Raw genomic sequence first — 144,179 nt, 5'->3', positions numbered from 1 at the left:
TATGCACCACCCCGTTAACGTGGGGGTCACGGCAGTGAAGTAGCAGCCGTACATGGGATCGAGGACGGGCCCACTCGTGGAGTCCATACAGGACTTGATTGTGTGCTTTCCGCACTACACTTCCCAGAAGTCTCATTGGAGCCTCCCATTGGCGGGTGAGTTATATGAAATTGGAGAAGTGTAACGGGTGCGCACACCGCTTCCGTTAAAGCCCCTGAAGAGAAGCAGATGGAGCTTCGAAACGCGTCGGGCAGATCCATTACGGAGCGGCGTCTACGAGCGGATCCCCGTCCTCACCAACACATAAATAAAGCTGCTGCTCGCGTGCTACTCATAAGGTGGACAACCTTGGAGCGTGAATCTATATGCGGCAGTCCAGCCGCAGAGTATGCACCACCCCGTTAACGTGGGGGTCACGGCAGTGAAGTAGCAGCCGTACATGGGATCGAGGACGGGCCCACTCGTGGAGTCCATACAGGACTTGATTGTGTGCTTTCCGCACTACACTTCCCAAAAGTCTCATTGGAGCCTCCCATTGGCGGGTGAGTTATATGAAATTGGAGAAGTGTAACGGGTGCGCACACCGCTTCCGTTAAAGCCCCTGAAGAGAAGCAGATGGAGCTTCGAAACGCGTCGGGCAGATCCATTACGGAGCGGCGTCTACGAGCGGATCCCCGTCCTCACCAACACATAAATAAAGCTGCTGCTCGCGTGCTACTCATAAGGTGGACAACCTTGGAGCGTGAATCTATATGCGGCAGTCCAGCCGCAGAGTATGCACCACCCCGTTAACGTGGGGGTCACGGCAGTGAAGTAGCAGCCGTACATGGGATCGAGGACGGGCCCACTCGTGGAGTCCATACAGGACTTGATTGTGTGCTTTCCGCACTACACTTCCCAGAAGTCTCATTGGAGCCTCCCATTGGCGGGTGAGTTATATGAAATTGGAGAAGTGTAACGGGTGCGCACACCGCTTCCGTTAAAGCCCCTGAAGAGAAGCAGATGGAGCTTCGAAACGCGTCGGGCAGATCCATTACGGAGCGGCGTCTACGAGCGGATCCCCGTCCTCACCAACACATAAATAAAGCTGCTGCTCGCGTGCTACTCATAAGGTGGACAACCTTGGAGCGTGAATCTATATGCGGCAGTCCAGCCGCAGAGTATGCACCACCCCGTTAACGTGGGGGTCACGGCAGTGAAGTAGCAGCCGTACATGGGATCGAGGACGGGCCCACTCGTGGAGTCCATACAGGACTTGATTGTGTGCTTTCCGCACTACACTTCCCAGAAGTCTCATTGGAGCCTCCCATTGGCGGGTGAGTTATATGAAATTGGAGAAGTGTAACGGGTGCGCACACCGCTTCCGTTAAAGCCCCTGAAGAGAAGCAGATGGAGCTTCGAAACGCGTCGGGCAGATCCATTACGGAGCGGCGTCTACGAGCGGATCCCCGTCCTCACCAACACATAAATAAAGCTGCTGCTCGCGTGCTACTCATAAGGTGGACAACCTTGGAGCGTGAATCTATATGCGGCAGTCCAGCCGCAGAGTATGCACCACCCCGTTAACGTGGGGGTCACGGCAGTGAAGTAGCAGCCGTACATGGGATCGAGGACGGGCCCACTCGTGGAGTCCATACAGGACTTGATTGTGTGCTTTCTGCACTACACTTCCCAGAAGTCTCATTGGAGCCTCCCATTGGCGGGTGAGTTATATGAAATTGGAGAAGTGTAACGGGTGCGCACACCGCTTCCGTTAAAGCCCCTGAAGAGAAGCAGATGGAGCTTCGAAACGCGTCGGGCAGATCCATTACGGAGCGGCGTCTACGAGCGGATCCCCGTCCTCACCAACACATAAATAAAGCTGCTGCTCGCGTGCTACTCATAAGGTGGACAACCTTGGAGCGTGAATCTATATGCGGCAGTCCAGCCGCAGAGTATGCACCACCCCGTTAACGTGGGGGTCACGGCAGTGAAGTAGCAGCCGTACATGGGATCGAGGACGGGCCCACTCGTGGAGTCCATACAGGACTTGATTGTGTGCTTTCCGCACTACACTTCCCAGAAGTCTCATTGGAGCCTCCCATTGGCGGGTGAGTTATATGAAATTGGAGAAGTGTAACGGGTGCGCACACCGCTTCCGTTAAAGCCCCTGAAGAGAAGCAGATGGAGCTTCGAAACGCGTCGGGCAGATCCATTACGGAGCGGCGTCTACGAGCGGATCCCCGTCCTCACCAACACATAAATAAAGCTGCTGCTCGCGTGCTACTCATAAGGTGGACAACCTTGGAGCGTGAATCTATATGCGGCAGTCCAGCCGCAGAGTATGCACCACCCCGTTAACGTGGGGGTCACGGCAGTGAAGTAGCAGCCGTACATGGGATCGAGGACGGGCCCACTCGTGGAGTCCATACAGGACTTGATTGTGTGCTTTCCGCACTACACTTCCCAGAAGTCTCATTGGAGCCTCCCATTGGCGGGTGAGTTATATGAAATTGGAGAAGTGTAACGGGTGCGCACACCGCTTCTGTTAAAGCCCCTGAAGAGAAGCAGATGGAGCTTCGAGACGCGTCGGGCAGATCCATTACGGAGCGGCGTCTACGAGCGGATCCCCGTCCTCACCAACACATAAATAAAGCTGCTGCTCGCGTGCTACTCATAAGGTGGACAACCTTGGAGCGTGAATCTATATGCGGCAGTCCAGCCGCAGAGTATGCACCACCCCGTTAACGTGGGGGTCACGGCAGTGAAGTAGCAGCCGTACATGGGATCGAGGACGGGCCCACTCGTGGAGTCCATACAGGACTTGATTGTGTGCTTTCCGCACTACACTTCCCAGAAGTCTCTTTGGAGCCTCCCATTGGCGGGTGAGTTATATGAAATTGGAGAAGTGTAACGGGTGCGCACACCGCTTCCGTTAAAGCCCCTGAAGAGAAGCAGATGGAGCTTCGAAACGCGTCGGGCAGATCCATTACGGAGCGGCGTCTACGAGCGGATCCCCGTCCTCACCAACACATAAATAAAGCTGCTGCTCGCGTGCTACTCATAAGGTGGACAACCTTGGAGCGTGAATCTATATGCGGCAGTCCAGCCGCAGAGTATGCACCACCCCGTTAACGTGGGGGTCACGGCAGTGAAGTAGCAGCCGTACATGGGATCGAGGACGGGCCCACTCGTGGAGTCCATACAGGACTTGATTGTGTGCTTTCCGCACTACACTTCCCAGAAGTCTCATTGGAGCTTCCCATTGGCGGGTGAGTTATATGAAATTGGAGAAGTGTAACGGGTGCGCACACCGCTTCCGTTAAAGCCCCTGAAGAGAAGCAGATGGAGCTTCGAAACGCGTCGGGCAGATCCATTACGGAGCGGCGTCTACGAGCGGATCCCCGTCCTCACCAACACATAAATAAAGCTGCTGCTCGCGTGCTACTCATAAGGTGGACAACCTTGGAGCGTGAATCTATATGCGGCAGTCCAGCCGCAGAGTATGCACCACCCCGTTAACGTGGGGGTCACGGCAGTGAAGTAGCAGCCGTACATGGGATCGAGGACGGGCCCACTCGTGGAGTCCATACAGGACTTGATTGTGTGCTTTCCGCACTACACTTCCCAGAAGTCTCATTGGAGCCTCCCATTGGCGGGTGAGTTATATGAAATTGGAGAAGTGTAACGGGTGCGCACACCGCTTCCGTTAAAGCCCCTGAAGAGAAGCAGATGGAGCTTCGAAACGCGTCGGGCAGATCCATTATGGAGCGGCGTCTACGAGCGGATCCCCGTCCTCACCAACACATAAATAAAGCTGCTGCTCGCGTGCTACTCATAAGGTGGACAACCTTGGAGCGTGAATCTATATGCGGCAGTCCAGCCGCAGAGTATGCACCACCCCGTTAACGTGGGGGTCACGGCAGTGAAGTAGCAGCCGTACATGGGATCGAGGACGGGCCCACTCGTGGAGTCCATACAGGACTTGATTGTGTGCTTTCCGCACTACACTTCCCAGAAGTCTCATTGGAGCCTCCCATTGGCGGGTGAGTTATATGAAATTGGAGAAGTGTAACGGGTGCGCACACCGCTTCCGTTAAAGCCCCTGAAGAGAAGCAGATGGAGCTTCGAAACGCGTCGGGCAGATCCATTACGGAGCGGCATCTACGAGCGGATCCCCGTCCTCACCAACACATAAATAAAGCTGCTGCTCGCGTGCTACTCATAAGGTGGACAACCTTGGAGCTTGAATCTATATGCGGCAGTCCAGCCGCGGAGTATGCACCACCCCGTTAACGTGGGGGTCACGGCAGTGAAGTAGCAGCCGTACATGGGATCGAGGACGGGCCCACTCGTGGAGTCCATACAGGATTTGATTGTGTGCTTTCCGCACTACACTTCCCAGAAGTCTCATTGGAGCCTCCCATTGGCGGGTGAGTTATATGAAATTGGAGAAGTGTAACGGGTGCGCACACCGCTTCCGTTAAAGCCCCTGAAGAGAAGCAGATGGAGCTTCGAAACGCGTCGGGCAGATCCATTACGGAGCCGCGTCTACGAGCGGATCCCCGTCCTCACCAACACATAAATAAAGCTGCTGCTCGCGTGCTACTCATAAGGTGGACAACCTTGGAGCGTGAATCTATATGCGGCAGTCCAGCCGCAGAGTATGCACCACCCCGTTAACGTGGGGGTCACGGCAGTGAAGTAGCAGCCGTACATGGGATCGAGGACGGGCCCACTCGTGGAGTCCATACAGGACTTGATTGTGTGCTTTCCGCACTACACTTCCCAGAAGTCTCATTGGAGCCTCCCATTGGCGGGTGAGTTATATGAAATTGGAGAAGTGTAACGGGTGCGCACACCGCTTCCGTTAAAGCCCCTGAAGAGAAGCAGATGGAGCTTCGAAACGCGTCGGGCAGATCCATTACGGAGCGGCGTCTACGAGCGGATCCCCGTCCTCACCAACACATAAATAAAGCTGCTGCTCGCGTGCTACTCATAAGGTGGACAACCTTGGAGCGTGAATCTATATGCGGCAGTCCAGCCGCAGAGTATGCACCACCCCGTTAACGTGGGGGTCACGGCAGTGAAGTAGCAGCCGTACATGGGATCGAGGACGGGCCCACTCGTGGAGTACATACAGGACTTGATTGTGTGCTTTCCGCACTACACTTCCCAGAAGTCTCATTGGAGCCTCCCATTGGCGGGTGAGTTATATGAAATTGGAGAAGTGTAACGGGTGCGCACACCGCTTCCGTTAAAGCCCCTGAAGAGAAGCAGATGGAGCTTCGAAACGCGTCGGGCAGATCCATTACGGAGCGGCGTCTACGAGCGGATCCCCGTCCTCACCAACACATAAATAAAGCTGCTGCTCGCGTGCTACTCATAAGGTGGACAACCTTGGAGCGTGAATCTATATGCGGCAGTCCAGCCGCAGAGTATGCACCACCCCGTTAACGTGGGGGTCACGGCAGTGAAGTAGCAGCCGTACATGGGATCGAGGACGGGCCCACTCGTGGAGTCCATACAGGACTTGATTGTGTGCTTTCCGCACTACACTTCCCAGAAGTCTCATTGGAGCCTCCCATTGGCGGGTGAGTTATATGAAATTGGAGAAGTGTAACGGGTGCGCACACCGCTTCCGTTAAAGCCCCTGAAGAGAGGCAGATGGAGCTTCGAAACGCGTCGGGCAGATCCATTACGGAGCGGCGTCTACGAGCGGATCCCCGTCCTCACCAACACATAAATAAAGCTGCTGCTCGCGTGCTACTCATAAGGTGGACAACCTTGGAGCGTGAATCTATATGCGGCAGTCCAGCCGCAGTGTATGCACCACCCCGTTAACGTGGGGGTCACGGCAGTGAAGTAGCAGCCGTACATGGGATCGAGGACGGGCCCACTCGTGGAGTCCATACAGGATTTGATTGTGTGCTTTCCGCACTACACTTCCCAGAAGTCTCATTGGAGCCTCCCATTGGCGGGTGAGTTATATGAAATTGGAGAAGTGTAACGGGTGCGCACACCGCTTCCGTTAAAGCCCCTGAAGAGAAGCAGATGGAGCTTCGAAACGCGTCGGGCAGATCCATTACGGAGCGGCGTCTACGAGCGGATCCCCGTCCTCACCAACACATAAATAAAGCTGCTGCTCGCGTGCTACTCATAAGGTGGACAACCTTGGAGCGTGAATCTATATGCGGCAGTCCAGCCGCAGAGTATGCACCACCCCGTTAACGTGGGGGTCACGGCAGTGAAGTAGCAGCCGTACATGGGATCGAGGACGGGCCCACTCGTGGAGTCCATACAGGACTTGATTGTGTGCTTTCCGCACTACACTTCCCAGAAGTCTCATTGGAGCCTCCCATTGGCGGGTGAGTTATATGAAATTGGAGAAGTGTAACGGGTGCGCACACCGCTTCCGTTAAAGCCCCTGAAGAGAAGCAGATGGAGCTTCGAAACGCGTCGGGCAGATCCATTACGGAGCGGCGTCTACGAGCGGATCCCCGTCCTCACCAACACATAAATAAAGCTGCTGCTCGCGTGCTACTCATAAGGTGGACAACCTTGGAGCGTGAATATATATATATATATATATATATATATATATATATATATATATATATATATATATATATATATATATATATATATATATATATGTATATATATATATATGTATATATCATATATGTATATATATGTATATATATATGTAGATATAGATATATATGCATATTTATCTGTCTATAAATATATATTTAAATATAGCTTTAAAGCAATTAAATTACAAAATATTAAATAATTTCCAAATAAATAAAAAAATTAAATATAAAAACTAAAAAGAAACACAATTACAAAAAGTATTATACAAATAAAAAAAGTCAAAAACATATAAAATTGAATTTAACATCAAATACAAATAAAACAATATATGGAACCAATAATACAAAAAGTATTGGAATCTGAGAATATTAGATATACGATTCCCACTCCAGTTAATGCAACAGGAAGGAAACTGTTGGACTTTGGAGGGGTTACATTTATTATTCCCACTGCAAATAGCGCAACAGTATGGAAAGATTTACTATTTGTACCCTGGTCCAAGCAACAATAGGAAAAGTCTTAGACATTGGAGGGGTTATATCTACTATTCCTACTCCAGTCAATGTAACAGTAGTGAAAGTGTTGGACTTCAGAGGGGTTACATTTACTATTCACACTCCAAACAACACAACAGTAGGGAAAGTGTTGGTGTTTAGAGGGATAACATTCACTATTCTCACTCCAGTCTGTGCAACAGCAGGGAAAATGTTGGACTTCGGAGGGGTAAGAGTTACTATTACCATTGTAGTCTGTGCAATAGTAGGGAAAGCGTTCGTCTTTGGAGGGGTTAAATTGACTATTGCCACTCCAGTCTAAGCAACAGTCGGGAAAGAACTTAACTTCAAACACATTACATATTTGAAAAACCCTATAAATTTAGGAAAAAATTAAAACACTTAGGGCCCGATTCCTATCTCGCTCGGAAGGGCACCGAATGCGATCCAGCTGGAAAAGTACGAGCCGTACAAGTGTTTTCTGCCCGACTCGTACAGCTGTACGAGCGAGCAAGTACGATGCGAGCAGCGTAAAATTCACCGACCATATCGTTTTCGGGTCCGAACCGCTCCGTAAGTCTCGTCCGTAAGCAAACCGTGCCGTGCAATGGATGCGATTAATGACCAAGCCACGCATCGGACAGCCGGTTCAAGGCGAGGTTTCCGGCTCCCAAAACGTCCAGAACGTTGCCTTTGGGGGTCAGCGTCGGACCCCCTGTCATGCGCAGCCTTACAACTCGGACACAGGGGGAGACCCAAGGGTCTCCCCAGCACAGGCATGTATGGTGCAGATGGCACCGACGCATACCCATTGTAGGGGGCGCCTTTTTGAGAGACATGCCCATTCAGTCAATTGGAGCCCATGTATGCGCCGTACGACTGGCTCCCATTGACTTCTATGGGAGTCTGACCGAACCGAGTCCGGCAGCATGCGGCCGCATCGTACTCGCTCGGTCGGACTGCAGGAGTCCGGCTCAGTCAGAAAACACTCCGGTTCCGGCTCGGTCGGAGAGCTTTCCGACCCAGATCGTAATCGGGCCCTAAATATACACATTATTAATTAACATTAAAAAAGTAAATATATTTATTAAAAACTAATTTAAAAAAATGTAAAATGTCCATAATTAACAATCAATTAAATATTTAATAATCAATTAAAAATAATTATTTACTATTTTAATAATTATTGACAACTTGAAAATTAATTGAAATTATGATTTACTATTTTTTTAATTATTACAATATTTATTTAAGATTTACTTAATTACCTTCCCACACTAAAACTCTCACAAGCCTAGCAGGGGTGGCTCCTCCATTAGGGCGGAGGAGCTTCACCCCACTGCTTTCTCACAGTGCAAAAAGCAGAAAATAAAATGATATTTTAAATACCATTTTATTTTCTGCTTCTCGCGCTGCGAGAAAGCAGAAGGCAGGGGTATGCCTGTCATGTCGACTTGGCAAGTGCACCCCCTTGCCAGTCCCTAAACCTTCACTTTTCTACATGGTAGTCACCCCTAAGGTAGTCCCAAGGGACACCTGTGGGCAGGGTCCATTGTATGTGAAAGGTAGGACAATGCTTGGTGTGCTTGGCATGTCCTGATAGTGAATTACAGCCAATTTAGTTATTCACTTTTACAAGGCTACCTGTTCCCTTTCACCAGAATGGGCAGTTTGATTATAACACCTTATAATCCTAACTGACCTACGGAACAAGATAGAAAAACGAGTTTAGTATGCCTGAACTCAGAATGTTAAAATACATCTTTTAGTGTGGGTGATTTTTACATTCTGTGTTTGAAAATACCACTTTTAGAAAGTAGTCTTGCCTAACCATCCAGTATGCCTCTGCTAGGTTTGTGTATTACATGTCTGGTTTGTGAGTGACAGGGGGTGGAGAGGGCTTTGGCTCCAGTAGTCTGATGAGTCTGGGCTGGGCTGAATAGGACCTGGGTTGAATAGAGAGTAGAGGTGGGGGAGATTTCCTTTCACTTGCCTGAGCCTACATTGAATAGAGAGTAGGGGGATGAGATTTATTTTCATCTACCTGGCCCAGGTCTGCTTTCAACAATGCTGTCTCCACCTCCTGCCAGGAAGCTGCACCAGGGAGGACAGAGCTGTTTTTTTTGCTAGGTACGGACACTCTCTGCCTTCAGAAAACAAAACATTTAGTAGTATGAATATTGGGGCCCAGAACATTGGATCACTTCTGGGAATCTCGACAAACCTCTGCCAAGGAGAGAAACCAAGGAAGCTGAAGGAGGAGACTGCCCCTGCACTGGTTACTGTTTGGGGTTGGCCTGCAGTGGTTACTTATTGCGAAGGAAAGGAGAAAAGGTACTTTGTGTGTACTTTATCATCTTGAGGAAGATCCCCAAGGGCTTGAAGCTGAGCTTGCCTCCTGTTCTGAAGTCTCAGGGACACAAAGACTTCACCCCAAAGCAAGGGAGAGATACCTGCCCGTTAGGTTCCAAACGGCCTAAAATAAGGTCCAGTTATATTTATGTTAGCCTTAAACCACAAAAAGAAATCCTTGAACTTCCAAAGTAGAAATATAAAAAAGTTTTATTTTTTATTTTTTTATAGGGCAATATATTTCCAAGTCATAAACATGATTCATTACAAATAGTTCATAGCACTTCAATACAGGCGATTAAATCAAATATAGATAAAAAGAAGAGAACATATCCTCTCTATCGCCCACACACACAACCACACTTTCAAATCAGCAGACATACACATGCATACTTATCACATGCGAACTAGTGCAACATATACATCCATATATCACTCCGCAGAGAGTTTTAGATACGCGATCAGTAAGGAACAGTTGGAATATTATCCAAATCTTTCGCTTGATCCTCAGATGGTACAGACGCCCACAAAGACTTCACCACCAGCTCCCCTGAATTACCTTGCTGGTAATCTTCCTGCAGAGAGGTGCCTCTCTAGAGACTGCGTGTCGCTGGCAGCTGAAAGCGCGATGCAACAAGGAAGAAGCGTGCCGCCGCCGGAGCTGTTTGCCGTCGCTTCGCCAAGGAAGCGCGTCGCATCGCCAGAGAAGCGTCCCGCCGCCGCAGAGGTTGCCGTCACATCACCGGAAAAGCACGTTGCAGGGCCTGTCGCGGCTCAAGAAAGCACCAATTTCGCCGCATGGCCGTTGGGCGTGCATGTATTGTATCCAAGTTGTCGCATCGCATCGAGGCGCCATCTTGTCGCATCGTAACCGGGACACAGTAAGAAACAGACTCATCCCCTCCTCTCCGGTAAGGAACAGATGCATTGCCTCTCCCGGAGCAAGGAACTGACGCATCGCCTTCCCTGCAGCCCTTTTTATTTATATTGCATTACGCATCCAAGGTACTTTGAGAGTAAAATGTCGCATTTACCATCTACATTGAACTAAGCTATTTCTACCATTTGAAAGTCATATTTTTAAATACTGTATTGTGGGTTTTTGTCATTTGGTCTTGTGTTAAATCTAGATAAAGATTACTTATTTTTCTAAACTGGCGTGGTGTCCATTTGTAGTGTTTTCACTGTATTACTGTATGTGTTCACAAATGCTTTACACACTGCCTCTGAGACAAGTCTGTCTGCTCATGCCAATCTACCAGGGGGTGAGCAGGGGTTATTTTAGGAGTGTAGCCCCCTTACCCAGACTAGAGGCAAGGGCCCCAAGTTGGTCAAAGGTACCTACCTGTGCCAACTAGTTTCTCACGCCCCTCCTGGACAGAAGGGGATCACCCTGAGCCCCCTAAACATCGGAAATTATCTAGTACCCTCATAGTACATTGAATACTTTTTGGAGTGCAGCGGACCTCACTTTCCACCAACTAGAGACCCCCATTTCTAACAGGGGGAAAACTTTGTAATCCTATTTTAGCTCGCATAGAAAATTTGGATCCTAACTACAGCAAACACCCCTAAACAGATTTATGCCATACTTGACACTAAAATAGAACTTTGCTCAGAAAGTATGCTTTCATTGGTTTGATATATTTATTTATTTATTTATTTTATTTGTGCAATTTGTATAGCGCGTAAATACCCTGGAGTGTCTCGGCGCTGTAGGTAGAGGAAGAGTCAAGTTTTAAAAGAAGTTGCCAGTGGGCTTCAAAGGGTTATCACTTTTGAATATCTCTGCTGTTTAAAATCCAGAAAACGTTGAATCCTGTGTCTCACATTTGACTTTTTACTAAATTATGATTGCAGATGAAGGGGATTTATTGTTTTCGGTATCTTGCAAATCACCACTATTAAGAATATATTGTGATTTTCACACCGTGGAATACATTTTCCACAGCATTGGGGGAGGGAGGGGCATCCGAGAGATAAAAAAATAATGGATTAGCTGCAATAAAATCACAATTTTAATGAAAATGTCAATCTTGTGGCTTCCATTTTGTGAACAGCAAAAAGGGCCCCACTTTGTTCTGAAAATCATGATTTTCATTAAAATCCCACATTTTCACAAAAAATAATAAAATTTGGAAATATGCATAAAAAATTCCCATTTAAAATATTACGGAAAGTACATATGTTTCCAACCAGCGATAAGTTGGCACAGTGCGGTGGAGTGGATGTGGGGCTCTGGGGCTGGAGGCCAACACCCACTGTGCATAGCCAGAGGTTGTGTGGTGGACCTTCTGCTGCCTTCCGCTGTGCATGGACAATAGCCCTGGCTATAGACCAACATATGTGGCCAATACCAGCCCCAGTGTGCACAGCCAAAGGCTGTATTCAGCTATACTGGCCACTCACAGCATGTTGGGCCCTGAGCTTGGCCTTCTGCCGGGCTAAAAGCCAACTAGTGCTGTGTATGGCCTCCAGCTATGCACAGTCATGCTCAGCAGGTGTTGGCAGACTGTGGCACTTTGATTTTTTGGCTTGGTTGCAGTGGAAGGCCAAAGGTGGAGGTTGGCTGCTTGCGATGAGATGGGCATTGGACCTGGCTGAAGGACAGGCTCTGTAGCCAAACCTGAGATATGGTCTGGCTCAAACTAGCAAAACCACTGAAATGTGTTTGTTATGGTTAGCAACACACACAACGCACACCAGAACTTATGCCACATGCCATGCTGAATATACTACTTTGCCAACTTCACAGGAACAAAAGGACAGACAATCTAGAGGAAAATATGATGGGTGGTTTAATTATGTTGTGCACTGTGTGCTTTGCTAATCAAATATTAGAGAAAGGCTGTGGTTTGGCGCGTTTGTTTCAAAACCAGAATTCAGTATTATATCGTTTTGTATTCAGACAACGTATATGTGTGCAGGTAGTTATTTCAATAGTGATAACGTGATGCACGGAATATGAGGCCAATTAAAGACTAATGTGAATGAATGGTTCATGTTCATTTATAGAACCGCTTGCTTACTTGACATCATGAAAGTGTGTTTTCTTTCTGATATTTGTGGTGATATTCACAGGAGCCCGAGTCAATGCCCGCTTCTAAATAACTAGGCAGGTATTGAACTGTTCTTAAATTGCTGGCAGATTGCTCCCCTATCATATTATTGCTTTCATGAGGTCTGTGGCCTATCTCCATGGACACTAGCTGTGGCTTGATGGAAAGTCATTAACATTGATTTTTCTCAAGGATGTCTGAACTGCACTGTCAATGTGCGGAAAACATCACATATTCTTTTATTTGAGAATTCTTCTGAAAAGTCATGACTATTGATGCCTCCCAGAAGTCAGTAATTAAGGTATAGAGAAAAAACAAAAGTATGCAGCCAGTGTTTTATTACCAGATACATTTAAGATTCATTAATTTAACCACATCTGTCTGGAAATCCAGTGCCTTGTCCAATATTATTATTATTATTATTATTAACGAGTTTTAATATAGCGCCTGGTTACCATTAGGCATCCCCGCGCTCTTCCAGAGAAAGCCACTACCGTACAAAGCACCAGGATTAGGCAGGGAACAGGAAGGTTTTTAAAAGTTTACGAAACCGTAAAAAGCTCGCTTCCGAGCGCAGGTACAGGGGGAGAGAGTTCCACAGGGTGGCCACATTTATAGAGAATCTTCTACCACCTGTTCTTGCCTTCCTCGCCCTCATAACCTGCAGCAAATGTTGATGGTCAGAGCGGAGAGAGCGGGAGGCCTTGTAAGACTGGACCATATCCCCAAGAATGGGTGGGCCTTTCCCCTGTAGTATCTTATGGGCTACACAGAGTGCCTTAAATTTCACCCTCTCTCTGACGGGAAGCCAATGAAGCGCCTTCAGTGCAGGGCGAGCCGACTGGCGCCTAGGAATGTCCGTCAGGAGCCTGGCGGCCGCATTCTGCACTTGCTGCAGTTTGTTTAGGGTGGACTCTGGGGCGCCCAGAAACAGTACATTACTGAAGTCCAGCCGTGAGATGATGAGCCCCTGAATAAGTAACCTCCTAGAGGCCGCTGGGAGAAGAGGTAAGATCTTCCGGGCTGAACGGAGCAGGCCGAAACACACGCCTGAGATCTTTTTTGCGTGAGTTTTAAAAGAAAGGTCCTGCTCAAGCCACACCCCCAAGCTCTTGATCTCCTGCTTGGGGGTGGGTACGGGTCCCAGGCAGCTGGGCCAACTGCTTGGTGGTAAAGAGGGAGGGGAGTTCCCAAGCAACATCAGTTCCGTTTTGGAGCCGTTGAGCTTAAGAGCTGAGCTACACATCCACGTAAAGATCTTATCCAGGCATGTGTGCAGCCGGTCAGGATGGTGAGTTACCTGGGGAAGACCTACCACTAGCTGGTTATCATCAGCATAGCTGATGATCTTGATACCCAGAGGCAGTACCACACTCTCCAGGGGGGCCATATAAATGTTAAATAAGGTAGGGCTCAATGATGAGCCCTGTGGCACACCACACTGGAGAGGTACTGAGGGTGATTTCTCATGGCCTTCCCACACCTCGAATGTCCGACCTTCCAAAAAGGAAGCGAACCACTTGAGGGCCATCCCGGAGACCCCCACCCCCGACAGCCGACGGAGAAGCACCTGATGGTCTACGGTGTCAAAGGCGGCACTAAGGTCCAGGAGGATCACTGCCACCGATCCCCCTGAATCCAAAATGCTCCTTGCACTCTCCACGACTGCCAGCAGGGCAGTATCGGTCCCCTGACCGGGGCGAAAGCCCGTTTGGGATTTGGCCAGAAGGGAATTGGACTCCAGGAAGCCCGAAAGGCGACTATTCACCAGCTTCTCCCCCACCTTACTAAGGCCGGGGAGCAGGGAGATAGGCCTAAAGTTGGCGAGGTCGGCTGGGTCCAGGTTAGGCTTCTTCAAAAGAGCCTTCACAACCGCTCCCTTCCAGCTAGGGGGTACCACTCCTTGGGCGAGAGACAGATTTATGAGGTCCGTCACTGGCCGACCGATGGTAGGGGCTACCTGCTTCAAGTACTTCATGGGTGCAGGGTCTTTCGGAGAACCGCTTTTCATGGTTATCAAAGCTGTGAGGACTTCTTCCACGGTGACAGGGACGAGGGAGACCAGCTCTACCGATCGCACCCTGGGCTGAAGCCCTGGGCTACCATCCGAGGCAACATCATCGGTAAGCCGGGGGAGAGAAGCAAGAATGTTATCAATTTTTGTCTTGAAAAAGGAGGCCAGTTCGGAGCATTTCTCACGTGGGTCCTCGTGAATGACCTGAGGTTCGGGGCTTTCAAAAGTTCTTTAATGACCCGAAATGATTCCTTCGAGGAGTTGGCCGCAGAGCCAATTCTCTCCGCAAAGAATCCAGATTTAGCTACCCGAATAGCAGATTTGTAGGTACTAAGAGCCGACCGATATTCTCTCCGGCTCGTTTCGCTCCAATCTTTCCTCCATGTCCGCTCCAGCCTCTTGCAGCCCTTCCTATATAACTGTTTCATATTTTTTAGCAGTGCTCTGATTTTTTGGGATTTTCACATAAGAAAAAAAGTACATGAAATGGATGTACATAAAATTAATTTACATATGCATTGCTTATTCTCAAAACTTCCCTACTCATACATTAACCACAATAAAAATCCTGGGTCTACAGGGGAGAGAAAGAGAAACAAAAACAAGAGAAATTATCTAGTAGCGTTGGAATACTTCTTCTAAAAGGTGGTTTCCCTCAGCCTCCGAAGGTGGCCAGCTTCTTCATTGGGTAACATCCTCGCACCATGAAAGCTAATCACGGTGAGAGCTACAACCCCCTCTCTGAGAGGGAGGAGCTCAGGGATGTTTTTTGAGGAAGAAGTTTACTAATTAACTGTCAGGTGAGCTAAGTGTGATGAGTAGTCAGAACAAAAATATATGAAAACTGAAGATTGAAACTAGCTACAGTGTACGCAAAGCTTTTTATTGGTGCATCCCTGGGCAAGAATTCTTTTTTAAAAACGTATGCAGGGGATCAATATATAGCCTGTTTCTATGTCAAGCAAACTGTTAGGTTAACATGTTTCAGTCTAATACCCTCAGAAAGAGCAGTTGCGGCCTTCCTTAGGACCTATAATATTTGCTTTTGCTTGATAAAGTGCTAAAAAACAACAGCAAACCAAGGAGAAGATAAAGTACAATCCACATAATGTAGGATCCCTTGGCGGTCACCTGTAAATAAAACATGTGCAATTTGATTATTACAACCACCACCATATGAAAGCAAACAGAACTATTTCAGAATGAACACCTGTCCATTTGGGTCAACCTATTGTGCAGAAGATTTGATTAAGTCCCATATCCCTGCCAGAATCCGCCCATGGGCAGGTTAAATACTCATCTAGTATTTATATGGACATTTTACATAGGATCATAAAGCATAATATCAATATAATATGTAACAAAGGAGATTGGGCTTATACACTCATGTTGGGTATCATGCTTGGTGTGGTGCTCAGGGTACTCTCTACTCTCCATTCTACATAATTAAAGTAGGATAGAGAAAATCAAAGAAACCAACAGGAAAAAAAGAAAACAGACTCACGGTATTTCAGAAAGCATTTTTAAACAAATGCAATTCTTTAAAAAAAATCTACACCCCTATTATGTACATGTGCAATTATGTGAAATGGAATGAGGGGCATGTACATTCTAAGAATCAGCAAACTCAACCACACATCGATAAACCCTGACCATGCATGCCAAACGTAGGTCAGTGTCTATAACCAATCGGTGAACCGGAGGCATGAGACATGCGTTTTCAAATTAACACAGGCTGTCACTAATGAAAAAGTTTTTTATCAAGATCAAAATACCGTTGTCTGCAATGAGGCTCGCGTTCCTGACCATGTAATCTAACGTCTCTTGGTCAATGTACGAACCCAAAGGTTAGCGAGCACAATGAGGACACGAGAACCACCCATTTTACCAAAATTATCAAAGAGTGAGCACTAATTCAGGAAACTTAATAAATATGTTGCTGTCTACATGAGTGCACTTAAATGTTTCAAAGTCCGGGGCCCCCAATTTGCAATGAAAGTAAAACTGTTACTCAGGTACACCAATATAATTAAAAGCTAGCGCACCGATACAATTGAAAACTGGTGCTTGTAATAATCAAGTTACACATGTTTATTTACAGATGACCGCTAGAGGATCCTACATTAAGTGGATTACAACAAGATCACTGGTTTTGCATGCACCTTATCTTCTCCTTTGTTAGTTTTTTGAGCACTTCATCAAGCAGAAGCAAATATCATAGGTCCTGAGGAAGGTCACTACACATCTTTCTGAGGGTATTAGGCTGAAACATAGTTTCATGATGAAAACCTTGACATGAAAGATCATATTAATTCAATGGCCAAGAGCGCCCGCTTCCACTTAAATTACTTAAGAAAACTGAAACCCTTTATCTCAGAGTCAGATCTAAAACTGGCTACCCAATCACTAGTTATCTCGAGGATCGAATACGGCTGCACCACACTAGCTGGCCTACCGAAAACATCCACTGCACCACTAAAAGCCTGCCTCAACGCAGCGGCTAGACTCATCACGGGAACGAAGAAATTCGATCATATATCTCCGCACCTGAAAGCACTAAACTGGCTTCCCTACGAAGCCAGAATCCAAATGAAGATGGCCTGTATTACACATAAAGCGGTTCACTACAACACGCCTATATACCTAGCCAAAAAACTCAAGCTATCAGGAGGTAACAGAACAACTAGAAGCGCAAAAGAGTTGCTATTGCGACCAGCCTTTTTCCACAAGAAAAAGACTTACAACAGAGCATTCTCTGGAGCTGCCCCCAGAATCTGGAACTCTATCCCCCCAAGCATCAGGAAGATTCAAAATACAGTAGCATTCAAAAGAGAACTTAAGAGCCACTTGATGAGTAAATACCCTACATAGTGATACCTACGGATTACTGAGACGAGCATTCACGCTACCAGAGGATTGTCCGCTTCATGAATGTTAGAAGAGCAACTCCTGACATCTGATTGTGTCCAGGTTCAAGCCGAGGCTAGACACATACTGCTACCTCATAGACTTGTGAACTGATAACTTTATCTCACTGAAAAAAAAAATAAAAAAAAATAAAAAAAAACTATAAAACCTCTACCTCACTTGATTAATCTATCTATACTAACATATTATGCACTGGAATACCTTATAACTCTACCTCACCGAACTTGGTTCGAGACCAATGCTAATTGCACAAACATTAAGAACTTATATATCTAATCACGTCCATTCATTATATTGCCTTCTACCTCATATATATGTTGTTGTTATTATTGCTACTATAATGTCTATTTGCTATTCTTTCCTTGTTAAGCGCTCTGATACCCACGGGTCTTGTACGCGCTATATAAAACTCTATAAATAAAATAAATAAAATAAATAAATAAACATTGTGACCTAACGTTTGCTTAACATAGAAGCAGGCTATATATTGATGCCCAGTGTAAATCTTGTTTTTTAATCCTGTCCCAGGAACCCACCAATATAACCTTGTTTGTGTACCCTGTAGCTAGTTTAAATCTTAACAGTTTTCATTTATTTTTGTTCTGCACTCCTCATCACACTTAGCCCATCTGAAAGGTAATTAGTACACCTCTTCTTCAAAAAACATCCCTGAGCTCCTCGTTCTCAGAGAGGGGGTCGTATCCTGCACTGTGACTGGGTTTCACAGTGCAAGGCGGTTACCCAATGATGAAGCATGCCACCTTTGGTGGGTGATGGAAAGCGTCCTTAAAAAGAAATACTCTACCACTAGTAGGTCATTTTTCTTGTTTTTCTTTTGCTTTCTCTCCTCTGTTGACCTAGGAGTTTTGTTGTGATTAAATTTATATCCTCAAAACTTGGCATGGATCTGGATGTCTTGGGCATATATTGGACACGCCAGCCCAGAGATAACCAGAGGCAGCTAAATTGGTACCTTCCATCTGAAAGCTTGAAAACATATTTAAACACCTGTCTGTGCCAAATATTCCCCCAACATGGATGCCACAGTCCCACAGAGTGCTCTTTAATGCTATTCACTGGATTTTACTACTTCCTTACTCTGCCTTATTCAGCTCCATATGCTACAACACTTATTAATACTCCTTTGAGTAGGGGGCACATTATCTTCTATATTATATTATGTTATTTTGCGTCCTGTTATGTCTGGTCATGTTGTTTTATTTTATGTTATTTTATGTTTTGTTATAACCTTGAATACATGATATTGCCATTGAAATGGCCTCTTAAAGCAAGAATCTGTGGGCGAATTTATCAAAACTTTACACCGAAGTAAAAGAAAGTGAAGCAAAGCATTGCAAAGTCTTGAAATGGTATTTACCTTTCAGCACAAATCTTATTTGCACTGGAAAAAAGCCATTTTCTCTGTGTTAATAGTGCTTTTTGCTGCTTTGCATAACTCTTTTGCATCAAGAAGACCTCACGTGGCTGGTACTTGGACGTTTAAGTGCAAGCATACATGCATTTTGACGTGAAGCCCTATCCACAAAAATTGCCAGACCAGGCTTTACCTCAAAAAAGTGTTACTATTTGAGGCAGGTGCAAAGTAGGAGAAATATATTTATTTCTCAAAATGTTAACACATTGCATGCAAGCTGCATTGTACAGAAGACATACAATGTGTAAAATGTTTTAAAAGTTGTTTTAGGCTTAGCATTTTGTACTGGAAGGGTAAACTACAAGTAGAACTCAGACTATAGAAAACACACTCACACCTTTGTACCTTTGATGCTAAAGTGTATCTGTGTGTGTGGGCATGTGTGTATCTGGAACGATAAGCAGCAGATATGTGGCCGACACAGGAGAAGAGAGCAGTAGCACGGCATATTTAATAAATATGGCTCTGTGCTGCTTTTCCCCCCTTGCACAATGCAGCACAGTACATTAATTTAGGGTTCTGCGCTGCGTTGCACTTTATTTTAGTAAACCTGTCCCTAAAACTTTACATCTCATGTTGGTATGATTGAAGGGCATCGTAACCTCATAAGCAATCAGGATTTTCCTGCTCAGCGGAATTGATGCTGTTATGTTATGTTAAATATATTTCTATAGCGCACGACTCACCCGGGGGCATCTCGGCGCTTACCTAGTGAAAAAGAGGGGGGACCAAAATCAGTTGATGTATAGATTCAAAACAAAAAGGCTTTTAGTTGTTTCCTGAAAACGGTATATGAGTTACATTCATGCTGTGCAATAGGCAGTTGGTTCCAGTACCATGGGGTAAGGTACGAGAAGGCTCTGCCCCCCGTGCGACTAAGACCTATTCGGGGGACTTTTAGAAGGGCTAAAGAATTACATCTAAGGTTGTGATCAGAAGCCTGTTTGGTGAATTTCTTTTGCAGATAATAGGGGCCTTTGGCGTTTAAGGCATTGTATGTGAGGCAGCAAATCTTAAAATTGGATCATTTCCTCACTGGTAACCAGTGGAGCTCTCTCAGCAAGGGGCCTGAGGGAGAACCTGGAGGGCGATTCAAAATCATTCTTGCTGCGGTGTTTTGATTTACCTGCACTTTGGCAAGCAACGTCTCGCCTACTTTAGCTAATAGTGCATTTCCATAGTCCAGGTGGCTGATCATCATAGCCTGGACCAGGGTTCTACGGTGTTTGGTGGGCAGATAGGGCAAAATCTTGTGTAGGAGACGTAAGCTGTAATAACAGGAGCTGGTAATAGCCACAATGTGATCTTTCATAGATAGTGTCTGATCCAATTTTAATCCAAGATTTTTCATTGATTGTGTAGGGATGGGGGCAACTCCCAGCTGACACGGCCACCAATCATCCATCCAAATGGTTCTTAATGTCCAATAGAGATTGAGCATAGGTGAGTTGTAAAAGACTTGCATTACTACAGTCTGAGCCCAGCATGCCTGCCATGTAGGGTCGGACTGGAATAGAAAATATGCCTGGACACCAAAATAAAAGTAACTCCAAGTAGTGAATTAAATAGCTAAAGAAGTGGCCAGAGTTTGCAAATCGGTGCTGTTTTGAACCTGTAAAGGCATGTTGTACAATGTAGGATTGGGACAAAAAATAGGCCCCTTGGACAAAAAAGAAGTGGCCCCCATTAACGAAGCATATAGCTAAAATGTGGTAATATCAGGCAATCAGCTCATCTGTTACGCAAAAGAATACAAAGTTCCCCAGGGATGGTTAAGGAAGTATGTGTGAAGATATGGAGGTAGAACGAAAGGCAGGGAACAAGGTGTTCCCTTGTTGGAACTAGAAGACCTCACACACCCAGAAGCCTAGGTGTCATGCTTCATCATTGGTCTCCTGCTCCTCGTCAGACTGGCGCTGCAATGTCTGACGGGCGCCGTAGGCGCTCTTTGTTGGAGATCTTTTGTTCCAGCCAATGGTTTGAGTGCGTGTAAGGGGTCTGGTGAAGGTGTAGTCGTGAGGGAATAGTGAGATTAAAAGAAGGTGAGTCAGTCCACAAGGGACTTTATTAACGTGGCTGACTCCCTTGGTTAAAAGGGTGGGAGGGGAAAAAGGAACTGCTTAGTCTACAGTGGGCTAACTCAACCCTCTAAAAAGGTCGACATGTTTCTTGCCTGTCTGGCAATTCTTCAGGACCTCGGGTGTAAGGTAATACACAGTGAGAATTAGGTAGACAAAAAATGAAGAAGAAAGATACAACCTCACTGGGTCAATCAAGGAGCAGGCCAATTGGTCCTGCTCTAGAGGGGAGACCTAGAAAAAATGTATAGAAGTACGCCAGTTAGCATTGATAGTGGCATTATTTCACAATACTAAGTTTCCTCAGCGCTCCATAAAACACACATACATGAAACGTTATGAAAGGGATATTCCAGAATTACACACTAGTGGGTGTATTAAAAATAGTACGTCCATTCCTGAAAGTTGGGCAGTGTAATCTTGGATCAAAAACATATTGAACAATTCAATTGATTGGACGAAGAGATTATCACAAAGCAGTAGATGACTGGATTCGTGCTTACCCTAAGAGTAACACGACAGGGCCCCGCAGTCTGTTCCCGTGGGGCTGTTTGAAAAGGTAAGGTACCTGCAAGAGAGGAACAGATACAGGCACCCGGATGGTGTGTTGAATATAAAACATGCCAGGGAAGCGAGGCCATGGTTGAATGAAGACACATGGCGGGACTAAGAGGAACAGAATCTATGAATGGTAGGACCAATGCGGCTCATCATAGTTCCCTCCTCTGCCTTGTGGGTCGGCCCAGCTATTGATTAGCCCTGCAAGGTGTATAATTGTCCACAACAAGACTGCGTCCAAACAGTACCACACCACTGGACCAGAGGTCGAGCGGGTCGGCGGGGACAGCGCGCACCATACTCCCCCAAGGGGAGAACGTATCATCACTGTCCCAGGGAGGGCAGCCAGACCAAAACAACCCGGAATCGAGGCTCTCGGTCAAACCAGCCCGATCACCGGTATCAGGGCGTGGCCTGTTGACACAACTCAAGCCAAGGCGCCGATAACTCAGCCGGGCATCCCATGACTATAGCCGTGCCCTCAAGGCCAGAGTAGAGGGTTTCAATGAAATGCTTGCCGTGGTAGAACCAATCACGCTAATGCAGTCACAACTGCAAAAAAGACGAATACACTGCAACGCCGCTTACCTTATACACGAGCAGCCAGGGTGTATAACCTACCCCCAACGCGAGGCGCCCCAGTCGGTGGCGCGGAACAGCTGGTACCGAGTCGGTGTGTCCATCGGGGTTATATGCTGTTTAGCCGCGTTTCCGTGTAGTGACGCCCCGTCAATGGGCGTGGTCAATGTAACCCCGTCTGCGCATGTGCAGGGGTGCGGACGCGTGTGATGCACCCGTGCTGTTAGTACAAACCCCGAGTGTGGCGGCCATCTTAACATGGGGTGAAAAAGGTATGGGAACGGAACTCCACCCACTGTACCGATAGACTTTACAACAATAATCGAGTCGGTATAGTTGTGTTAATTGTTTGTTGAGGTGGCCCCTGTAATAATAACGAAAGAAACATGAGAAGGGTGTTCCCTAGATACCATGAGAACAAATTTCTGTTTTCACTTTTAACTTGCCCACATAATCACAACAGGAACAAAATTATTCAAAAAAAGTTTTTTTAGGTTTATTTTTTATATATGTATATAAATCATTTTCATAGAAAAATAATTCCATTTAAACAATGTAATAGCATCTGAAAGACATTTCTCAATCATATACAAAAATGGCAAGATAAAAAACTAGGACACACAATCATATTTAAAGGAGGCACACAGTACATTCACTCGTCTATTCAAACATACCTATTATACCATCAGATACATGCACAAACATTCCCCTACATATCACAACACACAAGAAAGCGCTGACGCGCGTTTCGGACAACTGCCAATACAGGCTTCCTTCATCAGGGCGCACTTGAAATAGAGAATTCAGACACAGTGAATGTCGTCTGACAAGGGGTCCTGGGAAGCGGTCCTAGCAGCAGCAAAAGTAGATATTCTGTGGGCAAAAAGGACAAGTATAAAAAACTATAATATGGACTTCAATAAAGACAAAACAAAAAGGCATTGAACGTCAGCAAGAACAAAAATTCAAAAAACATCATCCACACATGCCAGTCAGAAAAAAAGGTCCTTATAACCCAGGATTTATAACACATAACTAGCCAACAAAATTAGACATATAATATATCGAGGACTGAGGACACAGTGAATCAAAAAAAATTCAGAGTATTTTTTTGTATATAATAGAAAGAAAAAAACCACAGAGTGCAAAGAATTGCCACCACATAACAAGGACAAAGTTATTAGAAAAAGTGTTCAAAACAAAAAGGAGCAACCCAGCCTACCAAAATAGCCCTCAACAACGGGACCAGTTATTGGAAATCCGATACTTAAATGAACTTGAAAGGCAACCAGTGTCCTGGTCATCAGAGTTTGCAGGGTTGATTGACCATCCGGAAAAGACTCAGAGAGGGAACTGAAGTGCCCAATGCAGGTCAAGTACTTGAATGGAGCAAAGCCTAAAGGATGGACTAGAAACAAAAAAATACAAAAATAACTAGAATAAATTAAAACGGAAGAACTACTATGCCAGAATATCAGGGTCTTCAATACTTAAGAATATGCGAACAAGATGGACATAGCCTGCACGACACATAAGACACAAGATGCAGGCGAAAACACTATGCATAGTATGTAGAAAAGAAGAACAAAAAATTATAAATACAATTCAAAACTATGAACAAGGTGCTCATAAAGTGGTATATACAAGGAGCTAAACGGATTTGCAAAAGTCAGAATATCTGCATAAAACATAAAGGGAGACAATGGAAAAGGAGGGCAGGGGGACCGGATATAAAAAGAAAGGAAGTGAATGATCGGGATAAAAAAGGAAAAAGCGGGGGGGGGGAAAGTGCAATACACGCAACAATATGAGGGGCGGAAGCAAACAGCCAAAAAATTAAGGCGGGATCTACCTCTCAGCTGTTCCGATGAAGCCTGAAGACCAGGCTTTAAGGATGCCAAATTAACACATGGATAATCAGGAAACAGTTTTAGGTAACCTAAAATAATAATGACCGTAACGTTACTGGTTAAAAAGGGAATAGTGTACAATAATGATAAGGAATACAAATCAGCAGAACCCAGAAGTACCTTGTGATAAAATTCCGAGTAATCCCTCTGAGTGCGGGGAAAAATAAATTATACCGGTGTGAACGAACTCTGGAAGGCAGCTCCAGCCAGAAGGGGCGGCAAAATGCCTGAAACGAAATAGACTAGGCTCAGAATACGACAGAGTGGGGATGTCAAGATTTTTAGTCAAGCGGTCGAGAGCCCAACATACCTTAAGAAACAAAACAATTTGTCTGGTCTGGACTCGATCAAAACGTCGACGTTACCCCCTCTCTCTGCAGCGGCGGAATACGCCGATGAAGACCGTAAGAAAGATGAGGAATATATATAGAGCGGGTCGATGTCAAAATTGACAGCACCTGCACGCACAGGGTAATAGAAGACGGACTAAATCTAGCGACGGGAAAACAGTTCCAAAAATAAACGTAGGACTAGCGAGACTTGAACCGCAAACAAGGTTACACGGTAAAGAAAACTGGAACAAATGCTATTTCTAAAAATAACAAAAAACACGAGGGGCAATTAAGCTTAAAAACCTAAAAATTAATAAAGAAATAAAATAATCAGAAAAATGAAAAAGCAAAAATACAGCAAAAGAACACAATAAAGGGCCATAGCGAGAATAAAAGGGTACTGAGACGACAAACGAGAAAATGTCAGCAAGACAGGTGACCTAAAGCCAAAATTAAATCGCCAGGATAGCTCAATGAATGGCGTTTTCCAACGGAATAGAATCATTCAAACCTGAGACAGCCGTCTCAAGATAAAACATCCAAAAGACTTCTCTTTTGGCTCTTATGGCATCAGTATTACCATCCCTAGGATGGTGTATTTTTTCAAGAATAAGCCATTTCAGGTCATCCAATGTGTGGTTCAGGGCTTTCCAATGGGCAACTAAGGGGGCTCCTGGGCGTAGGTTTCTGATGCATGATTTGTGTTCTGACAGCCTAGTTCTAAATTCCCTTCCAGTTTCTCCTACGTATCCTCTGGAACAGGGACAAATAATAAGGTAAATGACATTGCTTGTCCGGCAATTTGTCATTTCTTTCAAAATGATTTTTTTCTTGCCCCAGTTGAATTCCGGTACAGTCATAACATTGTCACATCTGTGGCTCCCCGTAATGGGATTGGTTCCTTTGATACTTCGTTGGTTGGCCACGGGCATGTCAGGAAGGGAGGCCCTCACGAGGACGTTTCTGAGGTTCCTGTTACGACAGAAGGCAAAGATAGGCTTCTCAAATTTACCCATAGTTTTGTCCATATTGAGGAGGTGCCACTGTGAATTGATGATATATCGCAGTTTGTCATTAAAGTTAGAATGAGTCGTGACAAGTACTAACCTATCATCTTCTTTCTTAGTCTTTGATTTCAAGAGAGCTTCACGATCAAAATATTTGGCTCTTTTATAGGAGTCCCTAATGAGTCTGTTGGGGTATCCCCTATCAAGAAATTTTTTTCTCATGACACTTGCATGGGCTTCAAAATCTCTAATGTCCGTACAGTTCCGGCGAAGCCGTAAGAACTGACTGAAAGGAATGCTGTTCCTTTGTGTACGAGGATGGAAACTGTCGTACAACAAAAGAGTATTCCGGGCTGTAGGCTTGGTATAGAGGGAGACCTCTATATGGCCATTGATAGCCTGGATCCAAACATCTAAAAATTCGATTTTAGAGGAACTGATATTGGCACTGAATTTGAGATAGGGATCGCAGAGATTTATCCAAAGGATAAATTCATCTAGTTGTTCTCGAGGACCCCGCCAAATGAAAAAAATATTGTCTATAAAACGATTATAGTTAGTAACATTCTCAAAGAACGGGGCCACTTCGTTATGGACAAATTTCTCTACAAACACTCCCATGTAAGAGTTCGCCACATTCGGTGCACATGCCGCCCCCATGCTAATTCCAAGCACTTGTTTATAGATGGTTTTGTCGAACTCAAAGTAGTTTTCTTTCAATACAATTGCAAGGCATTCAAGAATAAAGAGTTTCTCCATAGGACATTCAGATTCTTGTAGTATTTTCTTAACAGCCTGGGCCTTAACGACTCTGTGCCTTGGACACTATTAGCGAGATAAACCACCTTGCTTGGCTTATAGTTACCTTCCATTGGCTGATATGTCCTTTTCCAGTACTGGGACCTCCTTCTAGGTAATTAAGTATGGCTTACAGACACTGGCTACCATCTTATACTGCTACCACAGTATAAAGGCATACCATTTTACCTGTGGGGTATCTCTTACATGGGTAATTTTACCTCCCTTCCCCCCATCCCCATACCTTTTCTCTTGTCCCACCACGCCTGACCATAGTTCCTTATGGTGACACCAACACGCCCCTGTCATTACAGATTGGCCTTTGCTAAGACACACTGGTCTGTATACTGGAACTTCCGCTTTTTCCTACTAAGCTGCCATCTCAGCAACCAGACTACACCATCATACATCAATGTTGGGTCTCGACGGCCCGGGTTTGCTATTAAGATCTTCCGGACCGTTCCTTGAGTGTCCCCCCCTACATTGGTTCACTACCCCCTGTTCACCACACTCTCTAAATTACTTATTGAGGGTATTATTACAGGGGCCACCTCAACAAACAATTAACACAACTATACCGACTTGATTATTGTTGTAAAGGCTATCGGTACAGTGGGTGGAGTTCCGTTCCCATACCTTTTTCACCCCATGTTAAGATGGCCGCCACACTCGGGGTTTGTACTAACAGCATGGGCGCATCACACGCGTCCGCACCCCTGCACATGCGCAGACGGGGTTACATTGACCACGCCCATTGACGGGGTGTCACTACACGGAAACGCGGCTAAACAGCATATAACCCCGATGGACACACCGACTCAGTACCAGCTGTTCCGCGCCACCGACTGGGGCGCCTCGCGTTGGGGGTAGGTTATACACCCTGGCTGCTCGTGTATAAGGTAAGCGGCGTTGCAGTGTATTCGTCTTTTTTGCAGTTGTGACTGCATTAGCGTGATTGTTTCTACCACGCCAAGCATTTCATTGAAACCCTCTACTCTGGCCTTGAGGGCACGCCTATAGTCATGGGATGCCCGGCTGAGTTATCGGCGCCTTGGCTTGAGTTGTGTCAACAGGCCACGCCCTGATACCGGTGATCGGGCTGGTTTGACCGAGAGCCCCGATTCCGGGTTGTTTTGGTCTGGCTGCCCTCCCTGGGACAGTGATGATACGTTCTCCCCTTGGGGGAGTATGGTGCGCGCTGTCCCCGCCGACCCGCTCGACCTCTGGTCCAGTGGTGTGGTACTGTTTGCACGCAGTCTTGTTGTGGACAATTATACACCTTGCAGGGCTAATCAATGGCTGGGCCGACCCACAAGGCAGAGGAGGGAACTATGATGTTCTTTTATATATATATAAAATAAGATCTTCCGGTGGATCCCCACCGAGACCAGGAAGACGGTCACCCAGGCCCTCGTCACCAGCCGCCTGGACTACGGCAACTCCCTCTACGCCGGAACCACCGCCAAACTCCAGAAGAGACTCCAGCGGATCCAGAACGCCTCAGCACGACTCATCCTGGACATCCCCCGTCGCAGCCACATCTCCGGACACCTGAGAGACCTGCACTGGCTCCCGGTCAACAAGAGAATCACCTTCCGTCTCCTCACCCACGCACACAAAGCCCTACACAACCAAGGCCCAGGGTACCTCAACAGTCGCCTCAACTTCTACGCTCCCAAACGCCAGCTCCGATCTACCGGCCTCGCCGCCGTCCCCCGCATCCGAAGAACCACCACAGGGGGACGGTCCTTCTCCTACCTCGCCGCCAAGACATGGAACTCCCTCCCGACCCACCTCCGCCTGACCCAGGACCACCTCGCCTTCAGGAAACAACTCAAGAACTGGCTGTTTGAGCAGTAGCGGACCCCCCTCCCCTAGCGCCTTGAGACCCTCTGGGTGAGTAGTGCGCTATATAAATGCTTTGATTGATTGATTGATTGATTGATGAGCCGCATTGGTCCTACCATTCATAGATTCTGTTCCTCTTAGTCCCGCTATGTGTCTTCATTCAACCATGGCCTCGCTTCCCTGGCATGTTTTATATTCAACACACCATCCGGGTGCCTGGATCTGTTCCTCTCTTGCAGGTACCTTACCTTTTCGAACAGCCCCACGGGAACAGACTGTGGGGCCCTGTCGTGTTACTCTTAGGGTAAGCACGAATCCAGTCATCTACTGCTTTGTGATAATCTCTTCGTCCAATCAATTGAATTGTTCAATATGTTTTTGATCCACGATTACACTGCCCAACTGTCAGGAATGGACGTACTATTTTTAATACGCCCACTAGTGTGTAATTCTGGAATATCCCTTTCATAACGTTTCATGTATGTGTGTTTTATGGAGCGCTGAGGAAACTTAGTATTGTGAAATAATGTCACTATCAATGCTAACTGGCGTACTTCTATACATTTTTTCTAGGTCTCCCCTCTAGAGCAGGACCAATTGGCCTGCTCCTTGATTGACCCAGTGAGGTTGTATCTTTCTTCTTCATTTTTTGTCTACCTAATTCTCACTGTGTAGTACCTTACACCCGAGGTCCTGAAGAATTGCCAGACAGGCAAGAAACATGCCGACCTTTTTAGAGGGTTGAGTTAGCCCACTGTAGACTAAGCAGTTCCTTTCTCCCCTCCCACCCTTTTAACCAAGGGAGTCAGCCACGTTAATAAAGTCCCTTGTGGACTGACTCACCTTCTTTTAATCTCACTATTCCCTCACGACTACACCTTCACCAGACCCCTTACACGCACTCAAACCATTGGCTGGAACAAAAGATCTCCAACAAAGAGCGCCTACGGCGCCCGTCAGACATTGCAGCGCCAGTCTGACGAGGAGCAGGAGACCAATGATGAAGCATGACACCTAGGCTTCTGGGTGTGTTCCCTGCCTTTCGTTCTACCTCCATATCTTCACACATACTTCCTTAACCATCCCTGGGGAACTTTGTATTCGTTTGTGTAATAGTTGACTGGACACATACTCTGGACCCCGTTAAATATTGTCCACCATTGGTTCCCAATTTTGTATCGAGAATCAGCTCATCTGGTCATAAATCCAGCCCACAACTAATAAAAACCGGCCCAACTATCAGACCAGTCCAGCTGGCACTGCTGTTTGCCTGCTAGGCCAGACTGACCCTGATATTGTAAAAGGTTTCTGCCGGAGGCAATGTGCTTGTTAATATCAGGGAAATTAACAATGCAAATCAGTACAGCAGTCCATAAAACGGCCCACAAAGCATTAAAAAAGGGTCCTCAAACAGAGCTGTCAAAGCACCCCTTCAAGCACAGCCTGATTACCCTATAAACCAGTCCGACCCCGCCTCCATGGGACTCCTGAACTGGACACTGCACAGTTCCTGCAGTGATCCTGAAAGAGCTGATTCGATTTGCTCTGGAACTTTTCTAGAAACATACTCTGATGGGTCTTTTAAGCAGCAAGACAGTGTGAAGGGGAGAAAATCATTAATGCACAATCAGGTTAGAAATACCACTGCCTGATACATTGTAAATGTAAATGTACATGTACAGGAATTTATATAGCGCAAATCACCGAGTGGTTTCTAAGCGCTTGCTTAGGGAACCCGTCCTGGTATTCCCCTGTGAGATAACCCCGGCAGGGTATCCGCAAGGTGAAAGCCAGGCATCCCGCCGCGAGGGGTCGTTGTGGAGATTAAGCAAGCTATTGCCCAGAGTCGCAGAGTGTGAACCCGTAAATCGAGTAGGCACCGGAGCGAGAATTGTCGAGTCCATGGACATTTTAGGACTCAAGACTCGCCGAGCCGGGAATTGAACCCTGGTCCCGGGCTGACCTCTGCTTCCAGGTCTGCCTCCTCTAACAAGTGAGCCACACTTCTCCAACCAAAGGATAATTAAGGAAGGTTAGTTAGATTTATTATAAAGCCAAAAATAACTGAACATAGACACACCTCAACGCGAAACAGCATAAAGGCAAACCTAAGCACCAAATTCAGATAGTGCAACATCAACAGGACTATTAGTTTGAGAAGGAGGATACAGACAATCAAGAAGCAAGAGTCCAAATTTCCCTGCCTCAAGTGTTGGTGAATGAAGAGCATTTCAAATTATCCCTACTCTATCGCTAAGGGGACGTCCCAACATTAATGAGTAATCATTGTGAATCAGGAGAAAAGGTGTCAGTCATGGAGGCTTCATAAGAAGTCTCTCCACCATTGAGATGGATCAAGCAGCATAAAGCCACCATCACAACAGTAAGAGCTCATTTTGAGATGCTCCTTCTCCAAAGACACAAAGATGTGGGCTCTATCCCTAATTCCATTCGCCCGTACTTCTCAATTGGTACAGTCATGAGCATACTTTTTCACAATGTTCTCCACGTACATCATTTGCAACAATTCGCCCATGGTTTCTGTGCCTTCTCCCATATGAAACTGACGTTTTGCCTCATCGTCTTCAAGCCATGTAATTGTAACTTCTTTCCTTGCCTAGCTGCAAAAACAAAGAGATTAATTTGCCTGAGAGAATGCCTCAAGACCTGCAATGCCAAACGTGAGAAAGAACAGCTTCTACAGTGCACATGAAATTCAGAGCATTCATCCTGAAGCGAGAGTGTGTCGGGGTTTGTATTTCAGGCCTACAGCTTTGGCTAACATAAGAAAATATCATTTAAGCATTACGAGTTTGCATAACTATTTTACATTTCGACTAACAACTTTACCTAATTATGGAAAGTATCATTATTAAACACATTTAGTACACGAGGAGTGACAAACTTCACAACATGGTTTCTTCATGTTAACGCTTTCTGCTAGTTACATTTATTTCCTATGTTAACTCCGCATACTACTTGTCAGTAAAATAAAATATGTATATGTAGATACATTAAAGCTGTTCACAATTTTAACACTCACATTTACACAGACCAGGATTCCATGCGGGTGCTCTCTACACGTGATTATGATACACCCATACAGATGAGTGAAATGCAATACAAAACTTCCACTCCATCAATTCCTACGTTAATATGTGCTCACAAGGCCCAGCACACAGGCAGACAAGGAACACAAGGGAAAAATTGCATCTTCTCCGTGCTTTCAATAGTACCTTAAAGGTGGAGGATGCTGTGTGCTCACATATCAGTAACACAATAAAAGCGGCCCAACTACAAACCATTACACATGAGTCCAGTCACAATCATTTTACCAGTCTCTATATGCAGGAGCATGTGATGGCTGAGGTAGATGTAGAGGGTTCACTCCTCAGTGAAAGATTGAAACAGAGTGCAGAAAAAGTAAATATATTTAGGGATTGTACAATAAGCAGATGGGATCCTCAGCATCATGTTTCTATGTCCCTCATTGCCAGTGGCCTAGTAAATGGTGTGAATTTGAGTGCACCTGATAAAATCTCCCTCCGCTGAGTCAGAAATTATTGGGTGATATAACTAAAACCTAATTACGAGATTTTGGCGAATAACACACAGGCTACCGCAGGGGCATATTTATAAGGGCTTATTGCCACAGGAACGTCACTTTTTGTGCCGTTCATGTGGCGATAATCCATTTGCCCTAGTTACAAGGTGGTGTTAAGTCACTTAACATCACTCAACGCCGCCTTGTAAATAAGGCGCCCTTTCACGCTACACTTAGTGTGAAAGGGGCAGGCAATGGGTGTTGCAGGAACACCCTTTGAATTTGACGCTGCCCCCTATTTACATGGGTGGCATACATATCATGGTTCCTTGGAGATTGCGTCACATATTAGGTATGTATATGTAATTCAATACTCTTTATGTTTAACATTAGGGTTTCTCTGTCAGCTTCAAACAAATTGTCCTTAAGATGGTCTGAAAGATGAAAACAGAACAGACCGAAACGTCGACCACTGCATCTATTTCCAATCAGAAATTCTTTTTCCCCAAGTTGCACATTTTCATTCTTGATATTTGTGACTTGTGATAGACTTGGAATAGTTTTTTCAGTAATGCACTGTTAGCACAATTTGATTTTGGCTTCTCTACATACTGTTGTTGCTGTAAAAAGTTTTTATTCATTTATTATTGTGTACCCTACTTTTGTACTTTAAATGCCAAAATAAGATTGACATTCCTTTTTCCAAATACCAAAGTTCTCCTGTGTTTCTTTTTCTTCTGCATTCATTGTTGTTTTGTTGTCTGATGACACTTAGATGTTATATCCATTAGGAGTGACATTCCTGACTAAGTTCTAATTTAGTTTAATCGTTGTCTAAATAAAATCCCTTGCAGGTGCTTTTACTTTCTCATAGATATGGAGCAGCGCCAAAATTAAGACCAGGGAAAACCTGGTCTTAACATGGCAAAACTAAGAGAAATGTTTAATTTCTCATCATTTGTGCTGTTTCTATGTGTGCTGCATAGTGCAACACACATAGAAACAGCAAATCACCATAAATGATTATTTATGTGCAGGAAGCTGTCCCTTTCCGCATATAAACAATCATTAAAAAAAATATGGTTCTTAACTTCTATCTGTGCTGCGTAATGAAGCACAGATAGGAATTATAAATCACCATTAGTGATTGTTTATGTGCATGAAGGGACACCTTCCTGCACATAAACAATCATTCCACCAACGCAGGAACCCCTGCACTATGGCCAGCGGTAGGGAAAACGCAGGGATGTGCCATACCATGTAAAGACAACGCATCCTTGTGTTTTCAGAATGGCGGAGCGTGACATTCGAATTTTTTGCTTAACACTACGCTTTGCCATTCACTTGTAAACAAGTCCATCAGAATCGCAATATATGCGGTACCAGTAGTAACCCACCCATAGTTTGGTACATATGCTGCAATTTATTCTTATTGTTATTTGAGGTTTTGGATGGCAATGATGCTACACCTCAAGTTAAGTTAAATTTACTCAAACACAGTTTGTGGGGTTTTAGTTGTTAATAATTTTGACTAACTCTACAAAATATTAATGTGTTTTAGGTAGATGAAGCTACATTATCGCTAAAAAGTGAATAGCTTGATGGAGAGGTATACATTTTATTGTAAAGAGCAGGGGTGAATCTATCGACATCACATGAAGACATTGAAATGTTCAGCGACTATGTGAGACTTCAAAATGACAAATTATGAGTCAGTATTACGGGATCACATCCTTATGCAAACTAATTCTAAAAAAGCCCAAGAACATCTACGGATGGGTACATATGTGTCACTTAATGACACCTTTAACATTGCCAAAGGGGTGGAACAATCAGGTCATTCGGACACGAGATTAGAGTAGATTTCATTTCCATCATACATTTAGTAAATAAAAAACATGAACATGAAAGAAACAAAAAAGTATCAAAAATATATAGAGAGCAAAGATTCAAATCAAAGGGAATCCATGATCCAGTGCTAGTGATGTGATAATCTAACAAATGAAGGAAAGAAGAATGCACATGTTGGAACTTAGTGTACCTGGATCCCAATGATGTTAACTGTGACTAAAATCATGCATGATAGGAGTCTCCTTATGGGCATAGTTAACAATGATAGAAAGAACATTACTCTTATGAGTCATGCATAAGGCATGCATGTTGGAAAGCTTTTGGATGAAGTATGGAAGGAGAGGAAATTCTGTAACATTGATGCACCACCTTGAGGTTACACAGTGCACGAAGTTAATCTTTAACAGTATTTTTTGACAGATAAGATTTTTCGGGGCAGTCGCTCAAGGATTAGATATATGTTGCAGACAAAGAGGATGCAATCGTGGGATGCCTCTACAAGAAGAGATGGGATGCAATTGAAACAAGGGCTAACATCCCAGTTTACTTTGTTATTTTCACACAAACTCCAGACACAGATGGGTGTGAATACGGAAATGTGGAATATGTGGTTGATAGACCAATGCTGCACTAGCAACATTTGTTTGCAGGAGTCTGCTTTACATTGGCCACACAGGGCAGCGTATTTAACAAGTGGTGCGTGTAATACAATGTGGTTCATATTGTTACCAGTTTGGGCTTCCAGAGCTGGACAAATTAACTTCTGATTTACCTCTGTGAGGCCAGCAGGGTAGGGCAAGATTTAGGTACATTGCTTAGTGCAGTTTAAGAACTTTCGGTTGTTATTGAATCAGCAAGATAACGCGTTCAAAGGCAGAATATATGTAGCTGTTTTAGAGGATGTAGGATGCCAGAATTTTCTCTACAAATTTGGAGACCCCAAGTACTTCAAGAAAGTTAGACTGAAAGTTCTTACTGCTGCATTAAAGAATTGGATGAGTTTCAGGAGAATCCTTAATATCCCATACTATGTTGCATTCGCCCCAATTTGGGATTTGCCTGGGATCCCTAAATGTCTGAAGGATGCCCTTAGCCAGTCCCTGAAACAAGTAGGTGTGAGCTGCTGGAGAAATCTGAGTATTGGGGCAGGGCTAATTGGCTGCGAGGAGCTGGCAGCACTTATTGGGGGGTATGATCTTGAGATTTTTAAAAAATATATGTTTATTAGGTTTTATACAAAACAAAACATGAGTCTCCATACTGCAACAGTACCTTCTCAGTAACACGCGTATACAAAGATTATTATAACCATATGATCACCGGTCAGTGAACAGACATAACCTATGAGATCTTATTTGCGTACCTTGTTCCTCCTCCCGCGAAACCATGGTTTAATCCAGTCCCATCATGACAATGCGCAATAATGTGGTATGCTACCGGTGAAGTCCCCTATCCACTCGTCGACCTGAGGTATGTGTTGGTCAGTCGCTTGTACCTCTCCCCCAGGAACAATCGTGCCCTCCCCTTTGGTTGTCAAATAAATATTGAACAGTTCCCAAAAGTTTTTCGGTCTATTCCGTGGTAGCAGCAGGTTGCTATAATTTTCCGTTTGAGTGCTACAAAATAACATGTCCCATGACCACTGAGCCAATATGGGAGGTGGACCTAGTAACCAGCAGATCACTACACATCTCTTGGCCAATAGCAATCCCAATCAATCGTCTTACCCCCCTATATACTTGCTTAGAGTAGCCAAGTAATGCAAGAGCAGGTTCTGAGGCCAGCGGCAGCTCAGCCACACGGCTCAGTTCTCCAAAAACAAATTCCCAAAAGTGAGAGATCCCCGGGCAAGTCCGGGCTAAGTGAAAGAAATCTGCTGTCTGTGAATTACACCTGTCACAAGCTGGTTCGTCCCTCAAACCACACCTTTGTAGGCGCTCCGGGGTATAGTAAACCCTGCTAGGAAAATAAAGTGTATCAATCTATATCTCCCATTCGGAGATAAGCATTTTGTGCTAGTGCAGCAATAAGACCACATATCATCCTCTATGTCTCGTTGCAGGTCTCGTTGCCAGGCCAATCATGCCTTAGTGTAATGATGAGCTCTATCTGACATTGAGAGTTGGTAGATTTCAGATACTATTCCGAGGGGTGAGTGCGCCTTTATAACGTAGGACAATGCAGGAAGTACCAGGGGCTCTAGCATGTCCTCTCCCAGGACGTTCAGTAGTGCGTGGCCTGTTCTATGAAACTGGAATTGCATACGTGGATTAGGTGTCTTGCCTTCGGTCCCCATGGCGTTCCAGTTCCCAGCCCCACCACCCGTAAAGAGATCCCCTACTGTCTGTGCCCCAAGTGCGTTTAGTGCCGTCGTCACCCCTTTATCCTTACACAGTGGCAGCCAGCGGCACCAGTCTAGTAGAGCAAAGGGAGAGTACAGGATAGCGTTGACTTGCAAATGCAGCAAGTAGTGCCAAGCGTGTGTGGTCGAGTTGGTTGAGTCAAGTATCCCCGTTCGCCTATCAGGGGGTGTGAACAACAGGGCCAGGGGGCGGCAGAGGGGCCGCAACCACCGATTCTATGCAAAGGTGTGGAATGTGAAAGGGACCATGGATCCAGTAGTATGCATGCGCTTCCTGCTCAGCTCTATAATATAAATCAAAGTCTGGGGCACCCAGTCCTCCCTTAGAATACTAGTGTGTGAGGACCTGCCACCTGACACGCGCCTGTTTTGCCAGCCTATGCTAATTTGACCAGAAGGGACGTAAGGCATCGGAAGAACACCCGGGGCAGAACCATGGAAATATTCATGAAAAGGAATGGAAAACAAGGCAGTATAACCATTTTCTTAACGGAAACCCTGCCCAGCAAAGATAACGGCAGTTGAGTCCATTTGGAGACATCATCTAATTTGTTAATTGCGACCCCATAATTTTCCCTGAACAAAACTTCTGAATCAGTGTGCACCCTAATGCCTAAATATCTCACCGCCTCAGTGGACCACTGGAGCGGACAATCAGGCTCAAAAGCTACAGTGGCTGGTGTTTAGGGGGAAAATAATAGATTTTGTCGAGTTAACTCTCAGACTAGACACAGTACCGAAAAGCACCACTTCTCAAAGTACCTGGGAAAGGTTTCTTTCCGGATTCCGAACATATAGTAACGTATCGTCAGCGTAGGTAGAAACGATTAACTCATAGCCCGGGAACCGAATGCCTTTGTGTTTATGATGTTCTCTAAGCACACAGGCCAGAGGTTCAGCCATGAGTGCATATAAAATGGGGGACAAGGGGCAGCCCTGTCTAGTACCCCTGGAGGTATGAATTGGGTCCGTTACCAAGTTACCTATTTTGACTCTGGCCGTGGGAGCGTTATACAGAACACTTATTAACTGCAGAAAGACTGGCCCTATGCCCTTCCTAGTGAGTGCATGTCTCGAAAAGGGCTTTTTGACCGAGTCGAACGCCTTTTCCGTGTGCAAAAAGACAGCAACAGCTGGAATTTCCATTCTGGTATGCTGTAGAGCGGCAAACACTGTGTACAAATTATTAGTTAGGTTTCTGCCCGGTACAAACCCCGCCTGCTCCAGTGCCAGCACTGTTGGCACCACTGGATCAATTGATTCACCAGTATTTTTGCAAATATTTTTGTGTCAACATTCAGCAGGGAGAGTGGGCGGTATGATGCACATTTTTCCGGTGGTTTACCAGGTTTAAGAATCGCAACTATAATTGCATCTCTCATAGAGGGCGGCATTGTGCCCGAAATGCACATATTTTCAAAAAGCGCTGCGAGCTGCTGTACTAATAACTCGAGAAACGCCTTACAGAAGGTCACTGTCAGTCCGTACCCTCCTGGCACACTTCCAGCTTTCATTTTTGAGAGAGCTAGAAGTATTATCTCCCTCTCAATGGGTTGCATGAGGAACTCCCAATAGGTGTTTGTTAGCCATGGAAGTTTTATGTGCCAAGAGGTTTGATCTCTGTATCACCCACCTCATGGTACTCTTCTAGCACCACTTTGTTCTCCTGTGCGACTATCTTATCTGGTCTGGTCTGTTGTGTCTTTTCTAGGAACATGAGCTTCTGTTCTAGAACAGCAAGGAGCTTGCGGATCGATCAAAGAACACCTGCATTCTTGGAGATAGCAACCCCTCTTATATATACCTTGAACGCTTCCCACACACTCTGAAAACTGTCCACCGAACCCACATTAGCTTAAAAATATATTTGAATCGCTTCGGCCATTTCTGCCTTAAAGACTGCAACAAGCAATGAATAAAGTGGAAATCTCCAGGTGAAAAGCGGGATACGTTTTCTAGGGGAGTCCATCACCAACAGCAGTGGGGAGTGACCGGAATATGTGCGAGGGAGAACCTTACAGATTCGAGTACTGCCTGGCAGCAAACCAGTAGTCAATTCTAGTGTGTATATCGTGATATGCGGAGTAATGCATAAACCCCCCCTCTAGTTGAATACCGTTGGCGCCATACATCACTTAGGTCAAATCTCGCCAGAGCCCCTTCCATTGTTCTAGCTGCCACCGTAATGCACCTTTCCGAGCCCCTGATCTATCTAATGTCGGGTCTCTGACTAAGTTGAAATCCCCATCCCAGAGGTGCTGACAACCTGCGTACAAGCTTACTGTGTCGGTCAGCTTACTGTAAAAGGCCGGGTTATCGTAATTCGTGCCATATACATTGACCAGAATTAGGTCCAGACCTTTCCCTTTACACAGAGTAATAACAAACCTATCCTCTTTATCCGTGTATAAAGGCTCTAATGTTATTGCAGCGATAGGTTTCACCCACGTTAAAACTCACCGTGCATGTGTGGTAAACCCTGCCGCATGAATATTGTCATGTAGTCCTCTGCAATGTAACATAGGGCTGTTAGGGCTGTCCAGTGGAAGGTGAGTTTCCTGCAACAGTGCAATGTCAATGTCATGTCTTGACATGTAGTTCAGGTCCTTACAGATTTTCCTGTGGTCGTTAAGACCTCATACGTTCCAGGTGAGCGCGCTCAGTGTGTCTAAGCCTGCGTCCCTGCGGGACCTACCAGCATCAATCATGGAATATATCTTGCCTGATTCGTCCGACCGTATGGTACTACATATGTTATGTGTGAGTTCTGTGTGTCATCACAAAGTGAAAACAAAGCTGAAAAAAACATTGTGAGTCTCTTTACCCCCTCTTTACCCCCAACCCCCTTCCACGCCAGGATATACCCAGCTGTGCCTGGACGACAATCACCCACAGACCAGTCCCAACAATTGACATTTTCGTGAATGCAGAATTGAGAATCCTGAAATCAGGATCCCAACCCACCCCCCCAAACAAAACTCAAACAGTGTGATTCACTTGTGGGTAGATGATGCACGCCGAGCATGTGTATGTGCAGTAGTTAATCCCTGTACAAACTCCGCTCCACCGTCCATGTCAAACGTGCCTCAGCAACTAAACCAAACCCTGCATTAGCTTCCCATAACTCAATTCAGCTGCAAAACTGTGTCCCCCACCCCCTCCACTGAGTTTCAGTAGCAACATGCTGGCTGTAACAAGACTCCAACACCCAATGTAAAACTTTCCTACAATAGAGTGACCTCCTGAGCCTAGGCCACCGCGGCCCTACCATGACTAATCTCGGCTGCCATAACCATGGGATTTGAAAAATGAAAACCTAGCAAGGTCTGGGTCAGTCTTGTTTGTCTAGGGAGCCTCCAACTACCCCCTCCAAGGCGTCCCGCTCCGGACTAGCTCGCTGCTCCCTGGCCCACTCCTTCAAGGCTTTTTGCAGAGTCTTAGGACCAACAAAGATCCGCGAATGACCGTTCCTGTTAAGTTGAAGACTGGCCAGGAAGAGCATGGCATAGTCTATGTGCTAGTCCATCATCTGGCGTTTTAACAGAGCAAACTCTCTGCGTGCCTCCTGGACACAAGCTGTGAAGTCCGGAAACAATGAGACATTGGACCCCTCGTACTGCAAGGTCTGCCTGGCTCTAGCAGCTGCCAGCGCCAAGTCCCTGTCCCGATAGTTCAGCAGTCTTGCGATAATGGGTCTTGGAGTGGTGTCAGGGGCGGGACGAGGACCCAAAGAACGGTGTGCTGTTTCCATCACAAACATAGTGGAAAACTTGTCACTGGCAAGGAGTGTAACCAAAAGTTTCTCAACAAACTTTTCCATGTTGCCTGTTGCTGTCGATTCTGGAATACCTGTGATTCTCAAGTCTTCAGCTTTGTCCTGCAACACTTGGAGGACCCTACCCATTTGTTTGTGGTCGAAGTCCATCAATTTCTGTACCTCCTCTACCTCCGTAACTCTGCATTCCGCCATTTCTAGGCGCTCAGTATGCTCACCCAGTCTCTCTGACATTCTGTCCATGCAGAACGAGAGCGAATCAATTTTAGTGCCCAAACCTGCAAGGCTTCCTTGTAAGCTTTTTTCCATAGCTACCAACATAGAGCGGATGTCACCATCCAGCTCCTCCGACGGCAGGTCTGGCGTGGGTTCACCTTCTTCAGTAGCATTGTCCCGCCCGTTTGGCTTCCTTTGGTCGAACGTAATCTTGGGTTGGTTTTTATCCACTCTGCCCATCTTGCGCCGTACACTATTTCACGCTGCATGCGCAAACGCCAAGCCACAGAGTTGTTAGATTCAGCAAGGTGTCCTTCAGGTGACAGGTTCTTCTACTCAACACCCCCACATGTAGATATATGGGACATTCAGCACCACCCCAGCACATACACATCTCTCCACCAGTAGATGAGATCCCGCATTCAGACTTCCAGCACCGCTCGTTGCTATACCATAACCAAGCCTCTATAGCGCCAACAGGGCAGACAGCACCCAGTGGTTCTTGTATATCGGACATCTCACTTGTAACAGTACTTTGCCAGGCTACTTGTAATCATCACAGCGCTATCCCTCACTTCACAGCAGATGCAATCTTAATCAAGCAGCTGGAACACTCTGGGGCAAACAGTGCACGGCAGAATAGTAATATCTAGCTGGTCGCCAGGCGCTCCAGATCAGTCTCTGTCCACCACAAATGTCAAACACAAAATGGACAATTCTCAGTCACAAGCAGATCATGGCCTTTCAGTGTGGCCGTACTCACTTCTAGACTGGAAGCAGTGTGGGTCCGTCGCAGCAGCAGGGCGCTGCTGTGTAGTAGTTATCAACTTGTGGCTCACCGATCTGCAGGTGATCGGCAAACGGCAGCGCCTCAGCTCCGCAGCTCCGCCCAGCACTGCAGCAAAATGGCAGAAACTTCTACTCTTACCGTGCACTTATAGAAATGTGGGTAGTCGATGCACTCATGACCGCTCACAGCAGGGTGGATGCTGTCCGGAGCCCACCTGTCCCCGGTCGTCAGCAACTCCTCGCCCAGCAGGGTGACACAGCAGTTGCAGCGCGGGTGCGTCGGCACCGCTCGCTCACTCCATCTCACTGCAGGCCGGGGCTCTGCGCTCGGTAATCGGCCGCAGTGAATCGTGGCCGCCCTACAAGCGCAGCAGGGGGTGTGAAGCCCAGAACTGGCTCAACCTGTTCCGGGGCCTCACCTGACCTGGTCAGCAGAGAAGCAGGCCTGTTGATCGTTGCTGAAGCAGGATAATAGTCGGATAGTGCGGCGGTTTCACGGAGCAAAGAGCTCAAGCGGCCATCTTTGTGACTCGCAAGCTCCGCCCCCCATGATCTTGAGATTTAATTACTATCAGTTATATTCATGGTGGACATCGCAGGCCTGGGGAAAGGCAGCGGAATACAAGTGGGAGAATCGGTTAGAGACAATAAGACCCTAAAAAAGGAAATTGCAACATGGTATTGGGACCTCCTTGAATCCAAAGATAAACATTGTCCTGAGCCTTTTTGATCTGTAAGGAGGATTTAGTTGAGGCTGACATCAACCGGCTCTGACAAGTATCACTAAAAACCCTATATTGAGTAGTAAAATCTGCACCAATTGAAATAAATCACTTCTTTACTATTCAGAGGGCCTACTGGACTCCAGGTAAGCTGGCAAAGGTGACAGGCAAAATTTCCTTCTGCCCGAATTATGGAGCAAAGCAAGTGGGTGATAAGCATACGTTCTTGCCCAGTCCTACATTGTCAGCATACGGGGAAGATCTTGAGAGGCATATCTGGTTGCCAGATTGAGATAAGCCCCCAGCTGGTCTTCTTTAGCAGTGACCCTACCATAAGAACTGAGCTTGAGGATAATAAGCTGAGATTTATTTTCTATAAAGTACTACTTGCAAGGCGAGAAATATGCAGGAAATGAAAATCGGTGGATCTCCCTATCATCAGGGACTTACTGAAGAATGCTATGTTTCCCAAGTCGACATGTCATGTGATGCCAGCAGTTACGAAAGGGTATGAAAGAACACTCTCGAAAGGCAATAACATCTGTCTAGTCCAATGATTACCCTGGAAAAAGCTGTGTGGAAGCTGGCCTGGTGGTGCCAGTAAGCTCGAGGCAGCTGTCTCAGTGAGTCAGTTTCCTTCTGTGGAGGGAATAGCACTTTAAGAGACATAGGGTGCGATGAGGACAAATATATATATATATATATATATATATATATATATATATATATATATATATATTACATCAGCAAAGTTCGCCAGTCCCCCAGCCTGCTTGCGGCGGCGAGCTCGAGCGGGGAGGCGACCCCCTATTAATTTCAACACTGCAACTTTATCGGTTAGAAAAGAAGTCCGCTCGAGCCCAAATCCATTAAGCGTGAAGTTTATTAACCACACAGAATGCCAAAAACACCCGACGCGTTTCGGTGCAGCCGCACCTTGGTCACGGGTAACAGTGTTTTTTTCTTTCACGCGTTTTAAAGTAAACAACAAAATAACATAAAGGTAGGACTACTTGTCCTCACAAAAGTTTGTTTACCCACATTATGGCGGCCATATTTGAATATGTTTGTTTAAACAGACAAGTATGTAACCCAGTTACCACAGTGATTTAAGAGCAACTCATATGTCGAAAGTGTAAACTCAAAATCAAAGCGACATAACATTTCATATAACAATGTTAATGAGCTGAGTGTAAAACATGATAATTCATTCTAGATGACAGTGCATCAGAATATTGTTAATACATATCGCCCCAGTGGGCTTTCACACTCTGAATGTGATTTGTGTCTCACATTTCAATCAAGCCCCTGTGGGCTGTTTAAATCAACTTAAAATGAATAGCCACTGTAAATTAGTTCGCACATAGTCCCGCCCAAGTGGGCAATCAAATAATTTTAAGCTCCAAATAATATGAGGTTAAATTGGGTACATTCTCTTGAATCAGTCCAATTAATTCAGCAGCCAGTGGTTTCCCATCCTTATAGCGTGGCGACATGTGAGTCTCCTACAAACATAAAATATGTAATCACTTTAAAATACACACAATTTGTTTTAAACAAACAAGTACATAGACAGCTTCAAAACATCTCTACATGATTCAGTTACTAAGTTTAGAGTTTTATATAATTGTTCAAGCTAAATGGACCGATAACTCCTCATCCTTATTCAACCCCAAAGGATGTACAGTGTCATATTTAATTATGAACTTTGACTCAAGTCGTCTCAATTGTCTCAGTCTATCACCACCACGTTCTGATGGCGGAATCCTATCTAAGGCACAGAATTTCAGTAGACTTAGTTTTTTCTCATGAACATCCTTAAAGTGTTTTGCAATGGGGTAGTTCTTGTCCTCATGTGTAATAGCCCTCATATGTTCTAGTACCCGTTTTTTTACTGGATGTTTTGTACTACAAATATATGTCAATGGGGCATGGGCATTGCAATGCATAAACACAGAAGTCGGACTTGCATGTGAGGTGTTTTTCAATGCTGAAAGTTTTCTATTGCTAGATAGTTTGATTTCCTTCATGTTAACACTGTTCTTGCAGGCTTTACACGATTGACAAGTAAAGAAACCTTTGATTGCTTTATTGTCCTTATTGTCAATTATCATGTTACTGCAAAGCATATCTTTCAGAGCTGGACACTTTCTAAAAGTGATCATGGGTTGTTTCCCTACAATCTTCTTTAGTGTGTCGTCTAGCTGAAGTACATGCCAGTATTTATTGAGACTCTTCCTGACCTGCCATGTCTGGTCAGAGTATGTAGTAATGAATCTGATCAGTTCTTCTTCACTGTCACCTATTGGTTTCGGGGTGAGAAGTTCTTTCCTCCCTATGCCTCTCACTTTGTTACAAGCCTGTTCAACCACTTTAGACGAGTAACCCCGCTCCCTGAAACGTTCTTTCATTACCAACATTTCCTCATTAAACTCCGAGTTAGTGCTACAGTTTCTTTTTGCACGCAATAGTTCACCGAACGGTATACTGCAGATCAGGTTTTTCGGGTGGCAACTCGACGCATGCAGCAGGCTGTTGCCTGCCGTCGGTTTGCGATATAACCTGCTACTAAGCTTCCCGTTATCAACTGACACTAGTTCATCTAAAAATTCAATAGATTGTTTGTCAATAGTACTGGTAAATTTTAAATTGCAGTCATTCTGGTTCAGTTCGATGACAAATTGCGCTGCAGCTTCCTTACTGCCTCTCCACAAACAAAACACATCGTCTATATACCTGGCCCAGAGGACTACGTTCTGGGTAAAGGCTGTGATGTTACTCGCCACCTGCTCCTCCCACCAGCCCAGGTACAAGCCTGCGTAGCTGGGGGCGAAGCAGGTTCCCATCGCAGTCCCCCTGGCCTGGCAATAGACCACATGATCAAACAGGAAGTAATTGCTGGTAAGACAGGCATACATCATTTTCACAAGCATGTTAGTATGCATCAAATACTTGACATCACGGCTTTTCAGAAAATGTTGGTTAGCCTCCACACCTAAATTGTGGGGTATACATGTATATAGGCTGTTGACATCCAATGTCATAAGCCACATATCGTCCTCCCACTGTATGGGTTCAATTATTTTCAAAAAGTCTCGTGTGTCCTGGAGATATGATGGTAGTTGTTCCACATATGGCCTTAAAAAGTGATCTATGTATTTAGATGTACTTTTATATGTGCTACCAATCGCTGAGACAATAGGTCTCCCTGGGGGTACTGTCGCATTTTTGTGTAACTTGGGTAGAAGGTATAAGACCGCAAGTTTCGGGTGATCACATTTAAGAAATTTGTATTCCTCTTCAGATATTAGCTTGTCTTGTTTCCATATCAACAATTGTTTTTGATACTCCAAGCCATTCTTTTCATAGAGGTTTTTGGAACTAATTGCATAGTTTGACCGATCATCAAGCTGTTTTTTGCCCTCCTCAAGGTACATTTCAATTGGCCATACCACAACATTACCGCCTTTGTCAGACATTTTTATTACAATATTTCTATTGTTTTTAAGTTCAACCAAGGCCTTCCTCTGTTGTCTGGTTAGATTGTCATGATCGGTTTTCTGCACTTTGTTTATCCTTTTAAATTCAGTGATCACACCCTTTTCAAATACATCAATGCTGTCACAATGAATTTGTGGAAGAAACCTTGACTTTGACTTAAACCCACTGCCACTGGGATAGTCATAGTTCAGTTCTTCATCAGATAAACATTCTAGGGTACTTGGTATGTCATCAGTTTCAGAGCCCAAACAATGCATAGTTTTTAGAAGGCTAATGTCACCAATGGCAACTCCTGTATCTTCCTTTAAGATTGCCCCACCAGAGGGTTTTTTATTACAAAACCACTTCTTTAATTTCAACTTTCGTATGAAGTGAAATAAATCAATCCTACCGTCCACATAGTTAAAACGACTGGACGGGCAAAATGTCAATCCCAATGAAAGAACTTCAATTTGGTCAAACGATAAAATTAAATTAGAAAGATTTACCACTGTGTTGGTGTTCATCATTTTTGGGCCGTCTTGCCTCTTGTTGTAACTCCCACGAAGGCATCGATCAATCCCTGTCTTTTGGCGCCTCTTTTGCCGCCGCCTCTGGCGCCTCTTCCACGACCTTGATTTGGTGATTCTACAGATCCGGGGCTGGGGCTGACAGGCCCTTGTCTCCCTTGCGCCATAAGAGAGAACTCTATTAAAATATTGTTTTTTACTCCTTCAGTGGTTATTGTTCCGCCACTGGTTGAAGGCATTGTCCCGTTCTCCACAACCATGTTTGTATCAGTATTTTCGCCATTTGCAGCAGTTTGGATTGGTTGTTGTTTTTCAGGTACATTCAATATTTTCTTGTTCAATTCTCCTAAAGGGTCAAACTTTTTGCCAAAGGTGAAAATCTGGCCCCTCTCATAGTCCAATTGGTCGCGGTGGAACTTACTTTGTTTCTTTAATTTAATTTCATCTTCCGCTTTTTGTAGTCTTGTTGTCAACTTTTTCATCTCAGTTTCAAACTCACTGTCAGTATAGTGACCCCTCAGTTGTTCAATTATTTGTTCAATCTCCTCTGACAGTCTCACCGTGTCTTTCTCGGCGTATTTGATAAGTAATTTTAACATGATTGTTGAACAATGGTGGTTGTTCTCTACCCATTCCTCTATTAACTCAGGGTCCGGGTCAGCAAACGTGGGAGTAATGAATATGCGCAAGCCTCGTGGCACCCGTTTACAGTCCACGTATTTTTGCAAAGTGGTGGCCTCCCACCACTTCACTTGTTCTAACTTCGCGCTCTTCCACAACTTGTCCCAGAGCTCTTTTTTAGTGTTTTTGTCGCGAGCCGTTGTACCACTCGCTGTACTCACAGCTGAATCTCCTGAAAACGGGACAAACAGCGTCTCGGCTGCTTCCCGTCGTGAAGCCTGTCGATTCGACAAATCCATGTTTCTTCGTTTGTTAATCCCACCGTCCGTGAGACTACACAGCCCTGAATCAGGCTGTCACACGCTTTTCCTCAGTCACGGCAACAGCCGCTGCCGTACTGGTTCCGCCTTCCCGCTGCACAAGTTGATATTACTCACGTCTCCCAAACGACACCTCTGAGTCAGGACACTGCTTTCCAATGCCCGCCGATGTAAGCTTGATTGAAATGTGAGACACAAATCACATTCAGAGTGTGAAAGCCCACTGGGGCGATATGTATTAACAATATTCTGATGCACTGTCATCTAGAATGAATTATCATGTTTTACACTCAGCTCATTAACATTGTTATATGAAATGTTATGTCGCTTTGATTTTGAGTTTACACTTTCGACATATGAGTTGCTCTTAAATCACTGTGGTAACTGGGTTACATACTTGTCTGTTTAAACAAACATATTCAAATATGGCCGCCATAATGTGGGTAAACAAACTTTTGTGAGGACGAGTAGTCCTACCTTTATGTTATTTTGTTGTTTACTTTAAAACGCGTGAAAGAAAAAAACACTGTTACCCGTGACCAAGGTGCGGCTGCACCGAAACGCGTCGGGTGTTTTTGGCATTCTGTGTGGTTAATAAACTTCACGCTTAATGGATTTGGGCTCGAGCTGACTTCTTTTCTAACCGATAAAGTTGCAGTGTTGAAATTAATAGGGGGTCGCCTCCCCGCTCGAGCTCGCCGCCGCAAGCAGGCTGGGGGACTGGCGAACTTTGCTGATGTAATTTGTCCTTTTGGAACATCCCCCTGCCCGCCCGTGAACTGTGGATTGTTGAATTTATTTGACACGTGAAATCGACATCAACGTTAATCAGGCAAGCAACTGCTTCCCCGTTTTACGGGTCCCTGACTGGCCGGCTGGCTTACATCGGCGGGCATTGGAAAGCAGTGTCCTGACGCGGAGGTGTCGTTTGGGAGACGTGAGTAATATCAACTTGTGCAGCAGGAAGGCGGAACCAGTACGGCAGCGGCTGTTGCCGTGACTGAGGAAAAGCGTGTGACAGCCTGATTCAGGGCTGTGTAGTCTCACGGACGGTGGGATTAACAAACGAAGAAACATGGATTTGTCGAATCGACAGGCTTCACGACGGGAAGCAGCCGAGACGCTGTTTGTCTCGTTTTCAGGAGATTCAGCTGTGAGTACAGCGAGTGGTACAACGGCTCGCGACAAAAACACTAAAAAAGAGCTCTGGGACAAGTTGTGGAAGAGCCCGAAGTTAGAACAAGTGAAGTGGTGGGAGGCCACCACTTTGCAAAAATACGTGGACTGTAAACGGGTGCCTCGAGGCTTGCGCATATTCATTACTCCCACGTTTGCTGACCCGGACCCTGAGTTAATAGAGGAATGGGTAGAGAACAACCACCATTGTTTAACAATCATGTTAAAATTACTTATCAAATACGCCGAGAAAGACACGGTGAGACTGTCAGAGGAGATTGAACAAATAATTGAACAACTGAGGGGTCACTATACTGACAGTGAGTTTGAAACTGAGATGAAAAAGTTGACAACAAGACTACAAAAAGCGGAAGATGAAATTAAATTAAAGAAACAAAGTAAGTTCCACCGCGACCAATTGGACTATGAGAGGGGCCAGATTTTCACCTTTGGCAAAAAGTTTGACCATTTAAGAGAATTGAACAAGAAAATATTGAATGTACCTGAAAAACAACAACCAATCCAAACTGCTGCAAATGGCGAAAATGCTGATACAAACATGGTTGTGGAGAACGGGACAATGCCTTCAACCAGTGGCGGAACAATAACCACTGAAGGAGTAAAAAACAATATTTTAATAGAGTTCTCTCTTATGGCGCAAGGGAGACAAGGGCCTGTCAGCCCCAGCCCCGGATCTGTAGAATCACCAAATCAAGGTCGTGGAAGAGGCGCCAGAGGCGGCGGCAAAAGAGTCGCCAAAAGACAGGGATTGATCGATGCCTTCGTGGGAGTTACAACAAGAGGCAAGACGGCCAAAAAATGATGAACACCAACACAGTGGTAAATCTTTCTAATTTAATTTTATCGTTTGACCAAATTGAAGTTCTTTCATTGGGATTGACATTTTGCCCGTCCAGTCGTTTTAACTATGTGGACGGTAGGATTGATTTATTTCACTTCATACGAAAGTTGAAATTAAAGAAGTGGTTTTGTAATAAAAAAACCTCTGGAGGGGCAATCTTAAAGGAAGATACAGGAGTTGCCATTGGTGACATTAGCCTTCTAAAAACTATGCATTGTTTGGGCTCTGAAACTGATGACATACCAAGTACCCTAGAATGTTTATCTGATGAAGAACTGAACTATGACTATCCCAGTGGCAGTGGGTTTAAGTCAAAGTCAAGGTTTCTTCCACAAATTCATTGTGACAGCATTGATGTATTTGAAAAGGGTGTGATCACTGAATTTAAAAGGATAAACAAAGTGCAGAAAACCGATCATGACAATCTAACCAGACAACAGAGGAAGGCCTTGGTTGAACTTAAAAACAATAGAAATATTGTAATAAAAATGTCTGACAAAGGCGGTAATGTTGTGGTATGGCCAATTGAAATGTACCTTGAGGAGGGCAAAAAACAGCTTGATGATCGGTCAAACTATGCAATTAGTTCCAAAAACCTCTATGAAAAGAATGGCTTGGAGTATCAAAAACAATTGTTGATATGGAAACAAGACAAGCTAATATCTGAAGAGGAATACAAATTTCTTAAATGTGATCACCCGAAACTTGCGGTCTTATACCTTCTACCCAAGTTACACAAAAATGCGACAGTACCCCCAGGGAGACCTATTGTCTCAGCGATTGGTAGCACATATGAAAGTACATCTAAATACATAGATCACTTTTTAAGGCCATATGTGGAACAACTACCATCATATCTCCAGGACACACGAGACTTTTTGAAAATAATTGAACCCATACAGTGGGAGGACGATATGTGGCTTATGACATTGGATGTCAACAGCCTATATACATGTATACCCCACAATTTAGGTGTGGAGGCTAACCAACATTTTCTGAAAAGCCGTGATGTCAAGTATTTGGTGCATACTAACATGCTTGTGAAAATGATGTATGCCTGTCTTACCAGCAATTACTTCCTGTTTGATCATGTGGTCTATTGCCAGGCCAGGGAGACTGCGATGGGAACCTGCTTCGCCCCCAGCTACGCAGGCTTGTACCTGGGCTGGTGGGAGGAGCAGGTGGCGAGTAACATCACAGCCTTTACCCAGAACGTAGTCCTCTGGGCCAGGTATATAGACGATGTGTTTTGTTTGTGGAGAGGCAGTAAGGAAGCTGCAGCGCAATTTGTCATCGAACTGAAACAGAATGACTGCAATTTAAAATTTACCAGTACTATTGACAAACAATCTATTGAATTTTTAGATGTACTAGTGTCAGTTGATAACGGGAAGCTTAGTAGCAGGTTATATCGCAAACCGACGGCAGGCAACAGCCTGCTGCATGCGTCGAGTTGCCACCCGAAAAACCTGATCTGCAGTATACCGTTCGGTGAACTATTGCGTGCAAAAAGAAACTGTAGCACTAACTCAGAGTTTAATGAGGAAATGTTGGTAATGAAAGAACGTTTCAGGGAGCGGGGTTACTCGTCTAAAGTGGTTGAACAGGCTTGTAACAAAGTGAGAGGCATAGAGAGGAAAGAACTTCTCACCCCGAAACCAATAGGTGACAGTGAAGAAGAACTGATCAGATTCATTACTACATACTCTGACCAGACATGGCAGGTCAGGAAGAGTCTCAATAAATACTGGCATGTACTTCAGCTAGACGACACACTAAAGAAGGTTGTAGGGAAACAACCCATGATCACTTTTAGAAAGTGTCCAGCTCTGAAAGATATGCTTTGCAGTAACATGATAATTGACAATAAGGACAATAAAGCAATCAAAGGTTTCTTTACTTGTCAATCGTGTAAAGCCTGCAAGAACAGTGTTAACATGAAGGAAATCAAACTATCTAGCAATAGCAAAACTTTCAGCATTGAAAAACACCTCACATGCAAGTCCGACTTCTGTGTTTATGCATTGCAATGCCCATGCCCCATTGACATATATTGGTAGTACAAAACATCCAGTAAAAAAACGGGTACTAGAACATATGAGGGCTATTACACATGAGGACAAGAACTACCCCATTGCAAAACACTTTAAGGATGTTCATGAGAAAAAACTAAGTCTACTGAAATTCTGTGCCTTAGATAGGATTCCGCCATCAGAACGTGGTGGTGATAGACTGAGACAATTGAGACGACTTGAGTCAAAGTTCATAATTAAATATGACACTGTACATCCTTTGGGGTTGAATAAGGATGAGGAGTTATCGGTCCATTTAGCTTGAACAATTATATAAAACTCTAAACTTAGTAACTGAATCATGTAGAGATGTTTTGAAGCTGTCTATGTACTTGTTTTTTTAAAACAAATTGTGTGTATTTTAAAGTGATTACATATTTTATGTTTGTAGGAGACTCACATGTCGCCACGCTATAAGGATGGGAAACCACTGGCTGCTGAATTAATTGGACTGATTCAAGAGAATGTACCCAATTTAACCTCATATTATTTGGAGCTTAAAATTATTTGATTGCCCACTTGGGCGGGACTATGTGCAAACTAATTTACAGTGACTATTCATTTTAAGTTGATTTAAACAGCCCACAGGGGCTTGATTGAAATGTGAGACACAAATCACATTCAGAGTGTGAAAGCCCACTGGGGCGATATGTATTAACAATATTCTGATGCACTGTCATCTAGAATGAATTATCATGTTTTACACTCAGCTCATTAACATTGTTATATGAAATGTTATGTCGCTTTGATTTTGAGTTTACACTTTCGACATATGAGTTGCTCTTAAATCACTGTGGTAACTGGGTTACATACTTGTCTGTTTAAACAAACATATTCAAATATGGCCGCCATAATGTGGGTAAACAAACTTTTGTGAGGATGAGTAGTCCTACCTTTATGTTATTTTGTTGTTTACTTTAAAACGCGTGAAAGAAAAAAACACTGTTACCCGTGACCAAGGTGCGGCTGCACCGAAACGCGTCGGGTGTTTTTGGCATTCTGTGTGGTTAATAAACTTCACGCTTAATGGATTTGGGCTCGAGCTGACTTCTTTTCTAACCGATAAAGTTGCAGTGTTGAAATATATATATATATATATATATATATTCACTGAAAAAAACGTAGGTTTTACACACGTTATAGTTAGGATGTAGCATTTACAAAACCTATGAAATTCACTGAAAAAAACATAGGTTTGACACCAGTTATAGTTAGCTGGAAATTTTACTGATATAAAACCAATGAAATTCCACGTTATAGTTAGTTGGACTCACTATAACTTGCGCGTGTAATGCACTGCTGATGACGTCACATATTACATCACTCATGACATCACTGATGACAGCATCCAGTGAATGTGTGTCTTTCTGAAAAATAAATATGTGTTATATATGTATATATTATTGAATATCTTAGTGAATACATATATTACTGAGTAATGCTTAAATATTTAAATATATGTATTAGTGTTTCACTTTGTGTATAAGTGGCTGCATGGGTTGATGAGTAGGTACATGTGTATGTATATAGGTTATTAGATGTTTTTCTTAGTATCAGTATGAGTGTTTGCATGGTTTGGTGGGGGTATTACTTACTACATAGATGCAAGAATGACTGAGTCTCTGTTTGTATGTGTTTTGAAGACAGCATATGTGCACGACTGTATGGGTGGATTAGTGTGCATATGTCTGTGTTAGTGAGTGAATGACTGTCTTATTAGTGTCTTTATCAGTAACTACATATGTTTTAATGTAGTATATGTGAATATTGATGTATATAAGTGACTATATGTGAGAGTGAGGGATTGTAAGAGTTCCTGTTTAAATTAGTATGTGTTTCTATAAGTGATTTTTTAAGAGAGTAAGTATGTGTAAGTTTCCTTAGAAGTAAAGTGGTAGTGTGTGTATAGCTGTTTATGCAAATAAATGGATGTTCAATAGTTTATTTGCATGTGTGAGTATGTGTGTGAATAACTTTTGGATGACTGTCGGTGTGTAAGAGGATGTGTACGTGTATCACTACATATGATTAGTGAATATATGTATGACTGACTATATAGAACTGTTGGTGAATTAGTGCATGTGTATATAGATGGTGGAATTGTTGAATTGGTTGTTGTAACTGGTATGGGTATCTCCATTTTTTTGAACATTTTAGTTTCTATTTTTGAATATGCGTTTCAAGGGTTAGATTACAGTGAAAGGAGGTCTGTCACTGTGTCACAAGGATGGTGTCATCAGTGATGTCATGAGTGATGAAATATGTGACGTCATCAGCAGTGCATTACACGCGCAAGTTATAGTGAGTCCAACTAACTATAACGTGGAATTTCATTGGTTTTATATCAGTAAAATTTCCAGCTAACTATAACTGGTGTCAAACCTATGGTTTTTTCAGTGAATTTCATAGGTTTTGTAAATGCTACTTCCTAACTATAACGTGTGTAAAACCTATGGTTTTTTCATTGAATTTCATTGGTTTTTAAAATGCTAATTCAGAAATATCTCGTGTATACAACCTATACTTTTGTCAATAAAGTTCTGGCAATATTTTTTTCAGAAACAAGCCGTTTTCTTCACTGTTCAAGTTGCATAGAGACTCCTTGTAAAGCGATACAGAATTAGAAAGTCTGTACCTTGCCTTTTTTTCAACGCATTAAAATTTGCCTGTAAATAAAAATAGCCTTTCTAAACTTTCGTGCACGACCCGGTGTGCGCACTCTCGTCAACAGTTCTCAATAAAATGGATAGCGCATTTCCAGGCTTTCGTGCGCGACCGACTGTGCGCACCCGCCTATATATTTCGTGAAAACTTTGCAATCTGAACTTATTGAATTTCTTCATAGACCCATCAAAGAACTTATACTACGTCAAAGAGACTAAACCTAGGCTTCTTTTTTAATATTATGAAAATTTTCATTAAATGGAGCCGAATGTCTTTTTAAACTTTCGTGTGTGACCGAATGTACACACCTTGGTATTTTAAAAAAATATATAAAAGGTTTTATACTTTAACAATTGTATGCTTGAATCGAGCTCAGAAGATATATAAGTCCGGATGTGTTTAGATTTACTCCTTTTCACGTTTTGAAACTTCGCTGCATTAGACCGCTACTTCCAAATGGCGTACGTGACCAGATACTTTCACCGCGTACACGTCCTGAGACGCGCATGTGAAGTCATGTGACTTGAAAACAACACTTCCAATTGGTTCTTAGTAGTTTCTATTCTGCAATTTACACGGAGAACTCCACCCACTTCTCTCACTATCTTTTCTACTCTCAAAAGAGAACGACGTTCAACACCCTTCGGAAGACTTTGCTGAAATGGCTGCCGCCCCGCATTCATCTTCCGAATCTGAAGGAAATGAGCGAATACCTTTAAAAAGAAAAAAGGAATCTTTTATTTGGCAATTTTTCACTTATCCTGAAGAACAAAAGAAAGTGAATGTGCCAAAAGTTACCTGCACGATATGCAATTCGGTTCTCTCAAGAGGAAATCCAAGAAAAAAATATTCCTTTTCCATACATACCATGGTGCGGCATGTCAAACAAGTGCACCCTGTGGAATTTGCAAAGGCATCGACAAGAGCCCTGGCCACGCTATTACCATCAGAGGTGGCCAGCACATCTTCTGGTGGACGACCTGTATCTCCATCGAGTGCTGTGATGGACTTGAGACCATATCTTGCAAAGGTGCACATGAAATGCAAAGAGTGTGGAGAAATTCTTCTGTACGGAGAGCAGAGCCTCGTTCTTACTAAACTAAAAATTGAGAGTCATAAATGCCCCGAGAAAAGATACATTTCTTCATTTCATTTTGATCCTGTGTCACTCTTGAAAATGTTGTTGCAAGTTTAAAAAATCAAAAACAACATAACAGTTGTTTAAAAAAAAAAAAAAAAAAAAATAGTTATTTTCAGAACTAACTCATTGTACCAAAAACAGCTCCAGGGAGGAGGAGCTTGGCGCGCACCCAAGATGGTCGCGTGAGCTCAGAGCTCCCGGACCTTCGCCACCTCCACCGATCATCCTGTATCTTATCCTGATTTAGACGACGGGCTTTTGTGGTCGTGACCTGGCTGATCATTTATACGTTTTCAGATTGCGATTTGGTCTCCGGGAACCGAAAATACGGACTTTTGAACATTCCTGGCCTGCTCCATGGTACTGCCCCGGGCTTGCTTTCTCTGCCAGCCGGGTGGTAATTGAATAACAACGGCCCAGGCGGGGCTCCCATGCCCGGTCTTCTACTTTCAGTTTCGATTCTTGTGATCTGGCCTCATTGATTTTGCCTTGGTAGCCCTGGTCGCTTGTTTCACTCACTATCACGTCATCGTTGGTGATCTGGACTTTTGCTGCCCTGATCAGTGGCTGGCCCTCCACCTATTCTCCGAATTGATCCGGGCGTATTGAGTGTCGCCATTTTTACTAGGTCTCAGAATACCCTCCGGGGCGCACAACCTGAAATGGCCACCAAGCCCGAGGCGGAGAGGCGCAGGACCAGACCGGCAACTCGGGGGGGTCCTGTGCAGTCCAATGTCATGGATCGCTATACCCTCACTAAGGGCTCTCCGAGTGGCATAACTAAACCCCCGGCCACCTTTGGGGACGATTCCCTGTTGGATGAAGAACCGTCGTTGAAAGACGTCATGGGCGCCATTGCTGGGATGAAGGCCACGTTGGGACAACAATATGAGGCCCTGACTCACAAGCTGGACACGGTTGCTATAGATGTTAATCTGATCAGGGCAGACCTCGGAAAGACTAACGAGAAGGTCAAATCCCTTGATTTGAAGACATCCAGTCTTGTCACCGACGTCTCTGAGTTACAGACTGAGGTCGGTAATTTGAGATCTGTCCGTGACTACCTCACTCGACGCTTGGACGATTTTGAAGGCCGCGCACGGCGGAACAACGTCCGGTTGGTTGGTGTCCCGGAAACGACGGACTCGACAGAGGTGGACCTCTTGGTGGAGGACCTTGTCCTGAATCACTTAGCGCCCAAGGGCCTGAGCAAGTTTTTTGCAGTGGAACGGGCCCACCGAATCCCGAGTGGCCCGCCCAAGCTGGGTGCTTCTCCGCGCCCCATCATTGCGCGGATCTTTAACTTTCGTGACAGAGATGCGATCCTGCAGGCGTCCCGCACCTCGGGCCCCACGAAATATGAAAACGCCGCGATCAGCTTCTACTCGGACTTCACCCAACAGGTTCAGAGGCAGCGATTGGGATTTCAAGGGGTGAAGAAGAGAATGAGAGACAGAGCCATGAAATATTACATGCTTTTCCCGGCTCGACTGCGTGTGGTTCACAATGATAGAACATTTTTCTTTGACCATCCTGGAGCTGCTAGTGACTGGTTGGACTCGTTGCCCCCTGGACAGGAACAATTTGACCATTCGGAACACCCCGGTGGAGCAGAGGGGGGCCTGATGGAGCAGGAATAGGAAGTGACTCGGATCCTGGAGCAACGTATTGACTTTCGGCAGTGGGTTGATGCTATGCTACTATTGTTTGCTACTGTGTTGTCTTAATGGGGTGTGGGAGGGGGTCGGTGTATCTTCCTCCTCTGGGGTTCTTTTTGTAGATTAGTTGTATGTTAGGGCGACAGGCACACTGCAAGTTGGGGTGGCTCTTGAGTCTCACGCAGGGGTGCGGGGTGGGGGGTTTGATGTTGGTTTGGGGGGTTGGGGGGTTGAAGTTTTTTTTTTTTTTTTTTCAAGGCATAGTACTGATGATCTCCTGTGTTGCAGTGTCGCGGCTGGTGTGGGGGGGGACCTGGGGTGGATTCTGGGATGGGAGATAGGGGACTACGCATTCTGTGTTGGAACGTAAATGGGTTGGGAGACAGAATTAAACGTGGGGTGGTTTTACAGTTGCTACGGCGCTTGTCTCCTGATGTGGTTTTGCTTCAAGAAACGCACTTGCTGGGTAATACGTGCCACGCCATTAATAGGCGTGGATACCGTCTCATGGCCCACTCGGGTTTCACTTCCGGCTCTAGAGGGGTGGGCATTCTGGTTCGGACCTCCCTCCCCCTTGCTGTTGATGACGTTATACTTGATGATAGGGGGCGTTATGCCGCTATAGTAGGGCGCTGGGAGGGGAGGGTGATTACTTTCCTCTCGGTTTACATACCCCCAGGCCTTCAAACTACAACATATGCTGATTTGGGAAAAGTGATCCTGGGCGTTCCCGAGGGTGTACTTGTAATAGGGGGGGATTTCAACTCAGTAGTGTCTGGAGTGTGTGATCGTTACCCTCCCCGTGTCCTCGCTAAATCTCAATCCTGGCTGGGGGATTTTCTGGAGGCGATGGGACTAACCAATTGCTGGCGTTTACATCATCCTGGGCACCAACAGTATACTTTTCACTCCGGGGCCCATGGCAGCCTTTCGAGGTTAGATTATGTTTTGATGCCCTCCTCCCAGGCTTCCCTCATAGGGGAGGTGAAACATCTTGCCAGGGGTATTTCGGATCACTCCCCGCTATGGTTGGTTGTGTCCGCTCGTCAGGGGTCGGGAGGTCGGGTTGCCCCGATTAACCCATGGTACCTCCGCGATCCTAGGATCAGAGGGGAATTGCTTAAAGCGATCGATCGTTACTTTGCTGAAAATGTGGGTTCGGTGTCCTCTTCTGTCTCCTTGTGGGAAGCATATAAAACTGTTATTCGGGGACAAGCCCTCTCATCGATTGGCAATGTTAAGAGATGTATGCGGGAAGAGGTTGTCCGTCTTGAGACTGAACTTACCATCCTTGAGGGAGAATTGGATTCTGGTGCCTCCCCTGAGAAGCTGCACTGGTTAGACCTGAAACAGCACGAATATAGAGCACTTGTGACTGATGCTGCGAAAGAGATGGGTCGTGAACAGCAAGGGCGTCTGTATGATGTGGGAGATAAGGCGGGGAAGTTGCTTGCTTGGTTGGATAGGAGAGAATGCGCGAGTCGAGTTATCCCTGTTATAGTTGATGTGAATGGTGACAGTATCACTGACCCTGCTGGGATCGTTGAGCGGTTTGCCGATTATTTTAGGGTGGTATACTCCCCTGTGTCCGATAGATTGGAGCAGGACTCCCGCTTGCTTCTACGCGATATCTCGCTGCCATGCTTGTCTGACCCGGAACGAGACCTGCTGGAAGCTCCGCTCACGGTTGATGAAATTGCGACCGCTATCCGATCGATTCGCTCCGGGAGGGCCTCGGGCCCTAATGGACTCCCCATCGAGCTTTACAAACTTCGTCCCGACGTACTGGCGCCGTATTTGCGATCAATGTTCTTGGAATCCCTAGAGAGAGGGTCTCTTCCTCCTGATCAAAGGCTGGCCTCCATAGTGGTTATCCATAAGGAAGGAAAGCCGCGTGACCGCTGCGAATCCTTCAGACCTATTTCCCTGATTAATGTTGAACCTAAGATCCTGGCCAAAGTTCTTGCTATTCGTTTGATATCTGTTATAGGAGATCTTGTTCACCCGGACCAATCGGGCTTTATACCACATCGCAATACGGCACTTAATCTTCGGCGCCTCCATGGAGTCCTAGCGCGAGCTGGGACTCTGCGAGAGTCGGCCATCTTGGCGTCCCTAGACGCCACTATGGCGTTTGATACGCTTGAGTGGCCTTATCTTTGGGCGGTCCTTTCTAAATTCGGGTTTGGGCCTGCCTTTATCCGTTGGGTGCAACTGCTCTATGCTGGCCCTTTGGCCCAGGTAGTGGTGAATGGGCGTGTTTCGGCCTCCTTTGCGCTTGGTAGGGGTACGCGTCAGGGCTGTCCTCTGTCCCCACTCCTGTTCGCTCTTGCTTTAGAGCCGCTAGCGGCTTGGTTAAGATGGGAACCATCCTTGAAGGGCATTAGATGGTCTCCGGCATTTGAAGACCGTATATCTCTGTATGCGGATGATATACTTTTATATCTTACGTCACCCCGGAAGTCGTTGATCGTCCTTTTCGACGTTTTGACTTCTTTCAGTAAAAATTCCGGTCTTGTCATCAATTGGTTAAAATCTTGCATTTATGTTCTTTCCGGCGATGCTCCCCTCTTGCCACGTGGATGTCCTATTTCGGTGGTGCAGGAGGGATTCAAATATCTTGGAATCTTTGTTACCCTGGATCCTACGCTTCGTTACGAGCGCAATTTGTTGCCCCCTCTCCGACGTCTTCGGGCGGATATAGAAACGTGGAACAGACTCCCTCTCTCTCCCCTGGGACGAGCGGCGTTGTTTAAGATGATGTCGCTCCCCCGATTTCTTTATGCGCTTCAAAACACGCTTGACGTAGTACCAGCCGGGTATTTCCGGGAGATTGAATGTCTACAGCGACAGTTGATATGGGGGGCCGTTCTCGTATTGCCCTTTCGAAACTCACGCTCCCTTGGTATGACGGCGGCATTGCACTCCCGGACATCCGTCGCTATTATTGGGCCTCTCAGTTAGGGGCCATCAACCACGGTACCTATGATCATTCACTAAACCCGGCCTTTGCGATGGATAAATGGTTGCTGCCCGGCGGCGATTACAACAGGGCTTTATACGCGAAATCAGCCGGTAGATCTCTTACGGGTCCTACTAACACAGCGGTGCGGGTGTGGTATCGGGCTACGGCGGCCACGGGATGGGCTGACAGACCGACCCGGGCTACTCCACTCTATGCCTCGGATAAACTTGGCTCCCTTTGGCGATCGAAGGGATTCGATCGGTGGGACATGATAGGGATCAGCAGGGTCGATGATGTGTGGATCAAGGGTAGGATCAAAACTTTTGAAGAATTGAAAGTTGAATATGGATTGAATGATAGGGAATCCTTTCGGTATGCGCAAGTCCGGCACGCAATTTTGTCTGTTTTTCCCCGAGGCTCGGACGTGCCGGAAACATCCCCGCTTGAAGATAGGATACTGGATGGGCATGTCCCTGATAGCACTATTTCGCTCATTTATAAAAAACTGATTAATACTAGGATTGACTTATTGGAAGGCCTCCGAGGGTTGTGGACCAGTGATGGTCTGGAGCTCGATGATGAGGATTGGCAGGCCGCGATCTCTTCCCCGAAAGAGGTGGCTATCCCAGCACGCCTTCGGTTTGTCCAACTCAAAATTCTGCATAGGGTGTATGTGACTGGTCCGCGTCTGGTGCGAATGGGATTCTTGACGGATGGATTGTGCAGACGCGGATGTGGCATGGTGGCCACCTTTCTCCATATGATTTGGGAATGTCCGGCCGTGTCGAACTATTGGACTCGCGTGCATGCTGTCATGAGTGAGGTTACGGGTGTACGGTTGATGCCTGAAGCGCGGAGGTGCTTGCTGAACGTCTGGGAACCGAATGATTACAATCTGGCGCAGCTTCGATGGGCGACCTTGGGTAACATGATCGCCAAGCGTGACATTGCCCAGCTGTGGGGCACCCAGAGGCCTCTGACAGTCCTAGTGTGGAAACAAAACATGGATTGGTGCATGTTTCGAGAAAAAACGGTTTATGTTTCCCGTGGCACACCTGGCAAATGGGGGAAAATCTGGACTCAGTGGAACGCATACCGTGGTGATATATGTACTCCCCCCATATCGGAATGTGATATTGACTTGCCATCCTCCCAACCTGATGTTTCCTCCGCAGGACTATAGATGTATTGTATACTTCTGGTCTCCTTTTCCCCCCCCCTTCCCCCCTGATTTATTGTTTGCAACGATATTTGATTTACGTTTGTACCCCCTCCACCGGCCAAATGGTGACACACTTCTATTGTAATGCCTTGTCATGTTTTGTTTTTCTGTTTTTTTTGTCTTTATTTTCAATAAAAAGTTTCAACAAAAAAAAAACCAGCTCGAGGAGCATATTATAAAGGGGGTTAATCTCCGCTTTTTTGCCTTTCGTTCGTGCGCGACCGTGTGCGCGCACCCGCCTATATATTTCGTGAAAACTTTGCAATTGCAACTTATTAAATTTCTTCATAGACCCATCAAAGAACTTATACTACGTCAAAGACACTAAACCTAGGCTTCTTTTTTATTATTATGAAAATTTTCATTAAATGGAGCCGAATGTCTTTTTAAACTTTCGTGCGTGACCGAATGTACACACCTTGGTATTTAAAAAAAAATATATAAAAGGTTTTATACTTTAACAATTGTATGCTTGAATCGAGCTCAGAAGATATATTAAATCCGGATGTGTTTGGATTTACTCCTTTTCACGTTTTGAAACTTCGCTGAATTAGACCGCTACTTCCAAATGGCGTACGTGACCAGATACTGTCACCGCGTACACGTCCTGAGACGCGCATGTGAAGTCATTGTGGTGTGACTTGAAAACAACACTTCCAATTGGTTCTTAGTAGTTTCTATTCTGCAATTTACACGGAGAACTCCACCCACTTCTCTCACTATCTTTTCTACTCTCAAAAGAGAACAACGTTCAACATCTTTCGAAAGACTTTCTGTTCACGCGATAATGTGAAATACTGAGATTGTTACAGGATTTTCTATCAGATATGTGTTCCCATTTCTGTTGAAGCACTAACACCGTGGAAAATTCCACCAATAGCAGTGATATTTTTAACGCCGAGCACCGGCGATTTTTATCACTTAGAAGCCTTCCTATTATGAAGGTTTATCTCCTAAGTCTCTGATTCTCAAACTGTGCAACGCGGCTCCCCTGTGTGCCGTAATGAAGTGCTAGGGGCGCCGCCCACACTCTAGTGTGACTAACCATCTATAAATTCCACAGACATCTCTACCCTGTTATCTGCAATTGTGAGCATCAAAAGGAGCTGCGCTACGCCCCCGTGAGAGGCCTCACTCCCACTGCTGTAACGGCTTGGCAGTCCTCCAGATGCACAGGAACAGCCCCTCCGATCCATTGAAGTTCTGTGTCGGTCTCAATACCACTTACAAAATGAAAATAAGCACTGAAGAATATTCAAGTATGTAGTACTCCTCCTGCTACAGCATACAAAATGCATTCTATTACCTATAAAAAAGTCAAACACCCACGCTACAATCATATAGAACACTTCCTCTAAAGAAACCTGTGAATAACTTTAAAACATCAGGTTAACCTTTTTTTACTCTCTCATCATTATTAAAGATAAGTATTTACAATGCTATATTAAACAATGCCATGGTTCTTTCTTTTTAATTTTAAAAATCTTGCAATCTTTCACAAACCCAATACTCATGGCTTCTTTTTCGTGACAAAAATCTTGCAATATTACATACCTACATAGAATAACAGAAAAAACATAACACTACAAAGGCCGAACACTCTACTAAACGCGGATTTGTAACCTATGGGGCAGATTTATGTTAACTACTTCATACCCAGATATGCACCAGTTAATGTGCACCACAGTATGCTAGTGCTCCGTTACCCATGGTGTGCAACATTTGAAATGTGGCGCACCATGGTACAAAAACACCATACATGCGTAACACATCTGTGCTGAAAAAGTAATACATTACTAGAGTTGCATCGCAAGTGTGATGCAGCTCCAGCAAGGCTCACCAATGCACTATATTCACAATACTGCATCAATACCTACGCCTGCTTCAAGCACATGCACAGTTTTGAAACAGCATGGGTCTGAAAGTCACTGAGTGAAATATCATGCATTACAGTCAGCCACTTTCAAGACGCATTCCTTCAGAGGAACACTTCTTTATGGTGCAGGGCTTTAGAATGTGACATATCTCCTAGATCCATAACGTTGTAAATATGGTACATTATTTCCACTGTCATTGTATTAAATAAACTGACGAAATTGTGGCGCAAAGAGACGCAACGTCAACATAAAGCTGCCACAATGTGTTTTAAAGTGCCCTTTAAATTACAACCAACACTCTCTTTGAAGAGACCCCTCAGGTTTTTTTAACACCTGTTAAGTCCTTCCATGCTCATGACAGAGCCGCTCCATCACAAGCATTACCTCAGCTGTCCTCAGGATGGACCAGTTTTGTCATGGGCTTGCCGCTGTGCTTGCACAGCACTAATATTGCGCCTCCATGACACGTTCTATTGACTAAGCAGAGCCATGACAGAACCACTGTATCATGAACAGATCTCAACCGTGGCTCATGAAGGAGTAGCTCTATCATGAGCATAGAAGTACCACTCAGCCTCCCGGCCCCCTAATGCTGTGGCAGAATTGCCACTGCAGCAAAGAACTTAAACTCCTGGAAAGAACAACATGTAACATTTAATATCATTTCCCACCAATGTTTTCATATATCAGTGTTGCTGAACTCACTCAGTGAAATGTCGCTCATTTCATTAAATCACTTTTAAAGCATGCCTTATAACAATGCACCCAATCCTATGTGGAAGTGCTTATATTAAACATGACATTGCTTTAAGCAGGATAGACAAAGAAATGACACAGTGATGTAAAAGTTTCTTTATTTTTTATACTTACCTAAAAAATAATAAAAAAGTAAAGTAAATTTCTTTTAAAAATGTAGTACCTGTGGAAGAAAAGTAAAAATAAGATTATAATGTACATTTCATAAAATAAAAAAAGTAGGAGTCAATAAGAAAGAGGCAGAGAAAACTCTCGGATGTTATTAGTTGTACTTACCTTATAAATATAATATCTGTGAAAGACAGTAAAAAAATATGTTATAATACATATTTCTAAATTCAATGTAACAAAATAACTCAAACAACATATTAAATGGTTTATTTTTGCTGTCCTCAGAATACATTGATTTTCACTATAAACAGTGATTTCAATATTAATCATCATATAACAGCGGGGGAAAAAAAACACAATCAAAATGATTGTGTTTAAAAAAACCATCTAAAATCTCCATACATATTATAAATACCTGAAAAAAACATATCTTAAATGTTTTTCTCAAATTCGCAATTTCTTGAGTAAGCACACTACATCTTCCACAGTTACAAACTAATTAAACTATACGACCTATTTTTAAATATATCTCAAAAAAACACCGTGCAAGTATCTCCTATAAAAATCTATCTTAAGTATACATTTTCTTCTCTCATACCTTTCCGCATGGCCAAATTGTATAAGTTAACTCATTACCTTTTAAATACCTCTCCCAAAAACTTGCGTCCATATATGTTCTAAAATAATTATCTAAAGTACTCATTTTCTTCTCTCATATTTTTCCACATGGCCAAATACTATGAGTTAAGTAGTTTTTTTCTGAAATTTCTTAATCTTAATCTTATCTATTCTTTTGTGAACCTTTACAGTAAAAATGTGTAACATGCTTTATACCACCAAACATTAACTAAATTTCTACCTGATGTTATCACTATACCAAACACAAATTTCATTTATAGATTTGTAGACCCTCAGTCACATGATATTTGTAAACAAGAAAGTTTCATATCTTTACAGTATTAATCTTCCTACAGCAAGTGATTCTACTGAAATTTGGGTTCCAAAAATAGCAGATAGGAGTTAGTTAAGGCAAAAGGCAAACGTTTCTTAAAAGTCAATTGGGTATCATTGCAAAGCGTCCAGCCACTTCCACACTTCAAATAAGCTGTATAATGTCCTGATGATGTGGAAGGCCCTTCATGAAAAATAATGGCTACAGTTACAAATGTTCGTCTAGAAATAGATACTTGAGTAGCCACAACATTTTTAATTAAAGTTGACAATTTACTCCCATCAGCTCTGCATCGTTGAAACATTAATATTACATATTGTCCATATCTATGGATAAATAAAGTTGATAACATTTCAGACTTACATTGAGAACAGACCATGTTCTGATGCGCATCTTTAACTAGTTTATTAAAAGACACTTCTTTACAGTCTGGTAATGTTAAATATATAAATCTTTCACTGTGTATATCAGTACTACTTGAAAATGAGCAATTATCACAGTTATGTTCCCATTTATAAGAAAGGCCAAAAAGATTATCAATATCTACACCTTCATCTTCCAAAACTGTAAACATATACATAATAAATTCCTGACAATCTTGCTGAATATTCTGTGAAAATTGATTTACTCCTGCACATATGTCTAAAACATTCCTTAGTTCTGAAACACTTCCTACTTCACTTTCACCACTACTACATTTTTCAAATATAGAATTTAAGGAATAGCAAAATGTTTGCTCCTGATTTTCTACAATCTGTTCCCTAACATTTTTTAGAAAAAAACCAACATTAACTACTACATTTGCATAACAGTTGACACCAGACCTGTTTTCAAACTTAAATCCAACAATCTCTTCAATACTAACCGTTTTCTTATGCCTACCAACAACAGCTACATCTTTTTTTCGTCGTTTCTCAACTACTTCAGCACATTTCTCCTCATTTTTCCTTTGCTGACCAACCATACGCCTTTCAATTAAAGGATATTGAGGTAAACTTGGAGCATAATCTCTTCTTAACCTATTATACTCCTTCACACAATTTAAATCTGCACTAATCTTTGTCTCATCATAATCAATTAAATAAAGTCCACATAAAGTTCTAACTCGCGATAAAGCAACACATGCCATACCCTCTTTGAATACAGTGCTTCCAATATTTACCAAAGCACAATCTACACTTAAACCTTGAGATTTGTGAATAGTCACTGCATATGCCAAATAAATTGGAAATTGCTTCCGACGGACATATAAGTCTTTCACAAGCAAAAAACGATTTGAACAGCGACTAATTTGCTGAACTTCCTCAATTCCATCAAATTTTATTCTTAAAAATTCAATCTCATCTCTATTTGTATAATTAACAAAACCAACAACATTACCCATTGCTCCATTTACCAATCCTCTTTCTACATGTAAATTTCTCCTTAAAATTATCCGACAATTTAAACATACATACAGATTTTTCTCTAAACCAGCAGTTTTAGATATACTTTTTTGAAGAGAATCCAATTTTAACTTCAACTTTTCAGACAAAACAATAGTACTACCTTCATGCTCTATTCTATCTTTAGCTTCCAGTTTCCTAATTTGTTGATTTTCTAAATTCAACATTTTCTCATTAAAAACTGAACATTCTTTCACAGTTGGCATCAAGCATATCACTGATTTATCTGCTACCTCTTTACTATATATTTTCTCAGGTACATTATCTTCATTAGGAAACAGCTTGGAAAGTAATCGTGTTCGTAGAGTGTGTTTCGCATCTTCAGTTAGTTTTCCAATCCTGATATCTTGAAGAATATTTCCATATTTAGTATCCTTTGCCTGTCGCATATTTTGAATCAGTTCAGTATATTTGAAATGTGACCATATATTAACATTTCCAATACTGCCCAGGCACTTTCTAGTCTCCTCATGCGTAACAGTTTCAAATACAGGTTGTCCTTTCACTGGAGTTAGTTGGAGTAGATCTCCAAAAACTATGACATGTTTACCTCCAAATAACACATCATACTCTGTCTTAAGTATCTGTTGCATTCTTAAATGCACAAAAGCAAGCATTAAATTAGATACCATGCTTACTTCATCAATAATAAGAAGTTTCATTTTTTTAAGCACTCTAGAAACTTCAAAACAAGCTTCTCCAGATAGCTTGTGATATTGTAATTTATTTTCATGTTCAACTGGCAGCATCAGTAAACGATGTAAAGTAATACCTTTAATATTATGTGCTGCCAATCCAGTTGGAGCAGTAACAACACACGACAGTGTTGACTGAGTTCTTTGCTGTAAATATGTAGTAATTCCTTTAATTAGGTAACTTTTACCAGTTCCAGCTTCTCCACTTACATATATATTCGAATAGGTTCAAATGACATACATGAGCAATCTTTTCTCTCATGACGAAAGCCATGCTCAATGTGCTCTGTCACTTCATCATATATCTGTCTTTGCTCAATATTAAATTGCTTCTTTAATTCTTCTAAGTTGATTACTTCCTCTTGACCTTGCTGCATTGCTCTTTCCACCTCATCCATGGCAGTGGCTGCTTCATTTTGGATAATTGGTTGTCCCAGTGGATCTTGACTTAATGAAGCCGAACTTTGACTATCTTGTGAACTATCTCTAGCAATCTCCGCTGCAATTGTCACTTCTTGCTCTATTTCATCATTCAACATTTGCAGATAATTACTAAAAACAGTACATTCAATACTACTTTTAGATGCGTTGAATGAATCTTCATAACTATCAAAGTCCCCAAGTAGTTCCTCTTCTCTACGCCATGGTTTAAAGAGTTGCAAAAGAGCAAAATAGTAAAATTCTCTTTTGTCAGCTGTTTCGCAACTCAGTTTCCGATGATTAATCAAGTGTCCTTTTCTTTGCTTCACCAGACATCCTTCTTGTCCAATTACAGCATATACACCTTTATCAATGTTCTCTGTAACATTCCTTTTAAAAGTGTAGTTTTGAAGTATTTCATACAGACAAATGTTTTCTAGAAGAGTACTTCTATTTGGATAGTATGTATCCAACATATTTGTTTTCAGAATGTCTGTACTGTTTGGTTCTTTCTGGGCTAAATATTCAATTTCTTGCACAGGTTTTAGAACACAGTTTCGTGTTTCTGCAAGACCCAAACTCACCCAGAGAATAGTCCTTGATTTAGCATAAAGACTTGCTGATGATAATCGGTCACAACATTCATATGCTCCAATTTCTCGATGAGACAACATCTTCAAACTGTACGTATACAATTTCTTGCTTAGGCTCTTTTCATGAGAAATGTCTTCCCACATCTCCTTCAGTTCCGTCTTTTCAGATTTTGTGATGTAAGACGTTACATATCGAGCCACAGCAATAGAGTTGTCTGCAACATATTGTATGTCCATGTTAGCATTCCACATGGACAAAATGACTGGGTTATAGTCATTTATGTATTTGGATTCTTCACCTCTTCTTAAATTGTACGTATTTTTAGGTGACCTTCTTCTGATGTTATGTCGCAAAGATGACATCAAATTGTTGACTCTTCCTTTTGAAAGTACCGGTCGTGCAAATCCAAAACGACATTTGGTGTAGAATTTACTCTTTGATTTGAATTTTCGCCGACAATATTTTCCACAACGATGACTTTGAAAGCGTAACACTTTTCCTCTTAAGTCCTTATCAGTTGTACTATTAGGTATGTCACAAGTGGCATACTGTTCAATAAAAGACAGTACAGTCTCATCCGAGTCTCTTCCAAATTTAGGAGCATCCTTGATCCATAACAGCATATGAATATGAGGAGCACCTCTTGCTTGGTATTCTTTTCTCCAAAAGAAATCCAGTACTTCACCAAGAGACGGATTTTTCTTGTTTGTAACAAAAGACATCATAGCTTCAAATCTATGATTAAAATATCTGCAAACATTAACCGGATCTAACGAACACAGTTCTCCAGGTGTCTTGTAGTTTATATTTTCTATGTTTGCATTCGCCTCCTGAAGAAATTCAAGTAAATCTTCCCAAGCATACTCTGCACAGCTTAGAGTTAAAAACCATGTTGGTGCTCCTAAGTTTCTAAGCATGCACTTCAAATCTCCATGACGACGGTACCAATACTCATTAGTACCACGCTGACAAGCCATTAAATTAATTAGGTGTGAATCCAAAACACTATCTTTCTGTTGCACTTTATCCATAAATTCCTGTGCTGAAATATTATGCAGATGAACTCCACTTTTTAAGATATGATTTACTGCATAAGAGAGACCAGATAAGTCACTCTCAAACAGAAGATGAAACAAATATGGAATGCATTGGCGAAACCTCGGATCTTCTGCATATAATCTTGTTGTCCGGTATTCAGATGCAGGAATCTGCATAGGTCGATCATCATATCGTATACCTTCACCTGTAGGGAATAACTGTGGGAAACAACGACCTTCCAAACTTTCTTCCCACACACTAATAGGATTTCCTTTCGCCTTTTTCATCTGAAATAATTCAATAGCATTCCCTATTGCTTCTTTGGAATGCAGTGGATGAACACTGTAATGTTCATAAATTTCTTCACTTCTGGATAGGTCAACTTTTTCAATTTGTCCAATAGACAAATCACTCTCCTCTTCTTCACTTACATCTTCTTCTTCTACGTATATATCTTTATAGTACTTATTGTTTTGAACTAAATACAACGTTGCCTTTTTGACTTTTCTAACATCCACTAAATCTTGCCAGATTTTCTTACTCTTTGTAGGTACACCATTAACTAGAATAACTAGAGGTTCCTCTTCTACATTTTCAACACCAATTGTTTCCATATTTTTTTTTTAATCAAGTGGCAAATATACAACTCTACCCTTTAATCCTCTTTGTAAATCTGAAGGATTTAATTTACCAGTCTTAGGCACCATACGAACAATAGCCTGAAAGGGATGTACACATTGGATCAGAATAGTCTCATAAGTATTTAAATCCATCAATTCTGATGGAATATTTATCAACTCTAGATTATTATGAACAGCTCTAGCAGGCATTTTATTTTCATTTAATTTATTATAACAATATTTACAAAAAGTTGCTCAAAACCCAAATCAAAATAGTTTTCCACCAACAAATAAGTTGCAAAATCTTTCCATTGACCATTACTTTCATCTTCACTTTTTAAATATAAATCAACTAACCTAGTTTGACTTTTGTAATGAATGCGTCGACAACAGACACAAGAAAAATTTGGTTTCTCACCTGCAATTACCTTAAACTTTATTATTTCCTGTTCAAAATTTTCAATATTAACATGTCCAACATTTTCTAACACATTTCCTTCTATAATTATATCAGTTTCTGCATTACCTTCCTCTGGACCAAAATAACTTACCTCAATTTCTGCACAAATCTTCTTAACATCTAATTCACATCCATACAAAAGAGCACTATTTAACTGTTTAAGTTTAAGTGCTGGACTTTTTGCATAATACAACTTTCTCACCAATTTTCTCATTTTAGTATGATGCACTGCTAACATCCTGAAGTGATGAAACACACTCTGGCATATTTTTTTAGAAAGACAAGCCAGAGAATGACCTTGCAGACCTATTTTTTCTCGCACTCTGCAATGATCTAATTCTTGCAACATAACAATTTTTTTTCTAAGACTTTCTTTAGTGTACTTACGTAAGAAATTGCGAAAGAAATCAATTGAATCCTGTCGTACACTACAAATGCTACTACAATTCCAACTGTAAACAGGAACATTAGCACGTCCCCCTGAAGCTTCTCCAGCCATCACCTCTTCTGCATTTCTAACCACAATTTTCTCTTTCTCAATTACACATCCCTCCTTCACCTCGTATCCTCGACCACTGGTGTCAACTGCATGCAACAAATCGTTACTTTGAAAGTAACTCTCTTCATTAAAAAATGGTTCAGACGTTGAAGTATGCATCCACTTCCCAGGAAACACTTTACAAAAATGACTCCTATTTATGTGTCTCTTCCATTTACTTTTAGCTTTTAAAACTCGTATTGCCTTATTTAGCGTATTTATTCTATTAAGTACTAAAATAAATAATTTTCTTTTTTGTCTCAAACGCGCGCTCAACAATACCATCTATATATTGTTTCTTCTTAAGAAAAGCAGATCTTCTTTTAGAAACTTTCTCCTTTTGTAATAAATTCGAAACTACTCTGTTGTAAAACATACGCTTCCTGATTTGGCTAAATTGATTCATCCGAGTTTTACTGTACAGATTTTCCTGTCTCCTGATTCCAGAAACATTTTTATCTTTGGTTCCATGTCTCCTTCTCGATACTGGTATACTTTTTTCCTTGTGCACTTCAATACTAACATTTTTCCTTCCACATATTGCTCTCAAAAACTTTTTGGTTTGCTTACCAGGAGCACTCTTCTTTTTATCCGTCCTATGTTCTTTTGATACTTCTTCAATTCCTTTCTTCTTCACATTGTAAGTCCGTTTATAGAGCTTTCTTTTTTCAGTTCTGGTCGGCATCTTAATTTAAGATTTTGATGAAATTCTCAATCTGTAAAACACAAACATAACAAATATTATAGTTGACTACTAGCATATAACGTACAAATTTAAACCACAGATTCATTTTCTAAGTAGAATAAAGAAAATAACAGAAAGTCTCTGAACAGAGTAGGAAATCCTGTAGTGAATGTTGGTTCTTAATTTTATCACACTCCATATCTGTTTTAACATTATAGACAGTTTTTAATTCTAATTTTTAAAGCATACAAACAGTACACTTTTTTCAAGAACTATGGGTCATCGTAGATGTTTTAATCTTTTTTACTACAATCTCTTTTACACTTCATGAGAACATGTCTTATCACTCTCCTAAAGCACATCAATGACGAATAGGACAAGAAAACTGTCTTCAAGAATGCTTTACTATCAAAAAAATTTTATTTATTTAAATCTTCATAATTTTGTAGAACTTCCACCATTATATCATCAGGGACTTCTTCAAGTCCAAAGTCCTCATCTCCTTCTACCATCTCTAAGTAAGCGGAGTCTAAAGACATGTCCATAAAATAATTTTTTTCATCTATTTCCTCTTCAAAGACTGCGTCTAAAATTTCCTCCATCACTTCGTTAATGATTTCAAAATGAATTTGTTTCTCTTCTGAGGAATTCTCCATAACTAGACTCAGTGTATTCTTCTGTATCCTTTTAAAAAAATATAGAGACTAAATTATATCTTTTTTCATAAATGTATAAGTTAAAAGTACCTTTACTAATTTTTAAACTACATATATTTTTATAATTTCTAACTTATTAACTCTATATATTTTAAGATACCACGTTCCTCTTGTTTTGAAAAGAAATTGGCAATATAACCCTAAACATTAACACTGATCTTTTTTTTCCATTAAATAATTACTGTTGTTAAAAGACATTTTACTGTAAAATTTCTTTTTAGATTTTCTAGATATCACAAATATTGATAATCTGTAGAATTAATTTTTAGAGACCCATTTTTTCAGTTCACCAGTACAAAGAGCTATGTAAACTATATGCACTCTGAAGAGAAGGCTCACACTATACAAACCATAGCATTCACTTAACAGATTACTACTTCCCACAGAGACAGTTACTTTTATGTTTCAACAGCATACTCACCATGTAAAAGTCATAGCATATACAAAATGTCATACTAAGCATGAAGAACAACCTCATAATAAACCTCTGCATCAATATGTAAAACAATGCCTATACATAGTATAATCACAGATATGCAGGAAAGATACCCATCACACCTAGAACCTTATCATAATACCTCTTTGTAAATAAAGGAGAAAAACTGCCAAACATAATGCAACAAGATTTCAAAAATCATGAGCACTTCACAAGATTTAAGTAATGGAAACATGAAAGAATTATACTCCAATGATCCGTAAATCTGAACTCCATCAAAAAGAACACATGCACCAAGCCCATTAAAAGATAATTTCAACTGTCAGTGGAGAATATCTCAAAATACATATCTACTATAAGCAGATACAACCCATGTGAATAATTCAAGATAAAATCATATTCCAAAATGAAATTTTACAAACATTTAAAAAAATCTTCTTCATTATTTTCATGTGCACCCAAAAAAATTGCCTATGCAAAAATACCAACTCACCTGAAAAAAAGAATATAATTCCTCAAATTCTGTAATTCAGAAGGCAGGTTGTTGCTTTTCAGCACCAAACACTGTAAAAAAGAAAATAATAAAATTTAATTAACTTATTACAGACTTATTTCTTACACAACATAGAGCCATTATAGCAAAGAACAAGCATAACAGATAAATTCCCCAAGATTCTCTATCATTACAATAAGATACAAAATGTCTCATTTATGAAACCATTGCACCACAGATATATCACTTTTTCCCATGTTAAAACTCATGCACCAGCGACACAAGGCCTTCATAACTAAAAGCCCATGTGACGGAGAACAAGTGCATAGACAGAAAATACAGGGCCAACCATGGGCATATGCAAGCAGTACACCTGCACAGGACCACCAAACCCCAGGAGCCACCATATTAATATATATCCTTAATATAATAATCCTCTAAGGATGCATACATATTTGCGTAGCGGACCATGGCAGGAATTTGGCGTGCTCTGCCTCTGTTCCACTTCCAAACACCTTGATCCACCCCCCCCCTCTTCAGTGGGCTGCACGCTCCGCCCCGCCCAAACCCCCTGTTACAGAGCCCCCTACCTACGCTCCCTGCCCAGGGCTGCCATGACCCTATACCCGCCCCTGGAAAATGTATAAGACACAGCAACAGTAAAAATCTAAGAATAGGCAACATGCAGAAAAACTGCACAGTAGATAAAGAAACATATGTTTAAGATAACCCCATTGAAAAACATGTAGTAATTTATTTAATCTGCCATGCATCTAGCCCTCCACGACCGCTTTGGAAACTCCTGCTCTAAACCTTTACATTTCATTTTTAAAACAAACGCACGTTTTTTTTCAAAGCTGCATATTAAACGCCTAAACATGTATTTAGTCGTCCACATGCAGGCACTTTCAATTACATGACTTATTTAAGTGGAATCCCTGTAATGTTGCATATCTTTCCAAAAATACACCAGTGCCTATTATTATAACGATTTTTTTTCATTCTTCATCAGTGATATTATTTTTTACATATAATGAAAATCACTATGACTTTTTAAACGACAAAGCTTACGTGGTAAAAATAACTCTGCATTTGCTTCCCTTTAAGAATGTAGTTTATCTACCCCACGCATGTGAACCTTGATATTTCCATCTGGCAGCAAATTCCGGCCTTGAATCACAAGACATGAACAACAGCCTTATTGTCACAAAAAGAAGTTAGCGTAGCATCTGTTCGCGAACATATCTTTCACTTAGCTAATATTCACAGACAACACCATTCCTTATAAAAGAGTGGCCTTCCTTTACAATGTACTGAGGTGACTCCCTTAATTTTAAACGCATCCTCCACTTCAAGACAGGCTATTTTTTTTATAACTACTAAGCAATGGTTTAGTGACCGGACTACCAAAAATTATATCAAGTCATTCTGCTACTCTTCACTGCATGCTCTGCGACCTATTTCTGTGGACTTCCTGTTGAACTGCCAGTGCTGCGACGTTTGTGTTCCCATCTCGTTTATTTCAAAATGGATGTCCCTCCTGTCTTCGCAAATAAGCCGGAACACTTAGAACTATTTCGCCAGAAGATGCTTGACTACTACGGCATCTTAGCACTCTCGACTCTGAATACTTCATATCGATTATCATTTCGATATTCCTATTTCACCTGTGTGCAGCCTGTATTTCATTGCCTGAGCTGTGATTTCATGTGGGCCCTGGACTTATGTCTCTGCAACTTGGTACCTCCTGAAGTGAATTACAATCATCTCATGAATCCGTTAATTGATCATGAACAGTTTTGTTGCAACGGAGGGATTATGGCCTTTGCAGCGATACAAGGAGTTCTGGGTCATTGGGATATATTCGCAGCGGCCCTGACAGACAGCTACATTGAAAACCCACCGAGCTGTCCTCTGATGGTACTAGAGGCTCCGGTAATAACAGATCATGAATGCTGCTTTCCTCTTTTCAATTGGATGGCTGACATGTTTTCGGATCATAACAGTGACTTCTTGTTAGAAGCAGTTGCTGCCTACTTTGCCTATACAATCCTGTGTTGACTGTTATGCAAGCCATTGACGTCCACATTTTGTTTTGCCTCCCTATCTTTTTCACGTTTTCTTGGATATTTTCTTAACATGAACAGACCTATTGGCTTTACTAACAGTGGACATTATGATTTCCTACTGGTTAAATTTTGATCTTTTATGTGGACTAAATTTTTTTTCTTCACCTACTCGATTTTGTACTTTATTTTTTATTAAAGTCTAATCTCAACAATTCTATTGTATATCTTATCTTATGTTATTTCAAACGTACTCGAACCAAAACTCGCTAATATATGCTATATGTGCCCTAATTAATGTGTAAATATAGAATAAGTTTTTTATAACTGTAAACGCAATTTCGCATTTGAACTGCTTAATTCCGCCTCAGACACCTCTGATCATTTAATTTTCTATAAACTAAAATATTCTGATTACATACATGCACCTCTCGCCATTTTGTCGGTTTTGGCGCGTTTTTCTTCCCTTACACAATAGCATAACAGAAACGTGATAGTGCTTCGCATGCAGAGAGCTGATTGATAAAGACATAATGTCTAACCACTAGCATTTTCATGTATCGTTCCTAAACTGAAAGGCCAGAGACCTTCTTCCATTTATTAAAATATAATGAGCCTTATTTATGAAGGCCTTGCGCCGCCGGTGCGTCACTTTTTCCCATGTTAAAAGTGACGCACCGGCGGCGCAAGGCCTTCATAAATCTGCCCCAATATACTTCCTCATAAGAGTGTATATTTAATTTTGCTAAACCATATTCATTTTTCATCAACTATACCGTTTGTATTTTATGTACTAGTGACTATACCGATTACTTTGTTTTTTGCAATGTCTCTACTCGTATTAGATAAGAAACTTGCCTTGAAAACAGAGCATTTCTGAATAAACATTTCAAATATACACGTTCTCTCTTTTAACCCATAATCTCAACTAAAATGATTGTATACTGAAACAGTATTCATGTGTTCCACGTAACTTCAGCTGTACTAACTTAATATTTTCTTTTGTCGACCTGACTTACTCATACTAGAACCGGCAGGCCTATAACAGCCCGTGAGCCCTTTCTTAGTAGGTCGCGCACCATGCACACAGTTGTACCTCTGTAAAAAAATAATTTATTACTCTTCTCAAGCACCGTCGCAGTTCCGTTTCACTCAGTGTTAATCACTGCTCCCACGCTTCTACAGACCAGACGCTATGTCGTATTTCACTCCTTATCACGCTTTAATCTCCACAATAACAAAAACTTCTCCACCAGCCACCAGAGAACAGAGTGCAGATGCAGAGGCACTAAGTAGTGAAATACAACATACACTCTGCTCTATGGAAACAACCGAGCGGTAATTGTGAAAGAAAACATTCACTAGCGCTTCAAAAAAGCATTTCAATTATATAAATAGTTTTTTGAAAACGTTCCAACTACTTTGATGAGACTATCTGTGTATGCCTCCACAGCAAAGTTCCTCAGCCCGGACTGAAGGCAGACACAGACAGACACACACACAATAAGATAACACAGGGCAACGGAGACGGAAAACAGAAGAGAGATGAAGATGCAGTCAAACAGCAGGAGTGAGAGAGATATTTTTATACTCCGTTTGGTACCTCAATTTACGAACACATTTACTGCACAAATCTGTGTACAACCTCATGGTCAGAACTTTTCATTTTATTTTACTCGACCACCTCCCCCTCTCACCCCACCAGTGCAAGCCGCGGCCACAAACTACAATGTAATTTTGTCGTCTGTCAGAAAGTTTAAGAATTCATTAAGCATTACCACTTTTTCAAGACGGTATCACATGTAATGTACCAACTTTTCATTTTATTTTACTCGACCACCTGCCCTTCTCACCCTACGCCTACCATCGCAGGCCGCGGCCACAAACCACACTATAATTTTGTCGTCTGACACAAACTTTAAGAATTCATTAAACATTACCACTTTTTCAACACGGTATCACATGTAATATACCAACTTTTCATTTTATTTCACTCAACCACCTGCCCCTCTCACCCTACACCCACCAATGCAGGCCGCGTCCAGAAACCGCACTCTAATTTTGTCGTGTGACAGAAAGTTTACGAATTCATTAACCATTAACATTTTTTCACGACGGTATCACATGTAATTTACCATTTCTCTCTCTATCTGCATTATCTGTCTCTCTGCTAATATCATTTTTTCACTTCATAAACAACTTCTCTCATTATATATAAAGGCTTCAAAATCACACAAATAATTACTCTTTATATTAAACATATTTTATACTTCATATTTCACATTTAAATTAAAAATAGTTTTAGAAATACAACACATTATGACAGCCAAAAATATGTTTAGTTTCAAACTATGAGGAAAATCAATCATTGTTTGTAAGTAAACCATATTTTACGGTACATGACAAAACAAACAGTTACAGACTTACCTTTACCAATGCTTTGTACGATGTACAACAGTGACAGTCACAAAATAGATATTCGTTTGACGGAAGTCTCAATTATGCTGCTACCACTGCAACCAAAATTCAATGGCACAGATATCCAGTCAATACAGACTCATATATGTCTCTTCAGCCAATCACATTTCCTCCCGCAAAATTTTGTATTCAAATTTACATTTCAGTTGGTTGTCCCTCACAATATTTTCAATGTCACATAAAAGTCACCCATCACCCACTGCCATCTCTGACTGTTTCCATGGTAACACCTCATTCTGCACCTGGCTGAAAGCACAGGTCAAAAGTTCATATCTCACCGTTCTACAGCAAACTAACAACACTGTTTTCCCTCTAGAAACACCTGCCTATCCACAGCTCTGTTACATGTCATTTTTTTCACACCCAATACTACTTTTTCTTTTACATAACATTAACATGCAACGTAGTCTTCAATCTTCACGTATTAGAATCAACCAATCATTTTTCGTTTTTCAACCACACCAAGCTTCATCCATTTTTTTATCCTGACTTTCAGCTTCTAACTGCCATTCCACTTCCAGAACCCATCGGAGTACGAGTGCATCTGCCTTGAAAATGAAGGTTTGTCTTTTAGGACACAGCTATATTCACTGGAGTGGAAAATATGCAGCAAGCAGACGAATTTCCAACCTTGATTTACCAAATGTGCAGATAACGTGGATTGGGCAAAGAGGATTAAGATGTCACCAATTAATACCATTGGTGAAAACTTTTATGCATCTCCCAGAACCAGACCTTATAATTGTGCACTTTGGTGGGAACGATCTAGGCACATTGACTGGGGTAGGTCTGGAAATGCTTCTAAAAGACACCTTTCGACAATTGATGACACTTTTTCCTCGAACTGCCTTGGTATATTCCAATATATGCCAAAGACAGAAATGGAATTGGTCCAATCAACATTGTGCACAAATTGAGAAAGCAAGGAGACATGTTAATAAATCTGTTTCTGCTTTCCTTAGAGATTATAGCATGGGTTCTATTTACCACAACAACTTGCGTTACCACATGCAAGACATCTATAGGACAGATGGTGTGCATTTCACGGATGAGGGAAACAGAATCTTCCTCTGCAACATCAGACTCTGCATCGGTACTTACTTATAAATGCAGAAAAAACTCAATTAACACAAGGGCTCTTTTCAGAGCCACCTTATATCAAAGCACTCAAACTTCTGATTTATCTCCATTTTCACACTCTTGTAAATAGGTGTGCGCGCCCGAGTGCGCGCACCCCGCAACTTAAAAAAAAAAAAATATATATATATATTTTCGCGTTTAAGGGCCTTACTGCACACCCTGAGAGAACCTACGCAGCAAAACAATCTCTACCTTCTCCCCTTTCCATGTTCCAACGCTTTGAAATGACAATATATTTACTCGCAGTGACAAAATGGCGGTCAACACTTCCTGATTTCCTTCTAATCGAACGTTAACAGACGTCACGCAGCAAAAAAAAATTCCGCTCGCGCGCAGCCGCTTGAGTGCGCGCACCCGTGCGCGCTTATAGATATATAATTGACTTTAACTTTAATTTTCTCAGCAACTACTGAACAGATTTACACCATTCCAAAAAAAGCGTAATCTGCGAGCCGGACTCTACAGTTTTGCCAAATTTCTTATAAATCCATTCAGCCGTTCGACCTGTAGCCGTGTCTAAACGTCCTATGGAAAATAACATGGAGAAAACACGTTTTGGGACCCCCCTTTTATCTCAGCCCCCTCTTCACCAATCCCCCCCCAAACTTTCAGGGAAGGAGCGCAGCGGACCGAGCCATCTTCTTTGAGAAATTCGCAAAGATTCATCCACCAGGGCCAAAGTTAATCCAAATAGAATGTTGAGGATTTCCTATGGAAACTAGGTCCTAACTATAACTACCTACTGGCGACCGCCAGTAGGTAATATATATATATATGCAATATATATAGATACTTTGTTTAATTGTATTAAAAAGATAATTTTATTTTCAGTTTGATGTGCTTGTCACTATTTACTTCATTAAGCAATATAAAGCGTGCACATAAAAAATAAAAAGTTATTCATGTGTTGCTGTAAGTGCTTTGTATGAAATAAAAATTGTGCAAAGACATTTCTACTTGTGTCCGGGGAATTTATTTAAGTAGTTTTGCAAACACATGAACACATTTTAATTTTTCCTTCACCTCTAATTCACAGACCGTTCAAACATAGTTCACTTGTAGTGCTCAGCACTAGAAGCCATGCTTTTTTAACAACACTGTGTAGTCTAGGACGTTTTTCAATCTTTATGGTACTAGAGACGGCTATGTACAAAGAGAGTACAGAGTTCCTCTGGGGTGGTCGGTAAGAAGGGCTGGAATTGGTAGAGACAAGTGGATCAACAGGGCCCACTATTGTGTATGTGCGGGAGAGGGAATTCTCCTTATAGGAACTAGGGCTCTCACACACCCAGCAAGCTAGGTGTCATGCTTCATCATTTGAGCCTGCCGCTCGTCAATACCTAACGGGCACCGGGACTCTTTGTCTGGGATCTTTTGTTCCTGCCGGTGGGTGTAGTGGGGGTGAGGGGCCCTAGTATGTGTAGATGTATGGTAATGTGTGAACTACAATAGGTCAATTAGTCCTAACCAACAATTTATTCTGAAGGTAAACTGCCTAACGTAAAAGATGGAGAGGGGCAAAAAACGAGTCGCAATGTGTCTCGTGGTGTATGCCCTGCTCTCAGGTGATCGACATGTTTCGTGTCTCTAATGTCATTGCGATCAGGACACTTCCTCAGGATCAAAGGAACACTATCTACATTAAAAAGGTAAGTGGATTCTACATACCCAGTTCTCTAGTTGTTGACCTGTAAGTAGGACAAAAATGGGTGGGGACAACATGTTTAAATCACATTTTTATACAAACATACATTGCCTCTGCAATCCAACCTTCAATGTCCGGCAGGGCGAACGTGCTTGTGAAAAAAATATAAGTAGGACACTGTGTCCTAACTTTAATACTCCTAAACTGAGAAAAATCCTAACTTTACGACTTTCGGTATTCACAGGAGGCATTTCGGAGTCCTAAAGTTTGGAGTCCTAACTTTACTACTACTAAACTGAGAAGAATCCTAATTTTAAGACTTTCGGTATTCAGAGAAGGCATTTAGGAGTCCTAAAGTTAGGAGTCCTAATTTTACTACTACTAAACTGAGATAAATCCTAATTTTAAGACTTTCGGTATTCACAGAAGGCATTTAGGAGTCCTAAAGTTAGGAGTCCTAACTTCTGTGAATACCGAAATGAGTAAGTGCCTTCTGTGAATACCAAAATTAGTAAGTGTCTTCTATGAATACCAAAATGGTAGTAAGTTTAGGATTTTATCTTAAGTTAGTTCTGTGAATCGGGCCCACAGTATACAAAATTACACTTTTTTTTAAAGCAAATTACTATCTCTATTAGGATGCCCTTAGCAGGACTCAAACAGTGGAAATCCTCTATAGCCATGGCTTGTCTATCGGGGAAACCGGCAGCAAAACTCTTGACTACAACCCTTGCCTACTACAGTAATTTGTGAGATTCTATGTAACCAGTACCTATATGTTGGATTTTATACAGAGTAATACCAAGCCACACTTGAATTCGTGTGATCTTTAACATATGTCTTTCACAAAAAATATATCAGGCGTAGTACCTTTAAGAAAACAGATCATAATATGCAGATCAGGCCTATATCCATGATCATTGACTTGCCGACATAATGGAATGGAATGGAATGGAATGAGGATTTGTAGAGCGCGATGGCTACCCAGGGGCGTCCCAGCGCTGTAGGGAGATTGAGCTAATCCGGAGGGGTAGGAAGAGGGAGGCTAGGTTTGGTTTTAAACAGAGGTTTTGCTGAATAACCAGGTTTTGAGAGTTTTTCGGAAGGTGAGGAGGTTGGGTTCGGATCTGAGATTGAGAGGGAGGGAGTTCCAGATCTTGGCCAGGTTGTAGGAGAGCGAACGACCACCACATCTGGCCTTCCTGATGCGTGGTACTGAGGCGAGGTAGGAGGTCGCAGATCTGAGAGAACGAGTGGGCTGGTAGGTTTAATCTGCTCAGTCCTGCTGTATCGAGTATAAGCTTTGCTGCAAGCCAAAATGTGCACTACAAGCAGTTTGTTTTAATGGTGAAAGCATACAAATGTGGTTAAATCAAATAGTCAGAGGAAGCAACATGAGGGTGAAGCCAGAGCCCCCCTCTCAGCACTACTCTGAAAGCCATTTTTTGTTGATCACATTAGGTCAGACAACCACTGAACTGCCAAGCCAAATCAAAATATCCATGTATATTAGTGTAGTCCTATGCATCCGGTACTGCTCTTGAAAATAAAACTGCACTCTGAAGTTTAAATATAATGATGGAAGGGGAGATGATCTGTGATGCCTCTGGGGAAAAAAATGGCAAACATTATCTAGCTTTTTAAGATAGTGTAACAGGATTACAATGTTATGTATGTGCTCCTGGAAGTTCATGTCCAGACAGCCATACTGCTGCTGGTTCGGGCAGCAAGATAACTAAAGAGAATATTTACAGCTGTGTGGGAGGAAGCACTTTTTTTCTGTGGAAGCATACAACGTCTGTCCAATCAGACCTTTTACTCCTGGATACCAACAGGTAGGTGGAGTCAAAGCCCCTCTCAGTAGTACTGCTGCTTTTTTAGGTTTGTCACATTATGTCTGGTGACTGATGCTCGGTCAAGCCACACATAGAAAGGTCCCCTCTATATTCCCATGAAAATTACCTTGACTGAAAACCTCCGATTGTTGCCTCTCCTTTTTTCTTTCAAATGAACCTCCCATTACTTTTCATCCTCTGAATACCTCCTCTCCCTGAGTATAGCCTACTCTAGGTACCATGCATGTTTGTTTTCCTTCCTATTATTGTATTTCTGCAAATTGACTACTCCTCGTCTCAACGATTACAACCTCTCCTCTTATAACTCCTACCCCTCCAACCTTATAATACCTAATCTCCTGTTACTCACCTATTAATACCACCAACCATTGTGAAAGAATTTGCACGACCCTCCCACTAAAGATCATACCTAACCTTATTCATTTAATCTAGCTCCTAGAAACTGAAGTAATTGCGTGGAATTGTTTTGTAAAGAGCACAAGACTAATCCCAATAACTAAGAATAACCTCTAGAAAAAAAACACTAAGCTTGGGTTCTGGAGCAGCGAGCTGCCTGGCGTAAAGCGCTTCAGTGCCTCTTCAAGCATAGTAGGCACTATATAAATGCAATTACAATACAATATAATATATAACCCTCCTGGTTCACACTAAAACTAATACAATAACACTCAGCAGTCGGGCAGTCGATTGTAGTTCATAAAGACTGCATAATATTTGAACTATAGTGCTCTACACTCACATTCACATAAGACAAATTACTATGTGTTATGTCTGTCCATCGCCCTATACTGTACCACCCTATAGCAATAAACCACTCCTCACAAACTGAACAGGAACTAAATAAGTGAAGAGATCTTCCACGTGGCATTGGCCAACAAAGGACTTTAAGTTAGTCCACCACTGCACATTCCATCAATTTACATACTTTGACTGCTTCCTGAAATTTAGCAATGATAATCAGATATGGGATGATTGTACCAAAGTCCATCCCAGCAGATCTCTCCACTTTATCTTTCTCCAACCTATGCCTACTCAGAACCATAAACTTTAAATAAAATATCTGAGAATGGACATCCCAGTAGAGTACCCAGCTAAGTGGCCGATGATCATAGGAAATACCATAAAGGGACCTGCAGAGCTGTTCAAAAGTGTGGGCCTACATAAATCCATAAACTGTTCACCTATTTCTCACACCTCTTAATCCAGCAAACTGCTAAGACCTGCATCCCATAACATGGTAACTGCACCTCGGTGGTCCTCACGCGCAACAAGGAAACAATTCCTACATAGGATCAAAACATAGGCATCACACCTCCAGCCACACACCCTACACCATGTAGCATGTTACCCATGTAGGCAAGCTAGGTGATGCAATAAATAAACAGCTTGCCAAATTTAAAACATATATTATGTGAACCAAACAATGACTATAGTGGCCAAGGAAATTAAAAACTATAACCACGAAGAGATTTATCGATCTTAAGGAAGATTATTTTAAACATAAAACCCCCAAATAACCCTACTTTTTTCTTACTAAAGGAGATCATAAACGATTCATCACCTGTTCAGACACATCTCACACTGAGAACAAGATACAAAAGTTTCATCCTCTAGTTATAACTCCCCCACTCCATGATCACGCTCTTTTTTAGACAGAGGAGAGAAGAGAGGTAGAGCTGGTGGCGGAGGCAGAGGCAGAGCTTAATGGTCAGGGGAATTCAGAACACGCAGGAGAGTATACAGGTGTTAGAAACAGAGGCCACTCATATTTGAAACTTGACCAGTAATCATCTTTCAGCATCAGAACAAGCAGTTCTGATAGAAGATATTTCAGTTGTGCCCTCTTCCAATCCAGTGTAAGTCAAGGGTACTATACTATAGTTTATTTAAAAGATAAGACTAAAATTATATTTTGCAGGACAAGAAGTGCACCCTGAAGATCGCATCTCAGGTCTTAAGAATAAGTCTACCTTTTGCCCCCACACACCAGATGTGACCCCCAAATGATGAATACTTGAGGAAGCGGTCGTCTGAGAATTTGACACCGGTTACAAGAAAAGAGAGACACTTTCGAAACAATCCAGCTCCAGACAAATTTAATCCATTACGAGAGCTATCCCAAGATTAATTCATCACAGTTAAGCCAGCTGACAAAGGGGTGGTATAGTTATTAAAGATTGTGATGCATATGATAGGGAACCCATGAGAAAACTAGAAAACACAGAACACTATTGAAGGTTGTTGAATATCTAATCCTACTGCGGAATTGAGCCATCCAATACGAGAAGTCACTTTGGAGCCTCATGATAATTTATGGATCACCCAGAATGAATTTGATTTTTCAAACAAAAAAGATCCAAGAATTCCAGCCTTCTATTTGCTTCCCAAAGTGCATTAGAATTTGATTAACCCCTCCAGGGAGACCAATTATATCTGGTTGTGGCTCTCTGTTGGAGCCTTAGTCTAACTACATGGACTCTTTGCTCAAATCATGTGTTCCTCTCATGAAAGCCTACACATGGGACTCTATGGACTTCATCAATACATTTAAATGGATGGAGCTTGACCCTACCTCGGAGTTCATGGTTGATCAAAAAACAACTAACGAGTTACCTCGAACAGAACACCTTACTTGATCCTTCCCAGTCAGGCTTCCGCGCCCTTTATAGCACCGAATCCGTGCTGACTGCCGTAACAGATACGATTAGGTTGGCTTTGGACAAAGGGACACCCACGATGCTGATTCTCCTTGATTTGTCAGCAGCGTTTGACACCATCTCTCATTGAATCCTATTGTATAGGCTACGAGAGATTGGTGTCAGAGGAACAGCTTTAAAATGGCTTGAAAGCTTCCTGGCTGATAGAACACAACATATCCAACTAGATACGTTTACATCGCAGACCATGGCTGTAGACAAAGGGTCACTCATGGTCCCATCTTAAGCCTCACTTTATTCAACGTATATATGTCCTCACTAGCCACAATTATTAGATCTTGTGGGTTTGATACCATCTCGTATGCGGATGATACCCAATTGATAGTCACTATTGATAAGGATCCCACGTCGACCAGAGAAAATGTTTAAAATTGCATGTTAAAAATAGCTGCATGGATGACTGTGAATTTTCTACAGCTTAACACCAATAAAACTGAGATTCTGCTGTTTAGAAAAGCAGGGGAGCTCTGGGTCTCAGATTGGTGTCCGTCTGAGCTTGGTGAACCCCCTACGCCAAAAGATTGGGTGAAAAATCTGGATGCTATAATTGATGATAGACTCTCCATGGAAGAACATGTGAAAACCTTCTCGGGCACATCAGCTTGATGCGATCTTTCCCTGGATCCCTCTCTCAGCGAGAAAGGCCCTTATACAGGCACTTCTAGTGAGTAGACTAGATTATGGAAATTCCCTATTGGTAGAGATCAGGGAAGATCTACTATCCAGGTTGCAGGTCGTACAGAACACAGCCGTGCATTTAGCCCTCAATCAGCCTGTTCGCACCCCCTCAGATCCCCTTCGACGGCAGATCCACTGGCTGCCTGTTAGGAAAAGAGCAGAATTCAAGCTTTTATGTCTGGTATTCAAAAAACTTCAGGGCAAGGGACCAATTACCTAAGGAAGAAGCTAAAGCCATATATCCCCTCTTACCAATTGAGAACGAGCAATCAACAGCTGCTTTGCCCCGGAGAATTAACCGAGTCAGAATGGGCGGCTGCTGTTTATCGTATCTCGCCCCCTTTCACTGGAACAGACTGCCAGACAACATTCGTGCATGTCCCAATCTCAGGCAGTTTTAGAAACTTCTCAAAACCTGGTTGATCTGTCATTAACCAGCGATCTCGGTTCTGCTCTGTCTTTTATTGAGGAGCTGAGAGATCCCATTGGGGATGATTTGTATGCACCCTATAAATACAAATAATAATAATAATAATGGTGACCTGGCACGTAGAGTGCTTATACACCAATATCTCACAAGATTAGGCCATTGCAGTTTTCAGGTATGTTTTAGTCAAACGCATGGTACAACATGATGTGTCCACTGAATTTTTATTGAACTTGACAACTTCATGTTTAAAGAAGAAGTACTTCATTTTCAAAAAGGATTTGTTTTTGCAAACATAGGTTGCAGCTATGGGATGCACTTTTGCTCCAGAAATAGCTAACGTGTTTATCTCATGTTTTATAAGAGAAATGGATTTTAAGGAAGCTTTACCCTGTTAGGGATAAGATTGCCAAATGGTGTTATTACATCATGTTTTTCCACTTGGCATGGCTCCAAGGATGATCTCAATAGGTTTCATGATTAGTTGAACAACCGGTCAACAGATCTGAAATTTACCTTGACCCACACAGCAACAAAATTATCTTCCTTGATCTGTTCATCATGATAGGGGATGGTAGGTTGATTATGAACCTGTACACCAAGCCAATAGATAGGAACACTCTTCTGCACTTCACAACCACCCCAGCCCCTTAAAAGAGAATCTTTCTACCGAGGATCCACAGAAACTGCACCAACGGGGATGAGTACTTCAGAAATAGTGATATCCTCTGTTATAAATTGGTTTCCAGAGGCTGTCTAAAGAAGTTGGTTCATAATTTCGATATAATGGCATTTTATACCCCCAGAGAGACTCTTTTCACCCTGCGAAACAAAGAAATGACTTTACCTTCAACATATGTGCTTACATTTGGCTCTAATGCTAACAGAATCAAGAACATCATTAGATCCAATTGGAAACTTTTATGGGCCTTAATCGACCTGACCTTTTATTTTCCTTTAAAAAAGATAAAAAGGGGCACTGTTTGTGCAATATTTTGAGAAACCATCTCCATTATTATAGTTAGATTAAATGATTTTGTGATATAGGTGGCCATTGCTGATGTAAGGGGCGAGCCCATGGAAAACATCTTACTTGGAATGGAAGACAAATTCATTGAAAGAAGCAAAACCACTGTTAATGGACTGAATGAGAAATATGAAACATAGGGCCTGATGTAGGTAAAATCAAATTTGCGAATCCTTAATAGCGAATTTATCGATTCGCTATTAAGGTCTCGCAAAATTGAATGTAGATAGGAATCTCTAAAATATTAGCGAATTCTTAATATTCCTTATTAGCGAATCGCAAATTGAGATTCGCTAATAAGGAATACCTACCCATTCATTCCTTTGGGCTAGGAGGCCCATTGGAATGAATGGGAAGACATTCTCCATTTGCGATTAACTATTAGAGGATCGCAAATAGCGGGCGCTATTTCAAGGGTGGCAGGGTGTCAAAAGGACACCCTGTTGCACCCCTGAAATGTGCATGTGTGCACATGTGGCACACATACATGCCCTACGGGCATGAAGGTGTGCCACATGGCACTTTAAAAAAAGTTAAAAACTGCTTTTTTACAGGAAATCGCTTGAAGTTGGTGGTAATTAGCAATTCCTTAAAGCTAAAATGCACTTTCTTTTGTGCTACTTACATTGCATTTAAGGAATTGCAATTTGCAATTCCTTAAATGCAAGAGCAAAATAAGGAATCGCAATTTTGCAATTCCTTATTTTGCTAGTAGGTTTAAACTCACCTACATTGCTCGCAGCCAAATAGCGATCGCAAATGCGAATTTCAGTGTTAGTGCTCGCTATTTGGCCACCTACATCTGGCCCCAAGTCCTTACTCCCTATAGCTATTCTACTTTCAAGGCATACTACTTTCAGATTGCATGTTTCTAACCTGTATATATAACACATGGCCTAATAAATATGTTCTGTTTTGAAAACAGCTTTTTTGTTGTAAACATTGTCCTCATGTTGGTAAAGATCGTTTATTCGATTAACTTGCCTACCCAACGTGTTAACGCCTAACCATATATAATGTATGCCAATTGTAACCCCAACGGCGTTATAACATGACCAGTATTGCCTTCTTTCTTTCTGTACTTACAATGCTAAAAAACTTTTCCTAATAAAATCATTTGAAATTAAAAAAATTCTTGCACATTCATGTGTTTACATTTTTCATGAGATGAATGTTTCGATAATATGGTTATATTTAGATTCAGTAATTGATTGTTTTTTACAGTTGATCCTTTCATTTACTACATTGCTTTTGGGACTTCATAGAGCATCTGCTCATGTTTTTATCCCTGTGGTATCACCTGTCTTCTTTTGTCTGGATCATGCATGTGTCTACCTTCCCAATATGGCGGTCTGCCCGGCCAGTTTTTAGGTCTCGCCTACGACGAACGCGCTGAAGGCGCGTTCTCGCAAGCGAGAACTATAGTCGTCGTCTCAGCAGTCTGAGACCGACGAAGGGATACAAGACCTGGCCGCGCGCAGCGTTTTTCCATAGGATAACGTTGTGCGCGCGGCCAGGTCTTGTCTCCACGGCATTGCATTGCTGTCCGGATCGCGTCGCGCGCCTCTCTGGAATGCAGGGGAGTCTGCATACCAGCGTGCGGCGCTGATCAACAGGCAAGAGGCGCGTGTCGGAATCCGACTCTGCCAGGCTGCAGTCGTTGGACCACAGTCAGTGAAGATGAAGATGTGATTTCTAATCACGTAATTATTTAGTTATGGAAACATTTATAGCTCCGATTGTGAATCTTTTGACCACAGGAAATCCCTGTTTTATCATTTGAACGTCTACATTCTTCCGTGTACGGGAGCACTCTATAAAATAACTACTGCCTGTGGTACCTGGCTCCCTTTTCATTCTTTTACTGTCCCTTGTTATTCACTAATGAAATCTGTTTAACATTTCTAACCTTTGGTGTTTTCCGAGCTACATGCCCCACAAGCCTTTTTCTTTACTTTAACATTTTCAACTATTAGAATATGTCATCTTTGTTCATTGCATGCAGGGCAAATAGTTAATTCACTCATGCTACCCCACTTAGCCATGCTTTTTAAGTTCCAGCGCTGTAGGGAGTCCCAATATAAGATGTGCTGAAACTGAAGTGTGCTATTACACCTAATTCCCGCGAACCCCCTTTGTTCGAGACCCCGTACATCCCTATAAACGATGAAGCTGCTGCTTTCAAACTATAAGGTCGGCCTCAGTGATGCAGCCTGTGTGGGGGTGGTGCTCACAGGGTGCCGCATAGTAGGTGCTCCATTATTTTCTCTATTGGTTGATATCTATCGGTTTCTGTTGCATACATTCCAATATGCCTGATGCACGCGGGAGACTCCCGATTTTCAAAATGGCTTTTATTTCTAGCTGTCTCTCTCCTAAGATTGCCTCTGCTTCATTAGAAACGCATGGTGGAAATTCATTCTGCCAATTTTGTGAGCACACTCTCCCACTTTCTTATTGTGAAATGCTGACATGTATGCTATTGCCTTTGGCTACAAGCCTGGTGTTGGAAATAGCTGCACGGCTTTTTGTTCTTCCATAGAAAGATGTTTATAAGTTGGTCCAGTTTTTTGTGGAACACCTCTGTCATCGGGAGAGGTAGCATTGTTAGCGTGTAGTTTATTGCCGGTGTTATCATCATTTTGATGGTTTCAATTCGCCCCCACCAGCTGATGTACTTTGGTGACCATAACTCCAGCCTCTCTTTTATCTTTTTCAGCGTGAGATCCTCGTTGTGTTGTAGCGTTGATGTGAGGTCTCTCCCAAAGTGGAGCCCTAGATATTTCAGTGGCTTCGTCTGCCATGCCAGGCCGGATTCGCCCAGGACCTCTCTTGTGGTGTGGACATTCATTGGCTTGCACTCCGATTTCTCCTTATTGAGTTTGTAGCCTGAGGCTTCAGCGTATTCACCTATTGTGGCCATCAGTGCTTTTATTGACGTGGAGGGGTTTGTTGTTGTAATGAGGATGTCGTCGGCGTACGCCGCTAGTTTTACGGTCTTCTTCTTGAGCTTGACGCCTGTTATCTCTGTGTTGTCCCTGATTCTGGCTAGCAGGGGTTCTAGGGCGAGCAGGAAAAGTCCGGGGGAGAGGGGGCATCCTTGTCTGGTGCCTCTTCCCAGCGTGAGCGTTTCGGATGCGCTCCCGTTCACGACTATCTTTGCTTTCGGTTTGTTGTAGAGGGCCATGACCATTTCCGTGTACTTCCCGCCTAGGCCAAAGGCTCCCATGCAGTTCCTCAGGAAAGGCCATGAGACTCTGTCGAAAGCTTTCTCCGCATCCAGCGCTATCATGACCGCCTGTTCGTTGCTGCTTGCTGTGTGGTTGATCAGGTGGCACAATAGTCTTGTATTGTCTTGCGATAGTCTGTTTTTTATGTATCCCACTTGTGAGGTGTGGATGATGTTTGGCAGGACCCTGTTTAGTCTGTTGGCTAAGACCTTTGCGTAGATCTTGCAGTCGACGTTTATTAGTGATATTGGTCTGTAGTTCTGGGGATATTGTGGGTCCTTACCCTCCTTGGGAATTATGGTGATGTTTGCTTCGCACATGGACTCCGTCATCCTCCCGTTCTGGATGCATGTGGAATACGTTTGTGCCATTAGCGTTTTAATGTGGTCGCTGAATGTTTTGTAGAATGTTGCTGAGTAGCCATCCGGTCCTGGCGCTTTGTTCCGTTTCAGTTGGCATATGGCTGCTTCGATCTCTTCTTCCGAGATGTCGGCATCGAGCGACTTCCTTTCTGCATCCATGAGTTTCGGCAGAATGATTTTGCTGAGCAGATCTCGTCCTGCGTCTTTGCTCAGGGTCTGATCTTCAGTGTACAGTTCTTGGTAGAATCGTCGGAAGACCTCGAGTATCCCCTTGTTAGTTGTTTGAGATGTGTTCGTGCGATCGGTTATTGCTGCTATCGTGTGTTGCCTCTGTTTCGCCTTCAAGTAGGACGCCAGCTGCTTCCCTGCTTTGTTTGCTGCGCACAGGTTGACTGACCTGAACTTCGTCAGCCATGATCCCGCTCTTTCACTTAGGATCCTGTTCAGCTCGTATTTCTTTTTTGTGAGCAGGGTGAGCGTGTTCTTGTCCGTTAAATTTGCACAGTGACCTCTCTCCAGTGCTGTTATTTCCTCCTCGAGCTCACGGATTTTCTTGTTTCTTCCTCTGTTCATCCTGGCTTTGATGTTTATCAGTTTCCCCCTTAGTGTAGCTTTGAGGGCGTCCCATACGGTGTCTTTCCCTACTTCGCCATTGTCGTTGTGCTCGAGGTATTCTTTGATTGCGGCTTCAATTTCTTTCACATTCTCTCTGTTCTGGAGGATATCATCATTCAGTCTCCACCTCCTCGTTGGGTTTTCGTTGTGTTTCCCACTTAGAGTGAGTGTTATATGCGCGTGGTCCGAGATGGTGATTGGCGCTATTTCCGTTTCCTGGGAGGGCTCAAGCCGATAGCACTCCTGACAGCGAACCGGCATCCACTAAAAGCCAACGCCATACTAAAACACACTAGAGAGGCCCTGCTGAAAGTGGACAGGCACATGGCGCAGAAGATGAAAGGCACAGCATGGGAATCGATCTGGTTCAACACTAAAGTGACCTACCAGGGCGCGACGTTGCAGAATGACATTTGGATCGGGGAAGGCATCAGCACCCCCAGCCAAACAGAGACCAGGCAAAGACCACTGACGTTTCAGAACCTACAGCTGCTGCACGCCCTCCCGAACCGAGAGTTCTATAACTTCCTAAAGATCAGGACAGCAATAACAAAAGCCAACCTTTGCGGAGGAGAGCCGGGAATCATCAAATACCTGCAGCTCCTCAACTCAGCAGGTCACCAAACGGCGAAGATCTATAAACTCCTTAGCCCATCCAAGCTGGCGCAGAACAAAAAAGCCACTAATACATGGGAGACGCTCCTGGGCAGGCAACTGAGCGAAACAGAACGAGCAAAACTGTGGAGCGCAGCAACGACAAATAAAATCACACCACAGCTAGCGCAAACAAAATTTTGGCTACTTCATAAGGCCTACTGGACGCCATCCAAACTCCACAAGGTCGGCATTGCAGACTCGGACAGATGATGGAACTGCCTGAAAGAAGAAGGCACTCTCGAGCACCTCATCTTCACCTGCGTGAAAGTCAAGAGGTTCTGGGCACAAATCAATACTTTCTTGAACGACATGCTCAAAACAGATCTGAAAATCAGCTTAGTGAGCCTGGCGACTGAACACCTAACAGCTAATCTAAAAAATAGAGAAGAGAGAGAGCTCCTCGACCTACTCCTCACAGCAGCCCTTAAAATAATCCTAACGCACTGGAAAAACACAGCCAAAGCAAACTTCAAAACATGGGTCAACTGGGTCACCTTCCTGAGGGGTGCCGACAACATCACAGGCACCTTCTCAAAGGAACATAAAGCCAAGCTACACATGTGGGACCCGCTGGACGAGCACCTGAGGAAGACCCAGTAAAAGACAACAACGAGCGTGCCCACTCACTCGACCCCCCCCCCTCTTTCTTTTCTCTCCTCTCTCTTTCCTCTCCCAGTGGAGGGAGAACGAACTCACGAATGGACTGTTCATAGACAAGACCGCCATCATTGTACGCACATCTGTATATATATATTTTTGTACGGCCTTCTTTTGTATGCCAATAAAAAAAAATTCTAAATAAAAAAAAAAAAAAAATGCCAGCACACTATCTTCAACCTCCAGAGATCCACAGCCGTCTCTCTAACAGACACCAGGCCTGCTGGCTAACTGCTTGACTGCTTTACAATACAACAGAAAACGAAGCCCTCTTACCAATATTGCTCCACCACCCCAAAACTACACTGTGCCAAGTTCAGATTGTAATCGTAGTTCAATCTGCTAGCTCCTGTCAGCTTTACTACAGCAATTAAATATTTGGGTAATATTCTTATACATTTTAAGAACAAGGATGAAGAACCACTTTCTACCACTTGAAGTTTGTTTGCGAAATACTAACCCTGTTAAAGTGAGTTGATATGTCTTTTTCTAATGCAATGTATTGTATATTGTTCGCCAACCTTTTTAATCAATAACGTGGTTTAAGTTTGGAATTACTGGGTATGAGCCTGAAATAGCGTGATTATGATGTGTAAAAAGCATTTGGTGAAAGCGCAGTTTATCAAATAAACCATACTGCTTATTTAAAAAAAAAAAAAAAAAAGGAAATAGCTGCACGGTTTTTGCATTATTGTGAGGCCCTTTTTTTTAGGTAAATTATCTCTTTGAATTATGAATGTTTATATAGTATTTCATTCAAAATTCCTCAATGTCAGTCAGCACTGCTTTAACGACGTCTGCTAAATTTGCTTTCACCAACTCTTTTACTGTTGGATCATTTGTTTTTATTTACCATTAACCATGTTTCACAGCAGTCGCACTGCTGAGCAACATCTTTAAAAACACTAACCACGTCAATAGGTGTCATATAGGGCGAAATCAGTTGGCGTTGGCAATGCTTGTTTTTTCCCCAGCCTCTTTAATGTAACTTTGACTGTGCACTTTCAGCCATTGTCACATCTAGGTTTCCCACTTTTTCCAGGTGGAAATATTAGCCATGTCCACGTTTTAACAGTGTGGAAAGGTAAGGAGCTGGTTACTTACATCGAGTTTATTTAAAAACATCTGTATAATTTGAAAACGTGTCTCGTCTGTCTGTTTTTGCTAATAATCATAAAGGAAGAGTTTAGACAGTTTAAAAAAAAATATTTGACAGTCATTTCTCCCTCTCTTTGCTGTTTATTCTTTTTTTTTGTTTCAAAGGGCATTTTACCTCTTTCCATTTCTTTAGTGGCTTTCACATAAAAATACTGGCTATGTTGCTAAAATACTGCTTAGGTTGCAAGCCTGTCTGATCTGAAAATGTGAACTTCTTTGCCGGTTTAAGCTTTTTGAAGAGTGCAGCTGGTTTACTCAAATTATTTTCAAAATGTTGTTTAAGTCACCTTCTCTTTTACCATGACAAGTGCCTGATCACCTTTAAATGATTATCATAACATATTGATGCAAACATCATGGTTTACAGTAGGGATTGTTTTTATTAGCGTGAAGTCCTGTTTTAGGCTTGAATCAAATGTAATAATTGGCAAGATGATAAAACATCACGTTCGAGTTTAGTTTTGATGGGCCTGCGCCCACCAGTCTTGGAGGTACACGCCTTTAGCTCCTTCAAAGTCGCCACCGATCCGAAGGCAGCATCTTTGAACAGACTCCCGGTCCACTCATTTAGTTAGAAGACACATGTTTGGGCAGGATCATGGTGGTGCCTTAAAGCTTTTAAATAATCATCTTGATCGCACCCCAAGCGATAGTTACATGTTTTAATACACTCATCTATATGTTTCCACACCTTTGTCTCACAACTTCATTTTAAAGCTTATTGGTGCTTATATTTGACCCTTCGCTTTTGAAATGCACTGCGCCCCAGAGGAATCGTTTCCCCACTACTGTATAAATCCTGAAAGGGTGCGTGATTTAGGAGGCGCCTGGTTATACCTGCGCTAATTTAGGCTAATATAAGGAGGCGGTTTGTGGACATTTATCCTGCCAAGATATTTTCGTTTGCCTATCTTATTAAGTGATTTTAAATAATTTTCTTTCATATTTTTGCACTAACAGGTTGTAGGTTAAAATGTGTACATAATTGAACAAGCATTTGCAATGCAATAGGTCTCGCAGTTGTTAGAGTTTGAGCCATTGGCATTGTAATTGGCAATGCCTTTTATTTACGTTTTATAATCTAACACATAAATAAAAAGCATTGCCATTTACAATGGCAATGGCTCAAACTCTAACAACTGCGAGACCTATTGCATTGCAAATGCTTGTTATTGTAGCTTGCATGCTAGTCCTCCGTTTAGCACCTGATTGAATCAGGACACTTACATTCTCTGTGCCTCCTTAGATGGTGGCCCCATGAGTCAATCACATGACATTAGGTCACACGCCCCTTTCTACATTTGAAAATGCAGTAGTATCAAGGCGCGACTTTCATGGCTGATACAGTACGTGGGGTCTTCCAGCTTGTTAGCGGCTGCTCTTATGAGATATCCGAGTGAACAGTGAGCATAGTAAGTAGATGGTTTTCTCCCCCACAGGTTCAGGTTGTTTCTATGGAATCTGCTAAGCGCATGCTTTTGTCTTCATCCAAAAGAAACATGCCAGCTGGTCTGGCACTGGCCAAGGAATTAGAAGTAATTAGTGCAAGCTGTAAGTTTCTTGTTGTCCTAGGATTCCTTAGAGACATTTAGCAAGCACTTTTTTATCACCCTGTGGAAACCACACGAGGGGTGCCAGGTGAGATTGTTGCATGTAGGAGCAGGGTTTTCCTTTCACCACCAGCACATATGCACGTTGTATGTGGTCTATGTTGGCATAGGTTTACGTGGAGATATTTAGAAAGCACTATTGGTTTAGGAATCACACGAGGGGTGCTGAGGTGAGATCGTTGCACAATTTTCCTTCAAGGAGGCTTGTACTTTGTCTTGTGCTTGGTGTGCTGTTTTTCCCCTTATGCTTTAGCACTCTCACAGTAGGAGGCTGTCACACTGGTGGTAGAGAGGAGGAGATATGCACATATTTTAGGTTTTGATATAATGGCTTTAGTAGCAGAGTACATCACATATCTTGGCATGCTTTGGAAATAATTAAAATGTAGTAAATATTTTATTTTAAGGTGACAGTATATGTATTGGCACTTGACCTTGGTGTTCTACTGAGGAGGCCTTCACTCATAGATCGAAACACGTCGATGCCTGTTTATAAGAGCACAACAACATCCTCATAGGAAAACAAAGAATATACATTTGGAGGATAATAAAATCATTTGTTGACAGACATATACCTTGAGGCTTGGTTGCTGTGCAAACAATTGGTTAGACCACAGTGAAATAGAATAAGTGGACACCTTGGCTTTAAATAACTGTGCAACAAGGATAAAGTGCATTTGGATTTTATATGCTGTAGATGAATTACTTGACTGAGCCAATGAGTGCTTCCATAATGTATTGTGAAACGTCATATGTATGCTATATGGGAAACGTCCTTGTGGACGAAGCCAGAATCACGATGTGCCTTTACAGTGCCGGCAATAGAACGAATGCATCCTTAGCACGCATTCGTTCAGCACGCAAGTCGTTTCACGACTTGATTTAGAGGGGGCGAATGGTGTTGGATTTAAAGTCAAACACCTTTCCTACTGTTAAGAAGACTGGAGTTGCAGTTGTTAATGATCCTATTCCAAAGTCTAGCGTCCTTCTAAGGCAAGTCTTGTAACGACTTGCATGCTGAACGAATGCGTACTAAAGACGCGTTCGTTCTAATGACGGCGTGATGAAGGCATACGTGCTAAAGGCATGCAAGTGTCCATCGCATATTCATGCTATATATATGGATTGATGCCAAATGCTTGGTTGGATGGTTGGGAAGTGTTGTAACTAAAATGATAGTTCTGGCTGAAAGATACGACATGTCCATTAGATTGGTAGTACGGTTGAGCAAACATTTTTTCAATTTATCCCCATGATAAGCCCCTCTTTTGCAGCAGTATTATATGTCCAGGTTCTGTTAGAGTCATATGGGCTCGCCCTCTTCGTGCTCCATGTAGGCAAGCTCTTCAGCGCCCACAAAGAGGTACTACACACTACAGAAACATTACAGTACAATAGGGGCAGGTCTCTTAGCTCGGACGCTGACTTCTACTCAAAATTCCCAGAGACAATCGCTCCCCTTCCGGAGACCGATCTATCAGATACCTCAGTCTTTGCACCTGAAATCGTCTTCCTATGTCTCTTCAGCAAATACAAAGTCATTGTCTCTTTAGAAAAGGTCTAAAAACCCAATCTGTTTGCTGATTCTTTGGTCCAATCTTAGCTCCCCTCTTTGCCTGTTCGGCTTACTTCCATGATGCCCCCTTGGAATGATACTTTGCACTTTATAAACCATTAAATAAATGAAAAAAACGCCATGTTTCTTTGTACTAGCTTGATTAAATAAACAGATCACAGTGGCACGGATGTTGGCACCAGCTTCTATTGCATTTTTGAGTTTCTTGCCACCTTTGCATGGCTATAAACAATCATTCTGTGCTGAGCATTCTGTCATTTATGAAGGAACTCATTTCTGAGGAGACGGGTCGCAATAAAGCCAATTTTGCAGCAGAAACAAAGCGGTAATGTTCTCTGACATTTACTTGATTATCCCGGTGGCATTCTGGTTTCTGGCACCAAAGTAATTACCTAGCACTGGGAACTGCTCCACGGTGGGCTGCATGCAGCGTGATATGTTCTGTATTGATGCCTTCTCTTGACTTAGCGTTAGACAGATAGATTTTAATGAAATCCGAGAAGGGTTTTTTTTTTCTTGACAAATTCTCTTCTGTGCTGCTGTTCATCTATTTCACAAGAAAGAAACCGCATGGCGGGATTTTTCTTAACACGACTCCCACAAAATCTAATTATAATGGGCCAGGAAAAGAACAAACCATGGAAATAAATTGATTTTGTCAGGTTCTGTGGAATTGCAGCAACGAGATGTACCCGTGAGTACTTTGAGTACAGTAATAGGCTACCTTTAGGGTAATTAATTTCCTTTCAGTGCATAAAGTTAGGCGAGACAAAAGCAAATAGCCAAGAAGCCTAGCTCTTTGTCCCCACGCCCTCCTGTCACAAGGGTTGTTCTTCTGGAACCTCACCTACCTTGTTCACAGTCTCCCTATCAATCTCCTTCTCAATATGTCCTTTAATTAATGTATTAATCTCCCTCTGCGCATTATTATTTCACACTCTCGCTGGTTAGCCGACTCAGTACAAAAAGAATGCGGTCTGTTCGTATTCGGCAACCAAGGGGGATTTGGGGGGCAGCCGAGCGGCGAGGTCTGCCCCCCGGGCAGATTTGGGAGGGGGAAGGAGGGTGAAGGAAAGAGCGGCCATTTTGCCGCGTTGGGCTGCCTGGGGATAGACCAAAGGCAGCCCAAATGAGTTTTAGCAGCCCAAAGGGTTTAAAAAAGGAGCCCGCGTTATCCCAGCCACCATTTTAGGTACTGAGACCTGGTGGCTGGGAGCGTGGTAGTTAGGAGCTTTTTTGTCTAGCGATTAGGGGTAGTGGTCAGCAGCTTTTTTCTTGCAGTTAGAAGGTTTATTGGGGCGTCTTACCTGTACGATGGCGTCCCACGACGATGTGCGCGTCCTTGAGGCCATCCACCTGCTGAGCGAGGCAGGGCGGATGGACCTCCTGGTGGGCCTGCGGCGCGGCGGGCCTTCGCGGGCGTGGCGGCGGCGGTCAATGCCTCCTCGCCTCCATGGAAGACGGCGCCAATCCAGGTGGGTCTGCAGGGCCGCGCCGATGCCAGGAGCGTGGCCCTGGTTGTGACAGGCGGAGCAGGGGGCGTGGCCGAGGCGCGCTGCCAGTGGCGCCTCGCCGCGCCTCAGTATGGCGTTTGCGGGCCGGGGGCGGGGCTGTCGGCAGGAGAAGGCCGCGGGCGGAGAGCGCTTCGGAGGGAGCGTCGCAGCCGCGCAGGGAGGTGCGTGGCCGCCCCAGCGAGACTGAGGCGGACGGGGAGACCCGGCCAGTGAGCAGGGCCTCCGTGTCAGCTGTGAAGAGGACGGGGAAGGGGATGGGAGGGCAGGGGAAGGGAGGGGTGGGGGTGAAGGCCTCGGGATCGGGCGAGGGGCCCGGGGGGAGGCTGCGGGGGGAATTGGAGAGAGGGAGGGGAAGGGGCAGGGGGGACAGGCCTCTAGCAAGAAGGTTTGTGGCCCAAAGCCAAGGGGGAGACCGGAGAGCCCCTCACCTGCCAGGCAGGGGGCCGCGGGTGAGGGCAGGAGGGGCAGGAGACCTGGAAAGAGGGGGGCAAAGGGGGGGCACAAGGGGGGGCAGGGCACGGTGGCCAGGGGGTAGGCGAGGGGGAGTTGGCCCCAGGCGTGCGGGTGGGGGGGTAGGGAGTTGGGGGCCTCAGGGGGGGCGGGGAGTCGGGGTGAGGAGCTGGGGCAGGCAGGAGGGGTTTCCCCTTTATTGATAGAATCCGAGGAGAGTGAGAGGGAGTGGGAGGGTTTGGATGTGTTCGAGTCTTGGGAGGAGGGGGTGCAGGAGGCACGGAACACGGCGGGGGGCAGGGCGGGGCGGGGGAGGAAGAGGCGGGTCCGTCGGGACGTGGAGGTGGAGCGGCGCTTGCAGGTCAAGAAGGGGACGGGGTTTTGGGGGGGGTTGGGCGTTGGGGGGAGCTCATCAGATGATTGGGGAGCGGGCGTAGGGGGGTTAATCTGGAGTGAGGATGAGGAGGTTGGGGGTGTGGGGGAAGCCCTGCACACCAGCAGTACCTTTTCTCTTGCAGGGTGACGGCCGGCACGGGAATGCGCACTTGGTAAGGCTGGGGGCGGCCCAGCGACACCAAGGAGAAGGGAGGGCAGTGCTTCCTGCAGCAGGCCCGGAATCCGCGTGGGATCACGTCGCGGCTGGCTCACGAAGGCCTCAGGCGGGCTCGCCGGCCCCTCCACCCACAGGGCCCAAGCGGCTTGGGGATCATCGGCGGACATGGAGCACTGGCACGGAGGACTGTTATGTTTTGAGCGGGGGGAGTGCAGGGGTGTGGGCCTACAGCAGGGGGCAGTCGGCGCCGCCGGCTCGCCGGAGGTATATGTGAGGTGGAATTGTGTGAAGGGGATGAGGACAGTTTGGAGGATGGAGAATTGAGGGATGGCGAGGGCGGCCAGGGGTCCAGTAATGGTGTTAGTGATTTCTTGCAGGTGTCACAGGCCTGGGTGCTGCGGCGGCCCGGACGCAGTCGGGGAACAGGTCGGTGATGAATCGGAGAGGCGAAGACCGGCGAGGGGATGGTTTGGTGCCAGGTAAATGCAAGGACGCAGTGCCCATGGTATCGATGGGTGGGGGTGACCGGCTATGCAAAGGGAAGTATGTGGTGGATCGGGGTGTGGGGCCGGATGAGGCCGCGCTGGCGCCCGGGGCGAGGGGGACCACAAGGCAGGGTAAGGAGGTATGGTGGTCCCGGGGAAGCAGGGCGCTGGCGGCGCGGGTTTGGAAGGCGGTCCGCGGGCGACGTGGCAAAGCCAGAGGGCAGGGCCGTTTCGGAGAGATCGCAGGAGGCGGCGGGCGGCGCGGCGAAACCAGAGAGTAAGGAGCTGAAGATTAAGCGGCTCCCGTATACGGGGGTCACGAAGCCGCTGGGGGCGCACTTAATGACATCTACTAAAGAGAAGATATGGAAGGGGGAGTATGTGGAGTTGTTAAAGTTGTTGCACCGCGAGGTCCGGTCGAAAGAGGGTTCGAAGGAGGAAGAGTATGAGCTGCAGAAGAGGCCGAGGGTGCCGTTGACGATCGAAAATTGGACGCTGGCATTTTTTATATTCGCGAGTGTTTATTGTGAAAAGATCCCAGAGCGTTCGGTGTCCTTGTTTAAATACATGGACGTCATTCGGAAGGAGCAGATCATGGGGGGTGGTTACGCGTGGGCGCAGTACGACGACGAGTTCCGGGCGCGGATGGCGTGGGACCCGGAGGCAAAGTGGGGTGAGTTGGATTGCGATCTCTGGCAACATACGATGGGGCTGGCGGGGTCGGGCAAGACCATCTTTACCGCCAGTGGCCTCCCGATTATATATCAGCCCTTTCAGGGCCGCCCCACCCGAGGGGCGTGGGGGCCGGTTTCAAGAGCCAGTCTGGAGTAGTGGGCACCTGCTGGGACTTCAATAAAGGGGCGTGCGCCAGGGGGCATTGCCGCTTTAAACACAAGTGCTCTGGTTGTGGTAAATACGGCCACCCCGTGGTCCGTTGTAGGGGCCCCCCGAGCAGCAGCACGGGGGTCCGCAGGCGTCAGCCGGGAGTGCACGACCCGGAGCCGTTCAGCCCTCGAGTGTCCGAGGTGGTAAGGGGTCTGGGCCAACGGGCTCGTACTCCGGTTAGTGTGGAACGTTTGACAGCGGCCCTGCGTAATTACCCGGATAAAGGAGCCACGGATCGGTTGCGGACCGGGTTTCAGGAGGGGTTTTGATTGGGCTACGCGGGGCCTCGGCGGCGTCGTTGGGCACACAATTTGCGGTCGGCTCGGGAACACCCAGAGGTGGTACAGAGCAAGCTGGACAAGGAAGTCAAGGAGGGCCGCATGGCGGGGCCTTTTGTGGGTTGGCCGTTGGAGGACTTGATGATGTCCCCCATAGGGGTTGTGCCCAAGAAGGAGGCAGGGCAGTTCTGCCTTATACAACATTTGTCATGGCCGGAGGGCGGATCGGTTAACGACTATATTGACGAAAATGAGACCGCGGTGTCTTACTTCCCCGTTGAGGCGGCCATGGCCTTAGTGGTGGCGGCGGGACCTGGCGCACAGATGGCAAAGTGTGACATTAAGTCGGCTTTCCGGCTGCTGCCGGTTCACCCAGATGACTGGTGCCTACTGGGGATCCAGTTTAACGGCCGCTGGTATGTGGACAAGGCATTGTCGATGGGCTGCTTGTTGTCCTGCGCGCTTTTTGAATGTTGTAGTACGTTCCTGCAATGGCTTTTTACGGAACGAACGTGTCACCAAGGAGTTACGCACTACCTGGACGACTTTTTCTTGGTCCGGGCCCCGGACTCCACGGACTGCCAGGTGGCGCTGGACAGGTTTCAGGAGATCATGGAGGACCTTGGGGTGCCATTGGCGCCGGAGAAGATAGTGGGGCCAGGCACGGCGCTGTCATTTTTGGGTAATGAGCTGGACTCGGTGTTGCTGGAGTCACGGTTGCCGGCAGACAAGCAGCAGCAGATGTTGGGGCTGCTCGAGATAATGGTGGCAAAGCACAAAGTGACAGTGTTGGAAATTCAGGTGCTGCTGGGACACCTCAAATTTGCGTGCCGAGTGGTACGCGTCGGGGGCGGACGTTCTGTAGGAGGTTGGGCAGGGCCCTGGCTGGACAGAGGCCTCCACACCACCACGTGCGTTTGTCGGCCGGCGTTCGGGAGGATTTGCGGATGTGGCGGTTTTTCTTGACACAGTTCAACGGGGTGCCCATGCGGAGGGATGAGGACATGGTGTGGGATGTGCAAATTTTCTCGGACGCGGCGGGTAGCGACGGGTTTGGGCTCTACTGGAACGGGAAGTGGTGTGCGGAGCGGTGGCCCCCTGAGTGGCTGGGGGGTGGTAGGAGCATTGCCTTCCTGGAACTTTTCCCCCTGGTGGTGGCGATATGGCTGTGGGGTGAGGTGCTGGCCCACCAACGGGTGACTTTCAACGTGGACAACATGGCTGTGGTCCAGGTGGTAAATCGCCAGTCCGCCAGGGATGAGTATGTGTTGAAGCTGTTGCGAGTGTTTGTGTTGGGCTGCTTGCGCCATGACATTGCTTTTCGTGCAGTGCATGTCCCAGGGATTGACAATGACATTGCGAATGCTTTGTCTTGTTCGCAGTGGGGGAGATTCCGTGGATTAGCCGAGGACGCGGAGCGGGACCCGACGCCAATGCTGCCGCGGATGTAGCACATAGGCAACTGGTTCTCGGATCCTTGGCGGAGTCGTCCAGGACAACGTATGTGGCTGCATAGGGGGAGTTTGTGGCATCAGGGGCGCGGTGGAGGCCTCCGGGAATGGAGAAACAGGAGGATGTGGTGCAGTTTATGCTGTACAGGATCGGCAAAGGTTTATCGAGTGTGACGATAGCAGGCAAGCTGGCGGGGATCGCTTTCATGGGAAAGCTGTTTTGGGGATACGCCCCATCTACGAGGGAGCTCGGGTCTCGGATGTTGGAGGGTTGGGCCCGGGAATGTGGGCGGGTGGGGGCGGTTAGGCGGCCTATGTCGGAGGACATGTTGGGAAGAGTGATGGGGGTTTTGCCTTTGGTCTGTAGGGATGGCCGGGAAGCTTGCCTGTTTGCAACATTGATGGTGTGGATGTTTGCGGGGGCTTTTCGGGTGTCTGAGCTGTTGGGTTCGAAAGCGGGCCCGGGTTTGGGGTGGTCGGATGTGCAGTTGGGACGGCAGCGTAAGTCTAAGACCGATCAGCGGTGCGTCGGGGCATCGGTGGTCCTGCGGAAGGCGGAGGAGGGAGCAGCGTGCCCGGTGCAATTGGGTTGGAAATGGGAGGGGGAACGGCTGGCGGACGGCTTGGTGTTTCAACACGCGAACGGGAGAGGGGGCGACAGGGTCACAGTTGTTAGCGGTGTTGCGGAAGGCTCTGGCTAGGGTGGGGGTGGATGGCAGAAGGTATGGCACGCACTCGTTTCGGATTGGGGTGGCGTCGGAAGCACATAGACGAGGGTGCGGGCAGGGGGACATTATGCACCTGGGGAGATGGTCCTCGAATTGTTATCGATGTTATGTGCGCAGCGAGGGGGGGTTTTGAACGCGCGTTGGGATGTTGGGGGAACAGATTTACTGACATTTGTTTCTCATTTCAGGTTCGGTGGCGGGTCCCATGGCCCGGGACATGTTGATTTTGATTGTGGGCCATTCTTTTGTGAAGAGGGCCAAGTTGCAAGCGCAGGATAGCTATTTTGGTGATCACCTGGGTTTCAATCCTGCAATGTTTCAGGTTGTTTGGTCAGGGAGGGGGGGCATGAGATGGAAAGAATTGATCCCTACGCTGAACGGTCTGGTGCAGGGGGGACGGTGTCCGGATGTTTTGGTTCTCCACCTAGGGGAGAATTATATGGTGCAGGAGACAGGTTTGGTGTTGATGCGAGCAATGAGGAAGGATTTAGCGGAGCTGCGGAGGACTTGGTCCGGGTGTACGGTCGTGTGGACCGAGTTGATACCGCGCAGGGTGTGGTGAGGTGCGGTGAAGCCGCAGGCGGTGGACAAGGCGCGCCGGAAGATTAATGTGGAGATGGTGCGTTTTTGTCGGCATCTGGGTTTCTCGCGCATTTGGCATAAGGGCATTAAATACGACGCGCCCGAGTTGTTCAGGGGTGATGGGGTCCACCTTTCACGTATGGGGGTGGATTTGTACCTGTTGGAGCTACGCGAAGTTTTGGCCCGTTTATTGGGGGTGCGTCAAGAGTAGGGGCCTGCACTGGTGTGTTCTTTCTGCATCAAAACGGAGGGTGGGGAGGGGGCAGAGAAAGGGGGAGGCGGTATAAGCACCTAACCTCCACCTTGCCCTGGGTGGCGGAGTTGTTTTTGGGGGATAGCCCAAAGGCAGCCCAAATGAGTTTTAACAGCCCAAAGGGTTTAAAAAGGGAGCCCGCGTCATCCCAGACACCATTTTAGGTAATGAGACCTGGTGGCTGGGAGCGTGGTAGTTAGGAGCTTTTTTGTCCCTGCCCACCATCCCTGGGCTTTGCGTTTTTCGGGAGTTTTTTTTTTTTGTCCGGGTTTTGGTTTTATTTAGGGAGGCGGTGTTGGACAGGTGCACAGGGGGGGGTATATGTAAGTTGTCACTTGGAACAGGTGGTGGCGGAGTTTTTTTTATGTTGGCCAAGTTTGGCTGGAGTTCAGTACTTTATCCTTAAGTTTGGGGAGTTGGGGAACGGGAGCGGGGAAAGGGTAACCAGTTTGGGGGTTACATTAGAGGGTAGTTAGTTACAGTTGCAAGAAGGCAAATAGGACTGTAGGTCTTGGGAGGTTTTGGAGTTAGGATGTAGGGGATACAATTGGATATGATTATGATGTAATTGAGTTATATATTTGTATATTGCAGGGTGGGGGATTTTATCATGTGGGGATCGTAGGGGTGGGGGAGAAAAACAAAAGGGGTCAGGTAACTCGATGTTTAGAGAGGTTTTAGTTTTGTAAGGCGGTTTGACAGTTTTTAATAAAATGGAATGTGCACCTGTTTCAATAAAGCGGCCTTTTACACACACAAAATGGTAGTCGGTCGTGCTTGCCCCCCTTCTTCCCTCCCAATCACATTGGCCACCATTCTGTCAAACGACTGACAGGTGACGTCAGTGGAGCAGAGCAAGGGTGGGTGCGCGGGAAACAAAAACGCCCTCTTGAGACTGACTGTTTATTAGAGACTGGTCTAACAGGTTTTCAGTTAAAAAGGAGGATCCATATGTTATCTGCCCATTCAGGGAGGTCATCATTTCAACTAATTTGTATCATAACCTTGGAGTACACCATTTTGCTATACATTAAGATGATGACGACAATGATCACCTTAACCATAACAATCAGTAAATATGGCCAGCTCCTCTATGGCTGTGTTTTGTAAGTTAAAGCCTAGTCGCATTGGCAGTGGTGGGAACGGAGGAGGGTGAGACCTAGGTCCACATGTTAAAGTGCCACATTGTGGTCTAGGCACTGGTTAAGATAATTGAAGGACAGCCCGGTCCAGCACTAATGCTCTTGCCACCAGGGTACAGGCATAAGATCGATGTGAGGGTAGCTAAGGCCTGAAAGCAGGAAGCATTGCTTCTCTCGCCCAAGGCCCTGACCCCTTCAGTTACTGGCTGAAGCTGAGAACAGACAGCCAATGGGGGACAAAGTGATTTTCTGTGACTGCCTAAGGGCATTCCTGTGGTAATCTGTCAATGACTTCTTCCTCACTTGTTATGCTTAGTATAGTACTTTAGTATGTCATGTTAGAATGTTTAGTGAATGAAGTCATGATATTCTATGTGAAGCTTTGGAAATAAACTAAGACAGTTATTCCAGACCTGACCTGCTGGTTGATGGATGAGATTCTTTATGCATTAAACTTAAGTAGAAACTACCAACATTGTACTTCACTGGCGTAGACGGCAGCACAAGGAATCTCAACACAGAAGATTGGTGAGGAGCATTTTATGATTTAAAGTGAGAGGTTTCTTATATTTTAATAAAATAAAGGATCGGGAGCATCGCCGCATTAATACCCTGGCACTTCCATAACATTTTATAATTTGTGGGTAGCTTGGTGAGTTATCGATGCAGGCTCATCCTATATTGTATTTTCAAGAGATGCTCTTCATTCTTTACAAAGAATAAAGATCTTTTGAAGACTAGCAGGATTTACTTATTGGCTGGCAGTTCTTAAATTGACTGTGAGTAAGCGCTCTTTACAACTTTTACTTATTGGCTGGGGGTTCTTAAATTGACTATGAGTAGGCACTCTTTACAGCTTTCAAGTAATTTTTGTTTATAATCCATAATCTGCAAAAGCTGAGTAAAAGAAAAAGGAAAAAGAGTGTCTTTAAAAAGTTTAAAATCAAAGACAGTGTGCTTTTAACGGTAGTATCATCCGTGCTAAAATCTAAAAGGAGAGGAAAAGAGGATATAGTGTTGTGGAAATATCCTTGCTGCCTATTTTGAATGTGCAAATATCCTCGATACCTATTTTGAGAGAGAAAAGAAGAGGATAAAGTTTTCAATTTGGTTGTCTTTGAACTGCTGCATTTTGAAAATTGGATTTCATATGGAGTAACAAATTTGTTGTATCTTGAACTGCACCATCAAAAGTAAACATTATCGTTACTTACTGGTTGCGTATGGAACTCTGACTGCGTACTTCTTAGCGTGGAGTTTCTCTCGTGCTACCCCTCTTCGTGAAGTTGCCTTGTGAAGTCTAACCTCGGCGTACGCTCCTCATGTTAGCACGCATTTGACACCACGCACCAAAACGTAGAGGCCATCTTGGATTGGGATATCTGAATGTAACACATTTATCTTGGATAGTGGCCATACATTGTTATTACTATTGTGATTTAAATATATATATACTCATCGCGCATTGGCTTTCACGCTGATGCGCACAGCTTTTTGATTTATTATCATACGCTGATGCGCACAGCTGGTGTTACAATATCGCGCATTGGCTTTCACGCTGATGCGCACAGCATTCAACCTTATTACTGGTGTTACAACATTGCGCATTGGCTTTCACGCTGATGTGCACAGCTTATATTACGCTGGAAATCATAATTGATTCGTCGCGTGTTGGCTCACTCTGATGCGCACAGCATTAAAGTCTATTACCATACGCTGATGCGCACAGCATATACGTTTATACCCTGATACACTCAATGGCTAGGGCGCTCGACCTCGGACCTGGGGATCTGGGTTTGAGTCTCGGTAACGACGCCAAAACCTCCTGTGATTCTGGGCAAATCACTTAATCTCCCCGTGCCTAAAATGAATGTGTGTCCGTCCTCATGTAACGTAACTGGTACTATGTAAAAGCGCTTTGATACCTGAATCGGTTCGGGTCTAGTTCGCGCTATATAAAACTCTGCAAAAAATAAAACAAAAAAAAATGTATATCACAAACTGTATTGCTAATTTAATTACTGCACATTAAGTTGACACTGAATTCATTACTCATGAGAAGTTAATCCTAATGCAGATCCTCTGATTCAATTGAGAAAACTAGTAAATTCAGTAGTTGTTGGTAAACCAGACAGTAGCTTTGTTGCTGGGTCAAGAAAAGTTATCAAAAAATTTTCAGGAGTGAATTGGGCTGTCTGAAGGGGTATAGACATAAGATTATTCTTAAGAGAGACTCTATACCTGTCTGTTGCAATGTTAGGAATGTTCCCATTGCGGTAAGAGATGACATGAGAAAAGAAATAGACAAACTCAAGGACTGGGGCATAATTGGAGATGCGGAAGGGACCGAATGGTTGGATCTGCTCGTAGCCGCGAGGAAATCGAATGGAGATTTGAGATTATGCATCGATTTAAGACAGTTAAATAAATGTGTCGTAGTTGATAAGTATCCTTTACCTAATATAAATGAGCTATTAGCATTGTTATGTGGTGCCAAGGTCTTTAGCACCATAGACCTTACTTCAGCTTATCATTAAATAGAACTGGAGGAAACATGTAGGGACTTCACGTCTTTCATAACTCCTTTTGGTACCTATAGGTTTAAACACATGCCTTTTGGTTTGGTTTCAGCCTCTCCTGTCTTTCAGAGAGTTATGGAGAAAATTCTGCATGCCCTTCAAGGTATCTATGTATATCAGGATGACATATTAGTTTATGGCGATTATGAAACACAATGGTAGACTTAGGAAAACTTTGGAAAGATTGTGTGAGCACAACTTGACCATTAAGGCTGAGAAGTGCAGATTTAAAACAGAGTCTATAAATTATTTATGTCACAACATCATCAGTGAAGGTGTGAAACCTAAGCCGGATTTGGTTAATATGATTCAAGAGATGAATTCTCCTTCGTGTTATCCGAGCTCATGAAATATTTGGGTATCGTGGAGTACTATGCTAAGTTTGTGAGGAATTTTGCTGATTGTGCCGCCAGTATGAGACATTTGTTGAGGAAGGGTGTTGATTTTGAGTGCTCACAAGCTTGTGAGAATGAGTTTTTGAACATCAAGAAAAAACTCAAATCTGCCCCTTCTCTCAGTAGTTTCAACCCGAAATTGAAGCCAATACTCATCACTGATGTGAGTGAATAGGGATTGGGTTCGGTTTTGGAACAAATGGGACCTAGTAGAATGCAGACCATTATGTTCTTATCTCGGTCGCTTAAAGACCCTGAGACTAGATATTCAGTGGTGGAGAGAGAGTCCTTGGCGGTCTTTTGGGCTATTATTTTTTTTTTCAAAATTCTGTGGGGTATGAAGTTTGAGGTACGATCAGATCACAAGCTACTTATTGAAATATTTAGTAAGAAGGGTTTGGACGCAATTTCCAGTAGGATAACTAGATGGATTATTGGTCTACAGGAATATAATTTGGTATTGCGATATATTCCTGGATTAGAGAACAAGGTTGCTGTTGTCCTATCGCAACTAACTCCCAAATCAGAAGCACTTGATGAAGGTGTAGATGATGGTGAAGAGTGGGTCTGTGCAATGGAACATGATGTGATTTCTGAAAAGCATTGATGTGAAGCAATACAACATGATGAGACCCTGAAGGAAGTTATGAATTTAATTAGTAAAGGTTGGGTGAGCAATAAAGAGGGATCAGATGGCTGTGAGAAATTTTGGCCATTGCGAAATGAACTATCTATTGACAGAGGTTTGTTATTTCGTGGCATAAGAATCATTCCTCCGATTTCTCTTAGGAATGAACTTATCGACATGGTGCATTCTTCACATGGTGTTTTTTATAAATGTAAAGAAAGATTACGCATGACATATTGGTGGCCAGGGATGGATAGGGAAGTTGAGCGAGTGATACGTGAATGTGTTGCATGTTCGTTAATTGATAAGTCTAAAAGTACTCGTGTCCAGCCAATGGTCTTGAGAAGACGACCTTCTGGGCCTTGGCAAGATATTGCCTTAGACATCTTTGTTTTAGCGGTAATAGACATGTTTTCTCGATGGCCAGAAGTTTTCTTTCTATCAAGCATTGACTCTAAACACATTATTAAATATTTGAAAGAGTTGTTCTCGAGAGAGGGGATTCCTATGTCATTATTGACAGACAATGGAGTGCAGCTGGTTTCTGAAGAAATGAAAAAGGGGTCATTCATAAGACTTATTCTCTCTATCATCCCGAGGCCAACGGTATGATAGAAAGATTTAATCGAGTGATCAAAGATACTATATCTCTTGCTAAGTCTTTTTCTCTTGACTGGAAATCTGATGTAATGAAAAAGGTTGGAGAATATAGACTGTCACCTTACTGTACAACAAGAAAAACACCTTTCTTGTTGTTCAGAGGAAGAGTTCCCAATACTGATGTTGAACCAGGATGGATAAACAAGTATGAATTAGGTAGAGGAAAAGAAAGTAAATGTGATGATGTTGAAATTAAGAAAAAGGATGAAAAGAAAGCTAAAGCGAGAAAGAGTTATTTTGATGCAAAAGAAAGTGTGAAAACAACCAAGGTTAAGGTTGGAGACTTGGTTATGATAAAACATCCATGTTTAATGGGAAAGTCTAATTCCAGATTCATGAAACCAATTAAGGTTTTAAAAGTGTTCAGAAATGCGGTTAAAACTCAAGACCATCGTATTTGGAACTTGAATAGAGTTGTTTTAGTCAAAGGCAAAATAGACAACAACTTGAGTTAAAATGTGGATGGTCTTCATTCTGAATCTGATACAAGTGGTGGAATTAGAAGTTCTTCTAAAGTTAGTAAAAGACCATCATATCTTTCTGAATATGTGTAAATGGTTTTATTGCATACTTAATTGTTTTAAGTTAATTTGTTTATTAAGGAGGGGGGGTGTGTGGTAATCTGTCAATGACTTCTCCCTCACTTGTTATGCTTAGTATAGAACTTTAGTATGTCATGTTAGAATGTTTAGTTAATGAAGTCATGATATTCGACATGAAGCTTTGGAAGTAAACTAAGACAGTTATTCCAGACCTGACCTGGTGGTTGATGGATGAGATTCTTTATGCATTAAACTTAAGAAGAAACTACCAACATTGTCTTCAGTATTTTAATTGGACTTACTTAAATTCCCTGTGTAGAGAGTGGTTTCTTGGGTTGAAACTGCGCAAATAAAGGAGGGCTGTCACGTTCACACGCAGCAGAGTCTCCACGTAAAAAGCTGTAACAAAAGATGAGGCCTGTGATTGATTAATAAAATGTCAATGTCAGATGACCAGACAAACTAACACATAGAAAATAGCAAAGCAGGCTCATTAAATAGATTCATATTGAAATGTGCAGTATGACTGTGATTTTGTAATATTAATCTGGGTCAGATGTGCTCATGACCCTTCTCCCTCAGTGTCTGATGAAACAATAGTATCTCCAGACATTTGGGGCACATATGCTGATTCAGTATGAATGGCGGATGGTAATTTTAGCTGGGAGGGGGGCAAGCAGGTCACACACAAATACACACTCACTGACACCCATGTATTCACACACGTGCACACATCCATTCACAACAGTCGCTCACAAATTGAACCATTTACATACACCCACACACACACACGCATGTACCAAACATTCAAAAACATAAAATGTACCTGGGCTGCAGCTCCTGGAGAGGGAAGCCTCAGACGCCCCTGGTGGGTTGGGACTTCTGCCTCCTGTCAAAGACGGCCTTAGGTCAGCCAGTGAGTAGAGGCAGCAGTCCCTCACTCGTCACCACATGGGATGGGATCAGTGAGACTGCTGACCCCACTCCACTCTGTGATGAGTTGTCACTGATTGACACTCATTCCTGGGAAATTCAGGGCCTAAATATGAGGTGTCCAGGTCTGAGGCAATCAGTGACGCTCCCCCATATCAGGAGGGGAGGACCTAGAGGAACTTTTGCCAGGCAGAGGAGGTCATGCTCACATTACTGTGAAATCCTCTGCCTTGTTAAGTTCAGCTTAGGCAACCAGATGTCTGCACATTTAGGGCCGGATTGCTAGTTTGGAGGTCTGGGAGCAGGCCGCCATGCAACTGCCCAGCTCCCACACTGCCAAATAGCAGCAGCGGTGCGTCCATTGGGGCGTAGGGGCGTAGCCCCGCCAGCCACAATGGACCCGCATCGCGGCCGCAATCCTATCTATACATTTTTTAAATACATTGCAACAATCAGCCTCCGCCCTCAGCCCACCGCCGGGAATTGTGCAGGGGGGGGGGGGGGGGGGCTGGCCTGCAGCTTGAGTGACACTCAGGCAGACCGTAGTGCGCTGTGCGCATGCTTGGGATTGTTGGAAACTATCTCAAGCATGCGCACTAAATTCCCCAGGGGGGTACTTGTTCGCCTGCTGCCAGTGCCACAGCCCGGGTTTTCGAAGGGCGACAGGGCGAGCAGCAAATGTGCCCCCCCTGCGCCAGGATTGGCTGGTCCACCAGCACGCAGCAGCCATCATTGGATGCCGCGCGGGGGGTGGGTGGCGCACACACTGTCGACGCACACGCTGCAAGGAGGATCAGGATGTCAGCGGACGGCGGTAAGAAAACTTCGGCAAGTCTTCCAACATCGTGTGCAGTGGCCTGTGCCAGCGTGTGCCCGTCAAACATCTGCGTGACCCATCCGTCACCATCTTTAAATCACTCCTTACAGCTATAAATAGCTTGTAGAGCCTTCGCCGTTAACAGTACACTCTTCCTCCAAAACTTCCTGTTCCCATCCCTGCCTAACCTACCCCAGAAACCTTTACTTCCTGTAACTCCCCATACGCAGCCAGCGGGCTCGGTCCTTAAAAGCAGAGACCCTCCAGCTGTTCCTGCTAATCTTGAAAGATGCAGGTCTCTGAAATAACTTGCTTGCTTTCTTTGGCTTTATTCTGTGTTTTTCGATATTGCTGTGCTCTTTCATTAAACCGCCCTTTTAGTGAATAAATACAAATTAGCTTATGAATAATAAACAATGCTGAAAATAATACGCCATGCGCCCTTGCTCAGATCGCCTGCTCAACCTCAACTTCGCAACCGCAAAAAGTGATGTATTTAATTGGTCACTTTGTCCTAATCCTGCAAAGTGAAGCAGGTAATGTGAGCAGTGCTTTGAAAGGTACCCCTGGTCATCAAATTAATAATTGTCTTCCTTACCCAGGCGAAACACACGAGAGAAAAGGCAATCCTGAGTCTCGCGCTTGTGAGACATACTTTATGAGTTTACTCAGACTGTGAAAACACGTTTCCTGTTGAGGAAAAACCGTGGCACCTGAGAATCCAATGTCATTTACTTAGAACTGCGGAAATGGTTATCTCCTGTCAACAACTGCGCCGAAGTACGATAAAAGAATATAATGAAACCATAAGGAGGGTGTTTAGCTGTAATGGCCATGCCAGACCGCCCCTTGGGACCAAATCGAACACTTCCGTCCATAATATTTACAATTGCCATTTCGTAAGGGCATGAGTGAGTTCGCTTGGGAACTTGAGTAACCGTGAAGCTATACAGAGAAAAGAGAAAAAGAATCACAACATAAGAGGCAAGTCTAATCTTGAAGAAACGCATAACAGATACATATGATTAGAAGAACGTTTTTGAAGGTAATGTTTTGTCTGATGCTACTCACTGCCTACGCGCAAAAAAGCTTCCAGAATGTCATTCTGTAAAAGGATAGCTAATGTCTTATATATCGGTGCTTTTCACTGTTCCTATTTTGGCCATGCAACTTACTTGTGCTATCCCTCTGCAAATTATAATAATAGAACGTCCTATGTGGCACTCCTATGCCCTAACTTAGTCTTGTAATGTCTATGGGGGAATGTGCATGTTGCATTCCCCTTTGCAGAACGGAATTAGCCACCAGGGACAGTTCCCTGTCGTGTACTATGGTGGGGTGCGTGTGCACTTCGTTACAAGCATCGAAGTTTAACCACAGACATTCACGGGGCACAGGACGGACATATTTTCCCATGAGCGAGTTCGAGCGAACATTTTAGTGTTTTTATTGTTCGGGTGAACATTTTTGAAAATGTGCCGTCATTTATGGTTCAGTAACATGGCAACTGGTTCCAGGAGTATTGCACCGGGAATAAGAATACAAGTAAGATGATGCATTTAAAATAAGAGGATAGATACAAAAATCAGATTGGTTCATATTACAATATACTGGCATATCAGAAGCAATGATTTTCCCTTTTTAATGGTGGTCTTGTGTTAAGTGTGGGAAACTTGAACATCCTTTCTAAGACTGTGTTCCATTATTCTTGTCAAAGTGTTTATTTTTTCTTCATATTGAGAAGTCTTCCAGTTACTTTTGAAAGAGGCACTTTTTGACATTTTTGAGAAGCGGTCAGCGGCAGGTGTGCTACAGTCCAAGGAGTACAGCAGCACAGGGGGGCCGTGGTGGAGGGGAGAGCTGTGCTTCAGTCCGAGGGGTGCAGCCAGGAAAGGGGGGCAAGCAGGCGGGCCAAGCAGGGGGGTGGACTATACTGCAGTCTGAAGCGTACAGCCATAGCAGGGAGGGCAAGCAGGGAGGTGGACTATACTGCAGTCTGAAGCGTACAGCCATAGCAGGGAGGGCAAGCAGGGAGGTGGACTATACTGCAGTCTGAAGCGTACAGCCATAGCAGGGAGGGCAAGCAGGGAGGTGGACTATACTGCAGTCTGAAGCGTACAGCCATAGCAGGGAGGGCAAGCAGGGAGGTGGACTATACTGCAGTCTGAAGCGTACAGCCATAGCAGGGAGGGCAAGCAGGGAGGTGGGGTGTGGGGAGGGCTGTACTGCAGTCCGAGGGGTACAGCCAGGACAGGGGTGCAAGCATGGGGACAGGGTAGAGGGGAGAGCTGTGCTTCAGTCCGAGGGGTGCAGCAGGACAGGGGTGCAAGCAGGGGGCGGGGTAGAGGGGAGAGCTGTGCTGCAGTCAGAGGTGTACAGCCAGGGCAGGGGGTGTAAGCAGGGGGCAGGTGTGGGTCAGAGGGGTGCAGCCAGGGCAGGGAGGACAATACACAGAGGCAGGATATTTAGCCATCAGTGAAGATTGAGACATGCTGCAACTCTTTAAATGAAAATTTAGGGCAACATAAAGTGATTGTCTGTGCTCTCATTATAGGTGTTCCGTGGAAATGTGGACAACAACACTCCCTACGTAAATTCGTTCACACCTCCAGTAGAAGCGCAGTACGTACGGCTGTTTCCACAGGTATGCAGAAGACATTGCACTTTAAGGATGGCGCTACTGGGATGCGAATTGTCAGGTCAGCCTATAACTTTATGATAGTAATTTGGAATGGATTGAAAATACTATATGTGCATATTGCTATAGTATATACAAATGTGCAGAGTGTCGTATGGCATTTACTACTATTCAGAGGGTGGGAAAGGGCTATGACTCTTAAGAGCCGAAGCCTCTTGCTGAACTCAGAATCTCTGGAGTCCACTCACGCCACAGGTTCTTCCAGGTAATAATGACGCTTTCAGGCAACAGGGGCGTTAATGGTGAGAGAGAAGCATCAGGGCGATTAAGGGTGAGAGAGAAGCAGCAGGGCGATTAATGGTGAGAGAGAAGTAGCAGGGCGATTAATGGTGAGAGAGAAGCAGCAGGGCCATTAGTGGTGGTGAGAGAGGCATCAGGGCAGTTATGGGGAGCGAGAAGCAGGCAGGGCGTGACTAGTGAGTGGGAAAGGTGTTAACAGTAGGAGGGAGACAGGAGAGTTAATGGTAGAAGGAAGACAGGACGTCAGCGGAGAGAGAAGGCGACGGGGGCACTGTAAGAGGGAGACGGGCATTAATAGAGAAAGGAAGACCGGGGCGTCAGGCAGGCCCCTGCTACGCTTCATGGAGTGCGGGGCTTCCTGCCCAAGGCCACTGAATATATTTGGAGACGTGGGAGACTCGCGGCTCCTCATCGTGTTCCGGGAGGGGAGTGGGCACCGTTTTTATCACGCCTCTGAGGAGCATTCGTGGTGAGATGGAGACGTGGGCCTTAACGGAGAGGGCAGTGGTTTTAGTGATGAGATGGATAGAGTGGTCCATGGAAAGGAGACCTTGTGTCAATGGCAAAGGGAGACGGGCATCAGTTATGGTTATAGGGAGAGAATGCGTACATTATGCTTTAGGGGAAAAAGGCAGAGGTAACCCTGAAAGTAAGAAGGGGTGACATGGAGGGCTTGGCTTCATAAAGAGTTGAGGAAGGCAGCCAGTAGAGCAATAGGAAGGAAAATCGAGACCTCGCCATAATAAAACCTAAATAAATGTACGAAGAGGAAAACGAGAAAAGAAAAAGGAGCTGGGCTTTTTGGGGTGTGTGGAGAAAAGGGACAGGGCAATGTGGGAGAACGCAGACGAAGCAGTCAGCCACGTTTGTCTTATATAACATGTCCCATACACTGTTACACACACATGATTGCTAGTCTCTGTGTAATGTGTGCGTTATGTACAGTGCTGTTATGTACAGTGGTGTTCATTCGACTTCCTATGTTGCTGTAGTGCATTTGTTTTTTTTGCAACTGATTCTATGACTTTTAGGGGTGTATCCTCGAAAGTCTCCTGTTAATGTGGCTGACCTGCTTGCTGAAGTGCACTTTATACTTGCTTTTGAGTGACACCAAGTATTGCTGGTTTAATTCGATTCCGTTTGCTGACTTGTGATGCACGGCTTGATGGGTGCATGCGTTTATTTCCCTGTGACTAGTTTGTTCTGATATAATTGTCTTATTTGCAATACTTTTCAGTACACAGTTTGCTCAATCAGTTATGATTTTATGTGACTACCTGGATTCCTGGAGTGCCTCTGACTTCGTTCTGTTTCTTTACTTTTTGTGACTGTAGGTCCTGCGGGGAAACATTTTCAATTTATGTTGTCTTGTTTACTGGGAGCATTGCTTTTATTTTCCTTTAGTGTAATAGGCTGGCTGGTGAAGTGCACTTCCCATAGTGTGCAGTCACTTCAATTTGCCTTTAGGTGACTACCTGGCTTGATGGTGGTTTTCTATTTGATTTCATGTAACTCCTTGTCTTGATGAGTGCATTGGTTTTAGTTTGTTTGAGGTAAGAGCGTGTATTGGAGCTGATACAAAGAAAGTAACGTTGAACGCTTAGAAGATTTAAGCGCAGAACTATGCAAGTCTAGTTTGACCACTTCCTCCCAATGCAACACTTCAGGCATCCTGGACATATGTCCCAATTCAATTGACAAATGATTGTTCAGAACAGGGACATCCACATTAGTCTATGGTCCAATATTCTTCTAAACAGGGACTTTATGAGTCACCTATAGACCAGTGTTCATCTAAAATAGGAATCTTGTCAGTAGTTTATTAACCCATGTTTATTTAAAATAAGGCCCACTAAAGTGGCCTGTGGACGAATGTTTATCTGAAGCTGGCATTTGCATCGGAGTCTATTGTGAGGTTTAAAGTCAGTCTTCATTTAAAGTTAATTTAAGGCACAGCAACCCCTAGGACATGTCTCTTGGCCAATCTGACTGAAGTAATCTTTCACAAAGAGGGAAAGTAGTGCCCAAAAGAACATCTAATCTCCTCTGAGTAGTAGACAGAGTGGAAAGCATCACATATTGTGGTATAGTGGTGACGTGTAAATAAGGGGCCCACTTTAACACAGCAAGGGAGAGGAGTTGGCCTAACAGCTAGTGCGCTCGACCTCGGACCTGAGGGTCTGGGTTCGAGTCTCGGTAACGACGCCAAAATAACCTCCTGTGATTCTGGGCAAATCACTTAATCTCCCCGTGCCTAAAATGAATGTGTGTCCGTCCTCATGTAACGTAACTGGTGCTATGTAAAGCGCTCTGATACCTGATTCGGTTCGGGTCTAGTTCGCGCTATATAAAACTCTGCAAAACAAAGAAAACAAACTGCTTCACATGCTGGTTTCATCACACAGCTGACACCCACCCTGAGAAAGCCAGAGCTGCCCTGTAAGTGGTATGAACACCAGTACGCTTAGGTTCCTTACAGCTCCTTCACTTGAAGTGGGTTACCACCTACCCTTTACTTTTTGTATCCTGCTCGTACCAAGTCAGATCCGGACCCAGACCAGTCCCCACAGTTGCTCCGGATTAAGGGACATTGTCATGTCATCTCAGGCGCGATGTAAAGATTACCAGTGAGCTGAGGACTCTTTTGGCTCAAGAACCAACAAGCTGGAGACCCTTGTGGTTGTTTAAAGATTTAAGATCAGCCTGTAACTCAGTCTTGAGCTGGGTGGGTGACCTCAATTACAAAGTGGCTGTGCCAGATGTCCCATTATGACCCCTTTTGCCTGTCTCCCCTTCAGACGCAGAGGGCGTAAACCTGGGGGGGTGCTCAACCCCGCCAAAAAACTGAGGGGTGACCCTAAGAGCACAGCTGCCATCCAATCAGGGGTGGGATGCTTTGGTGTGCTGGTCTGGTTTTCTGGGTGACTGGTTTTCTGACTTATGACTGCGCATTCCTTTCAGTGTGCACTTGCTTCAGTTTACTTTTTGAGTCACTGTCTAGTTTGCTGGATGTATTGCTTTCATTTTTTTACTTGCTTGGTGCTTTTATGTTGGTGCCTGCATGCTGAAGTGTACTCTTCTTCAGTTTAAATGTATGTGACTGGCCTGTTGACTAACACCCTGCTTTCAAAGTGAAGGTTCACAGGTTCACTCTTGCTTTAGTTTACTTTTGTATGGTTAACTGCATGCACTGTATTGCTGGATGCATTGCTTTAAGTTACTACTTGATGCATTGCTTTCAGTTTGCTTTCAAGTAATTGCCTCTCATTTTCCTAATGCTTTGTGAAGGCTGTTTCCCAACTGCTGTGCAACTTCTTCTACTCTTAGAGCTGAGATTTTCATGAAAGTCTTATAGTCTGAATTCAGCACCTGAGCGTAATAGGACGGAATGTATGAAGCTCTGTGGTTATACTGAATAAGCAGCTACCTATGTTATGCCATCTACTAATGTAATAACTGCACTTTCACAATTGCTTTATTAACCTTCCTGCTTTCTCAAATTTGCTTGAAAATGCACGTTTTTTCTTCTTTTTTTCCAAAATTTTCTTGGGGGGGGTTATCCCCCCAAACCCCCCTTTTGGGGTTCGGGCTCGCTCGCTGCGCTAGCTCGGTACGGTGCAGTATGCAAATCACTTTGCGCCCCACCACTTTCAAATGTCACCCACCGCCCCTGCCAAATAGGGCTGCCGCTCGCCCTCCTGATTCCGAGTGAAATCGTGGTTGGCGTGTGGACGGTGTGGCGGTGGTGCAGTAAAAAGGCTCAAATGTGAGCCTTAATGCTGTATCACAGCAGCACCGCTACAGCGCGTTCCAGCATGGCATGCACTATGAAGAACTGGAGTGGTGGTAGGAGTTGTCACTGGCACCTGAATAGGGCTGTGCCTGTCCTCACACAAATCTGTCTCCACCCCTCAATAGTGCGTCTGGAGCCACATCACGGAAAGGCAGGGTCCTGTGTACTACAAAAAGATTCCTTTGAAGTTTGCCTACTTCAAAGGCAGAAAGGGGTATACATACAGGACCTCTGACACCCCAAAATTAGAACCTTTCTGGACTGAGTACATTTTGCCAGGAAGAAGAGCTGGATGCTGTAGGATGGACTGCCACTTCGCCTGTTTCTTTGTTGTGCTGCTTGCTGCTTCAATCCTGGGAGTGAAAGAACTGGACTTTGCTTTTTTACATCCTGCTTCTCAGGTTCTCCAAGGGCTTGTGCATGCTTGCCTCTTGTTAAGAATTCTCGAGCCATCAAAGACTTCACATACCACTGCCTGGGCTCTTTTGCTGAATGTCCTGACTTGCCAAGTGGTGCCGGATCCAGTTCCTGGTCCTTGGAAGTGTAACCTGGTGATCTTAAGGAGAAAATATACACATCGACTCCCAGTGCCTGTTTTCTAAAACGCATCGCTGCAAAAAATTCACGCATTGCCACTTCCTACACTGAAGCATGGTTCCTGCTGGAAGTATCAACCACAACTTTCGCTGCAGGCCCCAGCTCAGTGTTGCAGTGTGTCAGAAAAATCACCGCAGGGTGAATCCTAAGCACCATATCACCAACATCCGTGGCACCTGCTCTGCTCTGACACAGCACCTGCTCGTGGCTGAAGAATAAACACAGCGCCTGCCTCGCGGCTGCAAAATCGATGCAGCACCTACATTGCTGCCACTGCATTGATGCGGCGCACCTGGATTTGTGATGCATCATTCCTCAATGCCGACTCTTCACCGACCCGCACCACAGTAAGGAACCGAGAGAGTATTGCAGGAAACTGATGTATCACCTTCCCTGCTAGTAAGGAACTGACACGTCACCCCCCTCTAACAGTAAGGAACCAACGCATCAAATCGCTGCCTAGCAGTGAGGAACCAATGCATCACCTTCCCTGCCTAACAGTGAGGAGCCAATGCATCACCTCCCCTGTGAACCAATGCATCTCTTTGCTTTTCTGGCACCTCACCTCCCATATGCCTTGCTCTATCTTTAATTTTTAACGCGTCTAAGGTACTGTCCTAAAACAAACGCATCCATTGATTTCTATGGACTAAACTTTCTTACATGTTTTCAAGTGATATTTTGACTTGTGTATTTGGGATTTTTGTCGTTTTGGTCTTGTTCTTTTCAGATACATATTATTATTTTTCTAAACTGATGTGGATTCATTTTGTGTTGCTTTCACAAATGCTTAACACATTGCCTCTGAGAAAAGCCTGCCAGCTCATGCTAAGCTACGAAGGAGTTGAGCAGTAAGCCTAGGTGGAGTTCGCAGAGTTTCGCCACGGGGTACTCTGCGATGTGCAAAAATTGTGCTGCACTATGCGGAGCTCCGCGAGCTGCAGAGTGCGTTCGAAAAATGGAGTTTGCGGTCATTTTCAGTGCCGAGTGAGTAATGAGGCGCATGGAAAACTCTGAGAGTAGAGCGGAGTTCACCCCCCAGGCTTAGTGAGCAGGGGTTATCTCAGCTGATTGACTTTCTTGCCCAGACTTGAGTGAGGGGCCCTACTTGGATAGGGTGCAAACCACTGCCAACTTCAAAACCCCATGTCTAGCATGTCAGATATGGCATTTTTACGGCACATGGCTTTCTTAAAAACCCATAGGCTATTAAGGGGTTCTCATGACATATTTAAGTACTTTCATGGTGTGCTAAGTGAGCCTGTTTTTTCAAGCAATGTTGTAGTTCCACCAACCGGAAGAATATTTATAGAAAATTGTGGCAAAATGATGCATTTTTCAGCACAATTTCTACAACAAAAAATTAAAAGGCAATAAGTGATACAGGCAACTGAAGATTTTTTTCTTGGCCTCTATCTTCATTTCTTCCCTTTGCCCACATCTTTGTTTTCCTTAAAAGAAAATAGCCTCCTTTCTTTCTGCGAAATATGATTCCATTTGGACAGAGGCATGAAATCTGCCTTGAACTCCACCTGGGATGACCTCAAGATCACTGTCCATACTCAGAAGTTGCTGCTCTTCTGGTAATGGACCACTTATCTGCCCTTGAAGCAGCACATTACCCAACCCTAATCCATAAAACACACTAAAGGTGATGGGAGGAATGCTTACAATAAGTCTAACCACTGGCAGTTGCTCACTGTAGCATTTCAGTCTTTCGTATTTCTCCCACCTCAGTTTGGACCCACCTACATGCAAATCAGTCTTGACCCTGTTCCAATAGGAACAGTTCAGCCAAACTGCCGGGTCAGGGAAGAAATGAAGATAGACGCTAAGACGTCTGACATCTACCCTCTTTACATGACAAGTAGGAAGCAAATGGCGCAGGAGTGGGAGAATCCAGGTTTATCAAGTACGTTGAGTTTGACCAGTTGTGTCAAGTATCCAGTACCAACTACACAGTATTAATCAAAGAGATTTTTTGAGTGAAAGGACAAGGGTCCTCACCAACACAAGGTGGAACACTTCATTCTCAGGCCACCTCCTCATCCAAATAATACATCTTTAATATTGTGGTGAGCTCCAAAGAAAGCTCGTTGCTGGAGGGAGTGAAATAAATATGTTTGTAACTCACATGATTTTGCCCAGTAGGTAGGGGAATATTTGAATTGAATCCAGTGCACTCAATAGCATCTGTATTTGCAATGCTGCATCGAAGGGCCACCAAAATTAAAATTGCCTTTGGTAGACTAAGACACTGTTTTATTTGTGTCTTGCTGCAGCAACTATAAAAACTAAACAAAGATGTCTTACCTGTTTACATGTTTCACGTCTAAAGTAGTCATGGAGTGGGTCAGCTGCATTTTTTCATACCCTCCCTAAGAGACTAGACTTTTTGCTGGGCACTCCAATTGAAACTAGACTGTGGCCATACACTTTCAAAGTAAGTGTGTCCCTTTCCTGTTAACATAAGGTTGCCTTGTTCAATACTCACATGAGGGTACTCACCGCCCTCAGTACAGGTCTCACTTTGTCGCTGTCTACCACATCTGCCCCGACCCTCCCCTAGCACATACCTTATTGTACACTGACTGGACCTGTGCAGTAGGAAAAGATTTCTAGCTAGATTTGATTTTTTTTAACTGCATCCTTGAAATGTTTGCTAAATAATTTACAATCTGTAGTTTTCCACTGGTTATCTTCCGTGTCACTCCTTTAGTCACACTTCAGCGGGGCTATAGAGAACCTTTTATATTTATGAGAATTGTATAAAATGTAGGTGATAGTAGCTGAGGCTACTTCTAATAAACTAAATGTATGGGATTTGAGAGACCCTCTGTTTTTGCAAATCTTCACACAGTCTCCTAATTGGTCATTGAAATCTATAAAAGCATCACAAAAAAGTCAGCTCTCATCCTCCTGGACCTATCAGCCGCCTTCGACACAGTCTGCCACCGCACACTAAGAACACGCCTCCAAGAAGCCGGAATCCAGAAGAAGGCCCTGGACTGGACCACGTCCTTCCTCTCCGGCAGAACCCAGCGAGTCCGCCTCCCACCCTTCCAATCCGAAGCCACCGACATCATCTGCGGCATACCCCAGGGCTCATCCCTTAGTCCAACTCTGTTCAATGTCTACATGGCCCCCCTCGCACAAGTGGCACGCAAGCACAACCTGAACATCATCTCCTATGCCGGAGACACCCAGATCATCCTCTCCCTCACCAAGGACCCGCACACCACCAAAACCAACCTCCACAAGGGAATGAAGGCCGTCGCCGAATGGATGAGGAACAGCCGACTGAAACTGAACTCGGACAAGATGGAAGTACTCATCCTCGGCCCCATCCCCTCTGCGTGAGACGACTCCTGGTGGCCGACCACACTGGGAGTACTCCAACACCCACAGACCACGCACGCAACCTAGGATTCATCCTCGACTCTTCCTCCCTCTCCATGTCAAAGCAGGTCAACGCCATCTCCGCCTCCTGCTACAACACCCTACGTATGCTTCGCAGGATCTACAAGTGGATCCCACCCGAAACCAGAAGAACGGTGACCCAAGCCCTCGTCAGCAGCAGGCTGCACTACGGCAACGCACTCTATGCAGGAATCCCGGTTAAACTCCTGCAACGACTACAACACATCCAAAACGCCTCCGCCCGACTGATCCTCAATGTCCCCCGTCGCAGCCACATCACCTCCCACCTGAGAGAAGTGCACTGGCTCCCCGTCAACAAAGAGGATCACCTTCAAGCTCCACACCCACGCACACAAAGCACTCCACAAAACCGGACCAGCCTACCTGAACAACAGACTCAACTTCCACACCCCTGCCCGCCAGCTCCGCTCTGCCTGCCTCACCCTGGCCGCCGTCCCGCGCATCCAACGAACAACCTCTGGCGGCCGATCCTTCTCCTTCCTCGCAGCCAAAACCTGGAACACCCTCACGCTCCATCTGCGACAGACCCAAGATCTGCTCACCTTCAGGCTCCTCAAGACATGGCTCTTCGAGCAGTAGCAGCACACCCCCCTCAGCACCTTGAGACCCTCACGGGTAAGTAGTGCGCTTTACAAGTTTATTGATTGATTGATTGAAAAAATGGGGGCTTTCTTGTCCTTCTTTGATAGCCCCAAGAATGGGGTCATTTTTGCAGTAGGTTTAATGGTTGACATATTATTTTATTTGACATGTGTTTCATGTCTGTTTTGTGCACTAGGAAATTATTCGGGAGAAAAAGATATGTCATGGTTCACTTTAGTTTTAGTAAATACATTTCCTCAAGGGAAGTATGAACCAATAATAAAAGAAAATGGAAATGCCTGCATAGCTGCTTCCTACAAGCCTCTTAACACTCAGTAGCTTTCTTTTGCTTGTACTTTACAACACCTTGGGAAGTGTTCTTGGCCAAGAAAATTTGTATGTGGCAGTGACTCTTCTGACATCTAAAGATATTCACGAATTCAACCACCCATGTGCAGGCCCAGCCTCAAGGAATCATTTGTGTGCAGTCAGAAACATTGTCAATATCAACCTAAATCATGTCTGAATAATACTCAACTGGTGATTGTTAGACCTGGCATCCTGGCATGGTTTCCTCTGAATTTTTTCCTTCTGACCTCCTGTTTTGCTGACTTCATTTATGCTGGCTTTAGGAGTTTGGGCACTTTACCATTTGAGACTAATGCTAAAGTGCATGCGAATTTTCCCAAAAACATGGTAACATTGGCTTATCCACAATTGGCATATTTAATCGACTTATAACTACCTAGTAAAGTGTACTACCTATGCCGATGGCCTGTAAATTAAATCCTACTAGTTGGCTTACAGCACTGATTGTGCCCCCCTCAGAGTAGCCCTATAAACACGACTCAAGCCTGGCATTGCAGAGGCTGTGTGTGCAGTTTTAAACTGTCATGTCGACCTGGCAAATTAACCCTCTAGCCAGGCCCAAACCTTCCTTTTTAATATGTATAAGCCACCCCTAAGGTAGACCCTATACAGCCCAAAGGGCAGAGTGTGGTGTATTTAAAAAGTAGGACGTGTACTTTTACGTTTTACATGTGCTAGTAGTGAAAAACTGTTTTATTTGTTTTTCACTACACTTATTTCTCCCATAGGTGAACATTGGGATTACCTTATTACATTTTACAAGTGTATTTTCCAGTTGGTAAAACATGGACATTTCAATATTGGTGTCTCGGGACTCACAATTTAAAACCACAATTCATGGTAATGTTGGATTTTAAGTTGCAAGTCCGAAAATGCCACTTTTAGAAAGCTGGCATTTTCTTACTTTAATCAGTCTCTGCCTGTCTCCGAATACATGTCTGGGGTGGGTGACAGCTGGACTTTTTTAATTCCGTCCAGACAGCCACACACAAAGGGTGCTTAGGTGTGATTGATGGGCCTTCTTGGGCACAATGGGAGGGAGGAGCTGACACTTACACCTGAATAGGCTGTGCCTGTCCCCACACAAAGAGCTGCATACCCCCCTGCTGTGAGTCTGGTGCCAGGGCTGGAAGGGCAGGGGCAGTGTGCACTTCAAAGGCCTCTCTTCGAAGTCTCCCCCACTTCATAGGCAAAACTGGGTATAAATACAGGACCTCAGACACCACCACTTCAGTACACTACTAGACCTGAGGACATTCTGCCAGGAAGAACAACTGTTGTGCTGCTGAAAGAACTAACACTATGCTGGACCCTGCTGGACTTTGCTGGACTCCTGCTTTGCTGTGCCTGCCCTGCTGCCTGCCGCCCACGACTTCAGTACACATCTTGACCTGAGGACATTCTGCCAGGAAGAACGACTGCTGTGCTGATGAAAGTACTGACACTCTGCTGGGCCCTGCTGGACTTTGCTGGACTCCTGCTTTGCTGAGCCTGCCCTGCTGCCTACCACCCTCCTTGCCTGGCAGTGAGAAGGAGTATACCTGCATCACTGCATACCCAGAACAAATGTGACTCCAAGGGCTTTCTTTCTTAACTCGTGTTCTGAAGTCTCAGGGACATCAAAGACTTCGAACAACACTTTTGCCGCCTCTAGACTCTGCCAAGTGTGAGTCCTGCCCTGCCAAGTGGTGCCAATCCAGTCCTCGCCTCTTGGAAGTGGGTTTTCTGGCTGTACCTGGAAAATCCTTGCATCGCTGTTGTTGTGCCAGTCGGAACCAGCACATCTCCTTTGGCGCCAACACATCACCTCATCCAAGGAAATCACATTGCTGGCTATGCAGCTCAACAATGATGCATCGTCTTCATCGGAAAAAGCTGCCACTGACACATCTCGGATTGAGCGGCTCAGAACTGATGCATTGCCTACATACAGCTGGATTGACGATGACACATCACCTCCTCTGCTTCAGGTATCAGGCCTGTCAATGGCACAATAATGTACTATTTCAGTGGGAAAAGGGTGGTCCCTCTATCCGACCTGTACACCATCGCTGTCGGCCTGAACTTTTTGATTTACCCCAGTCAAGCATGACCAGATGTCCCCGGTTGGCGCTTCATGCTTGTAAGCACTACATTCCAGTTTAGTATTTAAAAATTCCTAACTCTGGTTCTACTTGTTCGATGTTTGGTGTTTTTACCTTGTTTTATTCATTAAATTAAGCTTTATTTTTCTACCTTGGTGTGAATTATTTTTGTGTGGTGTTGTCATTGTTTTACTGTTTTAAATGTTGCACAAACACTTTACACATTGCCTCTTCAGTTAAGCCGAACTACCAGAGGTTAAGCACAGGTTAACTTATGGTGTGTATCTGGCTTACCCTAACTAGGATTGTGGTCCCTACTTTGACAGGGTGCATGCCTCTGCCAACTAGAGACCACATTTCTAACAGTGATGATGCTGGTTGGGTACCTTCTACGATACTTCTCTTCTCAAAGCAAAGGTGTTAGGAAGCAATGAGAAGTGATGATCTCTTCTGGCAATGCCAAATCAGCCTTAATTACATACAAGGCTGCAACATAAATGTATGAGAAAATATATTTTCAATGGGAAAGGAACTGGATGAGTGAGAGGAAAGGAACTCCCATTACACCACAGTATTGGTCCTTAAATGATTGTGCCCATTTCGCCATACCTGACATAATAGTGGCCCATCCGTGCATCCTTAACAATCCCCGGATTAATATTGGCCTACCCTTGACATATTGTGTCACGGGGATGATTTAAATCTGAAATGGCATTTTACAACTTCTATGTGTGCTGCATTAGCACACATAGAATTGCAAAATGTCATTTTCCTAAATGCTTGTTTATGTGCAGGAAGGGAACCCTTCCTGTACATAAACAATCACCAGAGGTGATTTCCCCGTTCTATGTGTGCTGCAGAATGCAGCACGCATAGAAAGAGGAACAAAACAAGGAGAAATTATTACATTTCTCCCCCTTGAGCATCCCCATGCCTCACCTGAGGAGGCGTAGCATTCAGACGCATTTCCAGGGTTAAAATGTTTTGGATATTTCTTATATAGTAATGGTTCATAGGTGGCAGATAGTGAGGATTCTTGACAAAATTCCAGCTATCCCTGCATAACACTGGCCAATCCTTGACATTTTGTTTGTATTCTTGACAACATTTTGCTATCCATGGCATAATAATAATCGGCTTTTCATGAAATATATTGTATAAATTCTTAGCACAATTATGACCTTCTCTGCCATACTGGTGTTCATTCTTGACATATTGTGTGCTTTCACGGCATGCTTCTAACTATCAGTATATTGGCATATATGGGTCATTTTTGGTGAAATCCAGGGTGCCTGTGGGATAAATCCCTGCCACGGTGTTGGTTCTTGACATGTTTTGGCTATTCTTGGTATAATGGCACCCTTTGTTAACATACTGTTAACATTCAGGGAACAACTGTGGCTATCACAGGCATAATGGTGACAATGCCATCAACTATGCCCCCTTTGCATAGTATGTTAAAACATATTTCTGGGTCTCCCAGGCATAATAGTAACCATACCTTAATTGTGGTCATAGAGGGGGCACATTGATCCACATTTTTGCTATCCTTGGTATATTAATGTCTCTGTGTTGGACAGTGGGCTATTGGTAGAAGCAAATATAGGTCTGCCACATTTTAAAACACAATTTCAGTAAATAATTAAGACACAACACAAAATAAAAGTCCAACACCAATTTATAAAAATAGGTAATATTTTTATCTTTTAAATGACACCAAAATAAAAACAATCCACTGTAGGGAACCAGAGCTATTAATTTTAAAGATTAGTCACTTTCTAGTGCTTAGAAACCAACAGTGCCCCTTTTAGTCATTTTGTTTTCTCTGACAGGGACACCTTTAGAAATTGTTCCGGAGAATCTCACCAAATGTGTTGTGCCACCCGCAGGCGGGGTCCAGTTAGAACTCCTTCCTGAAGTTCTGCTTGCCGGTCCCAAAGTATCCAACACACAATCCAAGGTTCTGGAATCTCCAAGAGGGTCCTTGAAAGTGTGAAACTTCAATTCCGCAATCCACTTGAACAAAACCCTTATAAATCAACTGGTACTCCAGGCTGGGAATTCTTTGTGGGGATGTCCAGGTGAGTTCTGTTAACCTGTAGCTTGCAGGGAGTCCACTCTTTAGTCCTTTTGCTGCAAGGTAATCCATAGGGCTGCAGTTGCAGCTGGTGCAGTCTTCAGAGGTCAGGCCTTAAAAATCTTTGCACAGCAAAACTTCTCAGCAGGGCACTTCTTGCTTCATTAAGTTTCAAGCAGCATAGCTGGAGGGCTCTGCTCCTCTCAGATACTTATTCTAAGTTCTCTAGGTCAAGCAGGAGGTCACGTCTGACCAATGGGAACAGGGTAACTCGTCATAGTTATGACCACATCCTGTAGAGTGTGGCAATATTTTGTCCCAGAGTGCATCAAATCTTCCAAATCCATAATGGCTGATTTTCCAGCAAGGAGGTAAGAGCTGGATAAACCCACCTCCTAGGATGGCTTATTTCCATAGACTCTCCTCCTACCATCTGCACATACCTTCCTTAATCCTGGGTCTGGTGGGGGTCAAAAATGTAAAGTGGAAACTGACACTGTGACCATCCCTTTGCCTTTGAAGACCATGGTTTATGACCCCTCCCCCTGGCCTGGCATTCCTATTGAACACACTGCCCTGCCAGCAGAGCTGGTTAACCCCAGGGGCTCTTTAACACCTCTTCAAGACAGCCTGGCTAATCCACTGAACTCTGACCAATCAGGGCAGACCACTGGAAGGCAGAATTTGGACTTACAAACAAGAAAGTCTTATAACTTCTTGTATGTACACTTTAGGAAAAATTCAACAACATGACCTTGTTGGATTTTCTACTAGCATTCTGGGAAGTCTTTGAATAGCCAGTCTAGTCCTCACCTATCAATAGTTATTAATCAATAACTTCCTACCATGTTAACCTAGGTAACAAGGAATTTGCAATGGGAAAAATGACTTGGGCCATTTTTCCAGCATCAGGACTCACAAAAACATATTTTATAAGTACTTGCCTTATATCTACAGGAACCCCACCCCATGTGCAACTAGGGGAGACTTCAGGGCTTGTGAATCTGTAGAAATATTGCCGATTCTCCTTTTACTGTGCTCCTAGCATCAAAGTCGAATTTGAGCAGCACTTTACCACAATGTGGGGAGTGAAATGTGAAATTTCACTTTAGCCAGGCATATAAAAACTAATTTTATAAGGGTGTACCTTATAGATAACTGACCCCCACCCCTGGGATATCTAGGGAGACCCTGGGTGTCCCTAATATGCCAAAACACTGTAGGTTATTCATTTTAAATGCCCCTACCACCAAAGTCGAATTTGGGTACAATTTACTTTTTAAAAGCAGTCCTGGCACACAGGGCAGTTTTTAAACTGACCTCAGGCTTCAGCAGTGCACATATGTAAGTGCAGAAAAAGCTGCTGGCCTCTAAACTGCCATGCCCCAGGGTACTGGGGACTTCTACGTAGTTTCAACCCCCTGTCCTATTATATACTAGGGGCTTATGGGGTACGTCATGCCAATTTCAGGGGTATCCCACCACAACATAGTATACCCTAGTGTATGTTGGGTGTTTTAACTGTATTCTAATGTGTCTCTTTCAGCTTAGCACTGTCCCTGAGCGTGGTTAGGCACAGCCCAGGGTCAGTCAAAATCAGTTGCCACCAGTATCAGTCAGCAAAAAGTTGGGGGGTGCTCAGGGCACAGGATGACTTTGCAACACTCTGGCATAATGGTCCCCCTCCCCCCCTTTGGTACATTGTGGTCACATTTCCCATATTTGTGGTTATCGCATCATTGGTGGCCTTGTTCCTAGTGTATCTACACTTAACAAGCTGTCATCCATGACAACTTGTCATAAGCTGCAAGATCTTCCTCAGCTCATAGACAGTGAAAGTGGCATATGTGCAAAACTAGACACAAGCAAATAGGGATCACACATAAAGAAAATAAAAACTGCCTCATGGGAAAACATTGGAAAAAACCCATTTAATGTTATTTCCTTCGGGATATTCAGGAAATTGAAAAGAATGATAAAGCTCTGAGCAGATTGTCACTGAAAACAAAGCAAAAATGGTGCCCTTGATGTGCAACACACTTTTCATATGTTAGCTGTAGAATACAGACCACCACCAAAATAGCTATGGAAGTCTCTCCCCTGACCCTGAATATGATGAAGGTACAGGAGTTGACAGCTCGCTCTAATGAGTGGCTGACTAACCTGCTTCAGGAGCTGGAAGCCACGTGTGTTTTTCAGTCATAAGAAAGGCACATATAACACGATAAGTGGCTGATTTTGCTCTTAAATACTATTGGACTAATTTACAAGCCCCTTGCGCTGACAGTGCGTCATTTTTTGTGACACACCAGCGGCGCATTTTCCTGTCCCATATTTATCAGGACTAGAAAAGCCACACTACTTGACTTTTCCTGTCCTTGTAAATACAGCCCCTTTACACGCAGCACTGTGCATGAAAGGTGCATTCCATGTGTGTCGCTGTGGGTGTTCCCACACAACGCCCATGGATCCTGAAACATTTCCAGAATTACGAGAAATCGTAAACCTGGAAATGCATCTGAATGCTACGCTTCTTCAAGGGAGGCATGGGGAGACGTAAGGAGGAGAAATGTATTAATTTCTCCTCGTTTTGCTCCTCTTTCTATCATGCTGCATTCTGCAGCACACATAAAACGAGGTTCCCTTCCTGCACATAAACAAGCATTTAGGGAAATTACGTTTTGCAATTCTATGAGTCCTAATACAGCACACATAGAAGTTGTAAAAAGCCATGTCAGATCTCAATCCTCTCTGTGGTGCAGGCATCCTTGCACCATGGTGCAAGGGTGCATGCATCGTCGCATGGCAGCCAATTGTGCTTTGAAAGTGCTGCAGTGTGGGGCAGCCTAAGGGCTTGCGGTGCCACGCTACAGCACTTTCTTGTAAATGAGGCCCTATGCATGCACACGTATGTGTGTGTGTGAGAGAGAGAGAGAGAGAGAGAGAAAGAGAGGGGGTGCACCTGAGTAGTGACACTGACATGGCAGCATCCCATTCTGGCATACAAAGGTCATAAGGACTAAGCCCAGTGAGCATATGTGAACTTTACATGAGATCCAGAGGACACATTTTTCAGCATGGGGAAGTTAAATGATTTGCTCAGAATCACAGGACGTTGAGCTGAGACGGGATTCAAACCTGGTTCACCAGTTCCAAATATGCCAGCTCTGGCCATTACGCCACACGTCCTCCCTTGACACACACAGGCCTATCCAGCAGAATATGTCCATCTTTGGCAGCACCACATTCCAGTAATTGATGAAAATGACAAACGGATGTATGTAGAGCACACTTGTTTTTACTAATAATGGAAATCTTCTGTTGAAGGATAAGCTTAGGTTATTCATTTAAAAATGACTTGATTTTGTTGGAGGGAATTGAGTTTAAGTCATACAAAATAAACGTTTGCATCTGATAGCAACTAATGTATTAACAGAAACTGACAGGTAACTGGAAACAATATAATTGCTTTTTCAAAACACAATGAAGGCTGATATTTGAGTGATGCATCACATTTGACATGATAGATTTGTTGCTGATGTTGTCTGCTTGGTGTCAGAGAACTGCTGCAAAGGCTATTACTGAACCGACTCGTGTGGTGGCATTTCATCAATTATTTTGATAAAGCTTTGAACAACACTATCACCACTAGTGCATGATGTCTGAGGATATGAGATTCACATAATGTGTGTGTGGTTTCAACCTACATGGGCTCTTTAACCTGAGTGATAGGACTGAGCAAGCTTGTAAGCCCTGTTTACCACAGCTAGATAGGGCCTGAAATTGCGAGACCCTAGGAACTTTTTTTTTGTGCACCCACCCTCTAACTAGACTCCTAGCCGCAATACATGACTGAAAATGTACTTCTAAAGAGCAGAATGGAAAAATGAAAATAAGTGAAGTTTAGGAAGGGAGAAAAATGCCGAGTACATTTTGAAAAATGATAGTCTACGTGTAATTGCTCGCCAAGATATTTTGTACAGCCTCTCACACCTATACATTTTGACTAGGTTTTGTACCATTTTGTCAACATTTTGCATCATGTCTACGAAGGGTTAGGCTTATTTGTCACACTATGAAAGTATTGGAATATTCCATGAGTACCCCATTAAAATGTATGATTTTTTTAAACTAATTTATGGGGAAAATAATAATAACGTGCACTAGTTTTATATCTTTTTTAAAACTGTTCGTTGGAAGATGCCCTAGGGGCTGCGCTGTAGCAAATGAGTTTACTGATTTTGTTTAATGCAATTCAGTGAACACCTCACCAATTCAGACTTCACTATTACCACAGGTGCCTGGTAGCATTGCCTAATTATGTTTGATTACTATTCTTCTGAACCCTGTACAAAATGGGCCATGCTCTGAACCCACACTAATAGGGTGAGTATTATTTACAATCTTGCTTGTTATAATAATCAACACTTACTTTGAATGAACTATTCTTTATTACCAGTCCTTACACTAAGGCGGTAAGTTCCGCATTCCCGGACAGGAATTCGAGAACACAATTGGCAAGCTAACAACTTCATACACTCCCAAGTAGCATTCCCAGATCACCTACCAAGGAGACATCCTAATCAAGCTCCAACACCCCCCAATCAGCCAACCCCAGACCAATGGAAGGTAAGAAGACTATGAGAAATCGCAAAACTCTATGGAGGTTTAAGAGCATAGGGTTCACAAGACAGAACACCTCCCCAGGGTTCTGCGAACGCTTCGATTGATGCCAATTGCAAATGATGAGTAGTCACTGACAAGCCTTACTGAAAACCATCTTGAGAAAGGATACATTATTAACAGCATCCCTTGCAACAGGATCAAGATCTTTGCAGCTGCATCAATTCCTGAATGACGTCCAGTGCCAGGAATAAGACCTCTAAGTAGACTGTCACCTTGAAATTTGTCCGGTACTAGCTAGTTCTCTCAAAACCCTTTGTTCCGCAACCCTACTTGCTCAACTTCCAAGATGATAAGTGAAGGAGTAACAGAGCGTCTTGAAATAGATCAAGGAAGACGGAAGACTTGGACATAGCCACTCCATCACTTGACGGACAAGAGGAAACCATGTAGAGAGGGCTAAGCTTGGACAGTCATATTTACTGCATTACCCTCCTCCTGATGCTCATTATTAATTTCAAAATCAAAGGGAATAGGGGAAAGGTAAATAGGAGATCTTAATAAAAGGGCACGAAAAAGTATCCACTCTTACCATTCCTGTAACCTGAAACTAGGAACAAAACTAAGAAATAAAGGTAATCATGTTTGTTTTATGAATCCCCTAAATCTTGCAGATCAGAGAACACAGATTTGGATCCAAACAAACACTCTGTGTGTATGTGTCTTGTAAATGTATGTGTCTTGTAAAGCGCACTGCTGCCCTGAGGCGTCGTGGCGCTGTAGACCACTGGGGAACCCGTCCTGGCTATCCCTGTGAGATGGTCCCTACTGGGTATCTCCAAGGTGAAACCAGGTATCCCCGGCGAATGTGGGGGGCCGTTGTAGAGATGAGGCAGGCTAATGCCCAGAGTTGCCGAGTGTGATCCCTGGTAAGAGTAGGCACCAAGGCGAGAATTATCGAGTCCGCTGACCATGGTCCACGACCCTGCCGCGTCGGGAATTGAACCCTGGTCCCAGGCCGTTCTCTGCTTCCGGGTCTGCCGCCTCTAACCAGTGAGCCACACCACTCCACTGTCTGCATCCACTTTGTCAGCCGTCAAATATGCACTGTTCTTAATGAGTTTAGAACCTTTTTCTATCCACAGTAAAATGAAATATGTAATCCTTTGTATTGCATGCGAGTTAGTCTCCCCGCCTGTTGATTACAACTTTGCTGTTGTGTCTGTCCTCATACACATCACCTTCCCTCTCAGGACAGTTAAAAACCCAATTAAGGCCAAATGAATGGCTTCCAGTTCCTTCCAATTTGAGGAAAGTTTATTTTCCAATGTTGACTTTCATCCCTGCAATGTTTTCTTCTCTATAGCCTGCTAATTCCACTGGCATCTGTCGTGATGATTGCTAAAAGTTGATTGAAGAAAGGTACACCTTTGTCTAAGTGTTGAATCCTTGTTCCTGAAAAGCTGGAATTGTGTCCCATATGTAAAGAAAATGTCCCATCACCTTTCCTAGGTGAAACGTAGACCAGACTATTGTTAACAACACAGCCACCATGTCCCCGAGAACTTGAAATCATGCTCTTACTATATGTGAACCTTGTCTCAGAAGAAATAACAAGTGACATGATGTCTCGGCCTTCCGGTCAGAGGAGGACGGTACTAGACTAAAATGCAAACCGATAAACACCTAATCTCTTATCAAGCGTACGATTGAGTGTTTAACTACCTAGAAACCTACACTCCTGACATAGCTTTCCTAACTGAGAACTAGGTCGATGAAACCTCACATCCATACCTGGTTGATGCCTTTCCAGTTGGTAATGAAATCACCAGGATAGATCTTGTAGGCAAACGAGAGGGCGGTTTAGCAATGGTCCATTGTGACCATCTTGAAGTTACATTTGACAGTTACAGACATTCGCGGCAGGCATAACTCGCGGGTGTGGGATTGGGGGAGTCGCATGGGGAGGGAGGGTTAATTAAAACAAATTAAAAAAAATAAACTTACCTTGGCCTCCGGTCCCACGTCGTGTCTCCTCTCTCTGCTTCTACAGGAAGCAGGCAGCCTCCCTCTCTTCCCCAAAGCCAATCACAATGCTTCAAAGGCAGAGTTGTGATTGGCTAGGACGCCGACCCCACAGGCATCTATGGGGAGGCCATTTTCTGCATGCAGCCTACATAGAGAAAATGCAGGGTGTGCATGACTGGCCTACAGCACTCTGTAGATGGATGTCTGGATTGTGTATGTGCGTTTAGTTCAACTACAATCCTGTCACACAGGCACAGTTCATTTTATTTAGTAGACATACTGCGCATGCCTTGGGCAGCACAGTTTACAGCTAAAATGTATATGTCAGGGGTCCAGCCAGTGCATCCCTGAGGTTATGTGAAGCCACGGAGTGGAGCAGGGTAGGGCCAGGATCCTCCACCCTGTCCCAACTTTCTATAGGTCTGGATTTCCCACCCTATCATGAAGCTGGGAAAGGGATTGAGGTGGTCCTTCATCTTTTCAAACTTAATTGTGCTCCTCTGTCTGACTCCTTGCTAGAAATCATTACTTGCTGGTTCTAATGCCCAGCACCAGATTCCATCTCTGCTGCTGTCATGGAGCCTCTGAGTTTCCAGGTAAGGAAGCAAGGTCAGTAATAAAAAATTGTTTATCTGTTGAAATGTTTGTATCAGTTTGTGAGTGTGTTTTGTGAGTGATTGATAGTGAATGAAATTGTGTGAGAGTGTGTCTATGAGTGTGTTTGAGAATGTCAATGAGAGTGAAAATGAGAATCTGTGTTTTAGAGAGTGTATGAATAAGTAAAAGCGAGTGCAAGAGAGTAAGCAAAGGAGTGTGAGTGTGCATAAGAAGAAGTGAGTGATTGGAGATTGTGAGAGGGCATGAAAATAAGTCACGGTGTAGCTATCAATCCTGCAGCAGGTGCAGTTGCACAAGGGCCTAGAGTGTGTGTGAAAAGTGAGTGTGTGTGTAAGTGAAAGTGAGAACCAGGGAATAGGAGAAACATTTTATGTGAGTAACAGTGGGTAGTAGTGAGTATGAGTGACAATGAGTAGTTGACAGTGTGAGTTACTGCAAATGAGGGAGAAGAGAGTGAATGTGAGACGGAGTGAGTATTAGTGAGAGAGTGTGAGTGAGTAAGAGTGTGTTTTGTATATTATTGTGAGTCTGCCAATGGCCATGGTTTACATAATAGAATCCTGGTTTTTGGTGGCACCCAAGGTAACATACTGCCGCTGGCATACTGGAGCTAACTCTGGACATAAGGAAGGGCACCCATGGCAAAATTAAGGCACTGACATACTTTAAGTAATTCTTGGCTTGGGGCCTTTGTGGCAAAAATGCTGCCACTTGCATACAGGAGACAATCTAGCATGAGGTCACCCATGGAAAAATGCTGTAGCTGAGATGTTGGAGGTAATTCTTTTCATAAGGGAGGGCACCCAATACAAAATGCAGACCCTTAAATACTGGGAGTAATACTTGACATAAATGGACACCTACAACAAAATGCTGGGGCTGGCATACTGGAGGCAATTCTTTGTCCTAGAGATGGCAGCAATGGCATATTAGGGTTAAAAGGGCAGGTTGGGGAAAGCAAACCATGAATAAATACTGTCTCTGGAATACTGGAGGTAATGTTTGACATAAAGGCCACCCATTGTATGTGGGCAATATCAATGGCAAAATTCTGGTACTGGTATATGGTATGCAATTCTTGGCATAAGGGAGTTCCCATAACAAAATTCTGGCATTGGCACAATGAAGGTGATTCTTAACACATGGGGAACTTGCAAGGAACCTTTTGAAAAAAAATGTGGTGGCCTTTTTATCAAGTAGTATGCCGCACTTTCAAAGATCACCAGCTGCCACTGCGTCACAAACCAGCTTATAAACTTTTCATTCTAATTAACAGGATTACTGATCTGTAGTAATGGAACTACAGTTAACAGAGGATGGCAAAAGCACCTTCCTTTTTTGCAGTCTTCCATTTGGCATAAAGTTGTGTTTACTTTTCTGGAGCACAAGTGCTTGCTGTTTCCCTTTCATTGCTGATGTCTGTGGCCTAAATGAACCCCAAGGAAAGGCTAACATGAAAGTAATAAATATCAACCACAATACAATGAGTATGTGTCAGTTTTGGAGTACAACAGAGGTGCACCAACAGAAATAATTACGCTTAAAATGTAAATCTGCAGCATTTTCCAATGTTTACATTTGACAAAGGTTAAATCTTCAAATGTACTCCGAGTCCCAGTGTGTTCGCATTCTTTCCACAATGTTCCGTGACATGATTTCTGCTTCTGTTTTACAAGAACGAAAAATTCTTTTGAGGTCCAATCTATTTTCAACACATCAAATATTGTTTTGCTGTTACTTGGGAAAACAAGACTTAGGGTCAGATTTACAAGCCCCTTGTGACACTTTGGCTCTGCCGTTGCGACACTTTCACTCCGCCGTTGCGTCACTTTTGTGACGCAGTGGCGACGTAAAAAATGCAGCCAATTTACAATGTAGCGCATCTAGGGAGATGTGTCATGTTGTATGCCTTTAATAACATTATACCTGCGTCAGGTATAATGTATGCAGGGTGGGTGTTCCCACACAGGAAAGTCTTGAAAAAGTGACGCAGTAATATCTGCAAGATCTCACTGCGTCACTTCTAGGACGCCACTGCGGTAAAACCTTACGACTGCTTGAAGTAGCCGTAAGGAGTGACGCAGTGTAGTGGGAATAGGCCTCAAAATGCATTGCTGGAGTTGTATCGGGCTTGCGACATGACTTCAGCAATGAGTGACGTTTGCCCCAACAGATGCATCAGAAGTTCTAACGTATTTGTCAATTCATGCACCATGGTGCGCCGTATTGTAACTGGTGGCGCAAGGGTTTCTCAGGGTGGCGCAGGGAAAGTGAAGCATCTCTACAGATACGTCACTTTCTTGTAAATCTGCCTCTTAGTCTTATAAAACAGAAGTGGAATCATAGACACACTTAAGTTACAAAGCATGCAATTGGGTGAAATGGGCCACATTATAGACAACTGGCTCCTTGTATGTGTGGAAAAGGCTGCTTTATTGAAACATGTGTGTATCACATAAACATCCTCGCCCTAAGGCCTTTTAGGAACTAAAAGCACACAACATTATGCAACCCACCGTCCTTGTCCCCCTCTCCTAATTCTGTAACCATGTATGCACACCCTTCAAGTTTTGACATCCATACCTATTGTGCTTCTCTGATTAACTCACTTTAAACTTCCCTCTCTGCTTGGCAATTAACTAATTAACCTGTGCTCAACTTCCTATTTCTATGACGTAACATTTTTAACTCCAGGCATTCCGGTGTGGGCCTGTTGAGACCCTCCCTTTCTCCCCGCTTAGCCTACATGAACCAAAAAAGCTATAATTGAAGACCTGCAAACTTGGGTCCAACCGCTACATTCTTGCACCTCTCTCAAGTGGCAACGAAAGCAATAAAAACCCCTAAGCACCTGTTACAACTAATCTGCCCTAACTTGATCCTAGAAAAAACACCTACTCTTACCCCAACATAATATAAGGGAGGAAGGATGGGGATAAATGACTGCCACAATGTGTACCTACCTGGGCGTGACCAACAGCATGGCTGGGTAAGACGTGCCTTAGCGAAGCTCCCGATGAGCTGCAGTAAATCCGATGTAAATTGAATTCAAACTCCAAGGAAAACGGCAAATAAGAGACCGAATGGACACTGTGCCTGCGGAGATAGTGGTTTCGCCGACGCCTGCCGACGAGGTGGAGAAATTAGCCGCAGAAGAACTGGCTGCGCGAAACCCCTACACCAAGATTGCGGCCAGACACGTCCTGACGGGCCGGGAATGATACTGCCCCGGGATCGGAACCTGCCACAAGCGGTGATTTCGCCTACCCGAGACTCGCGAAGAGAGGACTACCGGCTGTGGTAAAGACTCCCCCGGTGGAGTGTCTTCGAGGGTGCTGGGGGCGGCCTGCGACGGCGGGCGCCGAGAGGGCGCCTAACTCTGGCCCGACTCCTCCCCTGAACCCGCACCGGGATGTGGAGGAGCCGCGGGGTGGCCGCCACCGAGGACCTTTGTCTGGGCCCGTGGTCGGAGAGAGGCGAGGTGGCGCGGTCGCCCGGTGGAGACTGCCGGTAGGTCCACCCCGTCTGGAGGCGAGGAGCTCTCCGGGGCACTGGGAGCCGCCGCTGCGGGGGACGGCGTGGGCCGGAGGGGGCTCGTCGAGGGGCCGCGCCTCCGAGGACTGGGAACCGCAGCAACGGATGTCCCGGGGAAGGCAGAACGCCAGCAAACGGCGGTGAGTGAGCGGCGGTCGGCGCCTCTAAGCGGACTGCATTCCCGGTCATAACTCCTGCACGCAGCCACTGGGAATCCCGGACTGGGGTAACACGAATCGAGCGAGGCAGCCGGGCAGAGGGCACGCCGGCGGCGGCGGCCTCCCGCGCAAATCCTCGGCGCACTCCACCTCGGGGACCATCGTGCGGCAGTGACCGCGGCTTTGGGGCTCCGACCCTCTCTGCCCCCCCCCCCGGCGGGTCACGCAGGCCCTGAGAGAGATCAACCATACGGGGCGCGCCATAGGGGACACATTGAGTGGGGACAGACACACGTTGTGAAGCAGACTGCCTGGGAGCCCCCACAAACGACCACCGAGGAAGGGTGGAGAATCATCGATACCATGGAGCACATCCTACTAGACGTGAGTACCAGGCTCTCCACACCACTGGAGTCAAGCTATCCAGGCTGATGAAGGCTGATAGCCAGAAACCGGTCCTTGGATGCTTGATTCCGGTCTGGGAAAGACATGGCTTGGTAGTTCGGACTGGACTGTTCCCATGAGGCACAGGGTCAGAGCTGATTTGCATATAGCCAGTGTCCAACCCAGGGTGGTGTGGAGTGCAAAAAAACGATGGATTTAGGCCCAGATCCTTGTACTGGGATGAATGTATGACATTGTACTACATTCTGTCCATCAACTGTGTTTTTTGCACATCCTACTAGAGCCACAAGGATAGGAGTGCTCAGTAGAATTCCCACGCGTGGCGGCGACCCTGATACTTGCCGGGGGCAGTGAGGCACAGCTACGAGAAATCTAGCACCCCAAATCTACCACTCCTGCTGGGATTCTGCTATCAGTCGTGGGACCTGACGAGTAGTGTGACCCCATCACAGACAGCGGCCTATATGGACATGACTCACGACCACCGTCGCAGTTCCCCACCCTCTCCACTCACCCTCTCTCCCCCCCGGGAAGCCCAACGGGCTAGAAGAGATAAGAGAGAGACTTCTAAAGTAAGACGGGACAGTACAGGGAGGCGAGATGGGGAAAAGAGATCCGGTGGCAAAAACTGCACGGCAGGAAACCATTGATAACTAGGCCACGGCCCGTCCACAGAAGGAAACGATCCTGATGGCATCCGGTACGAGCACTGACACCGCCATGCTGCTGGAGGCGATTCAAGCATCTAGGACGGACATACAGGACTCGAGAGCAGCATTGGAGGTCAAAATAGGCGAGGTGGGCTCAGAGGTCCTACTGCTGCGCCAAGACTTTCGGAATCTGAAGGAGAGGGTGACGGAGACACGGATTGGCGAGGCAGAGGATTCCCTCACCACCCTCCAAAAAGACATGGCGGAACATCAAGCATCACACAGACAACTGCTATGGAGGGTGGATGATGCGGAAAACAGGGCGAGACGCAACAACCTGCGCTTCGTAGGTTTTAGAGAAGGCATCAAGGGGACGAACGCGGTGGCCTACCTACATTCCTGGCTAACGACAAAGTTCCCTCAGGCACTATTCTCGAACTGTTTCGTCATCGAAAGGGCACATAGGGCTCTGCTGGTGAAGCCGCCGGAGGGAGCGCGGCCACGACCGATCATCGTACGCTTTCTCAATTTTGCGGACAGAGACCTCATACTAAGAGAAGCCAGAAAGAAGGGTGAAATTCGACTAGACAACGCGAACATTATGATCTTTCCAGACTACAGCCAAGAAGTACAGAAACAAAGATGCTCCTATGACTCAGTGAAAGCAAAATTGCGAGATCTACACATGTCATACATGCTGCTCTTCCCGGCGAAATTGAAAGTAGTTTCGAAGGCAAGTCACACTTTTTTAATCGACCGGAAGAGGCCTGGCAATGGCTAGAGGAACGCCCGATGATGCGGGAGGCCGAGGAGGAAGGCTGCAGAATACGGTCTGAGATGGCGGTCGCCAACTTCCGGAGGAGCCCTCCTAAGGCCCAAAGGGTCCAGAAACCGTGGACCAGAAGACGCTCGCAGACAACTCCATATCCTGATCCCTCCACGTCGGGACATAGGAGACAAAATCTAACAACGCCAGCAGAGACAGAAGCGGCGCCGGGGTCCAGGTTCAGCTGCCTAGTAAACCACAGTGGCTCAGAGGCGGAAGACGACACAGGTGGCCGTACATCGGATGGAGAAGAACTGGTGGAACAATCCTTACATCCCCTAGTCATCGCAATCCGAGAGCTGGAGCAGGAAGCGACCGGCCGACCAGATGATCCGGACATTGAGACACAAGACTCACATTCCTGATGAGGAACAAAACTGACATCCGGAACAGCAGCTCATCGCTATGGGGGCACGCAAGTTACAAGCACATACCCCCTTTCCTTTGACACGTCCCACTTTGTTTGTTTATTGTTTACTCTATTTGATTGCACTGTTTAGAGAGTTTTGTTTGATCACTAGCCTGATACTCGAGTTACGGAGAAGTCTGTGGGCAGTCCAGATAGAGATTTAAGGATAGACTAGTTGGGGATTTCTCTTGGGACGGCGACAGACCTTTACCGCCTGAAAGTCCTGTAAGTTACTTGTTACACAGATGGGATGGACGGGGGAAAAGGTGGGGAGAGGGAGGGTTGGGTTGAAGGTTTTTGCAAAGTTCAGTTGGGGAGGAGTTGGTTGGGGGAGGGGGAGACAGTCAGATAAATGCAGTCATACGCTTCAGTGCTCCACACCACACTTATACACCAGAGACCGACCACACCGATCGATTTGTACCTCTGAATTGTGGGTGACAAAGCGACACAACGTAGAGACCACAGGGGATTTAGTGTCCTGACTTGGAATGTGAATGGGCTTGGTAATAAGATCAAAAGAGGGCTGGTAAACTCATACATTAAAAGACTGGACCCGGATATAACTCTGCTGCAGGAAACCCATCTCAAAGGAACTAACTGCGCCTTTATAGCCAGGGGTCACCACAAAGTTTTAGCTCATGCGGGATACACTACTGACTCGAGAGGGGTAGCTATCATTATAAAGAAGACCACCTCGTTCTGTATTGCACGCACTTGGATAGACCCTCTGGGGACTTATGTGGGGGTCAAGGGGACATGGAATAGACGCACATACACAATCATCTCAGTGTATGCACCTCCTAGGCTGCAGGCAAACACGTTCAAGAGAGTAGCTGACATACTCCTAGATACTGCTGACACCATTCAAATAGTAGGAGGAGACTTCAATGATGTAATGGACATAGGGCAGGACCGGCCAAGAATGGCGTCCAGCGTGGGGAACCGGACCCCCCTATCCCAACTGATTGCCAATATAGGACTTACGGATGTTTGGAGATGGTTGCACCCCAATCAGACGGTCTACTCCTACTACTCGGGCGCACATAAGGTATTCTCGAGATTAGACTATATATTCATGTCTAGACAATACTTGACAGTAGACGACACCGCGGATTATAACGCGAGGGGGATCTCTGACCATTCTCCACTGCTGGTAAGAATGGGATTGGATCGGGGTAAGGATGGGGCTTCCTGGCGCCTGGAAGCATGGGACCTGCAAAATGCGAATATTCTGAGAGGCTTGAGAGCAGATGTGAAGGTCTACATTACTGAAAATGAAGGAACAGTCGATTCGGGGGTGACCTTCTGGGAAGCATTAAAGCCAGTAATGCGAGACAGGATACAAAACAGACTGGGGGAGGAACGGAGAAAACTCCAATCGGAGGTAGCTGCACTGGAAGAGACTATCCTGGGCCTAGAGAGAGATGACCAGACCTCGAGGAATACTGAGACTCTCAGAAGACTGATTGATAGTCAGAAACACTATAGAGAACTAGTGACTGGTGAGGCTAAAACTCAAGCCCTAGCCACCCTCCATCGCCTTTATGACGTGGGAGACAAGTCAGGCAAACTACTAGCGTGGCTAAGTAAAAAGGAGCGTGCTGCTAGATGGGTGGAACACATCAGAGACGCAGATGGGACGATTGTTAGGTCTGATGCCCAAATTGCTGAGGCATTTGCTACACACTATGAACTCTTCTACACAGCCAGAGACCTGGGGACTTGCGAGGAAGCTCTACAATATATGGAGCAATCGGACTTGCCCTCTCTGTCTCCTGAGGCCCTTAAGGCACTGGAGTCTGACATTACATTGGATGCCATCTCTGGAGCCCTAGCCAGATTGCGACCAGGCAAAACACCGGGACCAGATGGTTTCCCGGCTGAGTTTTTCAAGCGTACGGCGGACCTTTTGGTTCGCCATCTGAAGGGTCTCTTTGAAGGGGCCTATCAGGTAGGGAGACTCCCTCCAGACCTCTCCTTGGCGACAATAATCCCAATATTTAAAGAGGGAAAACTGCGAGAGACTGTGCGTCCTATCGCCCCATCTCCCTCCTGAACACAGAGGTGAAACTCCTGGCGACTATCCTGGCGCTCCGACTGCGGTCACTGATCCTGGACCTTATACACTTGGACCAGACGGGTTTTCTGCCAGACAGGGCCACCAGATTGAACCTTAGACGTACCCACAACTGGCTACAGGAAGTGCGGGGAAGAGAAGAACCACATTGGTTTCTTTCCCTCGACGCCGAGAAAGCCTTCGATGCTGTTCATTGGCCGTTTCTGGAGGGTGTTTTGCAAAAGTTCAGCTTCGGCTCTAAGTTCCAGAAATGGGTCCAGCTCCTCTACACTGAAGCAAGGGCCAGAGTGAGGGTGAATGGGAGGATGTCTCGAGAATTCCAGATCCAGAGGGTAACCCGACAGGGATGCCCATTGTCCCCCCTCCTCTTTGCACTTACTATTGAGATACTGGCAGCTAGGATCCGACAAAATGTAGACATCAAAGGTTTTAGAAGAGCTGAGATGGATCCCGCACAAGGGAAAATTTCCCTCTACGTGGATGATATACTGTTATATATTACAAATCCGGAGAAGACTATACCGGAACTATTCCTGGAACTAGAGCGATATGGTAGGATACAAAATAAACTGGCACAAATCGATCCTTTATGACCCCGGGGGCCGGGGCCACCGGGCGACACTGCCAGGGCAACTACTGACAACGTTGGAGGGTTTCCAGTATCTTGGGATATACATCACCCTTGATAGACAACTGTCGTTCCAAAAAAACTTGGAACGAATTATATTGAACTCCACCGCAGATATGGACCGCTGGAGACTGCTTCCACTCACACTTCTAGGTCGAGCGGCAATGTATAAGATGATTATCCTACCCAAGTATTTATATGCCCTACAGAACGAATACTATCCGCTCTCGGGAACGGTGATATCCAGAATACACTCGGATCTGAGGGCTTTCCTTTGGCTGGGTAAACAACCTAGAGTGGCGCTGACTACTCTCCAGAGACACCAATACAGCGGGGGGATCTCACTCCCGAATCTGGAAGCCTACTATTGGGCGGAACACATGGCCCCGATCAACGACTGGCTACATGCTCAGGCAGATCATCCCACTTATGCACTAGAAAGACATAAAATGTCATCAAGGAATTTACTATACTATCTTTATGGGGGTGCTAGACGGGAGCCGCTCCTCCCAGCAACGGTTATTACCTTACTCGCATGGAATAAAGCTACAAAACGCATGGGATGGGAGAAGAAACCCACCCGGCAGACACCGACATGGCACTGCAAGTGGTTAACGGAACTAAATAAACTGAAAGGCTTTCAAAGGTGGGACGACATAGGCATCTCCACCATAGGGGACGTGACCGCCAAGGGGGAACTGAAATCTTTTTTGGCCCTAAGGACGAATTTGGACTTCATCACTCACAGTTCTTCAAATACACGCAGCTGCGTCATGCTTGGCGGGCCCAAAACATCCAATTAGATGGGCTCCCAGAATACGCACCATTAGAGGGACGGCTCCTACAGGAACAGATCCAGGGGAAGGCAGTCTCACTCACATATAAAACCTTAACTAACAACATGCTAGGTAACCTGGCGAAGCTTAGACGGACGTGGGAAACTGAGGTGGGAGACATGGACGACTTAGACTGGGACATAGTACTAATGCATCCCAGGGAGGTGGCAATTAAGTCTCGGCTACGCCTTATCCAATTTAATGTGCTCCACAGAACCTATTACGATAGGGTGCGCCTCCATAGAATGAGGAAAATAGATGACAAAAAATGCCTTAGATGTCACCTAGAGGACGGAGACTTTTATCACATTATGTGGACATGCGACTTGATACAAAATTATTGGACCCACATCTTTATGGAACTGAGGGAGGTCTTGGAGGTCCCGCTCCATCCGGAGCCCAAGCTGGCTCTAATGGGTATGACCAACGACGTGGACCTAGCGCGCCCCCTACTAACCTTTCTGGTACTGGCACTGGTGGTAGCGAAAAGAGACATAGCAAAGCACTGGGGGTCACCGGAACCGCCGGGATTAGAGGAATGGAGGAGAGGGCTGGACCTTTACATGGCCACTGAGAGAGTGACTTACAAATCTAGGGGGTGCCCGAAGAAATTCCGTAGGGTCTGGACCAGGTGGCGACACTATCATGGATTGAATGGGGGGTTATGAGGGAGGTGATTTAAGTAACAGGCTGCACGACTACGAGAGCACTCCCGGGAAGACTTTGGGTATGATACTAAGAGACAACTGCACAATGAAGTTATGGATATCGAATCAGTGTATTACGAACTGTGACAGCAATGTACAACTCTGGGAAGGGTGGGTGGAGAGTAGGGGTATTTGTTCTGCTAATGACATGACTGTGATGTTGAGTTATGATAAAATGCAAATAAAAATATTTTTAAACACAATGTGTACCTAACACACAAAATGGTGTGTGGCAGCCCCAAAAT

The sequence above is a fragment of the Lissotriton helveticus genome, chromosome 4_1 (assembly GCF_964261635.1).
Source record: "Lissotriton helveticus chromosome 4_1, aLisHel1.1, whole genome shotgun sequence".
In the NCBI taxonomy this organism is placed as follows: Eukaryota; Metazoa; Chordata; class Amphibia; order Caudata; family Salamandridae; genus Lissotriton; species Lissotriton helveticus.
The sequence above is the reverse complement of the archived record's forward strand: the minus strand, read 5'-3'. Positions refer to the sequence as shown.